The sequence below is a fragment of the Sitophilus oryzae genome, unplaced genomic scaffold (assembly GCF_002938485.1).
Source record: "Sitophilus oryzae breed Bouriz unplaced genomic scaffold, Soryzae_2.0 scaffold_1701_pilon_pilon, whole genome shotgun sequence".
NCBI classification, from domain to species: Eukaryota; Metazoa; Arthropoda; class Insecta; order Coleoptera; family Curculionidae; genus Sitophilus; species Sitophilus oryzae.
The window spans coordinates 1,067,864-1,212,042 of NW_022146393.1; the positions used below are offsets into that span (position 1 = coordinate 1,067,864).

The window sequence follows — 144,179 nt, forward strand, 5'->3', positions numbered from 1 at the left end:
TATTAAAATCACTAATTTTTAATCAAGGAGCCTTAGAAAAATAAATTTGATTGTCTAATGTTTTTAGTGTCTTATCCTAGCCGGTTAATGCCCATATCGTATTTTTAATAATATCTCAATTTTTTCAAATGGAACGGGGGTGACCCATTAGCATATTTGGAAAAAGCATTTTTTCACGAATAATTTGATACCACATACTTGGTATTTCGAGTCAAATTGTCGTTATGAACCGCATGTTACAATTTAAAATAAACCATAAGCGAAAATGTCAAAAGTTGACATATGATATGTCATTCTATTCAGAGTGTCATTTTCTATCGAATAAAGTAAAAATATATCGAAGATGAAACAGGAGGTGATCAAAAACAATTGAATACGTCCGTCAGTCCTAATTTATGTCATATACTAACATACCAAATCTTGTTTTTTTAACTGCAAAAATAAAAAGTTATAGGGCTGAGCCACTTGAGACGCACCCGGTATACATTAATTCTAAAAGACTTATTTTAAACGATTTATTTTAGGTATAAAACAGCTGCGGCCATTATTATATGACATTCGAACAGTTTCATTTTGGAAATAGATAGCCAGATGTTTTCTCTTTATGGCACAAATCATTAAATTTGACGTTCAGGCTATACACATATTTTTGACATGTAGTTTTTTTCGTTCAAAAATTTTAAATATTTTTTTTCTCAAAAACGGTGAATATAGAGATATAGAGTGTTTAAAATCAAAATTCATAAAATTTTACAGAGAATTTAAGTATGTAATAAAAAATGGGGGCACCTATTTAAAATAAGAAAGTTACTGTCAACTTCGGGTATTTCCGGAAGTGCCGCCATATTGAAAATAATTTTAGTCTTGTTGGTCTCGTTACCAAAAAGAAACTTCTAATGTACGCTCAGTCTGGGACACCCTGTATATTATGTAGCAACCAAACGCCAGAATTTCCAGAATTTTTAAAAAGTGACTTCCACACTTGATTTCAACATTAACATTAGTGAAAATTTGCGTCATTTTACCTTTCTAATAAATATGAATATAACTCTTTAAACCATCAAAATCAATACTTTCAGATCGTATAAAAATTTATAAACCCCCGCATATTTATCAATCCTTTTTTTATGGTGGGAGAATTTTTATGTCACCATATTTTGCAGCTTCGCTGGAGATTTACGTTTAGATCAATAATGGATTTTAGAAATAATTTATACGTTATCGAGGATGCAGGACAGAATTAAATTGAAAATTGTCGACCACATGTAATACTGTTTTATATTCAATTGGACATTTTCCTATTTCCATAGATAATTTTTTTGTTATTTTTTCATGATAAATTCTAATTCATTGTTTTTTTTTCAGGTATGGAGTAAAAACGATTATCACAAAAAGTATGCAGAGTTCTGTAAGTTCTAAAGTTAGTTTATTTTTAAACTATTATTTATATTAATTATACATAGAAATTGTCTAAGCCCACGGCCACACAGAAAGCGTTTTTTGCGTGTTTAGTGTAAAGCGTCTTTAGGGACTAATACAAAATAACAGGATTATATAGGAGTGGCCCCACCAAAAGCATGTAGCGTTCGGCGTGTCTCGCGAATACGCAAATGAAAACAAATCAGTTTGTTTTCTGTAGCGTCTTTAGCGATTTCTAAGATGAGACCCCGTCATAGGCGGACGTTATATTTAATAATACAATAAAAATAAATTAAGTAGTATGCATTTTTTTAGCCGACCATACCGACAGATCAGCAATTTTTTTTTATTTCACTCAAAGTGAGTTATTTGGGTCATAAATGACCTAAATACAAAATATTTTCATGGTGTCTGCCTGTCTGTCTGTCTGTCTGTCTGTCTGTCTATCTGTCTGTCTGTCTGTCTGTCCGTCCGTCTGTCCGTCTGTCCGTCTGTAACACGATAACTCAAAAACCGCTAAACCGATTTTAACCGAATTTGGCACAAAAATACTGTGGCACCCGAGAATCTGGCCATTATTTTTTGGTGCGGGTGGGGGGTTGGTAAGGGGGTATGGGAGGGGGTTAAAAATTTTAAAAAATCCTAACTCCAAAATTACAGTAGCTAGCGAAACGCGGTTTTCAATTTAAGATTACGAATAATATTTGCAACAAAATTTGTAATAACATCAAAATCAGTCAAAGTCACAGTTTTTGAGATAAATTCAAAAATTTAAAGGAAATGTTTGAAAAAGCGTAGTTACAAATGTTGAAAAAGTAATAAATTAAAGGAATATTTTCTTACGCGTAAAAATAGTTTTTTATGCGTACAAAGTATTTTTTCTGGGTAAAAAAAACATTTTTTAACAGAAACAAATAGTTTTTGACTCATAAAAAATAGTTTTTTACGTGTAACAAATAGTTTTTTACACGTAAAAAATATTTTTTTTAGATAAAAAAGTTTTTTTACCAGATACAATAAGTTTTTGACGCGTAAAAAATAGTTTTCTACCAGTAACAAAGAGTTTTATGCGCGTAAAAAGTAGTTTTTTATGTGTAACAGTTTTATTCGCGTAAAATAATAAATTTACGTAACAAATGTTTTTTACAGGTAATAATTTAATTTACTTTTACAAAATTTGTATTAAAATATAAATATTTTTGATAAACACGTGGACTGCTCACAAATACACGTCGCGTCACTACGTATTTCTAAGCCGTTAACACGTTTCGTTACAACTAGTTCGTGTGTCAGGGTAGTCTCGCTAGCTCGTATGTCACGGCTTTGAATTTTTACTCCCAGTAAAGTAGTTTCACTCCGAAATGTTTCATAAATCATATCCTAAAATTGCGTTAGCAACTAGTAATATTTACTATTCTATTATATAATTATAATTATTTATTATATTATATTATAATTATAACAAGTAACCACAACACTACAACATAAAAAAACTATACACATATAAACTAAAATGCGTAAAATAAATGGCAAATAATAATTATTATTTTTACACACACCACTGGCACTAGCAGTAGATTGTGTTTGTCACCGAACATGTGCCCCAGCCGCGCGGCCTGTCCACAATTCAATCCCAGCATCTTTTATCTTCATCTCTTCAACGCTAACCGCGCCGATCTCGCCTATCTCTTTCTCACAAGATTGATTGTTGAACGGGCCGGAAATCCACGAGCTTGCGACGTTACCAATTGACATCTTGATAGACACTGCAGACCTGCCGCGTCTTTTGGGTTTTTATAATGGACACAAATCGAAAAAAAAACGCTTAAAATGGTAAAATCGCAAAAAGCGCTTGAGACGCAAAAAAAGCAAAACGGTAAAAACGCTTTCTGTGTGGCCGTGGGCTAATAATACTTTTATAATAAAAAAATGTTGACTATTTTTTACTACTTTAGCGCTTAAAATGGTAAAACAATTTGCGAAAATCAATATTTGTTGATTTAAAATTGTCGAATAATTCTAATGCCACTTTGCCACACAGGGGCGTTCTTCCACTCTAATACCGCTAAATAAAAAAATCTAATTAGTACAAACACGCAAATCGGGCGATCATTTAAATCCCAACGCGATTTTACAGAAGAAAAAACAAACCACACGTATAACAAATCAATTACGAGCGAGTTTATTGAATAATTAGAACTAACCGCATATAAATTCCAAATTAACGTACAACCGGGGCATTGCGTAACCCCATATAATTATTCCGCTTTCCGACACAAATTACTGTTCGATAAAAAAGCTACCTGTGTTGGTGGTGAAGTTTAATGTAACTTAATAATGTATTATTTTTTTTACTAACTTACTAACTACTACTACGATAATCCAAACGGAAACTACTTGTCAGAAGTTAGGTTTACAGATATTTTTTGTCATTATTTTACATACTATTCATTTTTTTTAATTTGGTCTAGGTAGATCTGAATATTAATGTTCCAAATTGTAACTTTTTATCAAGTATTATTATAGTATAAGTAAAAAATGTCTATACCTATATGTGGCGGATTCATCACTCCAAAAAATGCGATATGCGTATTTCGCCACTGCAAGAAAATCTACAAAATAAAATAAGATATATTTTGTAAACACTTCTACGTTAATCCCAAATGGAAACTACTTGTCATAAGTTAGGTTTACAGATATACAAATTTCTCTAACGAACAAAAAAATGCTTAACATTTCGGAAAGTATCTCTTTCCGTCTAATGTAGGTATGGCAATCACTTGTTTGATTTTAAAGAACATAACATAAATAAACATAACATACGTAAAAACTAAAAATAATCGTACAGAAAGTTAGGGGTTTTTTGGTTTTACCTTAATTGTTATCAGGTAGTCATTGTTAATTTTGAAGTTTAACTTGATATAATGTCATTTTAACAGAACGTCAACGGTTTTAGTAGACGTATCTGTTTTAAAAAACTAAAGTGGTCTCGAATAGTTGAATTCAAATATTTTAAATTGTTTTTTTTTCTTTGTATTTTTTTGCTTCCGACGACGGAAAGAGATAAACTTTCCGAAACGTTAAGCATTTTTTTGTTTGTTAGACAAATTTGTATATCTGTAAACCTAACTTCTGACAAGTAGTATCCGTTTGGATTAACGCGGAAGTGTTTACAAAAAGTAACTATTTTGTTTTGTAGATTTTCTTGCAGTGGCGAAATACCCATATAGGATTTTTTGGAGATATGAATCCGCCACATAGGTATAGACATATTTTACTACTGCGACTACTACTAACTACTATTCCTTTTTTATAACTTTACTACTTTTTTACTCTCACATAATAATATTTCTATTATAAATCACTATAATATTTTCACATTTTAGTTAACTTGTTTTCTATTTAATATCCTCGGTAAAGCGAGTGTGTGGCCGAAGGAAATATATATATTATATTTCAGAAATCTGCCTAAGGGTTAGCCCGATGTCGTGTTAAGGCACACCGAAAATTTCAAACACACGTGCTTCGATTAAGGTTTGCAGAGCTTGAGCATTTGCCATAAAATAGCGAGCAATTTGTTACAAAACCCTATAGATTTTATATATCACTGTAATCACAAAACTTCAATCTATTTCCGTATTGTAACGGAATTTTAAATTATGTCTTTATTTTCGAGAAAATTTAGTCCAAACATAAGGAATATTTTGTTGATGTTTGACCATCAAAATCTTAAATATAAAGAAGTTGTCTAAAAATGTGCTACAATACGGATATAGAATAATTCTTTTTCTTTAATTTCCTTCTTTATTTGTGTAAAAATACCTAGCCAGTTTTACATAAAATATTAAATGCCGAACGCTTCTTTTGCTACTGTTTCGGACTAGTGAAACTCTTAACCCGTCGTTACACGCGTCTCTTACTGTAACGTCGTTGCACGCGTGTGAGCGTCTCCCTCACATACATAAATTTAAATAGTATAATGGGCGAATGAATATCAGTATGCACAAAATGACATAAGTTTATATATACAAATAAAAGAAAATCTCATAATCCATACTAATTATATTTATTTACCAAAACAAAGTGAATACCTTAATGATAATACAAATCTGCGTAAAAAGTTTCATAGATAACGAATACATCTACTCAGATTCTTCTCTCTATTTCCCAACAGGAAGTATACAAAGTTTCTGTATGCTCCTGCAAATCGGCCACAGTTTACACATATACTATACTATCTTACAGCACTTTGTCTTTCCGTTTTTCCTCTTAGGACAGTAGGCACATTTATTAGACTCACGTTGCACTTTCAGCGGCGCAGCTTCATCTTCAATCTCCAAATGGTCCCTAATTTGCATTCTCGACAATACGGAGTGTTCCGATATTTGCTCATAACATTTGATGAGGCTTAATCAGCTCAAAGGCTAAGTCTTTTAAATATTTACGTCGTGGCATTTCAATACCAGTATTTTCAAAATATAATCATATTATATGTCATATATTAATATGGTTATTAATTAATAATCATATTTTAGTAAAACATCACAAACTTACCAAAATATTTGAACAAAAACCAAAATTTTACGTGAAATTATAGACGAACGTGATTGCACGCGCAGTGAGGAAAACGCTCACATCAAGAAGACTGTCACTTCGATCAGATGGGGTGCCGCACTGATCGCTCGAAATATTCTGTAACGTCATCCCCCCTTACTTAAAAACGATGCCAAAGACATACCTGGACGCTCAAGGTGATTGTATTAACTACGACAATTTCCTCGTACAAAAACCAATGTTGTGAGGGATTCCCTCATAGCGCGTGTAACGGAGGGTTAAGTAAATTTTATGTGTAAAATGATTTTCATAATACCATTGGTTATGAGACGCATATCTTAAATTGTGAATCTAAATGGACAGTAAGTCTGTTGGCAGAGGTGACTAAGTTTTATTTAATATTATTTAACTAGCCCTTAAAGTTAATTAAAGAGTATTTTTTAACAAAATTTTAAAATTAAAATAATCATTACACTGTGTTATACGTGTAATATTAAGTTTTGAAATCCAAGTTGCTTCTGAGGTTATTTTCGTTTTGCTAAAATTATGACTATTATCAAGCCAATTTGTACTAATGAATGTGTGTGAATGTACTATATTAATCTAATATTTGACATATTTGACATATATTGACATTATCTTTTATATACATGGTAAGTTTTAAATAAGTGCAAATATTTTTTGGGGCTGGTAGATCTCGTAAAAGAAATATATTTTATCTTTGCCGTTATTCAAATAAGTCTTTTTTTCAATGTTTCAAATGAGTCATTTCACTTTCCGAGAAAATTTCCAAAATAATTATTTTTTGCTTAAATTTTGAGAACCATTGAATGTTTCCTGGGTCTTCTTCCTTGTAAATTTAATCTACTACCTATGTTGCCATATTATCAACAAATTATGTTTTTTAACTAATAAAAAATCCAATTTTGTTTTCAAAAAATTCCAAATTTTCAATTTTTTTTTTGCGAAAAAACCTCATAATCGTGTTTCTGGGGTTGAAATATATTACCCCTAAAAATATTTGTACTTATTTAAGACTCACCTTTATTTAAGACTCACCCTGTAGGATGTTCGAAATATGTAAGACCAAATATTAAGGGGTGATACTTAACCTAAAAAAATATGAAAAAAAATATTCAATAAACATGGACTCGAAAATGTTTAGTTTAAAGAAAACAGAGTTTAAATCTTCAAACAAATGTTTTTGTCATTATTTTACATACTATTCATTTTATTTAATTTGCTGTAGATAGATCTGAATAATAATGTTCTAAATTGTAATTTTTTATCAAGTTTTTATTATAGTATAAGTATTATTATAAGTATATATTAATAGTTGAAAATTTAAATTTAGTTTATGTAAAATTTTATTCTTTTAATTTCAAGCAACTTTAGAGGTTAGCAATGTTTGTTCATCGCCTCTTTGGTTATTCATTATACCGGGTGTGTCTCAAAGTCTTCTAAAATGGCACCCTCGGTATATTTTTACTTTATTCCATAGAAAATGACTCTCTGAATAGAATGATGTTAGGCGAAAATATCAATTTTTGACATTTTTGCTTAATAAAAAATTGTATTTTAAATCTCAATCTAGAGTGCCATAGTACCTATTGAAGCCATATTGAGGAACTTTTAAAAGATTTGTACTATATCAAAAGAGATTTCCAGTAAATTTTGTCAGTATTACCGCAAAATTTATAGACAATTTCCCGTTATGACAATCGATCGGTATCGAACTAAACGAAAATATCCGACGGGCAACTGGCGGAAACTAAAACTGGCCGAAGAAAACAAACTGGCAGCGCGCACACAATCGTACACCAGCAGCGTAATTAGTTAAGCGTGGAAATTGAGTCGGTGGAAAATGTCGGCCGCTCGTTCGGCCGTACAAAACGGCCACTAATTTTGTTTGATTTAGATCGGGGCACGGTGGCCAATTTATTTGAGACCGGCATAATTATATCGGAGTTACGCAAAAGCCAATTGGTAGTTCAATTTGAGATTCATAGGCGGTTGCATTTAATTAGCCCCTAAATAATCTACTAGTGTAAATATTTGATAGGGTAATTGATTATTATTTTTCTGGATATTTTTTTTGAAGGTATTACTCGTATTTTTTAATAAAAAAAGTTTGAAACCTCTGGGATACAAATAAGAAAATATAAGACCGATAATCTATCTCTTGGACATAAGTATATTTTTGTAATTTTTTGATATATTTAATTTATTTTTTAGATATTTGATTAGTTTAGTTTTCTTACCTATTATTTTTTTTAGATATTAGTTTTATTATTTTTAAAATGGAACAAGGGTGACTCATTAGCGTATATGGAAAAATTATTTTTTACGAATAATTTGGTACCACACACTTGGTATTTCGAGTCAAATTGTTGTTATAAACCGCATGTTTCAGTTTCAAATAAACCATTTGCGAAATTGTCAAAAGTTGAAATATGATATGTCATACTATACAGAGTGTCATTTTCTATCGAATAATGTAAAAAAATACCGAGGGTGTCATTTAAAATCAAAAGTTGTAGTCACTTCGGGTGAAACAGGAAGTGACCAAAAACAATTAACAACACTAAGAAAAAAAAATGCATAGTAAAATGCACAATATATCACATTAAAATAATTAACTCGTTCTATGGAATTTGATTTATCTAATTAATTGTTTCATAAACGATTGCTGATAATATAATATTGTTTTATACAGGGTGGTACGAACTGTATTCCCGAAACTTCGGCAGCATATTCTGCAGATAAAAATAAGCAAAGAAGTTCGTATAAATGTATGTCCTAAAATGCATAGTTTCGGAGATACAAGGTGTAGAAGTTTCATTTTTATTTCGAGTTTATCCAAATAATTTGTGAAGTAACGTCAATATTTGGATGAAAATTGGTGTCTGGGAGTTTTTTGACATGAGAAATTTGATTTTGATATCAATATGATTCCTACTGGTAGAGGGCACCACCTACATGTGTTTTAACTGTTTTGAAACGGAATAACTTTTTGTCCGTACCTGTATAAAACTACTGAGGGAAAAAATATACATCTCTGTTATTTTTTACGTAAAAAATATCTCTTTGTAAAAATCGCTACGAGCAACTGTTCTCGAGATATTTAGAATGGAAATACTCAATACATGTCATTATTGACGAAAAATAAACACTTTGAGTAGATAGTTATTTCACTGAAATAATAAATTTGGGAAATTTTTATTTTTTTAAATTAATCATAATTTTTTCTGCAAAAATATGATGACAAAACAGTTTCTATTGAACTTTTCGCACAAAAACTTTCAAATTTATGATCTCAGTCTAATAACTATTTAGTCAACATGTTTAATTTATGTCAATGACGATAGGTATTGATAATTTCGATTCCAAATATCTCGAAAACTCATAGCGATTTTTTCCAAGAGATATTTTTTACGTAAAAAACGTCGTAAATGTATATTTTTTTACTCAGTGCTTTTATACAGGTACGGACGAAAAGTTATTACTTTCAAACCAGTTCACAACCAAAAATATGTAGGTGGCGCCCTCTACTAGTAGGAGTCATATTGACATCAAAATCAAATTTCTCATGTCAACAAACTCCCAGACACCAATTTTCATCCAAATATTGAGGTTACTGCAGAAATTATTTAAAAAAAAATCGAAATAAAAATGAAACTTCTACACCCTGTATCTCCGAAACTAAGCATTTTACGACATATATTTATACGAACTTTTTTACTTATTTTTATCTGCAGAATATAAGTTTCCGGAATACAGTTTGGACCACCCTGTATACATAATAAAAATTAAAGCATTGGAAATAAAGTGAATAATATTTTATCGGATATCTAATATTCAGTCCTTTTAAAGTAATTATTACCCAATATGTTTTAAAAGAACCACGTTCAAAATAAACTGGCATTGCCTTATTATTTTTGAAAAGTGTTGCTTGTCTGTCTATTCCAATAAGACGTCCTTATAATAAATTTATTTTAAGCACGAGAGTATTTTATTTCTATAAGAATTGCTAACAGTTTAATTACATTTCTGGTAGGCTTTTGCCAAGTGATTAATACTCTTCAATAGAAAGTCATTCGAGGTGGATATCGAAAGATGGTGTTTGGTGTTGGATTGACGGGATAAGCCCGATCAGCCACAGAGTTTTATATGATTTTTGTCGTGTTTTGTTTGGTTTTGAATAGTACAATGGTATTTATTGTGTGACAGTTGTTAGTGACAAAAAGGAGAATTGTATCCTTTACAGGTAATATGTTATTTTAATAGTTGTTTAGAATAATCAAACGTTAATATTAATTTAGTAGCAATATGGCAGAACCAAAGTTCTAAATATCTTGAGAACGGTTGCTCGTAGAGATTTTTACCAAGAGTCATTTTTTACGTAAAAAAACACGGAAATGTATATTTTTTCACTCAGTAGTTTTATACAGGTACGGAAGTTATTACTCTTCAAAACAGTTAAACTACATGTAAGTGGCGCCCCCTAAAAATAGAAGTCATATTGACATTAAAATAAAATTTCTCATGTCAAAAAACTCCCAGACACCAACTTTCATCCAAATATTGACATTACTTCAGAAATTATTTGAAAAAAATATTTGGAAATAAAAATGAAACTTCTACACCCTGTATCTCCGAAACTAAGCATTTTAGGACATACATTTATACGAACTTGTTTACTTATTTTTATCTGCAAAATCTACTGCCGAAGTTTCCGGAATACAGTTCGGACCACCCTGTATTTTTGTTAGTTCAGTAACTCAACAGAAATAGATGACAATTTTAATAACTATTACATTAAAAATTAATATTATAAAAGTCTATACTTATGAATCAACAATTTTACTAGACATCGTCTTTAACGTAATTTTATAAAATCTTTAGTTCGCAGAATTTTCTTTCGTAATCTTGTTAAGAGATATTTTGAAATAAAACCCGCTCAAATTTAAAAACCGAACTAGCTCTGATTAAAAATATCGATTCGATATAAAATTTTATCTGACTATCTATTAACTTTATAAAATAAACGAATATAAAAGAAGAACTATTCGATATATTTTAGCTAATTTAAATTTTAATTAGCTTTTTTACTGCTGCTTTATAATTGTTCTATTAATTATCTTTTTTATATTTTGAATTTTTGCATAAGATTGAATAATTAGGCGACAACTGAAACAGGAATTTTCTTGAAGCATTAGTGCTATATTACGAATACCTGATATTATTATAGGAATACTTGTTAAAATATATACAGGGTGAGTCTTAAATAAGTGCAAATATTTTCAAGGGTGGTATATTTCGACCCCAGGAACACGTCTATGAGGTTTATTCGCAAAAAAAGTTGAAATTCTTGAATTTTCTTTTAAATTTTCCTGTATATTTTTCGAAAACTTTTTAGAACTGCCTGTTCAGCTCAAATTTTCCCAAGGTATAAATTCTTAATCTCCTTTGAATAAGAAGACAAAGGAAGGAGCATAATGCTATCCATGTATTCATGCATGGTGGGCAGAAAAAGCACTCTATGGTGGGGATCCTTGACAGTTCTGTTTGACGATTCATTTGACACATTTGAATTTGATTTGAAATTTTGTGGATTTGTTAGTCTTTACGGAGCTTATTTTATGTTATCTATTATTTGTTCTACTACTGATAGTTGTATAAAGGTAGTAAATCTAGATGGAAATTGTGGCAGAACTTAAATTAACAGTGACACTATCGCGATTCATCGAAAAAGACTCTAAAATAGTTGGTTGTGTAGCGTGCGGTAGATCTCGGCAAAAATTGAGTGAAATAATGGAACAACTTTTCGCTAGTAAGTGACTATATAATATACATACGTGTAGTAAACCGATCAATTATGAAATTCACTTAAATTCTTAATCGTTAATTATATATTTTTCTTGCATTTTAGCTTTTATTTATTACTTGTCAAAGATTAGATGCCAAAGAATTTAGATACGTTAATTTGACTTACCTGCTTCAGTAGCGTATCGGATGTTTGTGTTAATAAATACTTATTATAACTTATCTATTTTTATTATAATTATATATTTTTATAACAATTTTAATAACTACCAACATTTATTCACAACGTAAAATAAAACAACAAATTATTGAGTCTACCCCACGTCTACCCTACATCATAGTTCTACATTTTTTAAATAAAATTAGAACGACACTGATAAACCGGAATTTAAGTCGGCCATTTTTGAGGTCCATCGCGGTGTACCTAAGATTTTTGATATGCTCCTTCCTTAGTAATAATAATAATAATAATAATAAGAAAATTTATTGTAATTTGTGTACATAGATTAGATACAACCAAAAGAATTATAAAACACAATAAACAAAAATATAAAGAAAAGAAAAATATACAAAATTACAAAAAGACTGGAAATACAGCATAACTGATCAAGTTCCAGCCTTGTTTAATGCATTAACATGTAAATAGCAATAATATAAAAAAAAAAAAAAGAAAAATATAAAAAGAAATACAGGGTTTGCTTAACAAATTAAAATTTAAAAAGGAAAAAGAAGAAACTTAAAAATAGAAATTATATGTAAAATTGTTTAGGAAAACACTAAAAGGAAAGAAACGCTGCTCAAGTATAATTTAACATTGTTGATCTAGAAGGTGTCGCTTTAAATGCGATTTAAAACTATGAACTGGCAGGTCTCTAAAACATTTATCGATGCCATTATACAGTTTATAGATATTGTACGTAAAGGATCTTTGGAATAATGCTGTTTTATGATAAGGTGGGGAGATGAGCCCTTTATGTCGCAAATTCAAATTATGAACATCTGTTCGAAACTGAACCTTTTCGTATAAATAAGGTGGACACTTGTAATTAATTATAGAATGATATAAAGTTAGTGCGTGATATTTTCGTCTAGTTTCCATATTCAACCAGCGAGCCTCATGAAGTTTGTATGATATGCGATCGAATTTACGAATTCCGTATATAAATCGTAGACATTGCTTCTGTACACGCTGAATCTTAGCAGTATCAGCAGCATCCAGACAAGGCCCGTAAAGAACATCGCAGTAGTTAAAATGACTGAGGACTAACGCATCGGTGAGTTTCCTCTTAAGTGACTTATCCAGTATATGACGATGAGGATAAAGCATTTTCAAATTCAAGTAAGCCTTCTGAAGAACCCTTGTCACGTACTTCTTAAATCTCAACTCGACATCAAACTCTACTCCCAAATTTCTAGCAGTGCGTACAGATGTAATTTCGACGCCATTAATTTTAATTTTCAATGAGCTCTCAACTGCCTCGCGGTTGGTCCCAAAGACCATGACGAAAGATTTACTGGGATTTATAACTAAATCATGTTTATAGGATATCTCAACCAAACTGGAAATTTCTTCATTAATTATTTCATTAGCCCTGTCAACATCGCTTGAGAAAAATGAGAAGCTGAGCTGAGTATCATCCGCATATAAATATGACGCACAACGCCCCAATCGTGATGCAATTTTCGCAGTGTAATGCTAAACAATAACGGACCCAGTATAGTTCCCTGCGGCACCCTCTCACAATGCTACCCCTTGGCGACACGACCGTTCCTATCTGAACAAACTGAGATCTATCCGATAAATAGCTCTCAATCATTCCGACCGATTCTTCCGAAAATCCCATATATAACAAAATGGCCAAAAGCAATTCATGGGAAATGGTATCGAATGCCTTAGAATAATCAAGCAGTACCATAACGGTTGTCTTGCCCACGTCACTCATTCTCAGAATGTCATCAACCACGTCCAACAACGCAGTTGTGCAGCTATACCCTCTACGAAACCCCGATTGTCTCTTAGGAAGAAGATCATTAATATCAAGATGAGATTTTTATTTGGTCGCTCATAATTTTTTCTAAACACTTAGACAAAACAGGAAGTACACTTATTGGACGCAAGTCGTTGTAACTATCAATGATTGACTTTTTAGGCAAAGGGATTACTTTACTTATTTTCCAGTGACTGGGAAAAACACTACGTAATAAACAGTCATTCATTATATTAGCTAAATATGGCAACACAAAAGGACAGCACAATAAAAGCATTTTAATAGATATATCATCGACTCCACGAGCATCGGATTTAATATTTAATAAGTGCCTATATACTGTATCTTCACTTACCAAACGAAATTGAAAAAGTTCACGAAAAGTTTTAGCTTTGTTTTCTCTATAAAATCTCACAGTTCCTAAATCGGAATCCCTCTTAATACCATTCTGATCCAAAAAGAAATTATTTATTAAATGAGGCTGATCAAATTGTGTCGGTAGAATATAATTTTCCCTTTTAGAATATATGTCTAACTCCCGAAACTTCTTCCACAAGACCTTTGAAGATTTATCATCACCCAACACCATATGTTCTATATAAGCCTTTTTTTCATTTCTAACAGCAATATTTGTTTGGTTTCTGAGACTCTTATAGTATGCCCAACTTTGTGCATTTTTATCCCTTTTGTGTTTTTTGAAAGCCTTGTCACGCAAACAAATCATGGTTTTTATGGTATCAGTCAACCAAGGAGGTTTTTTTTTCTTACAAGTAATGGTTTTATAAGGGCAAACAGTGTCAAATAATGCAACCAATAATTCATTGAAAAATGATATTTTTTCGTCAATATCGGTAATAAAAAATACAGAATCAAACGGTGTCAATAGAAGCAATTCATGTAACCAAGCCACATCTAGCCGTTTAAGGTCTCTAAAAGCAAACGATTTATAATTCTCGGAATGTTGCCTCCTGAACCTACAATATACCAGACAGTGGTCGGTGATATCTGGGTACTTAGTACCAAAATCATAAGGCTCCAGAGAGTCAGCAACTATTATAGCATCAAGCAAGGTCGCCGAGGAAGCGTCAACGCGTGTAGGGGTATTTATAATTTGTTTTAATCCAAAAGATTCCAAGACATCTAAAAATTGCTCAGTAAACTTGTAATTCAAATTTAACAGATCTATGTTTATGTCGCCACCACAAATTAACGTATCGCAGTCAGATATAAAGTTAGACACGCTTTCTTCAAATAAATCAAAAAATGATTCAAAATTTTCTTTTAATTTGCGTGGAGGTCGGTAGAGAACCCCAATTACACAGCTACAAGATTTAGAAACACGCAATCTCAACCATAGTTGCTCTAGGTCTTCGACACAAGAACCACCCAAATATGTGTACTGAAATTTAGTTCTTACATAAATGGCTACACCTCCACCACGTCTATGTCTGTCCATTCTTACAATACTATAGTTGGAAATATGTACAAAACTACTAAGTATATTGCAATCCAATCTAGTTTCAACGACACCAACTATATCATAATTTTCGGTGAGTAAAATATTTCTAAATTCCGAAAAATTGTGTGTTAAAGATCGAATATTAAAAAAAGCAACAGATAAATCATTCAAATTCAGCATTCAACTTATTGTATAGGTATTAAAGGTCGCATACAAACAATTCAATAGATTTTCAAAGCTTACAATAAAATCATTAAAAGGTCCTAATCCTCTTCTATACACACACAACCACAATTTTCACCGTTCTGTCCACCGCACAACAGTATTCAGCTGTACCCTCTATGGCAACGCTTCCAAATTCTTCAAACTTGTAAAGTCCCGAGCAACAGATGCATACACCGCCATGACGCATCATATTTCTGGCATAGTAGGACACCAAGTTGTAACCACATATCTTCACAAAAGGTATTTCTTCCCGCGTAAACCAATGTTCACTAAACATTAGAATCCCTGGCTTGTGAGCTAATCCGTCAATTACAATTTCAGTTTCTGAGATTTTAATCCTTAAGCACTGTATGTTTTGATGCATGACGTAAAGTGACGTGTTCTCTGGCAATTTCGGTTCGGATTTCACTGGTTGCTATATGTAATGAGTTCTAGCTCTGATTCTTTCTTGTGCTCTTTGGTAACAAATACATTTTTCATCAAAAACATTATGTCTATAGTCCACATCCATTTTTAATACCTCACATGCATATCTGCAGTTTGTGCATTCTTCATTTGTCGATTTGCAGTCAGTTGTTTTGTGCTGCCCGTTGCACAATGGACAAACAACATGCTGCTGACGACAGTGGACAGCTTTATGTCCATATTTCCAGCACTTATAGCAACGCATTATATTAATATATTCATATAGGGATAAAGAATCCCAATCAATAAAAACTCTCTTACAATTTATAAAAGAGTTAAAGGCATCAGCTGAAACTTCAACAACAACATTATGCAGTTTTTTTCCATGCGGAAGATATTTCCTAATTATCTTAATTTGGGGATTTTCTATGGAAGAAATACAACTTTGACTTTCTATCTTCTTGACGAAGTTGTCCATTCCATCCTGTAAGTGTGTTTCCCGTACGCCACAAATGACAATTTTCGGATTTGCTGTTTGGGCCACCTGGACTGTATACTCCTCGGCGAGCTCAGCGTTTGCTACGGTTTGCAGTTTTTTCAACGATTCCTCATCGTTGCATTCAATAAGTACACTGCCTTGACCAATTTGTTTACATTTTTTTACTTCAACAGATATATCGGAAGGTTTTATTTTTTGTGACAATTCATTTTTTGTTGTACTGCTGTTTTGGTTTACATTCTTGGGTTTTATTATAATTGGCGGAAATTTATTGCTTTTAACTGCACTAGAATATAAAAGACTAGTGGTTTCCGCTGCAGAATTACACTCCAGTTTTTCCAGAATTTTGCTTGTATTGTTCTTTGTCTCTTTAGATTGACTTTCCAACACTTCGATTCGTTTAACAATGTCTAATTTCGTTTCTATCAGTGTCACGCACTCATCACAATACCAATAAACATTTCGACACTCACTGAGCAATTTTTGAAATTGATCCTTTAACTGTACACAGTGTAAATGACTACTACAACTGCATAGTTTACACGTAACTAACTTCGTAGTAGTAAGTCTTCTTATTCAAAGTTAATCTCTGATATTACCATAGTTACAGCTTTAGGTACTCTATGGTTACGGCACTAAAAGGGATGCAAATACCGATCGGGTGGCTCTCAAAATTTGTCCAAAAAAAAACAATTTTTTTTTAATTTTCAAACTTAAATAACTCGATCATTTTGGACTTATTTGAAAAATGGTAAAGATAAAATATGTTTCTTTTATCGAGATCTACCAGCCCTGAACATATTTGCACTTATTTAAGAGTCACCCTGTATAAACTTCATATGAAACAAACTATTAGTCACGTGATTAAGCTTGACTGGCACAGTGTTGCTCACTTTTACATATTTTCTTTTAATCAAAATATCAAATGAAATAAGTTAATTATAAATATATAAACAGTTATTATTTACATCATAAATACAGGGTGAGTCTTAAATAACTGCAAATATCTTCAGAGCTGGTAGATCTCGATAAAAGAAACATATTTTCTCTTTACTATTTTTCGGTCCAAAAAGTCCAAGTCCAAAATAACAATTTTTTCCGTATTTGAATCCCTTTTCAACATCATTCAACATCAACAATAATTCATTCATCGTCTTTTTTTAACGAAAAAAACCTTATAGACGTGTTCCTGGGGTCAAAATATACCACAACTGAAAATATTTGCACTTATTTTAAGACTCACCCTGTATATAACAAGACTCACCTTCCTAACAGCACTTAAGGGACATAAAGGGCTATTATTACCGCTTTCCCTTCAAAATATTCTAATAAAGTTGTAATGAATTTTTTACGGCTATTAAGCTATCTTGTCACTTCGCGCTAAAAGAGGTTCTAAAAAGAACAATGTTGCTAACAAACATTTTTAGGCTTAAATGGTATCACAAAACTATTTATTTAAACCAAAAACTGGTAATACAAAACTAAAGTCTCAAAACGAATGGCAATGTCAGGAAATAAATAAATAAATGGGGAAACTTGACATATTTTACAGCCACAATTAGAAGGTTTCCTCAGTGTTATTATTTTAAATATATAAATTAAACCGATAGATAATAACATGTTGTAAACATTTTTACAAAGAAAATCAAATTCTGCAAAATTTTATGATTTAATCCTACCCAATAGATTTACATTGCTACGGCAGTAGACAAACATATTATTGTTTATAATTTGACATGCTAAATTTATTGCCACACTTTTTTTTCAATATATTAATAATAATTATCAGTGGACCTTGTTTTTTTTGCCTATTTACTATATTCATGTGTTCTCTAAACTTTATTCCAAATTAACATTTTTAAAATAACATGTTGTATGATTATGTTAATCTACATTATTTCAATATTAATATTGACTAATATAAAGTATTATTATATATAAATGTAAAATATGTTATCTAAAAGCTGGTAGAATTAATATATTAAAATATATAATTAGAGGATTATAGACACGAAAATATAATTTAATCCATTGAACCAATGAGTGGAATTATTAGTGCATTATTATGTTTCATTAGTTGCGTCAAACTCATGAATAGCCTGAAATAACAGTAAATTTACCATATAATAAATATAAAATAAATAATATATCAGCAAAATTGGCGAGACCTCGAGAAAATTTCAATATTTCTGACCATACGCCAATCTCTAAACCCCTTTTTAAATTTTAGATTTATTATTCTTAACTAACATTAACGCAGATGATAACAAATTACTTGTTTTTATATTACTTTTTTGTTTTTATTCTTGGAAAAACTATTTTTTGAAACATATTTCCAAGGATCAAAACTGATCCTGACAGAATATCTTTGTAGATTCATGCACTTTACGTGAAACTGTAAACTAAATATATACAGGGTGAGTTTTCTACTATGTTCTCTATGGGTATCTCGGAAACTACTGGAGATAGAGAGTCGGTTAAATGGGGAAAGAATTGCAGTTTTGTGGGGTCATAAATATGCGCCTTTCAGATTTTTGAAAAAGTTCATGGCTTACTAGATATTGCGAAAATAACAAATTTCGGCTATTTTAAAAATTGTCCCTAACTCCATTATAAGCTGTTTTAGACAAAAAGTTTTCAGATAAAAATTGTAGATAATCACATCCTTAATGAGACTGTGCCCTTCGTTTTCTTCTAAAGCCTGTCATTTTTGACATATGACACAAACATATGTTTTTTTAAATGGAAACCATAGTTGGCCATGACTTCATAAAAAGCGCCATTTTTTAAGTTTTTCAGCGATATAAGCTATAATATGTTTTCTTCGAAAAGTTAAAGAGTTATAGCCAATTCTTATCATTTTTGAACAATTTTACTTAGTTAGCCATGGAAACAAGTTTAATCGTCTTTGCTCTCAGAAATGTGAAGCTGTCACATCCAAATTTTGTAAATTAAAATAAACAAAAATTGTAAATATGAATTTTTCAAATGAAGAAAAGCGTGTAGATACTCCCGCATCAATAGAGTGGTCCCAACATGACTTTTATTACGACCCCCCCCCCTCATAATGAAAGAAATATTAAAAATTATTTACATTATAATTATGCAAACTTGCATGGGCCTCCTCGATCACCCGACCTATCCATTTTAGATTTTTTTTTATGCGGTATGGTTAACAATAAGGTTTACAAAAGAATTTGCGAATTAAGAAAGGCACTCGAAGTGGCGGTACGAGAGAAGTTTAATTAAGTCCACCGGTTCTTCTATGAGAATAGGTAGTAATTCAGTTTTAATAAGATGCAACTCAAAATAATGGCGGATTTTCTAAAATAACTTAAAGTGTATGCAGTGATATTATTTTTTAAGTTTTAGTTTGTGTAATGTAAATTGTAAGGAACCGTTTAGTAATATATTCTAACTTTTTATAAGTTTTATAAATCAAAATAGAATAAGAATACCATGCAATCCAATTGAAATTAATCAAGAAAGATCAGAATTGGCTATAACTAAATGTAACTTTTCTAACATGTCTTGAAACCCGTTCTCTAAAAAACGTAACATTCACCGGTTAACGTATCCTCGAAAATGTATGGTCAAAAAAAGTTGAACCAATAATCCTACACGCTTTTCTGCATTTGAAAAATTAATTTTTACAATTTTTGCTTATTTTAATTTACAAAGTTTGGATGTGCCAGCTTCACATTTCCGAGAGCAAAGACGATTAAACTTGTTTCCAGGGCTAACTAAGTGAAGTTGTTTAAAAATTATAAGAATTGGCTATAACTCATATTTTAGCTTATATCGCTGAAAAGCTTAAAAAATGGCGCTTTTTATGAAGTCATGGCCAACTATGGTTTCCATTTAAAAAAACATATGTTTGTGTCATATGTCAAAAATGACAGGCTTTAGAAGAAAACGGAGGGCACAATCACATTAAGGATGTGATTATCAACAACTTTTATCTGAAAACTTTTTGTCTAAAACAGCTTATAATGGAGTTAGGGACAATTTTTAAAATAGCCGAAATTTGTTTTTTTCGAAATATCTAGTAAGCCATGAACTTTTTCAAAAATCTGAAAGGCGCATATTTGTGACCCCACAAAACTGCAATTTTTTCCCCATTTAACCGACTCTCTATCTCCAGTAGTTTCCGAGATACCCATAGAGAACATCGTAGGAAACTCACCCTGTATATGACAAAAAAAATAGATGGAGAATATCTTAATCCTTTAATGTGATATGACAGGGTGTTACTCTCATTGGTTTCGCGGATGATGTAGCCATGGTAATAACGAAGAAATACTTATGAATAAAAAAGGATTTACAGCTAGCACCACAAAAGACAGAGGCGGTAATTCTAACCACCAAACGAAAACTGGCACCAATTCTTTTTTATGTTGAAGGAACATTGATCGCACCTAAGAATGCTGTAAATACCTCGGAGTCTGGTTAGATAGTAAAACAACGTTCTTTGAACATGTTACCCAAACAATCAATAAAGTGGTAAAAACTCCAACTGCATTATCAAAACTAATGCCGAACATAGGGGGCCGTAAGGCATCAAAGCGTAGAATTCTAGTAAGCGTAATATATTCACAATTGTTATATGCAGCTCCGGATAGTGTAAGGCAATGGACAAAATAAAAACAAAACGAAAGATAAGAGATCTGCAGCGCAAATTATGTATTAGAGTTTGTAGCGCTTACAGAACTGTATCTACTGATGCAGTTGGTGTCATTGCGGGCATCCCTCCTATCCACTTATTAGTTCATGAACGAGCGAATAGATAAAATGGACAGCTCAAACAAATAGCCAGAAAAATTGTGATGGAGAAGTGGCAGGATCAGTGGAATAAAGGAAAGTATGGAAGATGGACCTGGAGACTTATACCGAACATTGAAAAAATGGATTTGACAGACCATATGGTAAAGTGGAATACCACCAAAATGCCACCAAACCACCACAAATGCTGTCTGGACACGGGTGCTTCCGAAAATACCTCTATAAGATGCGGCGGGCAAGCTCTGAGTCATGTTTATTTTGTGGTGAAAGAGATGATGTTGAATATGTATTCGATTGTCCCAGATGGAAGGATGAGAGAGATAATTTTAAGAAGGAGAGTGGACTGGATTTCACTGAAACGAACTTGATGAGAAGCCTTGAGGGAGGTGATTTATTAGGGGAAACAGTAATCAAATGTATAAATAATATACTAAGTAAAAAAGAAGAAGAAAAACGCCACATGGCGTAGGCAGCCTTCCCCGTCGAAGTAATGCGTAAGCGGTTCTGGCGGGGTGTGCTTGAACGCCTTGAACGAGAAGGGTTTTTTCAGCCGGTAGGAATCCAGCACTAGCCAACTATGGGTGTCTTATGTAGGATTTGTCCCTCCTCATCGAAAAAAAAAAAGAATGCCACTTTATCTAAAGAAGAAAACACTCGACCAATGTAACAAAGCGGACATTATAATGAAACTGTAGAGCTCAATAGAACGAAATATGCTGGGAATAATCAAGGAAGACCGTAAAAGAATAGAGTGGATAGGACAAAAGCCCTAGATAATAAATGTTATCCACAGAATCCAATCCCTTAAGTGGCAATGGGTAGGTCACCTGGCAAGTAGGACGTACAAATATTACAGCATGGTACCCACGAAAAATTAAGAGACCTAGAAGAAGACCAAAGAAGAGGGAACAGATGAGATGGGAAACACACAAACATATGATATTAGGAAATTAGCAGAGATAACTTGGGCCCGCATAGCCAACAATAGATAACATTATAGTCTAAGAGCTGGCTACATAAAAAAAACCTTAACATCGTTACATGGCTGATTTTTATTGTGAAGTATCCTTTTGTGCAGCCATTATGAAATAGTCATGTCTGCCAGCGCGATCCCGGGGCTTAAAGCGGGGGTGGCCAATCAAAAGGGTGAAATTTTTACTTTAAAAATATTATTAGGTACACGACTTATAATTGCAAAAATGGCTTTTATTTATTATTAAGAAACGTGGAAAATTGTTGGCAGACATTTTTCTTGTCGCTAAAATGCCGACAGACAACGCACAAGAAGCATGAACTTTTTTCCAGAGGCCATAATTTTTTAATAATAATTATGACATACATGCATGCCGATTGTTGGAGTGTTATTTTCATTTACTTTAAAAGTCGTTTACAAAAGGGCAGACAAAAAGATCGTGGCTAAATCAGCGACAGGCAGTTATCAAAAGCGCGATATTACTCTAGCGCTTTTAGGGAACGCTCGCCGCATCATCCATTTAAGTATAGATAAATCATGTATACGATTATATTAAAAATATACTTTTTTATTATTTCAAAAGGCAGATATCATACATTTACTATTCTCGAGTATTGATCCGAGTCGATATTTGCACCGTAGAAATTTTGTACACTTACATGTGTTATGTTTCAATTGACAACGCGGCGGGTTTCCTGAAAACGGTGAATACTTTTAGGGGTGATATATTTCGATCCCAAAAACACGTCTAGGAGGTTTATTTTCGCAATTCGTGCATTTTTTTAAATTTTCCTGTATATTATACAAAACATTTTAGAACTGCCTATTCACCGCAAATTTACCCACGGTAGAATTATTTCTTAACCTACCATGCTTATGGCTTTACTCTATGGTTACGACACTAAAAGAATGGATGCCTATCAGCAAATACAAAAAAACAGGTGGCTCACAAAATTATTTAAAGTAAAGTAAAGTAAAGTTTATTTATCAAAAGAAAAAGTACAATGTAAGTAAAAAAAATAAAACTAAAGTTCCTGAAAAATAAGAAATTAAAAATAAATAAAGCTATTCCTTAGTTATAGATCTTCTAATTTGATAAATAAACTAAGTTGCTCACCAAAGAAATAAATCTTGTCGGTGAGAAAACTATTTCCATTTAGCAATGAAGAAAATAAACATGTATACAAACAGATAAAGGGGATAAAGGAATGACAAAGTTAATTTTTTTTTCGTGTCTAGATCAGGATTTTTGTGTCAAAATAAGGTTTTTTATTTCTAGCCAGGAATAAAGTCATGTTCGGGAAGAGGATCTGAATTGGGTTATAATTATTTCTGTTTTATTCACTTAATTATAAGACTTTTTAAATTGCTTTTTTTACTTAAATAATTTATTTTTAGAAAAAAGTGTAGATATTAATTATCCATACTTTTTATTCGATAGGGCATTAATTTTATTTCTTCCCTGATTTAGTAGCCATATTTTTAATCTTGATTTGAATAGATTAATAGAATTTAGAGTTTTTAGACTAGGTGGTAGCTCATTGTGTATGTTTGGACTAATATATGTAAAATATCTTTGTGCTAATGAGGTGTTGATCTTCGGGAGAGTACCTGTTAGAGTTTTTTGTCTGGTGTAATGCTCATGTTGGATAGATTCAAGGGTTTTTTTTTTTCTTGTATTGCCTTAGGGCTATACTTTGCACGTATAGTAGTTGTCTTATGTCAAAAATTTTGGATTCTTCAAACAATAAATCAGTTGGATATAATCGGCTTTTGTTATATATAACTTTTAGTATCCATTTTTGAATATTCTCTAATACTTTAAGATGAACATCAAGTACACCACCCCAAACTATTATGCCATATGTTAAATGTGGCTGCACAAGCGCTAGATAAAGTGTCTTTAAATAGAGAATGTCAAAATAATATTTTAATTCTTTGAACTTGCGTATTAGACCTCTTAGTCTATTGCTAATATAGTTGGTATGCTCATTCCACTTTAGATGAGAGTCTAACATGACGCCTAAGTACTTTATTTTAGACTTGGATTTTATTGAGATAGTAGTAGTTGCGTTTATTTGAATGAAGATTTCATTATACTCTGGAAGGGAGTCGCGGTAACACCCATAGGGCATGAAATAAGTTTTCTCAAAGTTAATGGTAAGGATATGGTTACTGTACCATTGAAAAATTTTTTGAAGATCAATTTCGACAATTCTTTTAAGTGTTTTCCAACTTTTTCCTCTGTAGATTATTGAATTTAAATAATACATCAATTTCTTTTTAAATTTTCAAACTTGAATAACTCCGTTATTTTGGACTTATTTGGATAACGGTAGAGAGAAAATATCTTTCTTTTATCGAGATCTACCAGCTCTGAAAATATTTGCAGACTCATCCATATAGCCATCCCACTCACACATATATTCAAGACTCACCCTGTAGAGAGTAATATCGCACTTTTGATAACCCTCTACCGCTGATTGAGCCACGATTTTTTTGTCTGCCCTTTTTCATCCGACTTTTGAAATAAACATGACATTCCACCAATCGACATACATGTATGCGATGCTTTTTTGTCAAAATTTTATGCCTCTTTCGTGTTGTCTGTCGGCATTTTAGCCACGAGAAAAATGTCTGCCAACAATTTTCACGATTTATAATAAATAAAAGCTATTTGGCAATTATAACTCGTGTACCTTATAATATTTTAGTGTCAAAATTTCTTTCGATTGGCCGCCCCCGCTTTAAGCCTCGGGATCGCGCTGGCAGACATGACTATTTCACAACGACTACACGAAAGGATACTTCACAAGAAAAATTACGATGATAAGGTTTTTTGTGTAGCCAGTTCTCCGTCTATTAGGCCCAACTACAAAGAGAGTATCTAAATATGCACACCATAATAGGAAATGGTTGAATAAGCTGAAAATGGTGATGATGACAATATGATAAAAAAGGCGTCAGCAATGGTTTTAAAATGAAGATTGTGTTGTCAGTTTATTTATACAGTTTTATGGTTAATGATATCTATAGTCTGTCCAACGAGAAGATCCTTGACAGTGATAGATGTGTCTGTCATTTTAATTTCAAAATAGTTTATTTTATTTTACAAAGAAATAAGTTGGTACAACTGGAACGCATAGCAGGAAATTAATATATTTAAAATTTGACTGACAAGTGATTACTTCAAAATATTGTGAAAAAAACTATATAAAACTGAAAAAATGTAATCGAGTTATCTTATTTAATAAAAAACGGTATGTGTTAATACAAAACAAACAAGAACAAGACACCACATACCAAAAAAATATAAAAAAGAACTATTTCTTACTTTCAAGCTTTAAGAAACTTCCCGCATTTATGATTATATTTATCAATAAAACTTATGTACAAATACAAATTTGTAATATTCCATAGGAATAAATAAAACAACATAAATAAAACAAACTATTTTATTAATACCAAATTATTAAAACTTACCAAATTTTGTACCTTAAAGGTTGATAATTAACTTTAATCTTAATTTTTTTAAACCAGTACCTTTTGACATTATTTTTCTGCAGTACTAAAATCCATTATTTACCTATCGTGTGATGTCGATATTTTACAGCTACCCCAGTTTTTAGTATGTGTTTAGTATGGTCCTTCTAGCATATTGGAGATGCAATTATCTACGACGAGATGGTATACGAACTTTAACTTTATTGGTGTATAAGACTTTCTGCCTGGGCAGCGAGTATTAACCATAAACTGTGCTCTGGGTCTATAGTTAATTTTCACTCGATTTTTCCTACACATGACTTCAAAAGACACAAAACACACGTAATAACACAAATCAAAATGCATCATCTTCCAAAACGCAGGGTATTTGACAAAAGTTGACACAAAATTATAACCTATAATTTGGCAAGACTTTGACAAGCGTCAAAAATCTAAAGGCGATTCATACGCATCGGCGCCCGTTTGTCGTTCATCGTTCCGTCAAACCAATAAAATTGAAAGACGATATGTCATTTTTGAAATAAACCAATAAAACTGGTTAAAAACAACAAGAGACGACGTATGACGGATTTATATTTAGACCCATCCATAGTTAACTTAAAAATTATTAGAAACTTTTTTTAGTAAAATAAATAGATTGGTATGGGACGTCATCTGCTTTTCTTCTGTCATTGTCTGTCGAAATCTTACCTGAGAAAAAAAACAGAGTATATCTTCATTTTCAAGCCAACTGGCGCTTGCGGTCATACGGTCTAAAATAAACACAAAAAATCGATGAGTTCACAAACGTCCAAACTTGTCTGGAGGAAAGATAAACGAAATTGCCAAAAAGGTGTATAAAATGATTACAATCCTTTGTTTATTCCTTTTATTTAATGGTAATACAAAATTACACAAGGTAAAAAAATTAAGAAATCTAAAAATAAAATGAAATTGTGATAATTAAATGTTGTACTACTAAATTGCATTATTTACATTTTACTAAGTTAAGAGATAAATTTCTCGTTTCTGTTGTCTCGTTAGCGTATACACCGAATCCTGAGGGAAATATAAAACTCGAAAATACATAGCAGCCGCTGGATTAAAGCAGCGCCTCTCTAAGGGCCTAACCTATTAAATCGTCAACTAGTGCATTACTCTAGTTTTCTAAAGTGGACGATCTTTGCTCTTTTAATATGCATGTAATGTGGTTAGAAGCAACGTCTGTGTCTCTGTTTTATTTTTCTGGAAGCAATTTTCTACTTCTTAAGTAAAGTCGCTAGGGTACAGTATGTTTCTTTCAAGGAAAGTTTATTTATTGTCTCCTATGTTAGGTTTCTGATTTAAAGTTCTACAATATAACTTTATAATAACTCCTGGGATGTACTAGGAGAAGCATAATAATTCATTTTATGCTCTTTAATATTAACAAAATGTTTCATGCTTTAACTAAAATAAAATTGGTAGCCTCAGAAACAGAATATTTTAAAATTATTTTTTTTAAATGCATCAAGTGTGGTTTTGAATTCATACATACCTTAGCCAAACCAAGAAGAATTATGTGTTCAATCAAGATTTATATCTCCCCACCTCTCAGGAACCAAAAAATAAAATATTTATTACAACCATTTTTGTCTCTAGTATGTTTTAGATAAAAAATTGTGCCTGTTGCTTTGAAAATTATTCAGTAAATTCTGATAGATAGAATATAGGAGCCACTGATGGTACTACACTTGCGTGCATAGAAATCGGCCCAAGGCAAACTTTTGAAGTTTGAAAAGAGTTTAGAGATATTAATTTGTATTTTCGTTTCTTTGGATTAAAATTATTAAATTAATGCATGAAACAAATTATCGTTTTTTATTACTAAGAGGTATGTTATTATTTATTTATTTATTTGTGGACAATTAATTAAACTAAATTTTCAATAATGGGTATGACCCCCTCTTGCTCTAATAACATCTCTAATACGATTTGGCATAGATTCGATCAAATTTGATATTGTTTCTTGCGGGATGTTAAGCCACTCTTCCTCTACTGCAACAATGAGCTCCGGGATAGAAGTTGGGGCTCTTCGTCTAGTACGAATTCTTCGTTTTAGCTCATCCCATAAATGTTTTATCGGGTTTACATCTGGCCTGCATGCTGGCCATTCCATAACCCGAAATCCGACTTCTGAAATGTAATCGTGTACGATTCTTGATGTGTGTGCCCTCGCATTGTCATGCATAAAAGTGAATTCGTTTCCAATGTAGTCGACCTAAGATTGGTATCTTGAACTGCTAAAAACTCCTCAATATACCTAGCACCAGTTAAATCTTCTCTCCCGTGCCGACGGTCGCCCCAACGCATGAAAACTGGGTCGGTTCGCGCAGTCATAGAAATTGCATCCCAGATCATGCAGGAACCACCTCCATAAGCAATCCGCTCCTCATTGTAGCATTTTGCCCATCGCTCACCTGGCCTCCGGTACACTTTTCTTCTTTGGTCGCTACCATAGAAGCATAGCCTGGTTTCATCTGAGAATAAAACAGATTCCCATTGTTCTAGTGTCCAATTTAGATGTTCCAGTGCAAAACGCAGGCGTGCTTGACGATGAGCTGGGGTAAGTTTTGGAATAATTGCGTGTGTTTTGGGGGTCATGTTACTTTCCTTCAATCTTCGTCTTACTGTCCACTGACTAATAGTCACTCTTCGTGTTTCATGGAGCTGTTGTTGCACCTGAATAGCATTAACACGCCGATTTATTAACATTGTTGACACAATAAAGCGGTCATCACGATCCGTTGTATATCTCTTTCTACCAGTTCCAGGTCGACTACGAAAGGATCGAGTCTCCTCATACCGTTCACACACTCTTCGAACCGCTCCACGTGTCATATGTAGTTGCCGAGCTACAGCTCTCTGTTTAAGTCCGATTTCGATTAAAGCGATTACTTGGGCGGCTTTTTCCGGTGATATATGCATTAAATTGAAACACTAATCAAACAATGAAACACAACTAATCAAAGAATACAAGAAAAATGTGAAAATTTCGATTACAAAGGTAGTAATTGCAATATTTGACAAGTTTATTATTCTTATTGTCACCACAACCCAAATACCTTTTTTTACCTTTTTTTTGTTTACCCATTGGTACGCATATAAACGATACGTACCCTGGATAGATTTATGCTCACATTAAAGCATGTTAAATTGTCTTTGAAACAGCTCATATTTTTTACTTGCTCTGATAAATAGATTCTAAAAGACACAGTTAAAACCAAAAGTTTACAGTGGGCCGATTTCTATGCACGTAAGTTTATAAATCTATTTTGTAAAATAATTAAATGGTACAGAGTGGCGCCTCTCATACGCCGCGGAAGCTCCAAGGAAAACGGCAGTTTATATCGAAATAAAATTTTGCCAGCATATGTAGGTTAACTGAGAGTATTTTGGAAAAATATATAGAATTATACAGGGTGTCCCCCCAAAAAATTACACATCAAAGTTGTGTTTTTTCTAATGGAACACCCTATATATTAATTGATTTTCGGATTCTAGGAAAAAAATAAAGGTTAGTTTTATTAATGAATAATATACCTAAAATCTAAGGATTTTGACATATTTCATATTTTGTGAAAATGAAGAGTAAATTTTAAATTTCAATAACACCTAGGTACATAAATTTTGATTGACTTCGTATAGCCTGATATTTAATTATAGTAACAAATGTATGTTAAATCAAATTGAAATTTAACCCGAAAAGTTATAAAAGGTGGGACAAAATTAATATGGAACATTAATCAATTTTAAAAGCTAGTAACATCTTTATTTTAAATTGAACACCCAGTATATTATTCCGGTTTTTAATGGGGAATTTATTGAGTTTATATTATCTTCAAAATATTATTAAAAGTTGCCGTCAGTAGATCTTAATTATTTGAAAAAATCTAGGTGGCTGTGATATACCTTTTGTTGATTTAACAAAAATGAAAGATTCTAGAGTAAATACTCAAAGCAATAAAGAGAAATACATGTTTAAAATATATTTTAATTATTACAGAATTAAAAATAGATATAAACCTATAATTATGTATTAAAATGCTTGTTAACTGCATAAAATTGATTGTCTTTTCAAAAGGATCTTTTCATTTTAAAAGGCATATTTTGAGGTCTACAGCGAAAAGCAGCTACAATAATTTCTCTCATGTTCTGTATGTCGACAATATTTTGTCGAGTTTTGTCTTTACCACTGTCTTTAACGTATCCCCATAAAAAAACAGACTAGAAAAGATCAGGAGCATTTAAGTATTCTATTAATTGGTGAATGCACACTGCATTCAGCAACTGATAGAAAAATATCTATTCTGTCTGATGTAGGATAAGTTTGCATTTTCAGCAAATTCCTGAGAATTTTAAGTGACACAAAATGATAACTAGTTGTTAAAGTTGGACTAATTAGACAGCTATGTTGAAGTAACGTCAGACATATCACAGTCACCTAGATTTTATCAAATAATAAAGATATTTACTCAGATCAAATCAAGTAAATGAAAATATCTAGGAAAATCTTTGTTTGAGGGGTAGGCAACCTTAATAGTATTTTGAAGAGACATTAATTATTATCCATTGAACATCGGAATAATATACTGGATGTTCCATTTAAAATAAAAGTGTAACATGCTTTTAAAAGCATGTTACTCATGTCACCTTTAAAGGTGACCAATGTTCAATATTAATTTTGTCTCACCCTGTATAACTTTTTGGATCTAGTTTTAATTTGATTTAAAGTACAATAGTTAATTTAACTACATATTAGGCTATACCGGGTAATTCCAATTAAGGTAGGTTTTATTGTAATTTAAAAATTGTTCTTTATTTTTAGAAAATGTTAATTATGTCAAAAACCTTACATTTTAGTCACATACTTGTCTTATAAAACTCACCTTTATTTTTCTCCCAGAATCCGAAAACTAATTAATATATTGGGATTACACAAAAAAAACCTTTGATATGTCACTTTTTTTAGGGACACCCTGTAGAACTCTCTATATTTTTAAAAAGTGCTCTGAATTAACTGCCATGAACCAGACAATGCCTACAAAATTTCATTTCAGTACAAACTGTCGCTCTCCTTGGAGCCTCCGCGGCGTATGAGAGCCGCCACCCTGTATATACAAGGTGAGTCTTAAATAAGTGCAAATATTTTCAGGGCTCTAAAAATCTCGATAAAAGAAACATATTTTCTATTTACCGTTTTTCAGATAAGTTTAAAATAACCATGTAAAAAAATAATTTTTGCTTAAATTTTGAGAACCACTGGATCTTTTCTAGGTTTTCTTTCATGTAAATTTAATTTCCAAAAAAAAAATTAAAGAATTCTAAATTTTAAAAAAAAATGCGAAGAAAACATTATAATCGTATCTCTGGGGTTGAAATATACTACCCCTAAAATTATTTTCACTCATTTAAAACTCACCCTGTATATTCATAGGGTACACCGGATGCGTCTCAAAAGTGGCTCGCCCTTATAACTTTTTAATTTTTTGACACTAAAAAATGAGATTTGGTATGTTAGTATATGACATAAACTAGAATTGGTTTTGGTCACTTCCTGTTTCACCGGAAATTACTACAACTTTTGATTTTTAAATTGCACCCTCGGTACATTTTTACTCTATTCGATATAAAATGACACTCTGAATAGAATGAATAGAATGACGTATCATATTTTTTTATATTTTTGTAACGAAACTTTTGGTATTTTCGCTTAAAACAAATTCTATTTTAAATTTCAATCTAGGGAGCCATGGCTGATGCGTTAAAAACACTAATTTTTGATGAAGGAGCCTCGGAAAAATAGATTTGATCGTTTAATGCTTTTCGTGTCTTATCCTGGCCGATTAAAAGATGCCTAAATCGTATTTTTAATGATATCTCAATTTTTACGAATGGTACAAGGGTGGCTCATTCGCATATTTGGAAAAAACATTTTTTACGCATAATTTGGTACCACACACTTGGTATTTCGAGTCAAATTGTCGTTATGAACCGTATTGTACAATTTCAAATAAACCATATACGAAAATGTCAAAATTAGACATACGATATGTCATTCCATTCAGAGTGTGATTTTCTATCAAATACAGTAAAAAACTAACGAGGGTGTTATTTAAAAATCAGAAGTTGTAGTAATTTCCGGTGAAACAGAAAGTGACCAAAATCAATTGTATACGTCAACCAATACCAATTTATGTCATATACTAACATACGAAATCTCGTTTTTTTTTTGAAAAAATAAATAAATTATAGGGATGAGCCACTTTTGTGACGCACCCGGTATATCATCGCCTTAATAAGTTCTTAATATAAATAAAGACAAAACTCTCTTATTTTTCAAATAAACTTTTTTATGCATATTTTTGGCAAAGAAAGCTAATATAATTAGTATTATTTTTTGATTCTATAGAATACAAATTCATTAATTTTTCTTTCTTAAGTCGTTCTTTTCTATTATAGTTACTCATAGCTAGTTTTCCCGTATAACACTTAATCTTTATCACTAATGAACGTTTTCTAGATATTTCTGTAATTGAAACTGTCTGAAACCGTCAAAATGATAAATCTTCAATGCCTTTCTAGCCAGACGGACTAATGCGTCTTCAAATTATAACGGAATTCTTGTTCTCCGCAGTTTGAACCGATCCTATTGTGGATATATATTGCCATGACTAGTGGTTTTACAGATCTTTACGTTTATCTTCTTTTGCTTTTATTTAATTTGATATATGTCTAACTTTTTATATTGACGAGATTAATGAATCTAGTTTCTTCTATATTAGTTATTTTTCTATTTCTATATACTATACTTTTCTATTTTTTATTCTATTTTTTTATTCTATTATTGTTTACTATTATTCTTATTTTAAATATATAGAGTGTAATTTTTAATGTGTATTGTAGTCACATTCATAAATAAAAAAGGCATAAATAATTCTATTGTCTGTATCTTTCTGACGTATACTTATTTCAAAATAGAATTTACAATTTGTAACTAGGATTACTTTTTTTCGAAAAAGCCCTATGGGTGTTTTGCAACTTTCACTCTAAGAAAATCTACAAAATAAAAGAGTTATTTTTTGTATACACAAACAAGACAAAATTGTCAGCAATGATTTATAACTATTCAAGGACACTATAGTTTTTTTTAATAGAAAAAAAAGAAATAAATCCGCCACAGAAATATAGATATTTTTTATAAAAAATACTAGAGATGAGATAACTCGAGCGAAAATTCGCTCGAGTACTCGATTATTGAAATAACCGACATCGCTTGATTATGAACGAGGGCAAGTAACGAGTGCCAAGCGACGAACGCAAGCGATCCTAGAATCAGGGCCGTAACTGGGGGGGTTTTGGGGGTCAACCCCCCCCCCCCCGAAATTATGGCCGAAAATTTTTAAAAAGTAATGATTATTAAGTAAGTAAGTAAGAACGAAACAAAAAAGAAGAAGAAGAAGATGGATACAAGGATATGTAACGCCCATATACGGGCTGCAGCAGAATTTGTGACCTTAGACGCCAACTTTTTAGACATAACGACATCATCAGCTGGTCATCAGCGACAATTTTAGCGATTTTTAATAGTTGGCTATGTGTAGTAAACTTTGCATAAACTTTATTACAATGGTAATTTGTTCAGCTTTCAAGTGTAAAAGGCGCAATGATAAGAAAGAGCCAGAAGTTACGTTTCATAGGGAAATAAACAGTCCCCTACACCTTTTTAGCGTTTTTTTTATTGAATTCGATAATTATTTTTCTGATATTATATGTACTATACGTCGATACTAGTTATGTACCTTTTGTCAACATTTTAATACGTTTTTTTCGTAATTAATTAGTATGATACCACCCGATACACCATAGGCGTAGTGAAAACATATAATATCAAAAATATAAATATCCCTTCAAGCGGCAATGTTAAGTAAAATATGTGCCACGGTTGGAAGAATATGGCACTGTTTGGAAGAATGGTCACAGTTTGGTCTCGGGTGCTATTTGTCCTTGTATTTTTTAGTCATTGATGAATATACGTTATACACCCTAACCTCACTTTTCCACTTTGAAAGCAAATGTCATTTTCGATTTTCGACTTTCAACATTCAAGTGTTTAAAACAGCAAAAGTTTGACAAGGACAAGATTTTGAATGTTGTGTGTTTTGCTAGTCATTAACGCGATTAACGTTTGTTATTGTTCTGCTATTAGAGAAAGAATTCTTGGACTATGACACTTTAGCGGCAGAACTAGACTTGTGGCGGCAAAAATGGAAGCAGCTACCTGCAGTCGACCGACCTAAAAACGCTATCGAAACGATAATCGGAGTGTAACCAGTGTATATTTCCAAATATATACACTTTATTAATGATCCTAGCAACTCTACCAGTGTCAACAGCTACACCAGAAAGGTCTTTTTCAACCCTAATGCCGCAACCGCACATGCGGTATTCGGCGATTTCCGGTCGGGGCTTCGCCGATTTCCTATGTGTGTGGATGAGGAAGTCGGAGTTCGGCGACGAGAACGAGCGCTCGTCTCTATGTTGTTGCTATCAGAGCCCGCATGTATGGATGGAAAAGCGAAGTCCGATCATGAACGTTCGTTAGTTGACGACCGCTCGGAGTTCGCTAAATGCCGCATGTGCGGTTGCGGCATAAGACGATTGAAGGACTTCCTACGTAACTCTACAGGTCAGGAGCGACTGACAGGACTTGCTCTATTAAGCGTACATAGAGAAATAAATATCGATATCGAAGAGGTAGTCAATCGTTTTTCCAGGGAAAAGACCAGTTTATCCTTTAAGATGAATAATTTTTACCTGTTACTTTTTTAAAATTTTATTTTCAATTAAGATTTGAGTTTAGCCCAAAGCGATTTTTTTATTATGTTTTTTTCCTAGCAGCTTATGTACCCCCCCCCTCCAGGCCAACCCCCCACCCCCGAAATTTTGGTCTAGATACGGCCCTGCCTAGAATGAAATAAATTGAAATCCGATTTTAATGTGACATACTCGATAAAAAGCCGAGCGAATTTTCTACATACATTGCAGGTAGCAAATTTATTCGACGCCCGTATATATATTTATCTGTTGCGTATCTGAGGGACAAAATTTTACGACCTACATCGACAATGCTTTGAAATAAACTAAATCAAGCGATCAAGCGAATCGCTCGTCGCTTGCTGCTTGTCATTCATCACTGCGCACGCAACTTACTGCTTGGCGCTTGACGTTAACGAGTACTCACAACAAGGGACAGGTGAAAACCCGTATTTTTAAATACGATTGATATTTCGCTCGAGATCGCTTGAAACTCGGGTACTCAATTATTGAAATTAATTGGTTTTCCCCATCACTAAAAAATATTACTTTATTCTTCTCAGTGGTTCTTCATTTGTAAATGTTTTTTCTAGCCAAAGAAAACTTTTCAGGGAAATATCTCCAAAAGAAAACTAATAAAATTATGTTGAACAAAGCTAAACCTAAATTTTCTTTTCGAAATCTTTTTTATCGAAATACATCATAAATATTTTTACGTATTTTAATAAAAATAACTACATACTTTACTCCTCCGGTAAAATACATATTTGCGAAACTCCTTTGTATATTAACTAAAAGAAGATTCTCTAATATTAAAATATTTCTCTAAAATAAAATATATTATAATAATAATTTATTTGTATTTTAGAGTTAATATTTCCATATATGTGTTCTATTACTGAGCATACTCTATTCAAACTTAGTCATATATTTTTTATCTCGCAATATATTTTAAATGATTTATAAAAACTCTTTGTTAAAAAAATCTATAGCTGAAACCTTCATTAATGGGACTTTAAATTGTTCTAGTATTATTGTACCTGAGTAAACTGAATGCTTCTATTGTGGATGGGCCCTAATGACTTGGGTTTTACACGTTCATGAGTATACCCTTTGTGCTCTTAGTATTTAGAAAATCTTTCTATATTTTTTATATTAGTGATATAATTAACTGCCAGAAATACTTATACTTACAAGTATAAATTGTGTTTTTATTATTTTAAATAATATACTATACACAGTGTTTTGAGTATATGTTTAGGCCCTCAATGCTATATTAGCTTTAATAATACAGGGTCCGGCAACAGATGCGTCGGGCATCTGTAGCTTCTAGAATAAAAAAACTTTTGAATTTTGTTTAAGTGCAAATCTGAAGTATGTACGAGGATGTATTCCAAGAAAATATGTTAACTCCTATAGAGTGGGTCAAAAAAGTGTGACTGGATCAGGTTGATTTTTTTTAAATGGAACACTCTGTATATTATTGCATTTTTGGCTTCTTTTCAAATCAATTTACATAATCCTAAGATATGAGTAAATATATTTCAATAGTTACAGAGATATTAGTAAATAAATAATTAATATATATTTTTCAGCCTTTCTTAAAAAAATATGAAAAATACAAGAATTGTTTTTTGAGGTTCAAGTTAACGTCTCCTTTCTGCTGCAATGGCTAAACTGGACGGGACCTACTTGTTTACGCGGAATCCGAACCGCGGTCCTCGGCCATATCATGGTCAATGGCCTACCGACTTAGGAAGTGTCTAAATTAACTCTTACTCATGAGATATCCGATCTCATCCGGCCTTGAACCGGCGTGAATGAGCAGTGTGTATCAATAGATTTTACACTTTTCCCTTTTGGACAACAGCACGATGCAAAGTTTCGAACCGGTCACCCGTCCATGCACTAGCATCGCCTTACGTCGCTTAACTTCGGTGTTCTAATGCGAACCGGTGTTTCGACGTAGCTGGGGCGTTGCCCTACAAGAATTGTCCTGAAATCAAAACTATGTTAGGTATTTATTTTAGAACGTCTGTACTTAGTTTGGTATAAATATGGTAATCGTAAATCATACAGTATGTTCAAAATTTTACGCCAAACTTTCTAAGATATAAAATAATTTTCCTTCGTGTTTTTTTAAATGGAACACCCTGTATATTATTTTTTCAATAGATGGAGAATTAAAAAATCAACATATTTTGTATTTAGAGTATTTCAAAATTTTTAAAGGTTTCGGAGATATTTGCGGTTTTACATTTCATGTGGTATTTGCCATAGTAAATTTTTATCAAAGCCAATGATTTTTCTCTCGTATTTTACCGTTGAGAGAGTCATATGAAATAATACTACGTGTATCTGCGAAACGATTAAAAATTTGGAAATACTTTAAATGCAAAAAATATTCACTTTTAAATTCTCCATCTAATAAAAAAAATAATATACGGGGTGTTCCATTAAAAAAACAAAGAAAAATTACTATATATTTTAGAAAGTTTGGCGTAGAATTTTGAACATCCTGTATTGTTTAATATTACGATATTTCTAGCAAAGAAAGTATAGACCATCTAAAGTAAATACCTAATATAATTTTGATTTCAAGAGAGTTCTTGTATTTGTAATTTTTTTTAATGAAAGTTGAAAAAGATATATATTTTATTTATTAATTAATATCTCTGAAACTATATATATTTAATTATATCTTAGGATTATGTAAAGCGACCTGAAAGGAAGCCAAAAATGCAATAATATACAGGGCGTTCCTTTTATAAAAATCATCCCAACTTACTCACACTTTTTTGAGCCACCCTATAGAAATTAAACAAAATTCTCATTTTTTTTATTCTGGGAGCTACAGATGCCCGACGCACTATTGCCGGACCCTGTATAATCAATTATACCGGGTCCGGCAATAGTGCGTCGGGCATCTGTAGCTCCTAGAATAAAAAACTTTAGAATTTTGTTAAAGTGCAAACCTAAAGTATGTACCAGGATGTATTTCCGGAAAATATTTTAACTTCTATATGGTGGCTCAAAAGTGTGAGTGGATCTTGATGACTTTTTTTAAATGGAACACCCTGTATATTATTGCATTTTTGGCTTCCTTTTAGATCACTTTACATAATCCTAAGATATGAGTAAATCTATTTCAGTGGGGTCAAAGATATTAAAAAATAAATCAAAAATATATATTTTCGACCCTTCTTTAAAAAATATTAAAAAATACAAGAACTGTTCTGAAATCAAAACTATATTAGATATTTACTTTAGATGGTCTATTCTTACTTTGCTATAAATATGGTAATCGTAAATCATACAGAATGTTCAATATTTTACGCCAAACTTTCAAAAATATAAAATAATTTTACTTCGTTTTTTTAAATGGAACACCCTATATATTATTTTTTTATTTGATGGAGAATTAAAAAATGAACATTTTTTGTATTTATAGTATTTCAAAATTTTTAATAGTTTTCCGGATACACGCAGTATTATTTCATATGGCGCTTTCAGTGGTCAAATACGGGAGAAAAATAATTGGGTGGCTTTGATAAAAATTTACTGTGGAAAATGCCATATAAAATATAAAACCGGGAATATCTGCGAAACCGTTAAAAATTCTGAAATACTTTAAATGCAAAAAATGTTCATTTTTTAATTCTCCATCTATTGAAAAAATAATATACAGGGTGTCCCATTTAAAAAAAAACAAAGAAAATTTATTGTATATTTTAGAAAGTTTGGCGTAGAATTTTGAACATCCTGTATGATTTACAATTTCCATATTTATAGCAAACTAAGTACAGACTATCTAAAGTAAATATCTAATACAGTTTTGATTTCAGGACAGTTCTTGTATTATTAATATTTTTTTTAGAAAGCCTGAAAAATATATAATTTTTATTTATTTATTAATATCTCTGAGATCACTGAAATATATTTACTCATGTCTTAGGTTTATGTAAAGTGATCTGAAAGGAAGCCAAAAATGCAATAATATACAGGGTGTTCCGTTTAAAAAAAATCATCCCGATCCACTTTCATTTTTTTGAGCCACCCTATAGAAGTTAAAATATTTTCCTGAAATACATCCTAGTACATACTTTAGGTTTGCACTTAAACAAAATTCCCAAGTTTTTTATTCTAGGACCTACAGATGCCTGACGCACTATTGCCGGACCCTGTATGTTATTAATTTGGTGATTTTAATTTTAATTTATAGTATTTTTACTTAGAGTAGCAGCTGTGTTTGTGCCCATTTGTAAACTTTACTTATTAGTTAGGAAATAAGTTGCAAGTTTTGAAATTTCATGAACTAGTGTTGTTTAATATTATTATAGGCATCGTAATTACTTTTTTATGTACATACGTTGTTTTAAATTTCTCTGATTTTCATTTGTTTCCCAGACAATTAAATGTTCCAAGTTATCAAATTACTTTTGTTAGATGTGCTCAAGTATCTTTGTTTTATATTTCTTTGTTTTTATTTAACTGACTTGGGTAAATCTATCGATAAAATAAAAAAACACAGAAATCAAATTAAAATAACGTCTAGTCAACAAAAAACTCAATTTAATTAAAGCAGCTGTTTTATTCATCAATTAAAATCTAAATTTGGAAAGACTAGAATAAAGAAAACAAATGTAGATTAACGTTGTATCTGGAAAGAATTTATTGTACAGAGCGTAAATGAAAGTACAAAAAACAGATGCTTGTTAAAAAAGAAAAACTTTTTGTATAAATTTTCCCGATGTGACGTATTTCTACAAAGTTATTTTGATATGCAGTGTGGTACATAACAAATTTACATTTCCTATAGCGAGTAGTTTTTTAAATATGCAAATAAAATTGTGATTTTAGATTGTCTATATAAATCTGTAAGGAAACGTAACAAATTTATAAGAAACTCCATCTTTATTCTTAACTGAAAATCGCCTGAATTCATCATTTAACCCGGCATTTAGAAAAGACTGACGCCGTTTTCAAAACCTTTGTCCATCGTCTGTTAAACTTAATTGACTATCATATTTACTGTATGATATGTGAATATACAGTATAATGACAAATAATAAAACATAAAATATGGATATATCTGTGTAGTTTGTAACAAAATGCGTATCATCGATAAAATGATTATGTAAAATAATTTATAACAACATTAACAGCATTGTTATATACTTGGTGCATTTCAGTTGATTTCAGCAAATTCCGACCGCAGCGCACTCTACGGCAGAAATCAGAAATTATCAATATATACATAGTTCACGCCGCCGCGCAGTCATGTTGATCGCATTAAAATAATATTGAAATTGGGGTTTTGTCATAATATTTAAGTATTTTAGTTTTTTGCTAGTGCAGTTATTGAGACTATAAAACACTCATGTACGAGGTTTATATGATGTAACGCTACTAACGCTTCGGATAGTAAAAAAATAAGTGAAAAAGAATTCGAACTAGGCGTCTTGTTGTGTTGTGACAATTTCAAATGTTAATAAAATTGCCCAAAAAAATGTTAACGGGTAAAGGAGAGCGTAATTAAAGCGTTATTGGATGCAAAAACATTCAAAAACTCAACTTTCCCGGATTTTCAACTATCCCAAAACAACATTTTATAGCTTCATAATTTCTTACACCGATTTAATCAATAACAAAAATAGATTCAAGCAGTTCGACGAAATAAGTGAGTAAACAAAGTGCTCGTTACATAATTAAAATATTAAATAGACATATATACTATGAGAGGATGAAATATAATTTGCAATATTAATGGTATACTTTTTTAATCAACTAGTGATTAAATGTTTTATGAACATCTTCTAAAATTATAATTATGTACCTTTAAGAAATTTCTTTATAGTCGAAATAGCTACAATTATGCCCCACTAGCAAAACCGGTGACAAAACTGCTCGCTACCGTAGTTGAACTCATCTAAAAAAAATTTAACTGGGATAATAAATTATAATGCAAGTTAGACCTTCTGAAGATATCAAAATATTTACCTTTTTATTTTTTTGTTTAGAATTTATACAAATTATACTTTCTAACACTTTTAGAATAATTATATACTATTTTTTTTGTTTACTCGTCATTTAAACCCGTGTATTTGTATGTATTCGTTACTTACGATATTTTCAGGCGCGGGCAGCACCGGCGGAGAATGCACCAAGCCTATAGTAAGCTACTATAATAGTGTTTTATAGTTTAAAAAAATCTTATAACAATTCTTAAGGAGCTATATATTAATTAAAACATCATAATAGGCCCACCATATTCCAAAACCGAATAGAAATATAATGTTATATGTTTCCACTGTATTTCTATTCCAACTGTTGATATTACTCACGATTACTGAAATTATTATTTTAACACAAACCGTAAAATAACATTGTTACAATAGGTTGTTTTATGATTAAGCCCGCAATAAGCGGAACGTGGTCATTAGGCATCTAAATATGTAGCGCTCCATAATAGTTTCCTATCACGCAACACAGTTCAACGAATACCGGCACCTATCACGGTTTCTCCATTTTAAAAGCTTTTGCATTAATAATTTTTCGATAACCCTAAGTAAACTGTTTGGTTAAACAATAATTTTAATTTATTTTGATATATTAGAAAATGTCAATCTCTGTAGGTAATTTTAATAAAGCGGGAAATGGTGGAATTGGAGTGGGAATTTATTTTTTATTTATTATTTCACATAATTTATGTTTTATTGGTTAATGCTGTTTAATATTATGTTTACTTTATTAGTTGTAGTTATTTTGTTCCAAATTTAATTTATCTAAAATTCTTTCGAAATAGGCAAATTAAGTTACTTTTAAATACTATTTTCCCTATTTTTTCTTATTTAACGTTCTCTGTTGACATCGACGTAAGTAAACTACTCAAAACAATAAACGCATATTTTTTAAAAAAGTATTAATTTGAAAAATTAATATTTTTTTTTATTTATAAGGGAAATTCGAAACAATAAGCCTACGCGTTGACCTGTAATTTTTAGTCGATCCCTTCCTGACAAACACAGGAGTTTGGCAGGGATGTGTCCTAGCTCCTCTCCTATTCAACATATTCATGGCAGCGCTCTCTATTATAGTAGACAGCAAACTTCAGGACGGCGGCCTGTTCAACATAAAAAGACTCAGGACAAAAACAAGTATAAAATTCATCACAGAACTCCAATACGCTGATGACTGCGCTCTAGTTGCAAATACGTTACAGAAATTACAGAAAATGCTGAACACATATACCTGGGCATACGAGACGAACCTGGGTGCCGATGCCGTAACGCCGGCACACGAGCGCATTAAGCAAGTTGCAACAGAAACACTTCAGACAACTGTTAAGAATCATATGGTACCACCATGTCTCAACCGTATCAGTCCTTGAAAAAGCAAGCTGCGAGAGCGCTGGAGTCATGATTACTAAATCTCGTTTAAGATGGGCTGGCCACGTATGCAGGATGCAAGAAAACCGCCTACTGAAATCTCTTCTTTTCGGTGAACTTGTAGAGGGTAAGAGGAAACCGGGTGGTCAACTCAAAATATACAAGGATGTTTTTCATGAAAACTTAAAGGGGATAAGTATGCAACACCAATGGGAGGAAGCAGCCCACAATAGAACGCAATGGAGGAGAATTGTAAATTCAGTTAATAACGACAACCAAAAAGTAAAGAGGCAACAAAGTAATGAGATATTTGAATGTCCGGAGTACGGAAGAGAGATAACATCACGTATCGGACTTTTCACTCACAGAAAAGCTCATGACAGGAAACGCCTTGCGTAACCATCTTCTGGATACATGTCAAATACTCGTCAGCGAGTAATGGCAGTAAGTAAAATTTTAGTCGGTCGACTATTTATTTGAAAAGAGGAAACAATATATACTTATGGAGCCGATCGGCCAACTAGTTGATTGTATGTGAGCGCAGCTCTATACGGATATATTCGTTACAAAAATATGCAACTAAATATTTGGCCCATTAAAAATTGCCTGTCAGCAATGCAATCAAATATTGGGCCGACCATAATAATGTATTGTTTTTACTTTTGCAACTAATTATTCGGCCCACTAAAAATTACATGTTAATGCATACCCCAATTATCTTTAAAAAACTCACTAGAGAAAAGCAGAAAAATGCATGCTTCATTTAGAAATGTGTAATAATTACTTTTATTAATTATTTTTTTTTCCTAAATATGGCGATAATTGTTTTGAGTACCTAGTGTAGTTTTTTCCTTAGATTAACAATGTTTTTTCTTGTTACAAAATTGTTGTTTTTTTGAAATTTATACTTTTTAATTCAGCGATATTCGTTCTTAAAAGTTACGAAAAAGCAAAAAAAAAAATTCACAGTCCTTTACAAAGATGCAACCGGGGGGGCATTGAAAATGATGAATAAAAACGTAAAAATATGATTAGTGTTAATATGAGTGTATTACATACATAAACTTTTTAATACCTACTACTGTATCTAAAAGACTTTTTTTAAATTACTAAATTCTTAGCCACGCTTCTGTTTTTCTTGGCTGTTGTGCGTCACGTCACAGATTAACAGGCCCACGTTTGCACCACAAGGCGATGCTGTAGACCACTAGGTAGACCGGTCGTAGAAATTTATGTTATACAACTTGTAGTCAATCTACACAAATATTATCAAAAACTTTTTTTCTTTTAAAATGTGTTCAGATTTTGTAAAAAGTATAAGTCAAAATCGCAAAACTTAAATTTGATATGAGTTTCTTAGTTTTTAGCTAATATAGTGGCGAATTACAAAAATTCCTTTTCAATGAAAATTAATGAGTTAAATAAAATAATTTAATAGATTACTAGCTTTTTCTCGCGACTACGTTCGCGTTACACCTCGAATCGTTCATGCATTGATTTAAATGATTTTTTACTTCTTTATAGAGAGCTAGTGAGCATAGATGTTTTTTATTTTTCATCTTTTTTTTATTTATTAAGAGCACTAATACTCTCTTTATAGGTTATTTTTTATTCTTTGAAGGATAATTGAGGAAGATATATTTCGTTATGATGTCACTAAATAAACCCTTGTATAAAATTTTATACTGTCTGGTTTATAATGTTATAGTATTGCATTTTCGTACAGCAAACTTTCATTCCCTATTCTACTCCCTAAGGGTATAAATTTCATAAATTAGCTTTACCTTTGTATCAATTTTTATGTATATAATCCAGAGGTCACCAAGTTTTTACCAAACGTAGGCCGATTCCTCGTCGGCGGCGTCGTGACCCTGGCCGAAGGAAGAGTCTTGAAGACGCTCATCCGCGCATAGGAATAAGTTGACTGCGTAGCGTATTGCGTATTAATCGATTCTGAAACTTTCTATCTCGTGTATAACTAAAAATTTCTATCTCGTTCGCATAACTTGAAGAATATCTACTTTTAATAATGAACACTTCAGAAATACACCAGTAAAAACATTTATTATTTGAGATTAAAACTCGAATTAAATTATAAATATTAGTTACCTATGTTGTTATAGCTTTTATAGGCCTGTTTAACGACTTAATAAGTTACCTAGCGAAAAAATCTGTGCGCGTACCTACCACTATTGTTATAGGTTAATTCGTTAAAGAAATATGTTACACAAGTTAAAAACGCTAAAATTTTAATGGTATTACTTGTGCATTATTGGCCTTATAATGTAATTTGTTGAAATTATATCTTCTTTAAATATAATTAGACTTTTTAACGACTTTTAAGTTACCTAGGAAAAAATCTGTGCACGTACCTACCACTATTGTTACAGGTTAATTCGTTAAACAAATGTGTTACATATTATTCGTGGTATTAGTGGTATTAGTGGTATTATATTGGAATCAGCTTGGCATTAGTGGGGCATTATATGAGAAATTTTGGTATTTAATTTGTATTTTTGGCATTACTTTGGCATTAGTATACAGACATTTGTCAGCGGTTTACTCCTTGTAGATAATCAAAATGTTTTTTGATAAAATTTGCTTTTTATGTCATATCATTTCTATGAAAAATTACATTAGATTTTTATTAAAGACGCTGGGTAATTAAATCATTGAATAATAGAGCTTGTCCACTTTAAATAAGGGGTCACGAAATATCCTCCTTGGAGTGTTTGGGTTAAGGGGTGTATAATAAATTAATCGTTGTTTTATAATAAAAACCATAAAACATTTATTTGTGAGTAAAATAATGCAATGGTTGGATATCTCTCCTTTATAATTAGGTGACTAAAAATACACTAAAATAATTAGAAAAAAAATCTTGTACTTATTTAGTAATTACGTCAATATTAATTAATTGACTTTCTAGTCTATTTTATTTTATGTACAAATATATTAATAAATTTTAAGCATTAAGCCCTCTTATATCGTAAGAGGTTACGAAATATACTCCTGGTTACACCCCTTACAGAAAACAGTGTAAGGGGTGTAAATAAATTGTATAATCACTGTTTTTTATAATAAAAACTATAAAACATTTCTTATTTGTGAGATTAAAAAACAAAACAATGCATTGGTTAAAATAAGTACATTCAATACATATGTATGTGTTATAACATAATATAGCCATTACTATTATACTATTATTATTAAAATAATATGTGTGTAACATATTTCTTTAACGAATTAACCTGTAACAGACATTTATATGCCCAGTATATTTTTGTTTAACAAACCAATCAGGAAAAATCCAAAACCTACCGTTATAGGAGGTATAAGATGATTAAACTGGATTAAACTTATATAATGACAACTACTTATCGGATAACAAATTAATTACTACTGTCAGCTAGTTCAGCTACTGTCTAGGTAAAATATACCTAGAGTACCTACACCTACCTATGATGTAGGTAGATTAAAGCTTATTTTGACGTTACCTCTCACTTCGGTGTCACAAGCTGAATTTTTCAGAGATGGAAGTACAGTACATGATATGGGGACCCTTATTCCGAAAGTAGTACAAAATTAGACCGGGTAAAAGGGCACTATCATCAAAAATCGATATATTAATACCACCGTATAGAGAAAACAAATACTTATTTTTTGATCCAGTACACAATAAAGTCTTCGTAGGGAGTAATTTTTATAATTATTTACAAAAAACATTTCCATTAGCGCTTGTGAAAAAAACTTTAAACATGAATAATCATTTCAATCATGCGAAAATTTGGTTTAAAAATAGATTTTTTTTAATATAACTTTCATTTAACGAAAAACGAAGGCCTAAATGAAAAAAAAGAAACAATTTAAAAGTTTCGCTTATGTCTTGACAAGGTATCAAAGCAAACCCCATATTTTTGCTTTTAAACTAATAAAGATATATCAATAAACAATTAGCGATGTAATGGTTTTTGCGCGCGCTGGCCGACTGCCGCCGCTGCGCCGAGATTTCCTATACCCTTGTATATATGACGTCATGGTGTGGCAAATGTAGCATTTTAATTCGATTTGGGCTCCCTTATATAGGATAACAGAAACATTTTCAATGTTAAAATATTTTCTAGATTTTCCCTAACTGGTCATAAAATATTAGATATATTATAAAACGGTTTAGGCGCGATTCTCACTATAACATACCGTCACCGTCACATCGAGCTGCCATCTCGGAATAAAATGTGAAGTAAATGGGAAATGGACGTTTCTACGACGCGAAGGAGACGTTATGGTTAGTGTGATTATGTTCATGGCTGGCCTTCTAATAATATTTAACGTGGTGGCCGGCGGTAAGACGGCGGATGGACAATGTGTATAGTGACAATCGTGCCTTATGTTAGTGAATTTTACATAATATTAACTATCGACAGAAATAATTTAGTTGCAATCTGAGACATTTTAATTTTTATTTAATTTATTTTTAATTTATTTTGTTGTGTACATATCACAAGAGTTTTTTTTAGATTTACACTTGTTTTCCAGAGGTATTTGTTGTTAAAAATTGAAAAAAAAAACAGAAAAACCGTAAATTTTCTCAAATTAGTTAAAATCGATTAGAAATATTATGAAACTGTTTGTGTTAGCACATTCCACTTAAAATTAGCTATTGGCAAATATATTTTTGACCAATGACTGATTTTTGTAGAAAATAAAAACCGAAAACCCAGTGGCATTTTGCGAAAAAATATACTAATATAAAAATATAAGTGATATTGAAAATAGAACACCCACTAAAAATTGTTTAATTTTAATAATCTTTTGTACATGAATGTAGGTTGAAAAAATGCGTAATTGATCAAAATTTGGAGTGAAAATATTGGCTCATTACCTTGTCCTTGTTAATAATGTGTGGGACCACCTCGATGTTCTATACATTCGTTGAGCCGTCTGGATATGGAACTAATCAGATGATTTATGTCTTCTTGCGGTATTTCATCCCATGCTAACTGTATCTCATGCCGAAGAGCTTCTAGTGTCTGAGGAGGATGCGGTAAGTTTGTCAGTCTCCTACCCATGATATCCCATACATGTGCAATTCGTGAGAGATCTAGAGAGATTTTGGTGGCCAGGGTAGGAGATTTACTTGGGCATTATATTAGTGGTTTACAGTTAATCTAGCAACAACGGGACGGGCATTATCTTGTTGAAATATAGGATCGTGGAGCGTTCGTAAGTATGGTAAGATATGAGCTTCCACAATTTCCTCAATATATCGTTGGACTGTCATATTACCTCGAACAAATACTAGAGGTGACCTGCTACCATATGCGATTGCTCCTCAAACCATAACTCTTACAACTTGGTTTACATGCCTCTCCATGAAAAACTGTGGATTCCGCCTTTCTCCACGGTATCTTTTCACTCGCGCCCGACCGTCGTGCATTCCCAAACAGAATCGCGACTCATCGCTAAAAACGATAGCATTCCATTCTGCGCTCCATTCTTGTCGCCCTCTGCACCACTGTAGACGTCATCGATGTTCAGAGGTCAGTGGTAAAACCCAATGAGGCCGAAAAGAAAACAGCTCAAAAGACCGTATTCGTCGGTAAACACTTCGCATTGTGATGAGTCTTCCGTGTTCCGTAAACCATTGGTTAGAAATTGCTCGGGAAGTGACCGAAGCGACCTTAAACGGCGATCTTGACAGTGGTTAATCTTAGACGCCCTGTACCTTTAGCACGATGTTCACGGTGTTGAAAGTAAGCTCTACAACAATTGGCCACAGTGCAAACACTTCTATGGACCCTATCAGCAATCTCTCGAAATGATAATCCTGCCTCCCGGAAACATACAATCCGACCCCTATCAAAATCACTTAATTGCCTAAAATTGGCACATCTACGTATTCTAGGCATTATAATAAACTCAGAAAAACACCTGAAACTATTCTGCAGCAGAATAAATAACAAACTGTGCGAAAGCCGGGTCTATATTGGATGACTGTGTTGACGGTGTTTAAATTATAATCATTTGTTATCCATACAATAATAAACATGCTTACAAACATTCATTAAAATTAAATAATATTTAGTAGGTGTTCTATTTTCAATGTCACGTAGTATACTTTATTTATTTGCATTCTGTTTTAGTAGCAAAATATCTGTCTTTTACTATATTCTATTTAAGTATATTTTTTGGATGCACAATTTATGTTTTGCAGAAAAATATTTTTCTACTTCCGTCCATTTTTATTGTTTAATTTGAAATTTTATGAACTGTTATAAAATATACAGGATGAGTCTTAAATAAGTGCAAATATTTTCAGGTCTGGTAGATCCCGATAAAAGAAACATATTTTCTCTTTATAGCTTTTTTAAAAAGTCCAAAATAACCGACTTATTTCACTTCCAAATTAAAAACCTAAAAAAAATGATTTTTTGCTTAAATTTTGAGAACCACTGGATCTTTTCTGGGTTTTCTTTCTTGTAAATTTAATCTATCTATGTTGCTACGTTATCAAGAAATATGTTTTTTAACTAAGAACTAAAAAAATTCCAAAAATATTTTCATAAAATTTCAAATTTTTATTTTTTGCGAAAAAACCTTATAATCCTGTTCGGGGTTGAAATATACTACCCCGAAAATATTTGCACTTGGATAAGTCTCACCCTGTATAATTTTTTTTTAATTATATTTACGGCATATATTTTTGAGTATTTGTTATATTCAATTTACTTATTAAACAAACTTTGTATTTTCTCTGTCACTATATTATTATATAAATGGCACACGCTTCTAGTAATGCTTCAACAAATTTTACTATATTTCCGCTAAAACACATGACATAAATTTAAAACTTTTCACTTTGTTAGTCGCCTGATGTAATCCGCATCAGACATTTTACTTTAAATTTTAACTACAACGACATACTTGAACTAAGTTCTAGTATAACTTTAACAGGATCTTAGAGTAGTTTTGCAAGCCATGTTCCTTTTGCCATTGGTCCGAGTACATTTTAGCATCTTGTTAAACGTTAAGTTTATGGAAAAGAGCAGCAGTAGGGATGAGTTAATAAATGAGATAAAATAAAACAGGAGGTAGGGTTAATTAAAAGTTTGATATTAAGGACAAAATGAAAGGGCAGAGTTTAATAAGTTCTTAAGTCGAAATTTGATACATTTATTAGAGCAGGGTATGTATATAAATTTTACTAGTTAATACACTCACCGACATGAAAAACGGGCACCTTAAAACTTTGATGTGTTTTAAAGTTTTATATATTGTGTTCTAGTTGACCAATTTTGATGATTCTTTAGTAAATTTCTAGCAAAATTATTTGACTTTTTGGCATCTCTTTCTAAACTAAAAACGGAAGTTCCTATTTGTCTATTATAAGGCCGTGTCAACCAGGGTTTAGTGACATAATTTGGTAATTGTTGCGAATATACGATTTTCGGCTATTTTTGGATTATATAAGAAAATTTTTATATACTCACATTCTATTGTCCTTAGAGATTGCAAATTTACTGAAGGAGGAGAGAAATTGTATTTTTTTAAGTATTTTTTCAACCAAACAAACTTACAGAAACGGGGAGCGAATAGGGGTTCTGGGTGGGGTCAAAACGATATACTGATTAAGGATACTCATAACATACCTATTAACAATCCTTTAATTAAGCTTTTAATGTAAAATTTCTTTAAAAAAACTTCATAAAAAAATTTATTATGAAAATTTTATTTCTTCTCGCACGTTTTTTAATTGCTTCCATTTTTGAAAATTTTTGTATTCCTTTTCATAAGTTTTTCGGGATTTAAATGGAGTTGATTTTTGGATATGGCGTCTGTCGCCTCAGCCTGAATATCTGTTGGTAATTTACTTATTTCCTTTTGAGCCATTTTTGGCTCCAATTCAATCAGCAATCGACACGAAAGAGAATTAAAAAATATTGACTCAAAACTGACAACCAAAAAGACAGCTTTATTTATTTGTCAAATTACATAGAAACCAACGCCAACATATGCACAATATTTTTTCTACTCGTAATAAATTCCTTGAAATAATAATGTCTGAATATGTTTTAAAACGTAACCCGCTATGGAAAAAAAATATTGTTTTATAGAAGATAGACATGCAATATCTAATCATATGCTCTAAAATAAATAGAAAGGAATACATTTTGTTAGACTATCTTAATTCATATCGTAAACAGTTTAACAGAGCAACCTTATCAGACGAGATAACCTTGAAAATCCAGTACTTTTATGCCCGTACTTCCCCGTTATCTACCACCTTTGCTTAAAATATCCGGACCAACATACATAGACCTCTAAATATACATTTTCCTAATTGTTTTCTAGCACGCAAGTTTTGTACTAAATGGTCTATGCGGTGTAGTAGATAAGATTTTATTATAGGACCATAAAGAACGATTATAAAACATTAATTTAATGTTTACAAGAAACTTAGGAGAGCTTTCTGATATTATCTATAAAAACTTTTACTTCAATAATTAAAACCAATTAAAAATTTGGAAAATTTAATGATATCACAGCGGCAGCGTACAAATTAAGCTATGAAGGAAAAATATATTTTATGAAATACTACATTTATCAGATATTAAACAATCAAATACAAAAAACGCAGCAGAAAATATTTTTTTCGTTAAATTTGTGATTGTGAATTTTTTTTTACTTTTTGTCCGATTTTTTAACAAAATATATATTAATATGTATATCAACTTTAATTCGTAAACTCGGTGTTTTATAAAATTTAGTATTTGGATTAGTATACTCTGTTTTTTTTTCTCAGGTAAGATTTCGACAGACGATGACGATGAAGAAAAGCAGATGACGCCCCATACCAATCTATTTATTTTACTAAAAAAAGTGTCTAATAATTTTTAAGTTAACTATAGATGGGTTTAAATATAAATCCGTCATGCATCGTCTCTTGTTGTTTTTAACCAGTTTTATTGGTTTATTTCAAAAATGACAGATCGTATTTCAATTTTATTGGTTTGACGGAACGATGAACGACAAACGGACGCCGATGCGTATGAACTCGCCTTTAGATTTTTGACGCTTGTCAAAGTCTTGCCAAATTAGAGGTTATAATTTTGTGTCAACTTTTGTCAGTTTTGTCAAATACCCTGCGTTTTGGAAGATGATGCATTTTGATTCGTGTTATTACGTGTGTTTTGTGTCTTTTGAGGTCAAGTGGAGGAAAAATCGAGTGAAAATTAACTGTAGACCCACAGCACAGTTTATGGTTAATACTCGCTGCCCAGGCAAAAAGTCTTATACACCAATAAAGTTAACATCATTAAAGTTCGTATACCATCTCGTCGTAGATAAGTGCATCTCGAGTATGGTAGAAGGACCATACTAAACACATTCTTAAAACTGGAGTAGCTGTAAAATATCGACATCACACGATACGTAAATAATGTATTTTGGTACTGCACAAGAAAAATAATGCCAAAGGTACTGGTTTAAAAAAATTAATTAATTAAAGTTAATTAATCAACCTTTAAAGTACCTATAAAATTTGGTAAGTGTTATTAACAATAAAATAGTTTGTTTTATTTATGTTGTTTTATTTATTCCTGCGGAATATTACAAATTTGTATTTGTACATAAGTTATATTGATAAATATAATCATAAATGCGGGAAGTTTCATAAAGCTTGAAAGTAAGAAATAGTTCTTTATTATATTTTTTTGGTATGTGGTGTCTTGTTCTTGTTTGTTTTGTATTAACACATACCGTTTTTAATTAAATTAAATATCTCGATTACCTTTTTCAGTTTTATACAGTTTTTTGCACAATATTTTGAAGTAATCACTTGTCAGTCAAATTTTAAATATAATAATTTCCTGCTATGCGTTCCAGTTGTACCAACTTATTTCTTTGTAAAATAAAATAAACTACTTTGAAATTAAAATGACAGACACATCTATCACTGTCAAGGATCTTCGTTGGACAGACTATATACAGGGTTAATCAATGGGTTAATCAACACCCTATGCAATAATTTCGTGGACAAATTTTCCTAAATCATTATTTTTCGATCAAAACCATGTCTTCTGAGCAGGGTTGGCATAATATATATAATAAATAAGTGGCATAAATTCGCTGTTCGAATACATATCATTCGCAAAGTCTAGTGCAGAACTAGGTTCTTCTGATATAGAGACTATATCTTCATTCCCGAGAATCTATAATCGTTGTCAGAAAATGTGTTGTTTTATATTTTTTTGAGACGGTTGTATATTTCCAAATTCCTACCGACATTTTGATCTGCAGTAAGTACTTTATACTTTGAAATTAGATAATGAACTCTGATAGTTCTGATAACTCTGAATAATGATAATGATTTCATTCTCGACTATTTCCGAACAATAGTGTATTTTTTTATTAGGAAAGGAAGGACCATCGTAAAGCTATTCCGACGTTACAGGGAGACACAAAAAGTACATTTTTACTCGAATAGAACATACTATTTCTTTTAGAACATTTCAAATAATTTGTTAATCAATTTCAAACTTTGAAAATAATATGACCAGTAATCGAGCAACAATTTGTACACCCGTTGAATTTGACACTTAATATCAATTTAATCATATATTTTTGTACTTTTGTGATTAGGCGTAACAGTGCTTTACTTTTATGCCTACGCGTTAAAATGACAAAAGTTAATATTTTTCAGATGTTTGAAAAAAAATCCTTTTGATCTGAAGCGAGCAACTTTTTTTGCGGAATATATTGGTGACCGATGTGGAAAAATGATACGCGCCGTAGAATTGTTAATGTTATCGGTATCAGGCAGAGTTATAAAGATTTAGCCATTCAGGATAGGACTTTAATTGGAAATAAGTCCTAGTCATTTGGAAATCCGATTTAAATATTGTTTTGGATTAAAATCAAAAAAATCTGATTTAAATCCAAAATATCTGATTTAAATAAAAATCTAAATCTAATTTTTTTTATTTTTTTTTTTAAAAACCATGATTTTTTCCAACCCTGCTTCTGAGTATTTTATTTGTGACACATAGCAACACATGCTTTGTTTTTTTTAAGAACGAAGTAAGTTTGCTACCAACAATTTCCTATTTTTTCAATTATCATTACTTTTTGATGATATTTTTCGATATGAGGAAGTTTTGGTGCTTATTTTCGTAATGTCATCTTAAAGTCGCATTAGAATTCTATATTGAAAAAAAAAGAGTAACGATACAGTCTCGGTTTTAATAAACATTATTAAGGACTAGCGCGTACCTGCAACTTCGTTCGCGTCGAATTAATAATTTGTAATGGTGATGATGATTTCCATTAACATACAAACTGGATAAAATTTTCTCACATTTATGTCAGCATGAGAAAAAACAATATGGCGATATTATTATATTCTGGCAGTTACTAAATATGAAAGATAAAAATCATTTTCACCCTATTTCACTAGCGTTTTCACCCTCTTGGAATTTGAGATTCGAGAAACCCCTCCTTATCGAACCTCTACACTCCACAGTCAATCCGTTTGCCAAAAATCAGCTTTAAACGTCAAGCAGTTTAGGCAGAATTCTGATTACTCAATGGTCATATTTTATGAAACACCTTGTATAAATTTGTAAAAAATTTTAAAATATGTATAACAACAAAATAAAATATACGTGTTTAAGAGTTTTTTAATAAATATTCTAATATTTGAGGGGTGATTTCACCCCCTTAGAATTCGAGTTTCGAAAAATTCTTTCTTTACCATAATTTCTTAAACCTCTACACCCTAAAATCAATCCGTTTTCCAAAAATCAGCTTTTTACGTCAAGATCTTTAAGCAGGATCGTGATTAATCAATGACCAGATTTTTCGAAACACCCTGTATACATTTTTTAAAAATTTTAAAATATGTAAAAAAAACAAAATAGTATATACGTGTTTAAGCGTTTTTTCGGAAACTTGGCCGTTTTTAAATAAAAAATATTGTAATATTTGAGGGATGGTTTCACCCCCTTCGAACTGGAATTTCGAAAAATCCCTTCTTATCGAACCTTTACACCCTAGAATCAACCTGTATGCCAAAATTGAGCTTCACGTTGAGTGGTTTAAGTAGGATCGTGATTAATCAGTGAGGAGTCAGTCACTTAAGGATTTTATATTTTAGTATAGATAACAGAACTAACAATATTAATAAAACATAACTGTATTGAATTAGAAAAAATAGAAAAAAAATGAAAAAATAATCTAATACCTCTCTGGCTGCTAATGTTAAAAACGTATAAATCGTTTAACTACCCTTTTGATCGTAGAGCGATGAAAGTGTAGTACTCTAGCTACATATTCATAATTTCGCTCATATTCAACTAGAGCAATGGTTTTTGTACATTCTTCGACACTAAGAACCATAATCAATCGCGGGTATAATAAATGTATAATTACCAATATTTTTACTACAGCATTCACCAAAGCTAACTGGTTATATTGAAAAAGACCATAAAAAAGGTATAGCCGCCCATACTAAAATATGTTAATAAAAAGTTGGTAGGCAGTTCTTTTAGTTTCAAAGCAAAGGAATTTTTTCAATTTTTTTATCTCAAAAACTGCGACTTTGACTGATTTTGATGTTATTACAAATTTTGTTGCAGATATTATTCCTAATCTTAAATTGAAAACCGCGTTTCGCTAGCTACTGTAATTTTGGCGTTACGATTTTTTAAAATTTTTAACCCCCTCCCATACCCCCTTACCAACCCCCCAACCCCACTAAAAACTAATGGCCAGATTCTCGGGTGCCACAATATTTTTGTGCCAAATTTGGTTAAAATCGGTTTAGCGGTTTTTGAGTTATCGTGTTACAGACGGAGAGACGGAGAGACGGAGAGACGGACAGACGGACAGACGGACAGACGGACAGACGGACAGACGGACAGACGGACAGACGGACAGACGGACAGACGGACAGACGGACAGACAGACAGATACCGTGATAATATTTTGTATTTAGGTCATTTATGACCCAAATATCTCATTTTGAGTGAAATTAAAAAAGCCGAAGTTTCCGGAATACAGTTCGGACCACCCTGTATATTCGAGACACTGTCTTTGATGTTGTTTTACACTTACGGTCTATGTGCTCTAGCTTATATTGTTAGAGGAACTGTATAGAATCTTAAACTAGATCGATGTTACGGCAAAGTCTTAAAACAGTTTCCAACTAATACCTTTCTAAGAGGCTGTTGTAATGCCTAAGATCTTATTAAATCTTAAACGCATTGAGAACAGGAAGTATAGGTATACCGGTAAGAATCCTTTGAGGATACATACATTCAAGTGTGAGTAATTAAATTTTGAGGGGTTTTGATTTTAATAATTACTTAGGGAGATTAAATTTCAAAATTGATGCAGCGAAAGATACATAAAGATGCAGCGTTTAGGTAAACCATTGAATGGAGTAAATATTTTTAAAATTTTCTTTTTTTATTATATACTGAACATTGTTTTAATTATAGTAACTATTTATGTTAGTGTGTTTTTGATTAAAGATGGATATATCCTGTATAAGTAAATAAAAAATGTGATATAAAAATAAATATTTTCTTTCACTGATTTAATTTTAAACAAATTAAAAACTATGATATATAAGCAATACCAAGTAAACTTTTAGTTACGTAATCAAGGGTGCGACTTTTAAATTCTTTGTTACCAACCATGGACATATTCAGCACTGGGCTGACTAACTAGAATAAAATTTGAATCTCCCGCCGGGGATTCAGGTGGTAGCTCTGCTGTAAAAACTGTCAAGTTGCCACCATTTATTTATTTATTTCCTAACATTGTCATTCATTTTGACACTTTAGTTTTCTTTTAAGAGTCTTTGGTTTAAATGTGTGTATTGTGATACTTTAAGCTTACATTTTTTTACTAGCATATCTTGGAGTCGAACATTTTTCTTTATAGAACGTCTTTTATTGCGAAGTGCAGGGTGGTCGAAATTGGTCTGTTTTAACAGGGAAAATCTATTTCCTGACTAGATAGAGCAAAACCGACGTAGATGTCATGGGCTCGATTTCTGAGACACGTTCAATGGCATAAACCGCCTGTTGATATTTTCACTGCCAACTGAGATACGGGGTCTTTTTGATTTTTTTACCATTTTGAAAATTGCCCATAACTTTTTTAATTCGCGGAATAATAAGATTCTATAAAGACGTAAGGCACTTTTTTAAGCACAACCCAGTGGCTTAGTCGGTCTTTTTCTATACTTGCTCTTTTTGTCAGAAATAATAAAAAATATAATTATTTAAATAAAAATCATAGTTGGCTATGAACTTAAAAAAATTCTGCTGTTTAACCCTTTGCAACGATATAAAGTTATGGGTATTTATTTCTAATAATGAGAGAAATATTAGGGTTTTTTTATCTTTGTATCGAAGCGGGCCTTGATTTTATGTTGACCTAGTTGCCTAATTATTTTTTATCGCAATTTCATATTCTATATTATTATTTATCTGCAAAATTAAAGACTTTTGAAAAGATAAATCAACATTCTATATTTGTTATACCAATTACAATTAAAACGCTATTAAATGGAGAATTTAGAGAGAATCGGATTAGAACAAGGGGCCCCATATCTTGGCCTGCTAGGAGTGCTAGGTCTTGTGATTTAACTTCTTTCGAATTTTTTATGGGGAAAATTAAAAGACCATATATATAAGGAAAGATTGGGACGAGAGAAGAATTGCAGAAGGCTACTACGCAAGCTTTTGGACTTATTACACCAGTTCGCCTAATAAATCGCTGTAACTGTGCGCAAAAGATGTTTATTACGTATTCAACAAGGAGGTCCTCAGTTTGAACATCTTAGGTGATTTTTTTTAGAAAACTATATTCGTCAATCAAAAAATACGTTTTTGTTCTTTGTTCTTTGTTTATTGTATCGATTTCAATTGTAATTACTAAAACTAATATAGAATGTTAATTTACTTTTTCAAAAGTCTCTAATTATGCAGATAAATAATAATATAGAATATTAAATTGCGATAAAATATAATTAAACAACTAGGTCAAAACAAAATCAAGGCAGACTTCGATACAAAGATAAAAAACCTAATATTTCTCTCATTCTTAGAAATAGGTACCCATAACTTTATATCGTTCGAATTGGTTAAACGTCAGCATTTTTTTAAGTTCATAGCCAACTATGATTTCCATTTAAAAAATATTATATTTTTTATTATTTCTGACAAAAAGAGCAAGCATAGAAAAAAACTCTCTACGCCACTGGATTGTGCTTAAAAAAGTGCTTTAAGAACGTCTTTACAGAATTTTATTATTCCGCGAATTAAAAAAGTTATAAAAAAAACCCGTATCTCAGTTGGCAGTGAAAATATCAACAGGCGGTTTATTCCATTAAACGTGTCTCACAAATCGAGCCCATGGTATCTATGTCGGTTTTGCTCTATCTAGTCAGGAAATAGGTTTTTCCTGTTAAAACACACCAATTTCAACCACCCTGTACAAGATAGATGCAGAAAAAATAGTAATATCCCTTTATGTCCCTTAAGTATTGTGAAGAAGGTGAGTTTTGTTGTTATTAGTAAAAATTGTTTATATATTTATAATTAATTTATTTTTGTTTCCTATGGCTGTTCCGGTCAAGTTTAATCACGCGACTAAAAGTTTAATTATTATGTACTATATAACCCATGCATAATGTCGCGACCTAGCTAGGGGTTGTTTGCTAGGGTCGCCATACCAGGTTCTCTCTCTCAATCAAAACAACCACTGAATAAAATACACATTTATTTAACATAAAGTTCACAGTATAATACAATTTTGGGGAATGCCAAGACTTAATGGTTTAGTTAACTAAGTACTTACAGGAACATCTTCAGTCTGCGCTGTCTTCTGCTAACGGACTGATGACGCGAATTACTAACTGTATAATACGACTCACATCGATGGACTAACCTCCTCGACTCTCTTCAGCATACATTTTTATATTTTCTATCCCTCGTGGTCATCGCCGGTTACGTCGTTCAATCTGTTTTCATCTAATTACATTCACCCGGCTATGACCATGAGGCAATCGAACTTTGGTAGCCTGCGTTTGATTATCGACCCGAGATTGTTGTATTTTAATTGTTTAATTATTAATGTTATTTAAAAACATATCTGGGTCGATGTCATACAGGTAACCGATCTCTTGGGCCTATATCAAATTGTTTTTTCACAATTTAATCTAAACCCAAGTTGACATCTATTTAAGTCTTGACATATCCCCCGGGCTTGGAGAGCTGGTCCCCAGCGATAAAAAAAATATTCTATAAAGACTTAAATAGGAAACACACTATAAATTCTTTACAAATACAAAATAAAAGTTAATTACAATGCTACAGTGATCCTGAAAGTCATGAAAATAAAATAAAAAAAAAATTATTTTTATCGTTCACTCTTTAGTCCTGTACAATAATAAGGGTCCTACTCGATACCACCCGTATTGAAGAAGTGCGTCGTCCTTGTACGTTGCGTCCTGTTGCGTCCATTTCAACCATAGACTTTAACCGTAGCTCATATCAGTTAAGTAATGCACACGCCAACACTGCCTTCACCTTTGTTTGTCTGGTTGCCTTCTTATCCATCGTATACTTCTCTCCGTCCGCGCGCTTTGTGTCAGTGTCAAACGGGCGACGGCCTTTTGAAATTGCTGGAATCAGCGGAATACTGGACCATTATTTTTTCTTTTCTTCATTAGTGTACTGTTTTCATTCGAGCCAAACAAAATTTACTTGTTAATATTTCTTGGTTTTCTGGCTTCTCTGCGGTACTATGGGTTCAGTAGCTTGTTACTTCAACCATCCAAATTAGTTTTTTCTCCAGGCTGGTTATTGCTTCCCTATCCGTATCCAAAATTTCCATACATCTCCAATCCATTGGAATTCGAGGCAAAAAGGCGAGTGGCGTGTTTAACATTTACTCAACTGAACAAAGCTTGTGATGCTGGAAAGTTTCATCTTACTGGTGTGGTTGGTACGTGTTTCCAGACAGCAACTCATTTCTTCCTTCGACTTCTTAGTGTTGATTGTGGTATCGGCAGGTGTGATACAAAATTCATGAGAAATTAAAGAGTAAGTACTATATTTTATTCCTATCTTTAATATCTAAAACAGAATAACAATTACGTTAATAAAACTATTCTTCTTAGTTACCTGTGAAATATCTACAGTTTATTTTATCTTAAATATTTTTCGAAAATGCATTTGTTTAAAAAAAATTAAAATTTGATAGTTTTAATTATTTGCTTAGGTTCCTTATATTTATATAAAAAAAAAGATTTAAAATATGACTTTACTTATTACTATTTAATTAGTCCAGCTAAGCACTTTGTATTATTATTTATATTTAAAAATAGCCTCCAACTATTTGTACTTCAGCAAAATTAGAAAGTAAGTATTTATTATAACGTTTACATTTTCTTTTGATTTAGGACGAAGGAAAAAAATATATATATATGGCGAAATTCATCACATTCTTTCTTGAAAAAAAAAATCATTACCTATTTGGCTTTTCTTTATTCCGTCTACTACATTACATGTCCTTTATCTTCTAAGTGGTGAAAGATTGTTTGGGAAAAGTCGCGTGGCTTCTAATAACATGTTTTGTCAACATGGAAACATATACAATAAACAGTCTACAAAACAGAACAACATACATACATATTGACAAAACTATCGCAGTTTATTTTTCTTTTTTATTACTAACATAAATTATAAATAATATTTGTTTCTGACTCGGGAAAAAATATAATCAAATTCAACTGGTACCTCTAAAACAATCACGGCTTTTTAAAAAAAATAATGGGCATCCTAGGCCAAAATAGTCACGTGACGTTGATACTAGGAATAAAAATAACAACAAATCAACTAACAAAATATCATCCGAGCAGTTCTTTAAGACCAGCATAGCTACACAATCTTTCCCCAGGAGCTGTAAATGTAGTAGGTTTGAGTATACTTTACCTCAGCTTACCTTGAAAGTATTTTTTTTCCTTCTTTTTTCTTATCCTTATTTTTGCTCAATGTTAGGAAATAAATGTCACCTAAAAATACTCAAAAATAAATTAGTTTCTGCCAGTCTAAGATAAGTCTAAGAAATAAGTCTTACAACTAAAAGTCAAAAAAATAAATACTAAGTTAATTAAATAGTCTTTATCAGGTCCTTTATACAATCATGCGTTTCTTGATTCTAATTTCAACTCTAAATATGACTCATAAGCATCGAGTCCAGGGAGGGTGGCTAGGGTGGATAATGATATCCTTCGCCATCTTGGCGTTTGGCCTTTTGGTCATCATATCCAGTGTCCTAGTTGTGCAAGAAATGACTTGCTGGGGTCTAAATTCATTACGAGTTTCTTCTCTTGGAACGTTTGTTTTACGATCAAAATAGTCAAACTGTCGGTTCCAACAAGGGTTGTCTAATAGACGTATACTTTTGCTTCTTATATGCGTAACTTCTTGTGTCGGAGGTATATCTTTATCTTCCACATTGTTAAAACAAAACATTGGTACACTTGAGGAGTTGCATTTCTCTTCTTCGAGAAAGAAAGGATTCCATTTTTCTATTTCATCTTCCTCGACATTGCCAGGGAGGGTATTCCACTCATCCTCAGCCGGCATAACTTCACTTGCAACAGGGAGGGCATCATCTTCCTCTACCTGTGCGAACTCTATTGCTACAGGGAGGGTATCATTCACTTCCTCTGCCTGTGCGTATCCCATTGCCACGGGGAGGGCATCACAATATTCCTCTATCCGTGCACTTTCTAAATTGAGGGAATCCAAATCGTCCTCTTCCAAAATATTCACACTATTCTCCTCTATCTCATGCTCCTCTGACACAATAAATATACCATGCATATCAGCTGTTTGTCTCTCAAACAGGGGTGGGTTTTGTTCAAAAATCCTGCTCTGGTAGTCCTCAACTAAGGGTGGGTTTTGTTCGAAACTCTTTGTCCGGTTATCTTCAATCAACTTTTGTTGTCTTCTCTCATAATTCGTATTAAAATTATATTCGTCTGTATTGTTATACCTATAGCTAGCATTAACTGTTTTATACTGATTATCATAGCTAATATTCATGCCATAGCATTTTTTATTCTCATGTCCTGATTTGCCTCTTACATTATCAATATCTTCAACCCTATGACCATTGTACGAAGAGTCATGCTCTACCTGTCTTTTATTCCTTTTTAAATCGTCTGAATTATAATTATAGTAATCATTATGTTTATAATTATTTTTACTAGCTGAATTATTTAAATTTGTACTACCTTCGTAGAAGCGGGACGAACGTGCCAACGTGTTACAATCTGAACTTCTGTCTTTTAGATCACTCAACTTGAAAATAATACTTTTTAACGTGGTAAAATCCATATCACGGCTTGACAACATATAATAATATTTGTCATAAGATGGATGCAAACCATTCTCAAAATAGTCTCTGAACTGATCAAAATTAATTTCATCATATATTTCTTGAAACATTGAAAGTAAGCCAAAGTAATAGTGTTTAATATCTTCGTTTGCATCCTGCTTACGTGAGCGCAATTTGGATTTTAGTTTTCTTATTGCTATATCACCGCCAAAATTTAAAATAAAATCTCTTTTCAGATCCGGCCAAGTTTTATGTAAATTATTTTTATTTTTCGCGTATTTTTCAAACCAAAAGACAGATGCGTGTTTCAGGTAACACTGCAAATATCGAATTTTATATGCACAATCCCAACCATTTCTATCAGTAATTTTATCGTAGTTAGAAATAAAAGACACTGGGCAATCGTACCTAGGGTCAAATGTAGGGGGTTCAACAAATTTAGGCAGAACTGGAAGTCTTTGAAATTCCATCATGAAAAATTTTAAAATAAAAAGTTTAGCTTGTTTAAAAATAATTAGTTAGAGAGTTTATGACATTGAAATATATCAAGAAATATTTAATATAGACAAAGCCATTGGCATTTGAATGAAATTTAAACGTTAGAAAAATAATAAACAAATGTGGATGAGAATGTACTCATATTTCAAAATAAAACATGATGTGTAGGTCAGGGTGAAAACTACAGTCGTCAGCATTTTCCAGCACTTGACTTTATAAATAAATGTAATAAATAATATTCAAATAATATATAGGGTATTAAATTATTATGTGATACTTTATAAAAACTATAAAATAAAATATTCATACTATAATAGTAGATATAGGTTATTTAAATATTTATCAACTTAAATATACTAAAATTTAAAATAATTTCGTATATTTTACGAAAACAAAAATCGGGCAACAAAATTGATATGCAAAAATTTAAATTTGACGAAAATTGCATATTGGATAATATTAATGAAAATAAAGAAACTATGTTAAAAAGCAAAAAACTAAATATATTTAAATCAATTCAATAAGTTAAAACTAGGACATTCTTGGCATTCCCAAAATATAAAAAAAAATAAAATACATGCCTTCATCACATGTTGTGGTGGCGAAAAATACAGAAATAATTAATTAAAAACAAATTTCTTTAAAAGGTTGTTTTGCAACAGATAAAAACGACATTTCCACCACATGTCTTGATTGTGGGGAAGTATTGAAAAAAAAAATATTTGAATTAAACAAAATAAAAGAACTTTGCCTTCACTACATGTTGCGGAGGTGTGTAGGGTTTACCCGTAATTTGCATTAAAAAAGGCTACTTTGACTAAAAAAGAGACCGGCGCCTCCACCACATGTCGTGGTGTTAAAGAAAGTAATTAAAATTTTGCATTTCAAAAAGGTTACTTTGATTAAAAAAGAGACCGGCGCCTCCACCATATGTCGTGGTGTTAAAGAAAGTAATTAAAAATTTGCATTCAAACAGGTTGCTTTGATTAAAAAAGAGACCGGCGCCTCCACCATATGTCGTGGTGGTAGAAAAAAAACTAGAGAAATTAGTTAAAATTTGCATACAAAAAAAAAGGCTGTTTTAATTAAAAGAGAGACCGGCGCCTCCACCATATGTCGCGACCTAGCTGGGGGTTGTTTGCTAGGGTCGCTATACCAGGTTCTCTCTCTCAATCAAAACAACCATTGAACAAAATACACATTTATTTAACATAAAGTTCACAGTATAATACAATTTTGGGGAATGCCAAGACTTAATGGTTTAGTTAACTAAGTACTTACAGGAACATCTTCAGTCTGCGCTGTCTTCTGCTAATGGACTGATGACGCGAATTACTAACTGTATAATACGACTCACATCGATGGACTAACCTCCTCGACTCTCTTCAGCATACATTTTTATATTTTCTATCCCTCGTGGTCATCGCCGGTTACGTCGTTCAATCTGTTTTCATCTAATTACATTCACCCGGCTATGACCATGAGGCAATCGAACTTTGGTAGCCTGCGTTTGATTATCGACCCGAGATTGTTGTATTTTAATTGTTTAATTATTAATGTTATTTAAAAACATATCTGGGTCGATGTCATACAGGTAACCGATCTCTTGGGCCTATATCAAATTGTTTTTTCACAATTTAATCTAAACCCAAGTTGACATCTATTTAAGTCTTGACACATCTATTTAAGTCTTGACAACTAAAGTTTGAATATTTTTAGCAAGAAATTTTCTTCTTAAAAAAGCATTTATTTTGTAACTCGAACGTACTATAATTGATATAGAAAATACTGTCATGTTCCATAATAAAAAAAATGACATATTTTTATTATAATAGTAATTATATTTAGTATTAATGTTTAGTGTGATATGGGGGTAATACTTAACTTGAATAGTAACTATTAAGTAAAACTAATTGATATTTTAAAAGCTTTATGTATTAAAACTTAAGTAGATACTTGTTTTTTTTTATAGATATACATACATATAACTTTTTTATGGTTAGTTTATGTTTCAATAATAATATTCTTTAGATGAATTTGATAAGTCATTGCGTTGTGATTATTGCATCAGTTTAAAACTTTATTTTTAATAAAACTTTGTTAAATTAAATTTATACAATTAAAATTAGTGTAGACAGAAAATGGAAATATAGAGACGGAAAAAATATCAAATTATTAGCTGCATAGAAGTAATGATAGGCAGGTATCATTCAGTTCATTGCAAGAGACCTCTTCCCCCTGTGGTGGGCGCTAACTATACAGGATGGTCCGAACTGTAATCCGGAAATTTCGGCAGCATATTCTGCACATAAAAATAAGTAAAAAAGTTCGTATAAATGTACGTCTTAAAATGCTTAATTTCCGAGATACAGGGTGTAGAATTACATTTTTATTTCGATTTTTTCCAAATAATTTCTGAAGTAGCGTCAATATTTGGATGAAAATTGGTGTCTAGGAGTTTTTTGACATGAGAAATTTGATTTTGATGTCAATATGATTCCTATTTGCAGGAGGCGCCACCTACATGTGTTTTAACTGTTTTGAATGGTAATAACTTTTCGTCCGTACCTGTATAAAACCACTAAGTGAAAAAATGTACATTTCCGTGATTTTTTACGTAAAAAATATCTCTTGGTAAAAATCGCTACGAGCAACCGTTCCCAAGATATTTACAATGGAAATAGTTAATACACGTCATTATTGACTAAAAATAAACCTGTTGAGTAAATAGTCTAAAATTATAAATTTCGGAACTTTTTATCTTTTTTTAATTAATTATGAATTTTTCTTCGAACAAACGAAGACAAAACAGTTTCTGTTGAAATTTTGACCCAAACACATTTAAAATTTATGATTTCAGTCTAATAACTATTTAGTCAACTTGTTTAATTTATGTCATTGATGATAGATATTGATAATTTCGATTCCAAATATCTCGAGAACCATTATTCGTATCGATTTTTACCAAGAGACCTTTTTTATGTAGAAAATGTTGCAAATGTATATTTTTTTTACTCACTAGTTTTATACAGGCATGGACGAAAAGTTATTACATTAGAGTCATAGTGACATCAAAATCAAATAGCTCATGTCAAAAAAACTCCCAGACACCAATTTTCATCCAAATATTGACGTTACTTCAGAAACTATTTGGAGAAAATCGAAGTAAAATTGAAACTTCTACACCCTGTATCTCCGAAACTAAGCATTTTAGGAAATACATTTATACGAACTTTTTTACTTATTTTTATGTGCAGAATATGCTGCCGAAGTTTCCGGAATACAGTTCGGACCACCCTGTATATTAAACTGTAAAAGTTGCCATAAAAATTATTATTAATTATTAAGTACCTATTGATATCATATAACTAAAATTCTTAAACTTAATATACGATAAAGTAAGAAACTGACATTTACGTGACAAATATGTTATAAATTTATCATCTTATATTTTTATTATTAAAATTGCTATTTTCTAACAAAGATTGTAATCTTGACTAATGTCCTATTTTGTAAATAAGTTAAACACCGGCGGAATGGTGTGACTAGAGCTCTAAATATGTACTTCCTTAAGCGTTTCTGCTCACGCAATCTTGTTAGAATAAATACCTGTATATTTAAATTTCTTATCTAAGATTACACTGTTTTTTAATGTTCAGATATCTTACTAACTTTTAGCGATTCTTTTAATTAAGGTAGTTATATTCTAAAAGTAAATGTTATAGAATATTGTTTTGCAATGTACGATTTTCTAAATAATATTTAAGTAAATTCTATTTTATTTCAATCAAGGGTCTCAATCTCGAGATATCAAATTATAGTTAACATTTTAACAAAAACTAGTTAATATTTTTGAAATTAGGCCGGCCGCACTTTGAACGCGTTTTCGTACGAATTTGATTCGTGCGAACACGTACGAACACGCACGAATGATCCCGACCTTCCTAGTACAATGGGAGCGCGCATACTCTGTGCGAATTGGCCGTACGTAAACGCACGCGTAGTTCCGACATCCAAAAACGATGCGAACCTGTTGGGATTTTTAAACGTTTTCGTGTGTTGAACCGTTGAAAAAAATGGATATAGGTAGTAGAATGGGATATGAAAGTTTGCTGTACGAAAATAGTTTACTATAACCATGGTATAAGGAAACTAGCAATTAAAATGTAAGGGTAATAAGTCTTCCATAGTATGATGAAATTCGCCTAATTCATTTCTTTTTAGATATATTTCATGAACCCATTCTCTTCTACGATAGCGACGACGTCGCTGCAATCTCCCTAGAAGAGAATTATCTTGAAGATACAGATTCATTGCGCTCTAAAGAGGACTCCACGAGTGCGATATTTATAATAATGTCACCGAAATACTGCTGTTTGACGGAGAAAAGCGTTTTTGGTTTGCGCACTCAATTCGCATCTAAAGTGCGGCCGGCCTTAGTTTGATTTTATATTGAAAATGGTTCATCACATGTTACACCGTTTTATAGTCAATCGTAGATTGAAGGAATTAGGATGATACGCAACCTAATGAAAATAAAATTCCCCTTACGTCTCAAATGCTGTACGGTGGAGTCTCTACTCGTTCTGCAGCCAACGCATAAAACAATTTCTCTAATTTCATTTAATTTTCTCTAATTCGACTAGCGAAAGCATATCAAAGACGGTATGGAACTGAAAGCGACAGCGTTGTCATATTAATATGTGTAATATCTGTAATACGTTTGACGAAAATATCTTTGGATGAAAAATCCCCGTTTATGTATTGAAAATTTATTCATGTTAAACAGAATAAACAACAAAATTAAAAATTCTTTTATAGGTACTAAATATGTCGTATGATCGAAAAAAGTCGCTTATTTGGCTTGAAAATGATGATTATTAACATTTACCATAATATTTTACAAATGAGATAACAGCGATCTTTATTCCCAAGTCAACTCCGACGTCGTTCTTTGTTTAATTTAATAATGTTATATTAAACTATTTAATGGTAGAAAATCCGTATTATGAACGTACTGTACCCAAAACCCGTATATCTACGGATTTATCAGTAGTTCTGGCAACACTGTCTCCGGAAATCACTCACTCTGTCGACTGAAAACAGAACTACGGTACAGCCTTCTTTTCCGCTGCGCAGTAAATGAGCGCGCAGCGGCGCAGAACTAAACTAAATCTCAGACAGGCGGACGATAACGCCAACTACATCTCGGACAGGTTTTGTGTCACGAAATCCCCATAAAGTTGCGCATCGTCTTATTTCTGCAATCAACAATTCAATTTTATATTTTACTCTTTCCATAGATATATTTTTGGTCATATTCTTCATAATTCTAATCCATTGTTTTTTTCTTTTTCAGGTATGGAAAAAAACAATTATAATAAAATTATGCAGAGCTCTGTAAGTTCTAATATTTGTTTCTAAATAATTATTTATTGTAATAGTCCGACTTGTAATAGTCCGGGACGCAGTGGCTTTTTTTCAAAGAATTTCATCCCGGCTGAGTTTAACACAGTAGGTTATACTCACATTCCACATGACGAAACCGACCGGTCAAGTAGCGCGTGAAACTGCTTGTATATAATATTGATGTTATACCGGGTGCGTCTCAAAAGTGGCTCACCCCTATAACTTTTTTATTTTTTTCTGACAAAAAAATGAGATTTGGTATGTTAGTACCGTATGATCGAAAAAAAATGGCGTCCAGTTGGCTTGGAAATGACGATCGATGACATTTCCCATATAATTTTACATATAAAATGACAGCGATCTTAATTTCATAGCCATCGCTGACGCCGTTTTTATTCGATCATACGGTATATGACATAAATTAGGATTGATTGACAAATACAATTGTTTTCGGTCACTTCCTGTTTCACCGGAAATGACTACAACTTTTGATTTTTAAATGGCACCCTCGATATTTTTTTACTTTATTCGATAGAAAATATCACTCTGAATTGAATGACTTATCATATGTAAACTTTTGACATATTTGCTTAAAAAAATTGTACTCTAAATTTCAATCTACATTGCCATGGCTATGTCAAAAATGATAATTTTTAATCAAGGACTCTTGGAAAAATAGATTTGATCGTTTAATATTTTTAGTGTCTTGTCCCGGCCGGTTAAAAGATGCCCAAATCGTAGTTTTAATCAGATCTCAATTTTTTCAAATGGAACGAGGGTGCCTCATTAGCATATTTGGAAAAAAGCATTTTTTACGAATAATTTGATACCACACACTTGGTATTTCGAGTCAAATTATCGTTATGAACCGCATGTTATAATTTCAAATAAACCATATGCGAAAATGTCAAAAGTTGGCATATGATATGTCATTCTATTCAGAGTGTCATTTTCTATCGAATAAAGTAAAAATATACCGAGGGTTCCATTTAAAAATCAAAAGTTGTAGTCATTTCCGGTGAAACCGGAAGTGACCAAAAACAATTAAATATGTCAATCAATCCTAATTTATGTCATATACTAACATACCGAATGTCCTGGTTTTATCTGAAAAAATAAAAAAGTTATAGGGGGTGAGCCACTTTTGAGACGCACCCGGTATAGTAATTAAAAGCGACCGTCAGCCGGTCGGCTGAGGGTGGAAAATACGTCAGTGGGCGACTAAACTTGAGAAAAAAATACAAAATTCAAATTTTTATTTCATCCCGTTTGAAAATTTTTTATTTCATCCCGTCTAGCGGTGGTAAGACCGTCAGTCAGAGCAAAATATAGTACGACGCGACGCGCGGAATTTTCCATGGTCTGACTGACGGCTTTTCCCCCACTGGGCAATCAGCTGACGCAATTTTCACATTTCTATTTATTAAAACTATAATATTTATTAATTTCAATTGTTTTTTTACGATTTACAGAAGGTATGCATTAATAATTGCACCGGGTGTTTCATTAAGGATAGTTCTGTCTGTATCTCGGAAAGTATTTGCCATAGGGTCTGCGGAAAAGATATTTATTACTAAAGAAAGAGGCCATGAGAAATTGCTGGAAATGATTTTCAAGTTTGTAGAATGGCCGCTAGAGGGCGCAACTGCTATAGCAAATAAGAAAATGGAAGAATGTTGTAAAAATACAACATTCTGCCTAGATAAGGGGTACTATAAAAAATGGTGTTATAATATTTAGCAAATTTTGGATTTTTCGTGTTTGAACAATGTTGCCCTATCTGATAAACTAAAGTAGTAGGGAAGGTTTCATTTTTGTTTTCATTTAAATGTTAATACCTCCGGACTGGTTAATCAGAATCCAATGAACTAGGGCTCATTTAAAAGGGCATTTTCTATTTTATATTATACCATATAAATAACAATAATTAGCATTTAACAGTAAAAGGGCACTGTCTTACATTTTAACGAACATTGCGCGTTTTTTTTCAAAAAGTTTATATGTAATAGTATATGCAATTTTAGCCGATAGTAAAGAGGAATAAAAACTTAAAAAGTCAACAAAAACCACATCTGGATATCTTTTTCCAAACCAAAGATATTAGCAAAAATATAATAAATACGAAAAAGTAACCTTATTTTTCTGTCACTGTATCAGTAGCCTTTCTGATAATGATATATATATATATATATATATATATATATATATATATATATATATATATATATATATATATATATATATATATATATATATATATATATATATATATATATATATATATATATATATATATATATATATATATATATATATATATATATATAAACGGGATTTGATTTAAGTATTTAATACTCATTTCCAACTACAGCCTATTGCTGCCTTCCCGTTACCCTACGCCACACATCTCGATTTAGAGCGTCATCAGCTTCTAGGTTACGAGCTTCCATTGCTTCCGTAACCGTTCCGTTACAGGATTTTCTAGGTCTACCTCTCTTTCTTCTGCCCTGGGGAGCCCATTGAAAAACTCTTTTTGGCGACCTGTTTTCCGGCATACGCAGAACATGTCCAAACCATTTCAAGCTGGATTTTTCGATTCGATCCAGTACTGTCTCTTCCGGTGCATTCATGATACGCCTGACCTCGATGTTTGTCTTTTTTTCCATCCTAGATATTCCTGCACTTCTTCTAAGGTAGTCCATTTCAACAACTTCGATTTTGCGCTTCGCGTCTGCACTCAGAGTCCACAGCTCTGAACCATAGCAAAGAACTGACTCCACCAATGTTCTTCCAAGTCTCTTTTTAGTTGTTGCAGATAAGTTTCGGTCCCACCAGAGGCTGTTAAGACATCCAATAACTTGTTTGCTCTTCTGAATTCGGTTTGTATTTCTTCTTTGCCCAAACCCTCGTTGTTGATAGTAGCACCCAGGTATTTAAATTTGTCTACTTGTTGAATCTGGACGTTATCATTAATGAAGACTTCAAAACAAGTGTTGGAATTGACAGCTAAGTATTCGGTCTTCTTTAGACTAACCTGAAGTCCCCATTTGTTGTATACTTGATAAAGCCTCTTAGTCATGAACTCTAGATCGTATGAGTCCTGCGCAATCACGACCTGATCGTCTGCAAAGCTCAGGGTAAATAGTGTGTTGTCCCCAATGGGTATTCCCATACCTTGATATTTCGTCTTCCATTCCCTAAGGGCTAATTCGACGTAAGCGTTGAAGATCAGAGGAGATAAGCTGCATCCTTGTCGCAACCCTTTTGTGGTGTTAATTGGATTAGATAGCCTGTGTCCTATCTTAACGTACGATTCATTTTCTTTATATAGCTATTTTATTATCTTAAGCAAAGGTCTATCTACTTCTAAGATATTCAATACTTCCCATATCTTGCTGCGGGGAATAGAGTCGTACGCTTTCTCCAAATCAATAAATGCTAGATGGACTTCTTGATCTACTGCTATCTTTTTTTCCATCACCTGCTGCAGGACAAAAAGGTTATCTGTGAAAGATTTCCCCGGTGTGAATCCGCTTTGGTCTTCCGAGATTTTGTCACCAATACTGTCCCTGAGCCTACCCTGTAGCACCTTTCCAAAAAGTCTGCTGACCGAACTGTTAATGCTTAGGCCTCTATAACAAGTGGGGTCGTTACGATTTCCCTTTTTAAAGATGGACACTATGTGAGCCACTCGCCATTCTCGGGGTAGTTTACTTTGCAGGCAGCACTGGTTAAATAGCTCTGCCAGACGCCAGCGCAGTTTTTGGGTTCCACACTTTAACAATTCCGCTACAATATTACCAGGTCCCGGTGACCGTCCATTTTTCATTCTTTTGAGACTTTGATGTACTTCTCTTTCGCTTATCATTAAAGTGCCTGCAAGATTGTTCTCATCTTCTACTGCTTAGAATTCTGGTCGGTTTTCTGTCAGTAATTCTGCATAGTAGTTGCGCCATTTTTCTATATCCATTCTATTCAATAGCTTGTCCGTTTGATTGGTTTTCATTTGTCGGATTGTTCTCCATACCTCAGTACTCCGTGCGCCCCCTATTAGGCTTTCCACTTGCTGGCACCTTCTTTCCCAAATATCTGTTTTTCCTACCTTAATGACGGCTCGTACCTCTCTATTTTTTTGCTTGTAATGACTCCAGTTAGTATCTGTTCGGTCTGAGAGCCATCTTTGATAGAATTTTTGTTTGTCATTGATTAAGGCCTTTATGCTGTCAGTTATACAAGCTGGTTCATCTTTTTTTTTTCCTGCATGTTCAGTTCACCTAAAACTTCGAAAGCTACTTTTTTAATTAGGTTTCTGATAATGATCATCCTAATAAAAAAATAAAACACAAACGATTAATTTATTCTAATATCGATAATATAATACCAGAATACCATAATACCAGATGTATGAATATCTAATAATTAAGATGCCAATGACATTGAACAAGAAATGACGCCATTAGGAACTGTTATTAGATCAGCATCTGATAATCTCAGCAGTGCTTTTCATCGTGACTTCACTGAGGCGTCGCCTCTTGTTCACTGTCATTGGCTTCTTAATTATTTATTAAATATTAATATATCTGGTATAATGGTATACTAGTAAATTATCCATATTAGAATATCGTTTGTTGTTTCATTTTTTATTAGAAACAACAACAACCAAACTTATACATTTTTTATTAGATACTGACACCTCAGAATACTGATAAAATAAGGTAATTAAGGGTTTACTTTTTCGTATTTATTATATTTTTCCTAATATCTTCGGTTTGGAAAAAGATATCCAGATGGGGTTTGGATAGAATTGTGAAAATATGCGTCAGCGGATTGCCCATTCGGCGGGGAAAAGCCGTCAATCAGACCATGGAAAATTCCAGGCGTCGCGCGTTGCCTAGTATAAATGCATGCGCGCGCTAATACAATTTTGCTCTAACTGACGGTCTTACCACCGCTAGACACGCAGCTGAAGGTCATTATTATATTTCTATATAAGTACGAAATCTTGTGTAAAAGTTTCAAACGGGATGAAATAATAATTTGAAATTCATATTTTTTTCTCAAGATCAGGCGTCCGACTGACGTATTTTCCACCCTCAGCCGACCGACTGACGGTCGTTTTTTATTACTATATAACATCAATATTACGTGGGATGAAATAACTTCAGAGATCTATTTTTACGGTTTCACGCGGGATGAAATAACTTCAGAGATCTATTTTTACGAATATCGCACCCTCTCACGCTGGCACCCACCGCTAGTACTCAAGTACTGAGGCTGACGGTTGATTTAGAATGTGAGTATAACCTACTGTATTAAACTCAGCCGGGATGAAATTTCTTAAAAAAAGCCGCTGCCTCCCGGACTATAAGTATATTTGACAATTTGCCCCATAATGGTTTCAAAAAATATACGGGAGACTTCTTTTCCAGTCTCCGATATACACTCTATATCTTTAAGAAATGATATTCTTAATATTTACTTCACGGGTTGAAGCACTGTACTATACTAAACTAAAATACATCAGGTAGCGAAGGCAACTTGAGAATATTGCACTAAATGTAGTAGTAGTTCGAATCCAATAACGCCTTTAATACTTAATTGGTAGGTAGTTAAAGGTTAAAGGTTAGGGAGGTAAAGGAGTAAAGAAATGCACTCGAGGGATAAAATTACGGCAATTTCTTACGTCAAAATTTCGTCCGGATGCTGGTTATGCCTAATAGAGCAATGAAATCGAAGTTAACGACGCTCTCTGACCTTTGCCAAGTTATGGACGAGCACGGTTAATTCCAGTCACCTGGAAAGAAATCCAATTTAAATGGCTTTTGAACAGTTTAATGGCTTCAGTTTATATAAATACAAGCTTAACTTGTTCAAAAATAGTAAGAAACTAAAGTGATCTTTCACCATGTTAAATAAACTAGTCAAAACGAATTAGGGATTACTTTGATAAATTTCATTTAAACAAAGGACATTTATTTATTGAAACATATTGAGAAACAACTTAGCAATATATTTAATGGGAATTAACTTTGAATGTAGTGTATGCACCTTGTTATTCATGACGAGAAAAGTTGTCAAACTGCTGAAAATTTTATTTTTATTACGTTATGAATGACTAAACAATTTTTAACAATATGCCCAACAACTTCAACTACTTCAAATTATTAATAAAGGCATTTTGAAAAAGCAATTAAAAGATAAAAAAACGCTGCTAAAGACTATCAAAATGTTGATCTAATAACAATTTGTGGTTTATACTATTACGTCAAAAGCAACTTTTTTCCAAAGCCTATCATGACTTCACCGATTCATCGTTTCTTATTTACTGTTATTAATATCTTAATTATTAGATATTAACACATCTGGTATTATGGTATTCTGGTATATCGTCGATTTTAAAATAAACTAACTGTTTCTATCTTGTTTTTTTATTAGAATGGGGCTACTGATACCGTGTTTTAAAAACAAGGTAATTATAAGGGCTTATTTTTTGGTATTTATTATAATTTTGCTAATGTCTTCGGTTTGAAAGAAGATATGAAGATGCGGTTTTCGCTGACTTTTTAAGCTTTTACTACTCTTTACTACCAGCTAAAATTACATATACTATCGTATTTTTTTTTTAAACGCGCTATGTTTGTTAAATTGCAAGAAAGCACCCCCTAGCGTCTACGTTCAAAACGTTATTATTATTGTATAATACGGGAGTATTATGGTATAATATAGAGTGAGAAACGCTCTTTTACACGAACCCTCGTTTATTGGATTCTGATCACCCAGTCCGGAGTTATTAACATTTAAATAAAGACAGATGTAACCTTCCCCCACCACTTTATTTTAGCAGATAGGGAAAAATGGTAAAGATTATGAAGCTATTATTTATAGTACCCATTCTCTAGGCAAAATTCTGTAAAAATTCTATTTCCTTATTTTCCATAGCAGTTGCGCCTTCTAGCGGCCGTTTTACAAACTTGAAAATAATTTCCAGCAAGGTCTCATAGCCCCTTTAGTTATAAATATATTTTTTCCATAGGTCCTACGGCTAATAGTTTCCGAGATACAGCCGAGAGCTATTTTTAGTGGGACACCCTCTACCGGTGGCCAACTAAGAATGGACGCCGGCTGTATCTCAGAAATTACTTATCGTATAACTTTGGGAAAAAATTTCTTGTAAGTAAATGGACCAAGAGAAATCGCTGGAAATTATTTTCATGTTCAAAAAAAGTCCGCTAGGGGGCGTTTCTCTTATAGCCAATCCGAAAACAGGGGTTTTCTCAAAAATATGCAGGTGAACAGATATTTTACATATCACTATTGTAATCATCGAGAAATTTGTAATTTTTTCGATATAGAGTACTTTGCTCTATCTCATAAAATAAAGTGGTGGGGGAAGGTTAAGCTTGCTTTTATTAAAAAAGGATAACTCTGGTTTAGGTTAGCCCATTTAAACAAACTAGGGCTCGTTTAAAAGAGCTTTTCTTTTTTAATGATCTCCAGATCTCCATAATTTTTTTCGTGGTAGCTAGACTAACCTAACCAATTTAGCTCTTTTTGTTTCCTAGCCTACTACTATAATTTTTAGACTAAATATTCCTAAGCGGCAGCTTAACATGAGTTTTTCTCTTAATATATCCGGTTAGAGAGAAGACAGAAAGTTGCGGTTTGCGCTGACATTTTGTAAATTTTATGCTCTATTTAACTGCGGAAAGAGAAATATAGCTTCCTATTTAAATTTTTTATGCAAAAGCGCAATATCTGTTATGATGTCAAACAGCGCCCTCTAGCTACCACGAAAAAATGTATGGAAACAAAATTTATACTGCAGATCATTAAGCAAGAATAGCTCTTTTAAACGAGCCCTAGTTTGTTTAAATGGGATAACCCAAACCACAGTTATCCTTATTTTAATAAAAGCAAGTTTAACCTTCCCCTACCACTTTATTTTATGAGATAGAGCAAAATACTCTATATGAAAAAAATTACAAATTGCTCGATAATTACAATAGTAATATTTAAAATACCTGTTCACCTGCATATTTTTGAGAAAAATTCTGTTTTCTGATTCGCTATCAGAGAAACGCCTCCTAGCGGACATTTTTCGAATTTGAAAATCATTTCCAGCGATTTGTCTTGGTCGATTTACTTATAAGATTTTTTTTCCCAAAGTTATACGATAAGTAGTTTCTGAGATACAGCCGGCTTCCATTCTTAGTTGGTCACAATGGTCACCCGGTGCATTACTTTGGTTTTTGCTAAATTCATCTTGAGACCTAGTTTAACTGGCTGTATTGAGTTCGTCAATTTGTGCTGGCAGTTCTTCAGGACTATTGCCAGTTAGTACTATATCATCAGCGAATCTTAGATGGTTAAGATATTCTACATCTATTTTTAATTCTTTGTTGGTCCAGTCTAGTTGACGGAAGATATCTTCTAGTGTTGGTGTAAACAGCTTTGAGGATATCGCGTCTCCCTGACGTACTTGTTTGACAGTTGGGAAATCTGGGTTTTTTATATCATTATACTCTTGCTTTAACTTTCTTGGATATATTGGCGAGAGTTTCTATACTAAGGGCTGGCAAAGGTTAGTCTTGGGTCGAGATTTCCGTATGTAAGAAGAATACAATGCGTTTATAATGTACTAAACAAAGAGAGAACAGTAAACACGTTGCCAAACGTACGAAATAAACCGAGAAATTGCACACATTGCTACGAGACGTGGAAGGGTATATAGCAGGTTTGTCGCAGTACACGGGTCAACCCAATCAGTACCTCTGTTAGTACTTAAAGTTCTAGGGAAAAGTGTACATCATGCGTTCAGCTTCACGATTTAATTACATCTCGCTATACTTTATTTGTTTATTTTTTAACGAGTCGTTGTAATTTTCCTTATAGCTTGAAAATTTATAAGTGCAAGTTAGAAACACTTGCATTTTTGGTAAAATTAAGTGGAATTAAGTTGGTGTTCGACAGTGATCGCGCTATTAGAACTCTGAATTCGAAGTGAATCGATATCTCAAAATCTATTAAAAATAATTGACTTTCTTAATATTCCTGCTATATTTTCTTTGCAGGCAGTATGTGAAATTCTTTATAAATAAAAAAGTCACACGATTGCTGAAAATTGCTATGCACTAAAAGTAAATGGATGGGTTGTTTAAAATTTTTGAATGGAAAAAAACAACCTTATCGAATATTTCTTATTTAAATATATTGTAAAAGATCCGATCTTCAAAATAAAAAAATGTTTCAATATCTAAAGTGGTTCTTAAGTTATGGTGTGTTATGTGTTAAAAAGTTGAGTTTTTTAATTATCGCTATTACTAACGTTTTATCGTTATAAAAAAATTGGCACCCTAACGATATCCTTATAATTCCATTTCAGATACTCACATATCTAATGATTTTATCTAGCTTTCTTTTCGAAAAAGAAAGGCGTACCGGCAACGCCGCAACAGCACACTCCATTTCTCTCACTCCGAAAAGGAACAGTTGCCAGCACGGTATAAGGCCTGTCAATACCTTGTTTCGCTAGGGCTTCTATTATTGCTTTAGTCTATAAATGCAATGGCTAGTGGAAGTTGGTATTTTTTTGTTCGGTTGATAATTTCTCTTGGTGTATGTATGTGTTCAAGCGAACAACTTAGCTTATATACCCATAAACCCATTTTCTCCTACGCAACTCGCGATTTCGGGGCAAATCGCCTGAACTGGCATAACGCAGTTAGTTTACTACGTAATTTAGTTGTAAAGTTCAACCATCGCAATTACAACTATAATTATAGCCCGGCTAGAGGTGAGCAGCCTCGCTCCGCTAATTAGAATATCGAATCTGAGATGAGATTCGTGTTCTAGCATTGATCTCCGTGCCTCCGCCTCCAAGATTGTTGTTGCGATTTGATTGCAGCCCCTACCTTATCGAGCCTGCGTCGCAACTTTAATTGGCCATTAAAGTCTCGCTTTAATTAACGAAATAAGAAGTTGTAACAATGTAACCCGGCAAGTTGAAACTATTTACGTGTTTACAAGATTTAGGGAGATGTTTTTCATTAAGAGTTTTAAGAAATTTTAATTAGGTATTGAAGAGGTGTTGTATTAAAATAAAACATTGAAACTAACATTACCTGTTTCGTTTTGATAAAGGTTTAGATCATATTAGAGTGTAGAATTTATTACAAATATATTGTGTTCCACTTATTTTAGATATACACACAACCAAACTTCTCTATAAGGAATAATCTATTATTTTTCACAATTTTTGAGACGTATGAAAATTTTCTGTTTATGAATAAAACTCAGTCCTGACCAATGACTTTCAATGAAAAATAATCCATATAGCAATAAAAAACATTAATCAGTTCCCAAAATAAATAAAATGGTATTTTTTGTTTTCTAAAACGAAATTAAGATTTAAATTTTTAATTGCCAAAAAGCAAAAACAAAAAGGAAATTTATAATTTTAATATTCCTTGTTGCCACCTCTAGCCACTATGCAAGCTTCTGTCCGCGCTGGCATGCTTCTTATTAAATTATCAATGTTGCCTTGGGGTATATTTTCCCATTCTGCTAATGCTGCATCAATAAGCTGTGCAAGATTTCCTGGATTGAGCTCCACTTTCGACGAGCTCTAACCCTTCTTTTGAGCTACTCCCACAAGTGTTCGATAGGGTTTAGATCTGGTAAACATGCAGGCTAGTCCAAAACTATCACCTTCCGTTTCAAGACATTCTCTAGTCACTCTGCTGGTATGGGGAGGTGCACTATCGTACAAGAATTTAAAATTATCCCCAATTAATGCTCTCCAAAGACTAACGATTAGTTATAGCACCAAATCAACATATCACCGACCCGTTAAAGTTTGTTGAAGTGGTAACAATGGAGTTTTTGATCCCCGTATAATACCTCCCCAGAACATTACAGTTCCTCCTTTATATCTTGGTACAGATTTGGCAGCCTGAAGAGTCCTCTGAGAACTCGAATTCGATGGTTATCTGATCTTAGGCCAAATCTGGTCTCATCCGATAAAAGAACATTTTATCAATTCTCAGTTGTCGAGTTTTGATGATGATGGCATCAATTTAGCCGGTCAATTTTATTTTGCCGAGGTAACTGTGGGATCCGTAACTCTCTCCTACTGTAAAACTCTCGACCACGAAGCCTTTTTCTTATGGTTTCAACTGAAACGTTTACACATGTAGCTGCCAGAAGTTGTCTTTGTAGCTCTGGATGAGAAACATTGGGCAATTCTATGAGAAACCTTCTAGCAATTTGGCACACATCGCGATCTTGTTATTCAGTTGTGACTCTTTGACGACTTTGTCTGGGCCTATCCTTGTTTGTTCCTAATTCCAAGTACCTTGCATATGTTTTCGCTACAACACCCTGGGTAACGCCTACTATCTTTGCTACGTCTCTTTGGAGCATTCCTTGTTAGGTGAAAGCAATAATTCTTCCCCTCTATACATCTGTTAATCCAATACAAGGCATTTTTTTATTTTTTTTTTGGATCGAATGAAAATTACCGGACAATCGTGATTTTACTACTGAAGATAAAATTCAAAAGAAAATAAATCGCGGCAGTCATTTATTCTTTATTATCAGGTTAATTTACAACAAAAAGCCATATCTTCAAGTTGTATACCAATTTTTATTAACTCATCATAGTAATATTCAGTAACTCATCATAGAATCCCTGGGCTTTGTCAAAAGCCAGTATCTGGGATGGTTTTACAGAGGTTAGTTCTCCATCACCGATATCAGTCGTACAAATTGGCGCATTCACTGATGATTCAGTTTTTTTATCTACAATCTATTGCAGTGTCTATTGAGGAGTTAGTGTCCTGTTAAAAACCCCGTGACAATACGAAGATTGTTCTTACTTACGGTTGTGAAATAAAGGAAAATCTTTGATTTTTTTGGTCGTAAATTCTGAGAAATATCTTGGAGTCTTTTAGACTGTTGGAGGATTTCCATTACAGGTTACGGATTGAGTCTTTCTGTTTCGTGAGTTCTGTTTTAAACTCATTCGCACTTGGGAAGCAGATCTGGTCCAGTCCGTGAAATTTGTTTTATCTGCTTCAAATGGAGCCAGAAAATAATTATACTGGGTGTCCCAGAAATAAGTGCAAGTATTTTAAGGGGTGGTAGATCTCGATAAAAGAAACATATTTTCTCTTTATCGTTTTTCAAATAAGTCCAAAATAATAGAGTTATTTTACTTTGAAAATTTCCAAAAAAAAATGATTTTTTGCTAAAATTTTGAGAACCACTGGATCTTTTCTGGATTATCTTTTTTCTAAATTTAATCTAGTACCTATGTTGCCATATTATCAAGAAATTATGTTTTTAAACTAAAAACTAAAAAAAAAAATCAAAAAATTTCGAATTTTCAAAAAAAAAATTCGCGAAAAATACCTCATAGGCGTGTTTCTGGGGTTGAACTATACTACCAGTTAAAATACTTGCACTTATTTCTGTTAGGTTAGGTTAATATCCGTACTATTTTAGATTATGTATCCTTTGACGATACAATTTACCATATGGTAAGATTGTTGATAATTTTGCTGATATCAGCAATGTACAAATTTTCTCTAATTTAATCACCTTTGTTTGTCTTATGATTTACGAGATTCATCGTTGATTGAAAGAATTGAAAAGACATGAAAACTAACGGGTAAATTCCTGACAAGTCTCAAGTGCTGTACGGTGGAGCCTCTACTCGTTCTGCGGCCAACGCATAAAACACTCATTTTATCTAAATCGGCTAGCGAATACATATCGAACAACGGTGTGGAACTGAAAGCGACAGTGTTGCCATATGTTGCTATCTGCTATGTGTAATATCTGTAATACGTTTGACGAGAATATCTTTAGATGAAAAATCCGTTTGCCAAAAATAAGCTTTTTACGTCAAGCAGTTTAAGCAGAATCGTGGTTAATCAATTACTCTTTTTGGAACACCCTGTATGATTTTTTAAAAAATTTCAAAATATGTAAAAAAAACAAAATAAATTATGCCTGTCCAAGCTTTTCTCCGAAAGACTAACCGTTTTAAATAACAAATATTGTAATATTCGAGGGGCGTTTTCACCATTTTAGAATTTGAGATTTGAGAAACCCTTCATTATCGAACCTTTACACCCCACAGTCAATTCGTTTGTCAAAAATCAGCTTTAAGCGTCAAGCAGTTTAAGCAGAATCGTGATTACTTAATGGTCATATTTTATGAAACACCCTGGATAAATTTTTAAAAAATCTTAAAATATGTAAAACAACAAAATAAAATATACGTGTTTAACAGTTTTTCTTGGAAACTCACCGGTTTTTAAATAAAAAATATTCTAATATTTGAGGGGTGGTTTCACTCCCTTAGAATTCGAGTTTTGAAAAATCCCTTCTTGTCGAACCTCTACACCCTAAAGTCAATCCGTTTCCTTAAAACCAGATTTTTACGCCAAGCGCTTTAAGCAGGATCGTGATTGTGATAATGACCAGATTTCTCGAAACACCCTGTCTACATTTTTAAAAAATCTTAAAATATGTAAAAAAACAAAATAAAATATACTTGTTTAAGCGTTTTTTCGGAAACTTGACCGTTTTTTAAATAAAAAATATTGTAATATTTGAGGGGCGGTTTATTCCTCTTGGAAGTGGAATTTCCAAAAATCTCTAATTATCGAACCTCTACACCCTAGAATCAACCTGTTTGCCAAAATTGAGCTTCTTACGTTGAGTCGTTTGAGCAGAATGATGATTAATCAGTGAGTCAGTTACTTAAGGCTTTTATATATTAGTATAGATTAAAACTAAAACAAAAGTAGTCTGTAACTCGAACATAGTTTCTTGTTTCTAAAAATGTTACAGCATAACAGAATTACACAACGCATATCAACCAGATCAAAAGCTTTAAAAAGAAAATAATATTCGAAATATTTATTACCTGTACGGTGCTGGACGCTTGTATTTAACGATGCTTGTTTATTAAACGATGCTCCATCAAATACTCAGTAATTTGAAAACAATTTTTGTAAAGCGCAGTTATTGAATTAAAACTTCCCTCGTTATATAAAATGATGGGATTAAAAAATATGGTAAAATATTTGCATTTGAACTATTCCAAATCTAATAAAAAGTAATATAAATTAAAATAGACACCTGAATAACATGAACGGACACGTTAGAAAATATGGTATTTTTTTTTATTTGACTGTTAAAAACCGAATAAATAATGTCATAAAATAAAACTCTATGAACGAACACAGAGAGATGAAAAATGCTATTTATCAATTTTCACTGTTTATTCTATAACTGTTTAATTAATTAAGTATAATTAAATTCCTAATTAATATAGATATATGGTCATTAAATTGAGTAAAACAGTGATACATTTTGGAGTTTACACATATTTAAAGAACTGTTATGTATTGATATTAAAAACAAATCTAAATATAAAAGTCCCATTTAATGGGGTCCTTGCACATGCCGGATATAATTAAAATATTTATGATTTCTAATACATTTTTACCTAAAACATATATATGTAAAAGCAGTTTGTATAAATTCCATTTGGAAAGTATTTAAATTAATGATTGAAATTTGCTTGGCGCGAAAACGAGGCGTGACGTCATAAATGTTAAAATTATCGGCTCAGAGCGGACGCATTCTATTCAAATAAGGTATTTCAGTTTGTTAGAATTATGACAGAACCAGTGTTGCTAGAATTGCAGGATTTCCTTCAATATGGACAATACAGTCAAATTTCGTCTATTAAAGGGCTTTTTTTGAAGGATTTTTATCCTACAATATGAAAGTTTCTGGCAGCTTTGCAAAATAAAAATTGTTAAAATAGTAGTAGGAGTATTTATTGTTTTTCCTACATCTATTTTTTCACTTTAACGGTGTTTAATTAAGGATGATGTTAAAAGCAATTCAAAAAGTCTACAATTTCAAAGATTTTAACATTTAACAAAAAAATAATAGATACATTTTTATTTTTCAACGCGCCTTTTTTTATTACACACATACCATAACTAAACGAAAGTTCTTGACGTTGAAAAAAAAATAAATAGGTGAACGGAAAACTTATTCAACATCCTTTTATTTTTGATTGAAGCAGCCATTGTAAGAAATGAATTTTTTGAGACATATTTTATAATACCTACTGCTGTCGAGTATCTATCACAGCATCTTTGATCATTGTTATTTTTGTAATAAAATAATTATATAAATACATCAGTGTCCAAAATTACCAGAAATAAGTTTTTAAAAATTTTCTCCTTATTATAAAATAAGTAAAATACACGAAACTTGGTGATTTTTCACAAGGTTTGGATTTTTTTGAGAAGTTAAAGGAATATGAAAGGTTTTCAAACGCTCCGTTGAAGAAATTCGCTCAAAAATATCTGACAACACTGCTCTTCTCTATGTGACGCATACATGGTCGTGTTTCAAACAAACGCCAATCTCATCAATCTGCAATTTCTAAATCGTGAAGATCTAAATAAAAGTCGATGGAATTCGATAAAAATAATCCATAAAGAAGGCAAATAACAGGTAAAATAGGTAAAAAAAGTTTTAACGATGGTATGGATATAATATTAATGGTATTTTATTACAGGTTATGGAAGAGAAATACCGAGAGAAATACGTATAGATAGAATAGTGAATGTGAAATTTCTTGATAAAATATTAACAAGTGTTGTACTTAAAGGTATGAATTGAGATAATTAATAGTATATTATTCAACGAGCATATAATTGTGGCAGTTATTCACGCGGATGAAGTTACAATAAATCATCCAAGTGAATAACAGCCATTATATGCGAGTAAAATATTATACTTTATCCAGGACTATAAAAAAAAAATTAGATAATTAACATAAGTTTTTATTTTTAATGTCAAAAAAATATTGAACGAGTTTAACGAGTAAGTAACATGGAAACAAAACGTTGAAATTTTCTTTAACTAGGTAATTAAAACAAAAATTATTTATTTACATTATTGGTAATGTTTGTGTTCACACAATGTTACAAGTTAAATGTAGGGATGGAATTTAAATCTAGATTTATACTGTAGCGTTTTTTTAAAACATTATCACTGCGAACGGCAGCTTTTCGTTGGTAGAGCAGTCATGGATAAGGTATTTCACTGGAAAGAAACTAATTAACAATAATAACTCGAAATTATAAATATTGGGCGCCAGGCATGTACAGAGAAAGAAAACACAGTTGTATATTACTTAAAACTAATGACTATATTTATTCATGATGTTCTTAGATCGTACATGACATTGTAGAGTTCTAATAAATATATAGTGGTTATATGTCAAAGAAAGTGGTGGTAAGAGTCGTACTAAATATCAATGAAAACAACTACGATAAAATACAAGACATGTAAAGTTTAAGAGAATATATGAAATGTAGCATTACTTTAATTAATTTGATATATTCCATATGATGCTAAATCAAAGATGTTGCAACCTGTAGATTCTAGAATCTATGTTTGGTTATTCATCTGTTAAAATAGTGCGATAATAATATCTATAAAAGTAATACCATTACAAGATGTTATGCAATGAAACCTAAGATCTAAATTATATTTAGTATTAATTATTATATTAAATATTAAATCGACATGAATGTTCTTAACAATCTAACCACTAAACATAGTCTGTACGTTATTATTTAAGATGTACGTTATTGTTTAAGACTGTAAATGTTTTAAATGCTAAATGTAAAACTAGAACTTAAATCTACACTTAGCTGTTCTTTATGTAATCTTGCTTTAAACAGTAACAGCGTGAGGTGGTCTCGCATCTTTGTACTTAGTCATCCAACACAACCAAAGGGGACAGAATGAGGACACCATGAATTGATACAGCCGTAACTAACTAGCTTATAGCTGGGAACGAAGCGGCATGGGACTCAAGCTACATCCACGCTGTGGCACTTATATGTAAGAAAAAATCTTCCTGGGGACACTCGTCCACAGGACATCCGTACATAAGATAATGTCCGTACATAAGACACTATCCGTACCTTGGACCCTAAAAATATGAAATTCTTGTTTAAAACCAAACAAGGTCTAATAAACAAAATAAACCTACCTCGAAATACTTCCGAGGACTCAATAAATAATAAACAACCTGTCCTTTCTTCCATGTGACATTCTGGAGGACAAAAGAAAAGGGACGCCAACGTGCCAGCAAAATACAAATACCAAGTTGGGACATCCGTAACTCTACCCTAAAAATATTCAATAATAATATCGAATCTATAAAAGGTAATAACTCATCTTTACCTGTAGCCTCGAAATAGCAGCTGATTCAGATTATACAGCAAGATTTAAATAATCACCATTTCTAAAAACTGGGACTAATGGCGTCTGACAGGCCAAACTGTCAAACCAAAAGTGCCGTTAAATCACAGAGAGTTGACAGAAGCGATGTTGACAGCGCGCGCCTCCACAGAATAGTGAAACGATAGCAGGGTTGGCGACTAGGGAACGTAAAAATTACGCCAAGCGTACCAACAAAATGATCAGGCCTGAACGGGAGGGAATCCGGTGACGATAGGCCAGACATCATATATTATATGTAAAAAAGACATGTAACGAACTAAAAACGTTACAATACTTTGATTAGTTGTAGTTTTGGATCGAGATATCCGTGGAAGCGGTGAATAATGAAACTATTATTCACTAGTGAATAATGAATATTATTATTATTTCATAAACTCATGTATAATATTCAAATTAGACGAGTCGTGGATAAATGCTAATTATTTACTTAACCTATAGTTTTCTTTAAATATATACATAAATATACTTACTGTTTTCGTTAAAAATATTTATGGCATAAATGAATAAGGACAAAAACATTCAGGAAATAATTATTTAATAGAAAATAAGTGGGATTTTTATGTAAACCATTTGACGTTTTCATACAAAATTATTTAGTTATAGGTACAGATACCGTAATAATATGTTAGAGTTTAAAAAAATTTTACACGAATCTATTTTGTTAGTTTAAAAAAATTAACATGAAATGGATAAAACAGTAGAAACCGCCGAACACCAGTCCAATTTTATGATTAAAAATGCTTGTTCAAAATGTTTTAATCAACTTTTTAATAAATTCAACAATTGAATTCGACAATTAACAATTTAACAATTTTTAATTAATTTAACTTTATTAAATCAATCAAAATACATAGTAGGACTATTATTATTTGTATAGGCTTGTTGACCAGTTGTAAACATAAATTGTATACCTACTTATTTTCATTTGCTAATCCAATTTTGGCAGAAGTAAACAAAACATTCTGCGAAAATAATAGGCGATCATCGTCGAATCTACTTTTCGTAGATTGTCTGGGCTTTATTATAATCCGGTTCTGTTACAATTCTAACAAACTAAAACACCCAGCGATACCTAAATAAATTAGAAATTATTTAGATGTGAAATTTCATTGGGAACAGCTTATTTAAATTCAAATGGAATGCGTTCGCTGTGAGCCGAAAATGTTAACATTTTTGACGTCGCGCCTCGTTTTAGCGCTAAGCGAATTTCAATAAATTTCAACCAATTTAAGTACTTTCCAGAGGAATTTGTACAAACTGATTTTACATATATATGTTTTAGGTAAAAATGTATTAGAAATCATAAATATTTATCTAAATTATACCCTACACGTGCAAGGACCCCATTATATAACCTAAACAAAACGCTATTAATTATTCCAATATCACATTCAACATCCTTTTAAAATTAAATTAGAGACAAAATTTGTTAATGGAAATTTGTTTTGAGTTGTTTGTCAAGCATGGCACACATTTTTGAAATTAATAATGAAATGTTCAAGAACTCAAATTTGTCTTTTAGGGAAAATATACGTGCTAAGAATATATTGTCAGTATATATGGTATTCTATTTTTGAAATACTTTTTAACTGAATGTTAATTTAGGATACATTCTAAGATAGTGATAAAAATGAATAAAAAATATTTAAATATGAACATAAAATAATATCAATGAATAATATTCGCATAGTATTAATATCTTCGGAGAAGAATACATATATTTGGGACAGCTAGTATACAGCTCGGGATATTTACTACCAGAAATCAACCGAAGAATTAGGAATGCATGGAGAATCAAATCTAGAAAGCCACTTTATCTAAAGAAGAAATATACCAATGTTTACTACAAGTCATGACCTATGCATGCGAAACCTGGAGTCTTAAAATGGACATTATAAGAAAACTACACGTCGCACAATGCTCAATGGAACGGAATACGCTTGGAATAACCAAGAGATACCCAAAAAGAATAGGGTAAATATGACAAACGACCTATGTAATAGATGTTATCCATAGTACCAAATCCTTCAAGTGGCAATGGGCAGGACACCTAGGACACCTAGGCAAGAAACATGGACCACAAAAATTACAGCATGGTTACAGTGCATGGTTACAGCGCATGGAAAATGTTATAACAATTCCTGATATATTTTTACATTGCCTGTGTATATTTTATGAATGAAATTGGCCATGTTTTTAAAAAACTGCGTTCCCCGTACCTTAGCTTCTTTGTTTCAGAACAGTTTGTTATACTGTATAAGATCATTATAATTTAGATCATTAGAATTTGATTAGTTCAGACTTGATCAGTGATACATCTCAGCGAAATGTTACGTAAAATTATAAAAAACGTCAGTCCAGAGGCAATACGACAATACTACAAACCAAAATGCAACAAAAACAGCTTGTTGTAACAAAAAACAAAGCAAGTTTTGGCGGGTCTCGTGCTATTTTGTGAAATTTTCAATATATCGTACCGCCACCGTCACGTTGAGCCACCACGGTATATCTTTAATTCGCTTTCCGATGGAGCAGAGCGTCCGCGCGGACCGTCCGCAAGTTCCATGAGTTTAAATGAACAATTTCACATGGGTCGCGTATGCTTCGTCCGGAGGATTTCCTCTAACGGCTATATTGAAAAAACAAGCAGCACAAAAAAAGCGCGGACTGTCCGCGCGAACGCTCCGCTCCATCTGAAGGCGCTGTTAAAGTGTGATTTCCTAGCAACGTCTGGCGTCCGGGGTCCGCCGCGCACTGCTCCGTTTTCTTACAAAGTGATACATTACTTTTTATTGATTTAATAAATACAAGTTTTAGCCACGTACTTTGATAAAAACGAACCAGTGAACTAGGGAATCAATAATTTACAGCGCTTTTAGATGGAGCGGATTGTCCGCTACGGACCGTCCGTCGTGTTTTTTCAGGATAGCCGTCGGACGAACTCCGTCGGACGGTGCATACGCGCCCACGTGAAATTGTTCATATAAACTTATGGTACTTGCTCGAAGTCGCGGACGCTCCGCTCCATCTGAAAGCGCTGTTAAATAGCCAATAGTGAACATATTCACACTACCCGTAACGTCGCCGTCGCGTCGTGGTAACGTATATCTTCCATTTACTTCATGTGTTATGTCGAGAAGGCGCGGTGCGGCGGCTCGACGTGACGGTGACGGGACGTTATAGTAAGAATCGCGCCTTAAGGGTTAGAATGATACCTATAGATCCGACAGAACTGTACCTGGATGTAGCTTCATGAAGCTTAATGTAACTCCAGACCCGACTCTTTTAAGAGATCGGATCTGCCGATCTCTATTATTTTGTGTTGTTTCAAGCGCTTTGAGAGAAGCATAATTTTCCAAAAGAATACATATTATTTTCCTGCTGCGTTAGTGCATTTCTACCGGGACACTCAAACACTGCACTATACGAATTTATTTATAAAGATTTATTATAACATTTAAGGGCTTCTCTTTGACAGATAATTAGGATTACAAGCTGAAAAGGCACAAGAGGAAGCCTTCTAAAGTCGAAAGGACAAAATAAATTGTAATTAACAGAATAGAGAATAGAGATTAAAGAACGCACTCTGTTTGTGCGCGAATATAATTTAAACTTCGCTCGTTTAAACTTTGCAAAGAGAATGTTAATTCAAATTTTACAATCCGGAAAATTTAGAATTTTCCTCTTCATCCCTTTCTTCTATTTTCCATATCAGATTCCAAGTTTGTTCGAATAATTTTAAATTATATTTGGTCGAGCCGAGCTGCACAAACAAAGTGAGCTAAAGAGCAAAAATATATACGAAAGATACGCTAAAAACATAAATTTATATTTAATTTTCTCAGGATAATTAACAATCGCTTGAGAGTTTGTTGTTTTGGAGTTTGATATCAATATTAAATTAAATTAATCGAGCTGTTTGTTGTGAGATTATTAAGCCTGCTTTTAGTTAATTGAGTTTATTTTAATTTTAGAGAAAATGTACAGGGTGGATCAAATTGGACGCTTTTAAAGGGAAACACCCTTTTCTAGACACCTTCAGTGTCTGGAGCTCAATTTTTCTCAAAAACATGATGGTGTAAACCGCACCTCGATATCTGTTACCGTTTATTGAGTTACGGGGTGTTTTTCAAAAATGTGCATTTTTAACAAATCGCTGTAAGATTTTTTTTTATTTTTATGAAAACATTTCCAAAGCACCTTTTTACGGAGAATTTAATGGTTTAAGTATAGTTTTTTTTAAATTAATAATTTAAGAATTATCAACAGAAAATTTGATTTTTTATATGGGACACCCCGTATATTTTAAATTCATTGAAAAGAATTTAAAATTGCCTTTTCAAAAATATAACATACTTGATATTTTGACGAGATTAAACTCGATTCCTCTTCGAAATATAGAGTATTTAAAAATTCGCCCACTTTGAATAATAAGTAGGCTTCGAACCGCGCCGGCTGTAATGCAAAAAAATTGTAGCTGTGAGCAGCAGTTAATACGAAATTAATTAAATAATTAAGAAATAAAATAATATTTGCAATGAGAGATTTAGAAGATTTAGTTTATAACAATTTAAACTATATTTAACAACATCAACACATTTAAACTATATCTAATAACAATATAAATTAATAGCAAATCAAGACATGAGATTTTGCTATAGGTGTTCGGCATGTCGACCGTCTTCTGTTATGAGATATTATACCAGATATACGATTTCTTCTCTTCTGAATTCATTAACTAAATGGGGGTGAAAGATAGCCTCGCATAACCGCTAAGTATTTCTAATTCTTGTCTAGATTATACAATTTAACAATAAGAACCTTTATCTTTCTGCAAAAGAAAAAAAACTTTCTGCAAAGATAAAAATCCATATGCACTAAGTCTGGCGGCCTCGACGGCCGACGGCTGAGATCTTGGTTAGCTCATCAATTATTCTCGAAATTGGCTGCAAAAGTTAGCTGATAACTTCAGCGTTCTGAGGCGGTGCCTAGTCTTGCTGTAAAAATATGTTTTCGAGTTCCGTTAGGGGCAGATCATCAATAAGGCGTCCAAAGACTACTAGTTAAAAGTAGCGAACTTTTAAAAATTCTATATTTCGAAGGGGATTATAACAAAATATCAAGTGCGCTATATTTTTGGAAAGGTAATTTTAAGTTCTTTTTATTTAATTAAAAATATACAGGGCATTCCAAATAAAAAATCAATTTTTCAATTTTTCAGTTGATAACTCTTAAATTATTAATTTTAAAAAAATTATACTTAAACCATTAAATTCTGTAAAAAGGTGCTTTGGAAATGTTTTCATAAAAATAGAAAATCTTTCATAGCAAAAAAGTTACAGAAATTTGTTAAAAATGCACATTTTTGAAAAACACCCCATAACTCCGAAACGGTAACAGATATCAATGTGCGGTTTTCACCATCTTGTTTTTGATAAAAATTGAGCTCCAGAGTCCAATATTAGTTTTCGTCTATCTCCTATAGAAAAGGGTGTTTCTCTTTAAAAGCGTCGAATTTGACCCAGCCTGTACCCAGCACGATAAAGTGATCTTTACAATAGGACTTCGTTTTTAGACTAGTCAAATAGGATTTATTTCAGGGACCACCACCACTCGAGTCAGGAAATCCAGAAGATGGCAAAATTCTTGATTTCTTCTTTAGATTTTCACTTTTAGTTCCGAAACATTAGAGCGCAATGTTCCACTATTACGTAAATTAAAACGAATTAAATTGTGCAACAAATGAGTACTATAATTAGTTTAGTTCAGTAGTGTGCCTAAAATTGAAAGTTGAAGAATTGTGATATTTACCCACTTTGCTGAAAATGCATTAATAGTTATTTTTTATACAAGACGGTAAAATGGTATTTTATCGTCGACCGAAAAGATTAATTCACGAGCGATGAAATCGCGATTAAATTAATTTCGGGAGACGATAATGCAATTTTATCGTCGTGTATAAATAGTTATTTTTTATACAAGACGATAAAATGGTATTTTATCGTCGACCGAAAAGACTCGCAATGTCATCGCTTGTGAATTAATTTCGGGAGACGATAATGCAATTTTATCGTCGTGTATAAAACAGTAGTTCTTTTTTCATAGCGAGTTACGTTTTAAAAAATATTCTGAAATTATTATTTCAAGGAATTTATTACGAGTAGAAAAAATATTGTGCTGGATTGGCGTTGGTTTCTATGTAATTTGACAAATAAATAAAGCTGTCTCTTTAGTTGTCAGTTTTGAGACAATATTTTTTAATTCTCTTTCGTGTCAATTGCTAATTTAATTTGAGCCAGAAATGGCTCAAAACGAAATAAGTAAATTACCAACAGATATTCAGGCTGAGGCGACAAACGCCATATCCAAACTACTTCCATTTAAATCCCGAATAGCTTATGAAAAGGAATACAAAAATTTTCAAAAATAGAAGCAATTAAAAAGCGTGCGAGAAGAAATAAAGTTTTTAACCTATCCTTGCAGTTAAAGTACTATTTTATCTACTATTTTTGATAGATATAAGGCAAATTTAACAATTGCTATGGAGAAAAATACATTCATTCTACATCATTCTAAATAAAAAAAATACAACGAGTTGCAGAGCATCAACTTGTGGGTTAAGCATTGATGTTAAATTTTAAATGTCATCAAGTGCATACCAAAAGAGATTTTGAAGGATTTTGAGAGATTTTGGAAGCTTCAAAATTTGTCCCTTATATACCTTATATCCTACAGGGTGTTTCAAAAAATATGTGCCAATCCTTCGTGGGGATATTCCTCATGTAAAAATAAAATTTATTTTCAAAGCAACATGGGTCCTATTCTACTTTGTTTCGCAGCTAAAGGAGGTTAAAGTCTTATTTTTTTTTTATTTACTATAATTTTCTTCCAAGTGCTTTTAGCGATTCGAATGAAATTTGGAGGGTAAAGTTACTATGAGTGCTACATATTTTAATGCTAAAAAAGTGTCGACATATTCATCAGGGACGTGCATATAGATAATGCATGCACTAGAACATTTTGCTAAAAAAATGTGCTCTACTGAGTTTTTTACTCTTATTAGTAAAATTGTGTAGGTTATTTAATGCCGATTAAAAGTCGATTCTTGATATTTTGTCCATTTTGATCTCCTAGATGCGATAAACACAATTTTCTTATTCAAAATTAATAAAATTAAAATAAAATTCATAATTTATTTATTTAATATAATTTATTACTAAATTTAATTATCATGTCTACAGCTTATCTACAGCAAATTTCCAAAAAAATAATGGTATTTATGATAATTAAAAAAGACCCATTTTTTAAAGCTTTAACATCCTCTCTCTTCAAAACTATGAATTTTCGCACCCATATTTATAGGAATTTTTTTTCGTATTTTTTGATGAGGAATCAACGAGTACTTATTTAACATTCTGGAAAGTCAAACATTACATATTTTTATAAAGGTTGCTATTAGAATTGGATTAAGGCAAATTAATCAAATTGTGTTTATTTCATCAAGGAGATCGAAATCGAGAAAATATCAGGAGATAAATTTGCAACAGCATTTAGCGGTCTACTCAATTTTGCTAACAAGAGAAAAAAAGGCAGTGGCGCACATATTATTTGTTTTAGAAAAATATATTCCAGTGGCAATCCACATACACGTCCCTCGTGAATATGTCGATTCTTTTAATATTAAAATATGTAGCAATAATAGTAACTTTGGCTCTCAAAATTTCATACGTATCGCTAAAAGCACTTGGAAGAGAATTATAATAAATCTAAAACAAGATGAAGAATAAAAAAAGATAAAGAATATAAAAAAAGATGAAGAAACTAAGCAGAATCGAACCTATGTTAATATGAAAAACAAATATTACTTTTACGAGAGTAATCTCCATACGAGAAATGGCACATATTATTTGAAACACCCTGTACAGGGTGGCGTCTCTCATACGCCGCGGAGGCTCCAAGGAGAACGACAGTTTGTAATGAAATGAAATTTTGTGAGCACATATAGGTTAATTTAGAGCACTTTTTAAAAATATAGAGAGTTCTACAGGGTGTCCCCAAAAAAGTTACATACCAAAGTTGTGTTTTTTGTAATGGAACACCCTATATATTAATTGATTTTTGGATTGTGAGAGAAAAATAAAGGTGAGTTTTATAAGAGAAGTTATAATGAAAATGTTAAATATGATAAAACTAAAATGTAAGGTTTTAGACATATTTAACATTTTCTAGAAATAAAGAACAATTTTTAAGTTATATAAATATATATACAATAAAAGCTACCTAAATTGGAATTTACCCTGTATAGCCTAATATGCAGTCAAATCAACTATTGTACTTTAAATCAAATTAAAACTTGATCCAAAAAGTTATACAGGGTGAGACAAAATTAATATTGAACATTGGTCACCTTTAAAAGCACGTTACTTTCTTATTTTAAATGGAACACCCAGTATATTATTCCGATATTCAATGGAGAGTTCATGTCTCTTCAAAATACTATTAAGGTTAACCACCCCTCAAAAAAAAATTACATGATTTGATATGAGTAGATCTTTATTATTTGATAAAATCTAGGTGGCTGTGATATGTCTGACGTTAATTCAACATAGCTGTCTTATTAGTTCAACTTTAACAACTAGTTATCATTTTGTGTCAGTTAAAACAAAAAAATTTCTCAGGAATTTGCCGAAAATGCAAACTTATCCTACATCAGAGAGAATTGATATGATTCTATTAGTTGGTGAATGCAGTGTGCATTCACCATTTAATAGAATACATAAATGTTCCTGATTTTATCTAGTCTTTTTTTTTTAATGGGGATATGTTAATGACAGTGTTTACAAAACTCGGCCAACTAGTGTCAACATAAGAGAAATTATTGTAGCTGCTTTTCGAGGTAGAACTCCACATATGCCTTTTAAAATGAAAAGATCCTTTTGAAAAGACAATCATTTTATGCAGTTAACAGGAAAGGAAGCATTTTGAACATTTGATTTCATCTAGCTCATTTTTGTTGCAAAATTATAGGTTTATATCTAGTTTTGATTCTGTAATAATTTAAAATGTGTTTTAAACGTGTATCTTTTTATTACCCTTGAGTATTTTACTTTACAATCTTTAATTTTTGTTAAATTAACAAACGGTATATCACACAGCCACCTAGATTTTTTCAAACAATAAAGATTTACTGACGTAAAAACATAAAAATTAAAATATCTGGAAAAATCAACCTTAATAATATTTTGAAGATATATAAATTCCCCGTTGAACACCGGAAAATATACTGGGTGTTCCATTAAAATAAAGGAGTAACTTGCTTTTAACAGTGACTAATTCCATATTAATTTTGTCTCACCCTGTATAACTTTTCGGATAAATTTCAATTTGGTTTAACATACAATGGTTACTGTAATTAAATATCAGGCTATACAAGGTAAACTAAAATTTAGGTAGCTATTATCGAAATTTAAAATTTATACTCTTCATTTTCACAAAACGTGAAATATGTCAAAATCCTTAGATTTTAGGTATATGCTTCTTTAATAAAACTCACCTTTATTTTTTTCCTAAAATCCGAAAATCAATTAATATATAGGGTGTTCCGTTCAGACCCTGTATAATTCTATATGTTTTTATAATATGCTTTCAGTTAACCTACACATGGTGCCAAAATTTAATTTCGATATAAACTACCGTTCTCCTTGAAACATCCGCGGCGTATGAGAGGCGCCACCCTGTATACTTGTTTTTCTTTAATTTTTGATTTTTCTGTGAACCATACTGATATATGTTATAGTTTTTATCAGTTTCTCTCATTTAGTAGTCTTTAATTAACGCAACAAACGGAACAGAAATTAGGCCGTAATTTTATAATTAACAATGACGACAATGCTTTCAATTTACGATTACCATAAACCCATGATTAGATGTCAACGTCACTGTCAAGAGACAACGTTAATTAGAATTTTACACTCCAGATACACAACATTCCGAACTTCCAAGTTTATAATATATTCCAAATATGTACGAAATACACCCAGATATTTAATGAAATCATTAATTATTTAACTTTCAGCTGAAAATTAACAAACTCTTAGAAATACTTTGTTTTAGACTTTCGTATCAAAATTATAAAATTTCTCAAGTTTGACACTGGCTGTGATATTGCTGAGTTAATTTTTAGTTATATTTGATACCAATTAAACATTAGCTGCGTAATCGAGTGCGCGATTTTTAAATTCATTGTTGCCAACCATGGAGATATTCGGCGCCTGGCTGAGTAACTAGAACTTAAATTTCCTTTTGCTGGGGATTCAGGTGGTAGCTCTGCTGTAAAATATGTCAACTTGTCACATATTTATTTATTTATTTTCTGACATTGTCATTCGTTTTGATACTTCAGTTTTGTAATACGAGTTTTTGGTTTAAATGAATTATGTTCTGATACTTTTAGCTTAAAAGTTTTTATTAGCAGACCTTAAAGTGGAACATTGTTCTTTTTAGAACCTCAAAGTGTACAGGGTGGGCCAAATTCGACGCTTTTAAATGGAAACACCCTTTTCTATAGGAGATAGACAAAAACTAATATCGGTGTCTGGAGATGATGGTGAAAACCGCACATCAATATCTGTTACCGTTTCGGAGTTACGGAGTGTTTTTCAAAAATGTGCATTTTTAACAAATCAAACTTTTTTGCTATGGAAAATTTTGTATTTTTATGAAAACATTTCCAAAGCACCTTTTTACGTAGAATTTAATGATTTAAGTATAATTTTTTTAAAATTAATAATGTAAGATTTATCAACAGAAAAATTGACTTTTTATTTGGGACACCCTCTATATTTTTCATTAGCTAAAAAGAATTTAAAATTACCTTCCCAAAAATATAGCACACTTGATATTTTGTTATAATCCCCTTCGAAATATAGAATTTTTAAAAGTTCGCCACTTTTAACTAGTAGGCTTTGGACCCCTTATTGATGATATGCCCTTAATGGAACTCGAAAACATATTTTTCCAGCAAGACGACACACCGCCCCTGAACGCTGAAGTTATCAGCAAATTTTTGCAGCCAATTTCAAGAATAATTCAATAGCTAATCAAGATCCCAGCCGTTGGCCGTCGAGGCCACCTGGCCTAGTAAGTGCCCATAGATCTAATCCTATGGATATATTTGCGGAAGAATAAAGGTTCCTTATTCTTCCATATAATCTAGACAAGAATTAGAAGTACTTAGCAGTTAAGAGAGGGTATCCTTCACCCCCACTGAGTTAATGAATGCCAGGAGAAATGTTCAAAAACTGCCCGTCTGTCCATAACAGAAGACGGTCGATATGTCGAACACCTGTAGCAAAATCTCATGTCTTGATTTGCTATTTATTTTTATCATTATTAAATATAGTTTAAATGTGTTGATGTTGGTTAAATATATTTTAAATTGTTATAAAATTCTGCATCTCTCATAGCAAATATTATTTTCGTTTTAATTGATGCTCACAGCTAGAACTTTTTGGCATTACAGCCGGTGCCGTTCAAAGCCTACTTATTTAAAGCGGGCGAATTTTTATATACTCTATATCTCGAAGAGGAATCGAGCAAAATATCAAGTGTGTATATTTTTGGAAAGGTAATTTTAAATTGTTTTCAATAAATTAGAAATATACAGGGTGTCCCATATAAAAAATCAAATTTTCTGTTGATAATTCTTAAATTATTAATTTAAAAAAAAATATACTTAAACCATTAAATTCTACGTAAAAAAGTGCTTTGGAAATGTTTTCATAAAAATACAAAATTTTTGATAGCAAAAAAGTTACTTCGATTTTTTAAAAATGCATATTTTTGAAAAACACCCCGTAACTCCGAAACGGTAACAGATATCGACATTCGGTTTTCACCATCATGTTTTTGACAAAAATTGAGCTCCAGACACCCATATTAGTTTTTGTCTATCTCCTATAGAAAAGGGTGTTTCCATTAAAAAGCCTCGAATTTGACCCACCCTGTACAAGATAGACATACAAGATACCCGTGAAAAACTCATCACAACTTTATTAAAATATTTTGAACGGAAAAGCGGTAGTAATGGCTCTTTATGTCCCCTAAGTGCTGTTAACAAGGTGAGTTTTGTTGGTGTAAATAATAAAAACTGTTTATATATTAATAATTAGTTTCTTTTTGTTTCTTAAAATATTAGGATTAAACGAAAATATGAAAAAGTGGGCAACGCTGTGCCGATCAAGCTTAATCGCGTGACTAAAAATTTATTTGATATGAACTATAATGACTTATATATGAGTTTATGACAGCAAAATACATACCAGGATACAGTAGAGGTAGAATTAACATTTTAGTTTGATTTTTTACTATTGATTTTCTTCAATTTACTACTAGGTATGTTAATAAATATGAAGTCCTTTCTGAAGCAAAAATAAATAAAGAAAATCATGTATTAAAACTCCAATAGAATTATTTCCATGTCGTCATTAACGCCTGGCAGGCGCGTACTTTAAAGCCGCTTATTACACCTAGCGAACGCATACGTCCGACTAAATCCGCACACATGCGGTGATTTTGTTTGAAGTGCTTTTTCGCTGTCCGTTGTTACGTACACACTTAGTGAACGCATCATACATCTGTTTGCGTGCGGTAGTATTCCCTTTAAAGTACCGTCAAGTCAGCGAACGCAACCGCACGCGAACGTATGCGTTCGTTGCTAAGTGTGTACGCGGCTTTAGAATCACACGACCGAGCGCGTGCGGTATTCCGTACCGCATTTATATTTTTAAAGTATTCTGCAATTTAAAATATTTTATTGTCAAATTTAGCATGATAAACAGTAACAAGCAACATTTTTAATACATATTTAATTTATTAACACATAAAAAAACTTAAAGATATTATAAAAAAGAAACCAAACGAAACATTTTTAGTATTCAAAATTAAAAAATATAACTTTGCCAAATCACAAAAACTAAATCATACCGAACATATAAAACAAACCAAACAGAACCTTTTTTAAATATCCAAAAAAATATTTTTAACCACTGGAAGAAGATAAAACTATCATCTAATAGTCCGTCGGATCAAGCGCGAAAAGCCTTCTAGTTTCGGAGCTAATAAAACTGAGGTATAACCAAATGGGACCTTCTGAATTTGAAAGAGCATGTATTCTTACATTAAAATGGAAATTGACGACTCTCTCCATTGGTCGAGACCAAAGATATAGGTAAAAAACTGAAAAAAATGGAATCTTTTAATTTTTAGTTTGAAAAAATCATAACTTTTTTTGTAATGAAGCTAAAACAACATTTTTTTTTAGTTTAGGAAAAAATCATAACTTTTTTTGTAATGAAGCTAAAACAACATTTTTTTTTAGTTTTATTCCATATTTAATTTCCTTTCCTCTGGTATATACTTTGTTTAAGAAAAATTGTGAAATATATTAGAAAAACAGTAATATTTAAAAAAAAACACAACAAAGTGGTAAAAAAATTTTAAACTCACCTCGCCATAACTCTTTTATGCAAGGAGCTATTTAATTTTTTTTTTCAAAAACTGCGCAATTTAATGGGCTTCATTTTGTCTCTTGAGATTAATATGTGGTCTATTATTAAAAATAAAGACTGTAGCGGCTCCTAAACGTTGTGATGCGTGTCTCTGCGGCAGGGTACGGCGGCGGAATTTTCCACCCGATCGTGTCGCTGTAAGTCTCTGAATACGGGCTCTGCGGTCATTTTGCCATTATTTTGTTACAACATGCAGTTTGCAGTAAGGGTGAATCGCAAGTGATTCTACGTAAGATGCTTTAGAAGAACTTACAGTTGCATTTATTGATCAGAGATGTAAAAAATCGCCAACTTTTAAATTTTGGATAGAGTTTTTGGAAGCTGCAGATATTTTATTAAAATTTATAAGAGCAGAACGAAATGCTGACTTTAGGTTACATCTAACCGCAATAAAAGAATCATTACCATATCTTAAAGCGGGAGGCCGTAGTAACTATGCCAAATTTGTTCCAGTTTATTTATTAGACATGGCTCGTTTAAAGCATAATAATCCGGAATTGTATCAGTTTCTTGAAGAGGGCAATTTTGTTGTGCGAAGAACAGACCACAAAAAATTTAATCGCGTTGGTTCAGATATGGCACTTGAGCAAACAGTAAATAAAGACTGCAAAAGTTCAGGTGGTGTAATTGGTTTCACAAACAATGAAGGAACCTTGACGAGGTGGCTAATTACAAGACACTTAGTTGGAGAATATGCCAGCAAAGTAGAAAACCTTATTTTCCCAAAAAAATAAATTGTACAGTTACGGGGCAGCAGAACGTGAACGGGATGAAAAGGATGTTAGGAAAATGATTTCAATAATTGAAAGTACCTGGATAAATCCCTTTGACAGCAGCATTACATCTAATGACCTAATTCATATTGTCACAGGAAAGATTGCTTCACGGGAGATTCACACATCCTTACTACATTTAAAGAAAAAGCAGAGATAAACAATCAAGCTTTTATCCAAGGACGGCTTAGAACTCACGGGCAAGCAAGTTTCTGGAAAGCCGTGTCGCGTAATCCAATATCCTTTAATGCCGATAACATTGGTTACAAGAAAACAGAGTCAAAAACTGTTATAAATCCAAAGTATATGTTTAGAAGAATTATAAGTGCTACTCAATTTAAAGAACTTGATTTCAAAAATATGTTATCATTCGAATTAACTCCTACTCCTGCTTCGTTATTTCATGAGGACGGCTCAATGAGGAAAACTGCAAAAAGTGAATTGGCAAAAAAATTAGTATCGTTTAGTGATTTAATAACTGATCCGCCGCAAGAAATTATCGAATATTTTATAGATGGAATGGTAGTTTTACAAGAAATTAATCAAAAATCATTTAAAACATTCGACGAATTAGCTCAGGTTGTAACAAATAAGATTTTAAGCATATTTAAAAAGCACAATAACTGCCGTAGAATATCGATTATATTCGATAGATATGATGACAAAAATTCAGTTAAAGTATTTGAAAGGCAAAGAAGAGGACAGCACAATTTGGGGACTTATTGTATTATAGGATCCAGAACAGTATCTAATTATAAGAATTTCTTAAGGTCAACAGCAAATAAAATGGCGTTAATTAAGTTCGTTTCTAATAAAATATGTGAAGCATGTCATTTGGTCCCAGAAGACAAAGAAATAGTAATTGCAGGCGGTTTTGAAGATGCCGGTAAATGTTTTAAAGTAGGTTGGTGTAATGCGGTTGGTACATAATACGAGTAGATTTTTAAAAATCTGTGTTTTTTTTTAGATTTTAAACCATGAAGTTGCAGAGCAAAAAAATTTGTACAGCAACCACGAAGAAACTGATACAAGAATTATTTTCCATATGGTATCTTCTAATAAAAATGGTAGACTAGTCGTAAAGTGCGATGATACTGACGTTTTAGTACTTTTAATTTATTATTATGCTACTCATGAAAATTTTAGTAATAGTGAAATATTCATGGAAACTGGTCATACAAATATGACAACTAACAAAAAACGATTTATTCCTATTCACGTCATTTCGAAAAACATTGGTAAATTGGCATATGAAGGATTACCAAGTTTTCACAGCCTCACAGGATGTGATACGACAAGTTCACTATTTAAAATAGGGAAAAAACAGGCTTGGGAAATTTACTATAAAAATTGCGACTCGCTTAACCTGCACAAGTTTGCTAAAATGGGTCCAGAAGAAGAAATACAATTTGCTAGAAAATTTGTAAGTTCTTTGTATAAAAACAAAAATGCAAACGATTTTGACGAAATTCGGTTAAACCTTACAAATCAGAGCAGAAAACCAGCTCAAGAATTGCCCCCTACAGAAGATAGTTTCAAACTATATGTCCTTAGGTAAAATAAAATCAAAATGTATTGCTTTGTACGAATAAAAAATGTAATTTTAGGTTATATTATCAAACATTTATATGGGTCAATAGTCATCTTGGAGAAGCAGCCAAAAAAGATCCCTTGTTGTATGGATGGACTTTAAATGGGGACAATTGGATAGTTCCAAAAATGATGAATCAAGCTCCAGTTCCAGAACATATACGGCAAATTATTTCTTTATTTTGCAATGACAAAAGTTGCAACACCCAAAAATGTCAATGTAAAAAAGATGGAGTATTTTGTAGCACACATTGCAAATGCAAAATAAATTGCAATAATGTTAGTCGAGAAGTTGCAGAAAATCAAATTGAGGCTGATGATCCTGATGACGATGCATTTTTAGATAATCCCTTTTAATATTTTTGTTTCTTAATTTTTTTATAAATAAATAAATAAATAAATGCCTTTATTGTCAAAATTCATCATCATATTGTCAAAATTCATCATTGTTTTACCATGTTTATACCATAATTAAACTTTTCTTTGTACAGAGTATGAGTATAAGCATTTTTTGGAAAAAATAAGAATTTATAATAATTATTTACCCCAACATGGTGCAAATAACTAATGAAAAACTTGTATTTAAAACCATGCCGCGGCTAGAAAATGTAAAATAGATGGATCGCAATGGAAAAATTACGCCGCCGCGCCGCGCGGGCGCTGTACCCCGCCGCAGTGACACGCATCATAACGTTTAAGAGCCGCTACAGTCTTTATTTTTAATAATAGACCACATGTTAATCGAGACGAAATGAAGCCCATTAAATTGCGCAGTTTTAAAAAAAAACATTTAAATAGCTCTTTGCATAAAGGAGTTATGGCGAGGTGAGTTAAACATTTTTTAGCACTTTGTTGTTTTTTTTAAATATTACTGTTTTTCTAATATATTTTAAAATTTTTCTTAAACAAAGTATATACCAGAGGAAAGGAAGTTAAATATGGAATAAAACTAAAAAAAAATGTTTTAGCTTCATTACAAAAAAAAATCCATTTTTCCAATTTTTTGCCTATATTTTTGGTCTCGACCAATGGAGAGAGTCGACAATTTCCATTTTATATGTAAGAATACATGCTTTTTCAAATTCTCAAAGTCCCATTTGGTTATACCTCCTTTTTTTTGCATCCTAGAGCGGGCTTTCCGACGCACTATAAATGTTTAGTCTTTTTCTATAGTCGAACAAATTTGTTGCATTAGTTGCAAAAACTAGTAGTTTTATGGGTTTCACATACATGGTAGGGACCAACTCGCTGTTATTGTATCTAACTGATTACCTCTAGAGCATATTTAGCGAGGAAAACTTGGAAATCTCTGGGAAGAGTTTGTATACGGGCCCTTTCCGTCATTACTACAGGTTATACATACATTTTTCTTTCAAATAAGCGAATCAAATAAAAGTTTAAAATACCACCAAATTTGCAAACGATTGAAAATCGATAGAAGACAGTGCAAAAACGCAAACAGGAATCTTAAAACGCACGTTTTAAGATTCCTGTGTGTGTTGAAAGTAAAAAAATAGATGATAGGAAGAATTTGCGTTATCGCCAAATTAGGCTGAACGATTAGTAAAATATCTTTGTGTTGCCTTTCTCATTATCTACATTTTTTATTTTGAGCCTCAAAATGGCAATGGTTTCAAAATGGCATTGATGAGATTAGAAGTGAGGGTGTGGCACCTAGGGGTGGGTCGGGGTGTTTTGAAAAATACCACATTTGCATGATTTAGCTGGGTCCCAATTTGTAACTTATGCTGAAAAAATCACTTTTTTCATTAATGTCCACCTAATTTTTCGTGTAAGGGGTAGTTTTTCAATTTCACCCTAAAAACTTTATGATCATCGTTTAGCATTTTTCATGGGCTTTCCATTTAAGATTTTCAAGTGAGTAGGGGTGCCGCCTAAGGGGTAGGTCGGGGTGGTTCAAGAAATACGTCATATTTATTCCCCCTGAATATTATAGAAACGGTATTTTTTATATTTTTGATATCTTTTTTGGTTTAAAAATTATAGCCATTGTAAGTTTTCAGTGGCCCACCCTGTATAACATATTTAACAGATTTTTTTTATGAAATCAATCACAAAAATTAACTAACAATTTAAAATTACACCAAATATAGCAAAATAATTAAATAATATAAAAACTATTTTACTAACAAAGCCGGGCGCGTAGCTGTAGTTGTTAGGTTTACAACAGAATTGCTACTGAACCAAAATCGCTGGATACGTAACTACTACGATCCAGGGTATCAAATATCCCTAAATATAAATATTTAAAGACACCACCTTGTTTTAACGAAATTACTAAAATTGGGGTAAAAATTCCGACACGCCCGCTTGCGGGTTAACCTCCTGTAGCTACGAAACAGCATGCAAAGTGAATATTATTTTACGAGATGAATTAAGGGTTTTTAGGATTTTTTAAGTTCTTTTTGAAGCAAAAATAAAGAAAGAACATCATATATTAAAACTCCAATATAATTATTTCCATGTCTGCATTAAGGTTATTTTTATTAAATATGTTATATCAAAAAAAAACATTTTTTTTTCAACTAAAAATCTTTTAGGTCGTAAATTATATTGTTCAAAGTAACAAAGCGGTCTTAGCTCTTAATTCCAGTAATATTGCCGGAGTGGTTCCCATAAAAGATAACATGACAAAATATGGCGTGTAACACTAAACTTGCTGCAATATCTTTACCAGAAGCTCGTTATGACTAGCTGTAATTCCAGCTTATAACGAATCCCTTATTCTCCTTTTAATTAAATACACGATTTCGAAGTTGTTTTGCCGGGAAGGAAAATCTTTGTAGCTTGCAGTAACAGAAACTAGTGATTTAACACACTAAAGATGCATTTTTAAGTAATTTATTATAACATTGGTGCCGATTAGTTTAAACAAAATTAAAATGCCTCAAATAGCCAAGTAATAGTAAAGTTACAATGCTATGAAATAGTTAAAAAGATAGTATCTTAGAAATATAGTAGTATCCAATAAAGTAGAAATATACCGAGGTTGCCATTTCAAAATCAAAAGTTGTAATAATTTCCGGTGAAACAGGAAGTGATCAAAAACAATTATTGAAAACGTCAATTAATCCTGATTTATATCACATACTAACATACCAAATCTTGTTTATTTGTCTGTAAAAATAAAAAAGTTATTATGAAGTGAGCTACTTTTGAGACGCACCCGATATATAAACTGTCAATTTCAACTATTTACTTCGAATAAATTATCCATTCTTGCCTTTTTGTCCACAAATCGACTTTCTGTAGCAATACAGAGTTCAATTCTACGATCCACTGTTTTTTTTTATAAAATTTTAACTCAGGTTGCAGAGTACCTACTTAAATGATGATAAATTTCATTAGTTGAATTGCATTTTCTAGAAACTGGCCAGTCGCAATTTGTTTGATTGAAATTATTTTTTTTTTCATTTGAAAAGGCGAAGATGTGGTGCAACCAAATGAAATGCTTATTCAGTAAACTCTGCTATTAACAATAATTATTAGTAAGGTAACCTAGTTTTAATATTTTACAATCATTGCAATAATCCATCGAACAATATGAATTTATTTATACGAAGGTAGAATAAATTAGTATGAGTATGGAAACAATCGAGTAATCATTTGCATGACCCTAAACACACCTTTACATAGTTCTCTATCCTGCACTATCTTCTCTATTGTATCATTACATATTTTAGTTGGCCCTCTTTTACCTTTTTTTTTAGGCCATACCTTTACTGGTATGTCGTTGTTCATTCTAATCAAATGTCCATACCACCTAAGCTGACATTGCTCAATTTTATTCAGAATCGAATCTACTTTTAGTTCCTCTCTTTTATAAAGCTGTTTTTTAGTCTATCTTCCCTTGTTACCCCAAGTACTCTTCGTAGATATAACATTTCCATTCTTTGGATCTTACTCTTCAATCTTTTAATTAACACACTTTACACTCATTTTCACTGCTCTCGAGATTTCTTTTTTATTTAAGAAGCTGTTCTTAATGGCTTAATACAAGCCGGACGTGTTGCCAATTCTTTCGATGATTTCCGTCTCTTGTTCTCCTGTGTTGCTGTGTTCACTCCCAAATATTTGTATGAATAGACTTATTCCAAATTGATGTCGTTTATCTCTATATTCATATTTACTTCTGTTTTACCTAAAATCATAACTTTTGTTTTAATATCATTGATTTTTAGATTTTTCTCTCTCAGAGGTTCCAGCCAGATTTCTAAATTTCTTTCCAGTTCTTTTTCGCTGTTAGCTAAAATTTCCAAGTCATCTGCAAATGCACATTCTTTTATCAAAATTGGTTGTAGATTTCTACGACCGGCGTATACTCTTGTAACAGCTGCACTTTTATCCTTTATTATATCATCCATAACTAAATTAAACAGGATCTGGCAAAAAATTCATATATTTAACATTTTTATTCAATTTGGAAAATTATAAATTTCAATTAAGTTAATTTTTTGAATTCACCCCCAGAAGAGATGAAAATATAAACAAAGTCTTTTTTCCAATTTTCAGTGAAAAGTTAAGGACTTTTGAAACAAATGTTTTAATAAAGCTGTCCTCTTGTCAAATGTCGCAAAAAAGTGTAGAGATCATTTTTATGTAAAATGACGTTCTACAACTTTATTTGAACTTTTTTTTTCTAGTCCCTTTCTACCAGTTCTCGAAATTTTATTATTTTTTTTTATTTATTTATTTCACCCCTCGGGTGAGTTAAAAAAATATTTCACAATTCGTTTTGAGATCTTTCAAAGTAACAAAATATCAAAAAAGTTATATCAAAAATTCTAACCTCCTGAGTCTCAACATTTCTAAACTAAAGCTTTGTCGTATAAAAACTCGCTGCAACCTTTTGTACTTAACAACACGACAATTGACGTCGTAAAATCTGTAAAATTCTTAGGGCTTGTTGTTCTCTGAAATGGGACATATATATCGACGCTTTGTCGAAAAAATTAAGCTCTGCCAGTTTTGCATAAAGATCTGTTTCTAAGGAGCTTAACTTGTAAGTGGCTTGAACTGTTTATTATGCACTTTTTAGATATGCACCTCAGATATGCCCTTCCATTCTGAGGTACGTGTTGTGCGACTCAATTTGACTGCATTTTCAAGCTCCTGAAGATAGCTGTTCAATATTCACTGGGACTAAACAGCAGAACTCATTGCCAGGACTTTTTTAAAAAAGTAACTCTTCCTTCCTTTATTTATATTTGAATCCGTTTGCCTAATACGTATACATGTATCAGCTTCTCAAGAAAGGCCATCTCACACTTATCCACTCAGGAACGTGGAGCAAGATCTTTATCTAACTACTCCACACTCAGAGTCAGAGTTAGTTAAAAGTTCAATATTATACAATTCGAAAATAATGCACAATCACCTGCTATTTAAAATCAAATCCATACTATCATTTTCTTCATTTCGCGAAGCATTGAAATCTTATTTACTAGACAAGGCTTTTTATACGCCGTAAATGGGGATTTATATTTTGATAATCGAATTTGATCTTGTAAACACTGGTCCAATATTTGCTATTACTATATTCACTATAAACTTACTAAATATTTTTGAATGTTATTTTATTTTTTATTCTTTGACATTGTTTGACTCTGACTTAAAGACTGACAACAAATGTAATTTGTATACTTGTTTTGTATTCTTTTTATTTGTTTACTTTTTTTTTTTTTTTTTTTGTGAAAAATTTTTTTTAGAAAAAAAAAAAAAAAAAAAAAAATTTAAAGTATTTTAATTTGAGCTGGACATTGTTATCACCTGAGAGGTTGTGCCGATGCTCTACCATATCTCCACCCTTCTATCTCTCCGTCGGCGTCTGTGTTACTCTTTGCAAACTTTACACCTGCCAACACAATTAGTTTCATTCAGAGTTGGTTGTTTGTTATGGAACTTCGGTAAAGATGATTGCTGCTTGCTGCTGCGAAAGTTTTCGTCCAAATCCGAGTCGGAAATTTAATTCGAAACTAAAGATGAAAGGTCGCAAATTACGGAGTTTAGGATAATGTTAAGTAGGGAACGGTTTCGGGAAAACTTTAAATCGGATGCTGCGAAGACGCTTAGTGGAATTGAAAGTGGCAATCAAAAATATCCACGTTGTAATAATAAGTTTTTTTCAGTTTTCAATTTATAGACCAGTCAAATAAGATTTTTAAATTGGTTGCTTAAACATTTTTTGGAAAGCTTATTATTGATTTAATCGGTCTTCATTTGACGTGAAAGAGAAAGTTCCTAGGTTTGCACGGTTGCTTTACCGCCGCTAGTCTCAGGAGACCCAAAAGATGGTAAAATTTTCGACGTTTTTCAGTTTGTTGTCTATAGTTCCGAAACATTGCATTTTAGCAAATATCTCAATATAACGTAAATTCAAGAGAATTAAACTCTCAGTCCAATGAACGTGATCCAATGTGCATACATTCAATTTGATTTTGTAGTATGGCTAAAATTTAAAGTTGATAAGGCCATCAACTTTGATAAAAAAAAACGCATTAAAGTGACATTCAGTCGTCCGTCAAATTGAAATGGCTTCTGTCATTTTAAACAAAAAATAAATTATAGAATTATTTAGCATCAATTGTGGGAATAACGCATACCGGTTATGTCTCAAAAAGTGGCTCACCCCTCATATCTTTTATTTATTCAGATAAAAAATCAGATTTGATATGTAAAAAAGTGCCATAAATTAAAAGATTGATTGACTTATTCAATTGTCTTGGTCACTTCCTGCTTCACCGAAATGATTACCCTTTGGTTTTTTGAAACGGCACCTGACCCACGGTATTTTTTACTTTTATCTGAGAGAAACACTGAACAGAATAACATGCCATCATATGTCAACTTCCATTTTGCCATGTTTTATTTAAAATTATAACTAGCGGTTTGTAACGACATTTTCGCTTAAAACAAATTGTGTTTAAATTTCAATCTAGAGTACCATGGGTGTGTTAAAACTCTAATTTTTAATCAAGGCGCCTTGGAAAAATAGATTTTGAGGTTCAATGTTTTACGTGTCTTGTCCTGGCCGGTTAAAAGATACTCAAATCGTGGCGACCAGATCTCAATTTTTCCAAATGCGGGAACGAGGTGGCTCCGCAGCATATTTGAAAAGCATTTTTTTACGAATAACTTGGTACACTTGGTATTTCGGATCAACTTATTGTTATGAATCGCATGCGCTAGTAATTTCAAATAATAATATTAATATGTCAAAAAGTTGACATAATATAATACTGTTTTAATAAAAATAAAAAAAAAATAAAGTAACAAAAATACATTTAAAAATTAAAGTTGTAGTAAAATGAGTAAATAAATAAAAAAAAAAAAAAAAAAATTGAATACGTCAATCAATCCTACCCTCGGTGTCATACGAACATGCCCGGAATCTTGACGATATTCGAAAATCATCGCTATCCCAAAGCGGGTGCCGGTGGATCGACCTCAGTAACGAGTTCCCTTGGGTCAGGTGTACCGAGTGAAAACTGTTTTTGAGAAAATGTCGTTATTAAATCGTATCATCTCTACGACGATGAGATCAGCTAATACTGAGCATAAGCTGAGATCTGCACTGGAAAGACCTGCACCGCTCAAATTATGAACCTAACACAACACATTGAGAATGGCTTTCAAACAAAAATGGTTTCCGGAGCTGTCTTTGTTGACCTGTTGTCAGCATATGACACAGTAAATCACAACCGTCTGATATATAAGATTTATCAAATGACGAAGGACTACCAACTTGTACAAGTCATCCGCACAATAGACCCGATACTGAACCAATCGTGCAGTCTAATAACCGGATGCCTAAAACCCACATCGATCCAACAGCTACACCTCCTCAGCAGGATAGCTCCACCCCACATAAGGAGGCAAGTTTCCAGCATGAAAGAGAAACAGCAAGCTCTTTCTGATACCCGGCACCCGCTCTTCGGACAACACGCCGCTGGACCCGGGTTGAAATCCCGAAAAAGCTTTCTTTCTGCCGTTCAGCCACTTGATAGCAGCACGACATCCGCAAAAAGACTGGAGTTGTGGTCAGCAACTTCAACAACTCTAAATGAATTTAAGCCTACCACCTGGTGCGGAACAGGCATGGCCGGTGTGGAGAAAGTCTGAACCGTTTGCGTACTCAGGTTGGCAGATGCAAGACATGAACCAGTGGAGCTACCTTGACGGATCTGTATCCTGTGAATGCGGAGAGGAACAAAATATGAGGCATCTTCTCGTATGCCCAAATCTCCCAAACATATGCAATGAGAGTGATCTCGCAGAGGGAAATACCAACGCTCTAAAGTGTACCAAGTACTGGATATCCTGTATATAACTGCTGTATGCATATATATTTTTTGTAGTTTGTCTAATTCTGTATAAGTATTGTTCCTATTTATGTTGATTGGTTTGACTATGTTTTTTTTAAATGTATGATGTGCCTTTTTTATTAGTTTAGCCGTTTTGTATACTCGTATTTTATATATATTTTTGTGTTTCTTGATTTTTTTTATATATACTGAGTTGCAGACAGCTTTATTTATTTGTCAAATTACATAGAAACCAACGCCAACCCGGCACAATATTTTTTCTACTCGTAATAAATTCCTTGAAATAATAATTTCTGAATATTTTTTAAAACGTAACTCGCTATAGAAAAAAATATTGTTTTATACACGACGATAAAATTGCATTATCGTCTCCCGAAATTAATTCACTCGCGATTTCATCCTCGTGAATTAATCTTTATCGTGTTGTATAAAAAATAACTAAAAGACACAGGTAATTTTAAACTATGTATTTAGTGCTTCCAGGCCATCTTCATTTGTTTCTTCTATTTAAATTGGGCTAGGTGAATTGTGCTTGTTTGAAGCATAATATCCAACATTAGCCGGCAGACTCGTTTATCCCATTCGATGAAAGAACGAATACAATCAAAATCCTTAAAATATTTCTGCAGGGTCAACTGGTTCGGATCTTCATCAGTACGGATATCACTTCTACAGAAAGAGTCTGGTGATTTGACGACTTAGTCCAGTTAGCCCTAAGAAAATTGTAATTTATTTTTATATTGAATAGTAATGATTTTTTAATGGTGTAGTTTAAATTTTGAGCGACGCATTAATATTGCTATGATTAATGTTAAATTTTGATTTAGTTTTATATCAATTTTCGAGATCGACCTCGCCAAAATAAATCCAGATTGTTAGTTTTCAGCCGTCTTTGACGCCGTTTTTTTTTCGATTATGCATTACATTGTTGATAATTTTGAAGATCTATACCAAATTAAAGTTACGAGCATAGTTTTTGAATCAAATACAATGTAATATTTTTATGATTTTAAACGTTAACTAGAGTCACCACAAAATAACACGTTTTTGTGCATAAAAATCAAAATTTTAACGTGTGTTAAGTTAGCACAACTACTTTAAAAAAATGTATGAAACTATGTGGAATAATTGCCGTAAATTAACCGTAAATTTGCCGTGAAAACTAAAAATTTGCCGCTCTTCGCTAAGTATGTTAAATCGATGGTTGTGCTAAGCTAATATTAAGTTAGCACAACCACCATTGGAAATCAGTGAAAGAACATAGGAATTTTGTAGTATAGCAGGAATTTGCCGTTTTTTTGCCGTTCTCAGATACAATTAAAACATATATCCTCCGATCATTCTCTATCCCCTGCAACTTAAAAATGTAATAGCGCCAAGGTCATATATTAAGTTAGCACAACTATTCCAGTAAACGTTAAGTAAAATGACTGAAATTAGGTGGAACAATTGTCGTAAATTAGCCGTAAATATACCATGCAAACGAAAAATTTGCCGCTCTATTATTTGTTTATAAAATCGATAATATTTTTTAATTAACGTAAACGATAACGTTAAATTAGAGCGATTTTCTTAAAATTCACTAAATGGGATCAATAATGACTTTATAGTACCACAGGAATATGCCGTAAATAAGCCGTGAAATCGAAAAATTTGCCGCTCTTTTTATTTCTTTATAAAATCTACAAGGTGATTCAGGCTTCCGAAAAAGCTCTATGTTTGGTTTTTGGTTTTTGTGAATTTCATTTCATTTTTTAAATATAATATAGAACAATGGTAACACACATTTTAAAAATATTTTTTGTCAACATACAGGGTAATTCAATATTTTCAAATCAAGGGTGTACATTTTTAAATGGATTGCCCCCATATTATATTAAAAAAATGAAATATTTTTTAATATAAAACAAAAATCAAACATAAACTTTGAAACACAGATCTAACAGAAGAACCTAAATACTCGATTTCACCGTTTCGAACTACATGTTGTTACGGCTAGTTACGGCTGGTTTACGGCTAGTTTACGGCATATTGCTGTTGTACTATAAAGTCATTGGCCAGTCCCGAACAATTTTTAAGAAAAATCAATTAGCGTTATCGTTCAGTAAAGCTCATCGATTATAAACAAATAATAAACGGCAAACATTTGCGCTGGTAGCCCGGCTGAACGGCAGTGTTCCGCAGACATTTGCAACACGTTACTGAATAATATGCTGGCAACTATATGACGCTTGTTACACAACCATTTTGTTACGAAAGAATAAAATGATCGGAAAGATTATTTTTAATTGTATCTAAGAACAGCAAAAAAACAAGTCTGACCCTTGCAAAATTCTTAACTATGTTCTTTCACTAATTACCAAGATTGTGCTTAGCAATCTTAACTTAACAACCATCCGATTAACTGCTGCAACGAAAAACGGCAAATTGTTTCACCGACTAATTGACAGTTATTCCACATAGTTTCATACATCTTTTTTAAAGTGGTAAAAATTTTATAATAATTTCTTGTTTACTTAAATTTTTTTTATAACATAATCCTTACCCTTTTAGTACGAAAGTTCCTCTTTTATTAAAACTTTTATACATAATAAAACTATCAACAAAAGTACCACAACAAACACTTGCAACACAAACGTGAAGAGGTTATTAGATGCAAACTACTTTGTAACAGTCATAAAGAAGCGCAAAACATAAAAAGAACTTTAGCGTCATACCAGATAAAATTATGATAAACATTCTAGCGGAGATAAAATGACTTTTGCAACACACTGCACTTACTGGTAAATGCGCTGGGAATATGCACGCTTGACCCGTTGCATTCTAGTTGTATTTTTAAAACTGAAATAACACTTTCAAAGTTTATATTGGAGCGGTCGCCCAGTTGAATTTCCAACTGAAAACAGCAAAGCCGAATTAAATCCGAAATTATAACTGCAAATTGTGCTCCTATCTCGTCGCACATTTAAATACAATGTGGTTGGATTTTAACGGCATTAAGTAGATGTTTCTACATGCTGTGTAGTAAAATTAGTTTTTGTGCTTTAGAAAAATGGAGGTGGAAGATAATTTTGCTTCTAATAAAAATATCCAGGAAGTACAGGGTGGGCCAATTTGGACACTTTTAAAGACAAACTCCCTTTTTTAAAGGAGATCAATCATGATTTTTATCAAAAACATAATGGTAAAACGCGCACGTCTATATCTGTTACTGTTTTAGAGTTACAAGGTGTTTTCGAAAGGATGTGCATTTTAAAAAATCGCGGGAACTTTTTAACTAAGAAAAATTTTTCTGTTTCTATGAAACCTTTCAAAGCTCCTTTTTACGTAGAATTTAATGGTTTAAGTATTTTTTAAAATTAATGATTTAAAATTATAAAAAAATTATTTTATAGGAAACTCTTTATATTTTTAATTCATAGAAAAGAACTTAAAATTTCAAGTCCCAAAATATAGCATACTTGATATTTTGCTCAATTCCTTTTCGAAATATAGAATTTTTCAAAGGTCATTCGCTTTGGCTAAGTAGGCTTGGACGACACCGTTCGTAACGCAGGAAACAATGCTCGCCGGGAACTGTAAGCGGCAATTAAAACGAAATATTATTTACAATCAATGATGCAGACGTTTATAACAATTTATTTAAAGTTTACAGCGATTTGTTAAAAATGCACATTTTGAAAAAATACCCCTTAGCTCCGAAATGGTAACAGATATCGATGTGCGGTTAAAAATGAGCTCCAGATACCGGTATCAGTTTTTGTCTATCTCTTTCAGAAAAAAAATGTTCCCTTTAAAAGGTGTCCAATTTGATTCACCCTGTACACATTGTCACAGATAAATTACGCATTGTATGTGTTTTTATTTACTGCTTTAGATGCAATTTGTTTTTAAAACTGAAATATTAACGGCGTCAGCTTTTACTTTGATTTATGATCAAAAGGAACAGCCAACTAGAAGGAATTTTAAAATTATCTTTGTTCATATGATCTTGCTTCAAGTGATTCTTTTACTAGCAAGTCAACTTAAGCCCAGACTCAAGAACCTGGAAGACTCCATTCTTAACCAGGACTGGCAATCCCCCAACTGTCTAAGACACTCGAAGGAATTTTTCAGGACTTCGGACCGAAAATTAAACATTTTTGGTTTCATTAGGAACAACCTTCGGATTGCCACAAGATTTTTAACAAGACACTATCTCTTTAATGAATATCTCTGTGTCATCATCATCCAACCAGCCTGAAATTATTCCACACTGCTGGACGTAGGCCTCTCTCAAATCCTTCCACTCTTCTCGGTCCTATGCCACTTGGATCCAGTTTCCCCTAAATTTCTTTAAGTCATCTGACCATCTTGTCGGAGGTCTGCCTCTGTTTCTGAGAGCATCTTGGCCGCCATTCTAGTATTAGCTTGCTCCATCTATCGTCCGTTCTTCCTGGCAATATGCCCAGTCCAGTTCCATTTGAGTTTTTTAAGCAGATATATAGCATCTTATTCGTGTACGCTGTTTTATAACTGTATTGATTATCTTGTCTCTTAGAGATGCACCAAGCATTGCTCTTTCCATAGCTCGTTGGGCTACAAGGATTTTTTCTATGGACTTTTTCGCCAGTGTAAGTGTCTCTGCGCCATATGTAAGAACTGGCATAACGCATTGATGGAACACCTTCCTCTTTAAACACATTGGTAGATCTGAGTTTAACACATATCTTAGTTTGCCGAATACTGCCCATGTTAGTCTTATTCTTCTTTGTATCTCGTGTGTCTGGTTATCGCGACCAATTGTTATTTCGTGCCCCAGATATTTATATTTCTTTTGTCAATTATTTATTCCCTCATATAAAAGATATATATAACACATAAATAATGTACAGCATATACATATAGAAGATCTGGGTGTCGTCCTTCTTCATCTGTCGCAGCATCAGTGACTTGTTGGTACCAGATCCTGGCCAGATGGTGAAGGCATTCTTTTTCTTAATTAATTTTGTCGTCGATTTCTGGATTAGTGTATGGTTCTATTTAATATTAACCATTTAATCCCTTTTTTTTTGGTGTATAAATTTAAATTTTTTACCTCCTCTGCTAAACTATTGAATGTTTGAATTGTTTTTGTTGTTAGTCTCTATGTTAATGTCTTATTTTTTACTTTATGGCTTCTAATATGTGACTTTCTTCTTGTTTGGTAATTGTGATCTTCCTTGTTTGTATTTAATTTAATATTCGTTTTATAGTATTGTTTTTATTTTATACAGCAGTAGCAAGCTATTAAAAAGTATTAATTGTTTTATATCTAGTTCTTGCACTGTATCAAATAATATGTGTGTTGTTGTTCTTTTGTGTAATTTATATATTAATTTTAAAATTTTATTTTGCTGACGTTGCAAGTCATCAGCAAAACGCAGGTTATTGAGCATTTCCCCGTTAACATTAATGCCCATTTCCTCCCAGTTTAGTCTTTTGTACATATATTCTAATAGTGGTAGCATGAACAATTTGGTGGAAATGGTATCGCCTTGCGGTACACCTCTTTTAATACGAAATTAAAATTTATTTGTGTTTTCATGTAGCGATACAGATGCTATTGCATGGTCGTATATATATTTTAAAAAGTTAGTATAACGGGTGTCTGTCTATACGACATTCAGCTAGGGCCTTGAATAATTTGTGCTGATTAATAGAGTCGAATGCCTTTTCGTAGTCGACAAATATTAAAATGAGGAGTTTATTATACTCAACACATTTTCCTATTAGGGACTTCACCACCAACAGATGGTCATTTGTACCGAAGTTCGACCTAAATCCAGCATGTTCTTTTGATTGATATTGTTCTAGTTTTAGGGAGAGACGATTTGTGAGGATTTTTGTGAATAATTTGTACGTGTCGCTCAGTAAACTAATAGGCCGATAGTTGGTAAGGTTTGTTTTGTCCCCTTTTTATGTAATAGGATTATATTGTCACTAACGTGTACCAGCGACTTCGTTCGCGTCGAATTAATCATTTGTAATGGTGATTGGTAAAAGCAAGCAAGAATTTCCATTAACATATAAACTGGATAAATTTTCTTACATTTATGTTAGCATGAGAAAAAACAAAATAGCGATATTATTATATAACTTGGTAATATTTGAGGGTAGTTTCATTTTCGTTGGAATTTGACTTTCGAAAAATCCGTTTGCCAAAAATAAGCTTTTTACGTCAAGCAGTTTAAGCAGAATCCTGGTTAGAAATTACCCAACTTTTGGAACACGCTGTATGATTTTTAAAAAATCAAAACATGTAAAAAACAAATAAATTATGCTTGTGCAAGCATTTTCCCGAAAGACTAACAGTTTTTAAATAACAACTATTGTAATATTTGAGGGCGTTTCACCCTCTTGAAATTTGAGATTCGAGAAACCCCTCCTTATCGAACCTCCTCTACACCCCACAGTTGTCAATCCGTTTGCCAAAAATCGGCTTCAAACATCAAGCAGTTTAAGCAGAATCGTGATTACTCAATGGTCATATTTTATGAAACATCCTGTATAAATTTATAAAAAATCTTAAAATATGTAAAACAACATCAAAAATATACGTGTTTAAGAGTTTTTCGAAAAACTCACCGGTTTTTTAAATAGATAATATTTTAATATTTGAGGTGGATTTCACCCCCTTAGAATTCGAGTTTCGAAAAATCCCTTCTTATCGAACCTCTACACCTAAGTCAAACTGTTTTCCAAAAATCAGCTTTTTTACGTCAAGCGCTTTTAAGCAGGATCGTGATTAATCAATGACCAGTTTTTTCGAAACACCCTGTATGTACATTTTTAAAATCTTAAAATATGTAAAAAACAAAATAAATATACGTGTTTAAGCTTTTTTCCGGAAACTTGACCGATTTTTAAACAAAAAATATTTGTAATATGAGGGGTGGTTTCACCCTCTTAACTGGGATTTCTAAAAATCCCTTCTTATCGAACCTGTATACCCTAGAATCAACCTGTATGCCAAAATTGAGCATCTTACGTTGAGTGGTTTGAGCAGGATCGTGATTAATCAGTATGTCAGTCACTTAAGGATTTTATATATTAGTATCCCAGTATTATCTCACTCTGATGGCGTTCTTGCAAGACATTTGTTGAATAATATTTCCAAGGCCTTGAGGACCTATTCTCCTTCTTTAATGGCTTCAATACCTATATTGTCGTCAGCGCTATTGTTTTTCATAAAGTTTAATGCCGCCGATATTTCATCTAAAGTAATATTTGGGATTTCTTCTGAGCCTTGATTCATCACAGTTGGTATGGTACTATACGAGTTTCTAGGTTTGGGTTGCCATATAACTGCTGGTACAAATTTTCCGTAACACGCAGAATATCTGCTCTATTTGATGTTATATGTTCTTCTGCGTTTTGCAATTTATGAATTAGTGCTCTCCCTATACTTGCCTCTTTTTTGAAAACCTTTGCCTCTTTTTAATCCTTGATTTCTCTCAATGAGTTGTGTTATTTAGTCGCTACAACAAAATAACGCAAATATTGCAATATCTCAGTAGATTGAAGTTAAAAAACAAGGACGAATACAGATTCTCTAGGGAAATGGGGAAACACCAAAACACTCATCACTAGTGCACCGAGACGACGGCCATTCGTGCCATAAACTTTGGTACGTGCTTTTCGGAGATGCAGAACTAACCTCTTATAAACTGTCTCAGATACTAGGTTTTGTCAAAGCCCTGAGACAGTATGATGATTATAACTCAATAAATTGTTTTTATATAATAATAGCTCCTGTATATAGCGTTTAACGCCTTTGGAGTACCAAGGTACAGCTTGCTATAACTAGAGCCGTTCGGTACACAATATACAAGGAAGGTAATGTGGCTAGCACTACACTTCAACCGCCTATTATTACCTGTGATTGTGAATCCCAAGTACTCATTTAAAGGCTGAGTCGACTAGGTACCCAAACTATTTTTATTTATAATAAAATAGTCGGCTGATGAAATGCCGCTGGTGTAGGATTCGAACCCGTTACCTTGAGATTGGTAGAGGTGAGCTGTACTTCTATGCCACCGGGCACCTTGAACCATAAATTGATTTATAAGGTCGATAAACTTCCTCCTCCTATACAATGTACAATCTCTAGAATGTATGTGTTTCATCAATATTCATGTTTTTATATCCCAAGTTTATTGTTCTATGTAACGCGCCTAACAGTCTGGACGTTTCATATTTTAAAACCCACATAACAACTAGTTTAACAGGAAGTTATGCGGTGCAATTTTTTAGAAATAACGAGCGTAACGATTCTGCAAGTTAATGGGCTGTTGTTGACCTTGTTTTTCTTCTTCTTCTTACTATGAATTGCCTGGAAAAGTTTTTTTCGCTCGAACATAATCTTCTTCTGGTTTTCAGCGACTAAGTAGGCTTTTTAAAAATACTTACTACGGTGTTATTTTTGAAGTAGTTGGTTTAAGTGGAATAAAAAATACCTAAAAGTATTGCCTTATATGACAATTTTCCTAATATGGAAACAATAAATATAATTTTTATATTAATAATATGGCACTATTTTAACTATCAAAATATAGTCGGGAAAATTTAATAGACGATAGAACTTGCAAAAAGTAAACAAAAAGTTCATATCAACTTGTAAGATTTAAAGCTTCCTTTTCGAGATACAGGGTGTTAAAGTTACTTAAAAAAGAAAAAAAAAGAAAATATTTGAAAAACTATTCAATTGATTTAGATATAACTTGACCCGTTTATAATAGTTACTATGGGACTTAATTTGATGTAATTAGATTTAAGTTTTATTTTTTTAAATCTTCTATTTTCCTTTTGAAATTATTTAAGAAAAAATAAGCACGCCTCTGCTTTTTTAGAAGTTTAATATTATTTTTGGATTTAGTAATTAAAATATAATTTTTTTGTCTGACTTTTTTCTATCTTCTTTACTTTTTAAATTCTAATTGGTAATTAATATTATAATCAGGTATTCTAATGGTGCCCTGTATCTCGAAAATGAAGCTTTAAATCTTAGAAGTTGATATGAACTTTTGTTTTATTTTGACTTAGACACCCTGTAATTAGATTTAAATTTAATATTTAACGTTTTTTTTTGTATAATGAATTTATTAGTGGCTCTCAAAATAAAACAATAGACAGATAGTAGTATACTTTTAATAATTCTTTAGTCTCTTTAATAATTATCAATCATGACTTATTAATAAATATGATCTTTTAATATTTGTTTTTAAATATTACAGTAAATAGTGAAAATAAATATAGAGTGATATATATTTTTGAGAAGCTTATGGCAAGCCAGATCATATAATTTATAAATATACAGGGTATTCCATTTAAGAAATTGCATTAGAAAACATAACTTTAGTTCATATCTTTAAAAATATTACTTTTGTAGAACAACAGACTACGTCACTGCTTATTCTACGTAAAGTTCTATAATAAACAGTTTTCACCTTCTCGATACCTTCAACAGTAACAGAAATACAGGGATGTCCCAAATTGCAAAATTTTCAAAATGTTTTTTTTGCTATTTTTAAAATAAGACTATGAAAATTTTGTTTGTGGCATCTTCCGTTTGACAAAAAAGTGGCATATATTTGTGCAAATCGCACCCATCTATCTGCACTAAGAACGGAGATACCGTATGATTTCAACTAAAAAATTCACAGATTTTGCAACATGCGCAACCATCATAGGCGTATTGAAAATACCAGACACAAAAGTCGACGGTGGTCGGCTCACCTGTGTTTTTACGCGTGTTTTTTAGTTAGCAGCTTCTTTTCATCATACCTAATAAAAAACTGTCACAATCACTACTCATAGTATGTATACCTATGTATTTTTAAACATCATTATGAGATATGAAAAACCAACGAAATGTATTATCGATTGCAGCAACTATACCTAGTTTACATTCAGTATGTCCAATTAATATAGAACATTATACCTATGCATGATTTTAAAAATTTGCTACCATTATATTTTGATAGTTGAGTTTTTCAAATTATTTGTTAGCTTCTTAAACAAAACAGACCCATAATAACTCAAATCTTTATCATCCAAGACTTCCAAAAATTATAAAGTAATCTTAGGTAAATTTTTTTTTTAAATTATTGCATGCCTTAAATGTTGCATGCTGCAAAATTAACAAAAATATTTCTTTTGAATATACAATTTATATATTTGGTCCAATTTATCAGTTCTGCATCATATCGGAAATTCAGATTGTGTGTGACACAACAGTGTGAGTCAACGTGCAACGGGAACGACAAGAAAAATGGCAAGTAAAAAAATTGTAAAGTCTTAATTACTAATTACACAGTCTTTCTCTTGAGTTCTCCTGCCTAAAATCTATATTGCCTTCCCTAAGATTTTAAATATAAATGATTGAAACTCATACAAGTTTACCACAATTTAAACTTAAGATAATTATTTAATTATTAAATCCATAATTATATTAAAATATAACACTTACGAAGTTACTAAATATTAACTATTTCTACTTATTTTTATAATTCTGATTAATTTAATAATTCTGATAAAAACACGCTTGGATATTTATTTTAGAAATCATACGGGCTATAATCATTAATATGACTATATTAACAATACTCAAATCAAAATTTATTTGAAGGAATGCTACTGTATTACAATAATTATTGTAAAATAAGTATGTAATAATAACTCGGAATAATTATTAAAAAACTGCTCATCGCGTTATAGATTTTGGCGTCTTGTCTATTATTTTATTATGCGTTTAGCTATAGTTTGATTTCAGATAATGCAGATTTTAATATTATTTTATTGTTTTTAATTGGAATTATTATTTTTAGCATGTGCATTCTATGAAGTAATTTTAGTAAGATTTAATGTTAAACAAATATAAATAAAAAAATATTTAAATAATTAAAATTAATTAAATGGTGTATAGTAACCATTTGTATTATGGGTTTGTTTATTTTTATAAAATTTATTTTCCTATTAAAATAAACATAGCCCACACTTACTAAATCAGTGGCCAACCACTTTTTAAATACAGAAGGGTGTTAATTAAGTATCTGGCCAAACATCAAGAGGTGATTCTTTGAGTGTTTTAAGGCTAAAAAGTTCTTATAAACATGTATCCGGAAATGTATAATTTTAAAGATACGGATGTCAAGGTGTTTTCTAATAGACCTTTGCAGTAATATTTCAAGATCCGTTGGCCGATTTTGTTGAAATTTCGTCGTGTTGTGATATTTGATAAGTTAACACTAATTAAATGATAATTATTATTTACAACAATATTCAAATGTTAAAAACTTATCCCAATAAATATTTGCCAGCGCCTTGGATTCGTTTGTTGGCGGTGGAAACCATGCAAGCTTTTTCTTTGTCCTAAGTTGTTAATTAAAAAAATAATAATCATATAAAAAATGTAGCTCCTATTAGCCTAAATTTTATCAAAATGTATATGTATGTAGACCCGAGTTATTATATGTTTTGGAACTTAATGATTTAATGAATTATTCCCTTTAATGCATCGATTGTGTGCATTATCCTACACGCCAAGAAAAAAATATTGCATTAGTCTAAATTTATTATTCATGTTGTTCCGCTCTTTCACATATAATTTGCCCCTTGCTTCTCGTACGGAAAGAGTTAGATTATAATAGCCCAGCTGTACCTAACAACCCATGCCTTGACGCATATTCTTTTTTATAATAATATCGGCTTTCTTTATCCGGCGACTAAACATCCATATCCATAAAATAGTTGGCCCACACTGATAAGACCTCCTTTTAGCCATCGAACGTCCTTGCTCTATTCGATGATCAACGTCGGCTAAACTATCGACTTACGTGTTGAAAAGTTGATTAGGCAGGTTATTGAACTCGGACCGTACCATGTCGCCTCTAGCATGTCGTTTTTTTAAAGACGGGTCCGATGTAAACTTGGCCAGAAGTATTTTCAATACTAAAATTCTCTCGAAATCAAATAATACAACTTTGTAGTCGCGCTGGACTCCCAACTAAACAACCGACAATGATTCTAAAGTCATTCCCGTACAACTCCTTAATCAAAAACTTAAACAAATTCGATTTTTCTTCATTTAAACCCGCCGCGCCGAACTATAACCGAGTTAGATCAACAATTGCGCTTGTTTCGGTAAACAGGGAGCGAAGCGATGGGCGCGTCCGCTTCCGCAAACGAAAAACTTTCTAATTCTCTTAGGAAGTTTTGTTTTGCCAACGGAAACATCGGTGAGATGTAAATTAACGCAATCGTTTCGGCGAAACTTCGGATCTGTCGGTCCACGCTTTGCATTGCAGTCGGCTGTTCGACGCTTGGGGATGCGAATTCTGTTTGGGAAGGACCGAAAAGTTGCAAAAAAGATGTCGATGGGGAAGCGGTTTGTTGGTTTTTGACCCTCTCTGTCCAAGGGTTTATGGTAATAAGTTTTTTTGCCCTAATTTGTCGCAAAATTTTCAATTTCAACTTTTTTTCTTTTTCGTTTATATTATAATATATTCATAAATTAATAGTTTTATGTCATAGTTTCATAATATTATTAAATACTAAAATATGGTAAGTTGATTGTTTTTATTTGACGATGTGATCTATGGTAATCGCAACAGTTTCCGATGCACGTGATCAATTTTAAATGACAAGCGATGGCCACAGAGCTGCCAAATTGTGATGGATTTATGAGATGAATCTTAATTTAAAAGTGACAAACAATATATTTATTATATCATTTTTTAAAGAATTTTACGTTTTATTTTTAATTTAAAAACTAATATTTTAGTAATTAATTGATTTATTTGTTTTATAGCTTATTTTACTATTACATATTGGCAAAAACTAGTCCATTTTGAAGATTATTCTAAGTGTTATTATGGGTTATTTATTTATTGTACATCTGACAACGCCATAAGTGGTAATATCAAGTAAGAGAGAGTGCTATTAATGTACAAACTATCACACAATTTAATAAAAACTAACGTAGAAATAACTTTGAAAGTAGTGTAATGTGCTTATCAATCAAACTTACTTCTCTAGTTGCATTCAAGGGTAATAAAAGACCTTTATTGTCACGTTCTCGTTCAAAATAGTTTATCAGAAAAGCTACAAGCTCTTTGTTTCGACTGTTTCAATGCTTCGGCATATTTTCAACACACAATTTCAAGAAATGCAATACAAAAACTAGAAAATTTAGTTTTTAAAAGATCTGTTTGTGCTTTTAAAGCACAATTAAAAAAAAACTATGAAAATAGGCAAAAAACGAGAATTACTCACAAAGATTCAACAACACGATATTATACAAAATAATCACTGACATTAGGATAATTGTCAAATAATAAACGACAACCTTGCTGAAAACGGCGCAATGTGACCAACATAGCTATAATAAAATTCGGTTTAAACTAGTTTTTCCAAATTTGATCTAAATAAAATATCTGTTACAATCATTTGGTCTATAAAATCAAATGAAGAGCTGCTAGGTATCTTAAATTATACAACAAATTTAAACAATTTTGACAAAACTTCATTTAGTCGGGTTTATAGACAATGTTATTATGACATTGTCGATATGGTTTATGACGTGCATCGGAAAATGTTTTGCAATTACAATATAAATAAATATACATATTCCGTAGATACTTAATTTATTCTATTTAAAACCATCAAAAAATATATAAATCACTTTTTGTGTAATTGAGTAATTTTTGCAATTTTAAATTTAGTATAAACATCAATATACAGAGTGTCCCAGGCTGAGCGTGCATTAGAAGTTTCTGAGAGCTACATTATCTAGATCGGAGATTTTTGCACATTACTGTTTACAACAAGATCTATCGATTAAAAATATTTTTCAATAAGCGGCACTTAAAATGGAAATACTGAAAGTTGACAACTTAACTTTCTTATTTTAAATAAGGTACCCCATTTTTATTATACTTAAATTCTCTGTAAATTTATGAATTTGATATTAAACACGCTATACCTAACATTAACCGTTTTTGATAAAATATATATTTAAAATTTTGGAGGAAAAAAAACTACCTGTCAAAAAAATCTGTATAGCTTAAATGACAAATTTAGTGATTACCACAACCACGGTAACATAAAGAGAAGACATGTGGCTATCTATTCAAAAATTAAATTGTTCGAATGTCGTATAATACAGCTGTCAACTGGGCGATTAACAGTGTATAAATATTTTTTTTCTAATGGAAACCTACTTTTTATTTCACTAGTGAAAAGGTTTGGAGAATTTTGAAAAGTAAAACGGGATTAACCATTTATAACAAGTAAAATTTTTTATGAAAGATGCATTTTATTAAAATATCAATAATAAAATAGTTTTTTCCAATCAGGGGACATACTATTTAACACTACCTGACCCGGCAAACGTTGTTTTGCCATATAAACATTTTTTTACGGGCAACAGTTTAATTTTATTCACAGGGTTGAAAATTATTGAGTTACTATTATCGCTATTAAAAAATAGGGGTTGATGGTAGAGGGGTAAAAATTTAGGGTTGTATGTATTTTTAATCCCATCATAAAAATAAAAATGTGTAAACAACTATTGTATATTTCTTAAAAATAAATAAAACAAAAGGGACTCTTTTCGATTTGAGATTCTATCATAATGTTCCATCTCTTGTATTATTATGTTATCATCACCCTCAGCGTGATGTTTTCTTTGTAATATAAAATAGGCATTGTAAACTATTCTTTGGTCATTGATTGATACGCTTGAGAATACTAACCATTCATAAATTTTACTATACCTCTTCTTTACTTCTTTTTATTAACGACATTGCTAACATAAACATCAGTGGTAAATTATGTCTTTTTGCGGACGTCACTAGCTTCACTTGGGGCAACAAAGACGTCACGGCACTTCATGGGATTATATCAAATGACAATCACCATTAAATCTTGGAGCGATTCGAACCTCCTGAGTCTCAACACTTCTAAACTGGCTTTGTCGTATAAAAATTCGCTGCAGCCTTTTGTACTTAACGACACCACCATTGACGTCGTAAATCGGTAAAATTCTTGGGGCTTGTTGTAGACAATTCTCTAAATGGGACATGCATATCAACGCTGTGTAGAAAAAATTAAGCTCTGCCTGTTTTGCATTAATTTCTGTTTCTAAGGAGCTTAACTTGTCAGTGGCTAGAACTCTTTTTTATGCACTTTTTGAGACGCACCTCAGATATGCCCTTTCATTGTGGGGTACGTGTTGTGTGACTCAATTTGACCGCATTTTCAAGCTCCAGAGAGCTGTTCGATATTCACTGGGACTAAACTAAACTAAAGCAGAACTCATTGCCAAAACTTTTTAAAAATTAAAAATATTAACTCTTCCTTCCTTGTTTATATTTGAATCCGTTTGCCTAATACGTAGCATGTATCAGCTTCTCAATAAAGGCCATCTCACACTTTCCACTCAGGAACGCGGATCAAGATCATTATCTACCTACCCCACGCTAGAGTTAGTTAAAGTTTAATATTATACAATTCGAAAAAAATGCACAATCACCTGCTGTTTGAGATCATATCATAATATAATTTCTTCATTTCACAAAGCATTGAAAAATCGTATTTACTAGAAAAGGCTTTCTACATATAAATGAGCTTATATTTTGAAAATCGAATTTGATCTTGTAAACACTCGTCTAATGCATTTTGCTATAAACTTACTAAAATATTTTTATATAAATATTTTGAATCTTATTTTTATTTTTTTTATTCTTTGTCATTATGAAACATTTATAAATGTTTATTTTAAACAATAAGACTCACAATGTAATTTGTTTACTTGTTTTCTATTCTCTTTTGTTTGTTTAATTTACCGCTTTGTCTCCAAATTGTAAGAGCGCGACAATAAAAGGCATTTATTTATTTATAACAATCCAACTGATGAAAAATTACAAATAAATAATTATATTCCCCAGATAACAAACTAGCCAAAACATCAAAACCAGAGTTCCCATCGATTAATTTCACACACAGACCGAGAACAGTTTATTGGGATTAATATTTAAGAAAACAACTGTCCACCCAAACCCAACTACGATCCCTTTTCCATAACTTATCTACGTTTGGCTCGAAGCTACGAAGTTAGATCGATTCAAGCTACGACACACCTGCCCATAAACTAGGACCAAAGACCGTATATTTGTTATGGTGTATTTACGTTTGCTTGATGGCGGAGGCGAGTGGTCAAGGCTCGTCGGCTGGACGTCGGCCATTCGTTTCGCTTCCACTTAACTGCAACGGAAAGTCCGTAGCCGGCTGGCCGAAGGTTAGCTCGGGAAGGATTTATGGCAGAGTTTGTAGGTATTTTTGACCGCCACTGATTTGTTAGGGCTCTGGAGGAATTCACCGTTACGTGTAACTTGATTGAACAAGAGAAATAGTATAGGATGGGTAATGTCAGGAATTATGTACTATGGACCATAAAAAAGTTAAGGTTTTGTTTATAATACAACAGCTATAGATATTATTTTATTAATAATACACTCAGATGCAAAAAAAACGCAACAGAAAATTTAAGTGTTATATTTTGTTATTCTTAGCTATTTTCATGATTTTTTGTAAAGCAAGCTGTATACTAAGGGCTGGCAAATGTTAGTCTTGGGTCGAGATTTCCGTATGTAAGAAGAGGACAATGCGTTTCAATGTGCTATTAAAGAGGACACTCAAACATGTTGCCAAACGTGTAAAATAAACCGAGAAACTGTACTTTATCGCTAGAGACGTGGAAGGGGGATATAGCAGATTTGTTGCAGTCGACCGGTTGACCTAATCAGTTCCTCTGTCAGTACTTAAAGTTCTAGGGAACGGTGTACGTCATGCGTTCAGCTTCACGATTTAAGTACGTCTCGTGATACTTAATTTGTTTATTTATTAACGAGTCGTTGTAATTTTCCCTATAGCTTGAATTTTTTTAAGCGCAAACCTAAAAGCTTTACTTGCATATTTGGTAAATAAGTGGAATTAGTGGGTGTTCGATAGTGGTTGCGCTATTAGGGCTCTGAATTACAAAATCGATATCTCGAAATCTATTAGAAGTAATAGATTGTAGTTTTTTTCAGGAACTTTGTTAATATTTCTGCTGTATATTCTTTGTAGACGGTATGTAAAAATCTTTATCAATAAAAATTACAAAATTGTACATTGCTGAAAATTGCTATGCTCTAAATGGATGGATTGTTTACAATTTTGAATGGAAAAAAGCAACCTTATCGAATTTTTCTTATGTAAACATATTGTAAAATATCCGATCTTGAAAAATAAAAAAAAAGTTTCAGTAACTAAAGTGGTTCTTGATTTATGGCCTGTTATGTGTTAAAAAGTTGAGTTTTTAAATTATCGCGATTACTGACGTTTTCTCGTTATAAAAAAAATGACACCCTAACGATATCCTTATAATTTCATTTCAGATGCTCAGAAACATGTGTAATGATTTTATCTAGTTATCTTGAAAAAAAAAGTATTTTAAAAATAAGCGGTTTGCGATCGTGATTTTACTTTACTTGATAGGGACAGGCGTATCGGCAACGCCGCAACAGCACACCGTCGTGCGTCGCGTCGGTCGGTCGCATTTCTCTTACTCCGACTTAATAAGATCCCTATGCGATTTAGTTCCACACATGTAAATGCCGACCCAAAAGTAACAATTGCCAGCACGGTATAACTATATCAACTTTCAGTCGTAAACTCAGTTTTTTATAATCTTTAGTATTTGGCATATTATACAAGGTTAATCGGGGGGTTGTTTTTTTACCCTAACTTTAAAACATCCTTTGCAATAATTTCGAATGTAAGTTTTCCTAAAATATAATTTTACGGTCAGAACCATGTCTCCTGAACATTTTATTTTTTGGATCATGTCAATACATGACTTGGTTAATTTTTAAGAGCAATGAGCAAAGTGAAGTGTTTTGGTGTATTGTTGTGAATTAGTCTTTTAGTTTGATTGAATTTAACGCAAAAAATAATTTGTAAATGAATGATCTGCGGTGGAATTCTGTAACTGCCAGAGGAAATTTCTTGCTAGTAAATTACACTTACTCGGCTTTCTTATCGAAAATATTTAGTCCATCATACGACAATCATACTGTAGGTACCAAAAATAATATAGTTTATTTGTTTTGACATTGAAACTTTTGGTTATGGTCTGAATCATTTCGTAAATGAAATTTAGAATGTAGGGACGGTGACAAAATATCGATATATTTTATAAAATTCATCCATGTACTCATATTTGCCCACACCCTTCGGATGCACGTAATGTTTTTGAGAAAATAGCACAAGTAAAAAAGATCAGTGTTTTATTTCTCCACTAGTATTTGCGTCTCTACACACTACACACCGGCCGAATATGTTCTTGTCCTGGTTGTACGCGCACTTAGATCGCGCGCACTGGGCAATAGAGAAACCATCTGAGTACGAGTTTGAATTTTGAAAAGAAGTTGAATTGAATTTAACGATTTATGCGATCATTCTTAACCAAACAATTGACAATCGAATATTGTAAAGAGAAATAAACAAAAAATAAAATATTTATTTTTGCACATCATTTATATTGTACTAATAATTAATAAGTATTGTAATCCCAAACCCAATTAAAAAAACTAAAAAAAAATAATGAGATGCGTGAACACGCTTCTTTATTCTCTTCTCTAATGTTCATCTTTTAATTTTCCATAAAACATATTGTATATACCTACCGTTTTACTGATGATGTAGTTATAAATAACAGTATACAAACCTTGGAGAAAAGTTTTCATTACTGCCTCAAAGTTTAGTTAATCTGTTGATAGTAATGAAACGCCTTCTTTATTCTCTTCTCTAATATTGATCTTTTAATTTTCCAAAAAACATATTGTACCTACCGTTTTACTTATGATGTAGTTAATAACACTATACAAACCTTGGAGAAAAGTTTTCATTATTGTCTCAAGGTTTAGCTAATCTGTTGATACTAATGAAACGCCTTCTTTATTCTCTTCCCGTTTATCTTTACTTTCTTATTACTTGTTAAGTTATTATTAATAGAATATTATTAATGTTATAAATGAACTTAAGAGTATACTGAATCAAATGTAGTGCTTACTATAACACTCAGAAATTAGCAATCCCTTCCAATTAAAATAATTTGTTTATTTAAACATATCAAGGTTAATTAAATTTCTCATTTTTTAATAGTTCCTTTTTGAAACCGTTTTTTACGAAAAAATACTTGTAAAAGTATCTTAAAAATGTCCTATAATAAAACACAACTTCTAACGCCCAATTTAGCAGGTTGTTTTTAAACGACGTACGGCTATTATTCCAGTAAAAGCACTCTCCCCGTTTCTGCTGGTGCATGCATTAGTTTTAAAGCTACTCCATAAGCTGAAAGAGTATGAGAATTTTTAATGCGTCGCATAGTTTAATGTTTCGTAAGACTCTAACGTACTTACGCTACGTTCTTGTATGACCTCATTTTTCTTTATCTCTATAATTTACATTTTTATAAAAGTATTTTTTTTGTTTTATTAAAGATATAGTATATACCGGGTGCGTCTCAAAAGTGGCTCACCCCACCCCTGTAACTTTTTTATTTTTTTAGTTAAAAAAACGAGATTTGGTATGTTAGTATATGACATAAATTAGGATTGATCGACATATTCAATTGTTTTCGGTCACTTCCGGTTTCGCCGGAAATTACTACAACTTTTGATTTTTAAATGGCACCCTCGGTATTTTTTTACTTTATTCGATAGAAAATATCACTCTGAATAGAATGACATACCATATGTTAACTTTTGAAAATTTCGCATATGGTTTATTTGAAATTATAACTTGAGGTTTGGTTCGTAACGAAAATTTGACTTGAAATACCAAGTGTGTGGTATTATTCGTAAAAAAATGCTTTTTCCAATACAATGAAATACAATTTTTTATTAAGCAAGAATATAAAAAGTTCACATATGATATATCATTCTATTCAGAATGTCATTTGCTATCGAATAAAGTAAAAAAATACCGAGGGTGCCATTTAAAAATCAAAAGTTGTAGTCATTTCCGGTGAAACAGGAAGTGACCAAAAACAATTAAATACACCAATCAATCCTAATTTATGTCATAAACTAACATACAATATCTCGTTTTTTTATCTGAAAAAATAAAAAAGTTATAGAGGTGAGCCACTTTTGAAACGCACCCGGTATATATTGTCCCATTGCTGCCAAAAGTCACTAACTTACTTTTTATTACTTCCGAGAAAAATGCGTCTAAAGATGAATTGCATTGCATAAAGATGTTATAGTTAGTAACTATTCGGTATTAAAATAAAACATAAATAGCCAGAAATCGTAGTTAATGACTTTTGCAATCGATTCTCCGCTTCAAAACATAGTTAGTGATTGAATTTAGTTGTTCGGAAAAATGTTAGTTAGTGACTTTTGGCAGCAATGGAACGATATGAGAGGTGAATTGGGATATAATAGTAGAAAAATTAATGTCAATATAAAATTATTGTAACTAATAGTTCCAAAATAATTGAGATTTGTCATATTTATGGAACTCATTAGTTGAAAGACATATATAAACATACATACACTTAAAGGTAACGGTTTGTAGTTTATTTTAATTATCTATTGGTGTTTATTACTGTTGGTGTGAACTTTATATATTTAAGTTCATTGTTAATAAATTTAATTAGTGTCGAAAATTAATAAAAAAATCTAAAAAAATTAAATAATATAAAAGATTAATTAATAAAAAAGAAAACATTTTAAATAAAAAAAAAATATAAAAAATAAATAAATAAATTTAATAAATTTATTTAAATAAATCATTAATTGATAAATATAAATAATTAAAAAATTATAAATAAATAATTTTTTTTTAGTGTCGAAATACCCAAGATTTATTCAAGAAACGCAGATATTTAAACGTTAAAATTTCGTCAATTGATTTGTTCTATTTTTTTTAAATCTGTGATTTTTTGGCTCAGAATTTTAATAATGATAATTTTTTTAATGCTATTTATTTCACATTACTTGGTGTTAAGTTTACTGCTGTAGGGTGTAGATATATGTATATCTTTTTAAATTATGTTGTATATTTACACAAAAAGTGTCTAGATTATTACTTATTTTTATAAACAATGCATGTATTGCTTTTTCTTTTTACTATGTGTGGTACCATTTTCTGAATAAATGCAATTTATAAAAAAACTTCTACACGTTATTAATTTATTAAGTTTTTTACAATGTATAAAAATTAGAAATTCACTACTTTGTAACGTTTTTAGTTCGTTACATGTCTTTTTTACATATGATATATGATGTCTGGCCTATCATCACCGGATTCCCTCTCGTTCAGGCTGGATAGTTTATTTGACGCGTAATTTTTACGTTCCCTAGTCGCCAACCCTGTTATCGTTCGACACAACCCTGTTACTATTCTGTGGAGGCACGCGCTGTCAACATCGCTTCTGTCAATTCTCTGTGATCTAACTTCACTTTTGGTTGGACCGTTTGGCCTCTTAGACGCCATTAGTCCCAGTGTTGAGAAATGGTGGTCATTTAAATCTGGCGGTATTATCTGAATCAGCTGCCATTTCGAAGCTACAGGTAAAGCTGAGTTATTTTCCTTTTAGATTCGATATTATTAGTGAATATTTTTAGGGTAGAGTTACGGATGTCCCAACTTGTATTTGTATTTGGCTGGCACGTTGGCGTCCCTTTGCTTTTGTCCTCCAGAATGTCATTTGGAAGAAAGGACAGATTGTTTATTATTTATTGAGCCCTCGGAAGTATTTCGAGGTAGGTTCATTTTGTTTATTAGACGGTGTTTGATTTTAAACAAGAGTTTCGTGTTCTTAGGGTCTTACGGACGGACATTGTCTTACGGACAAGTGGCCAAGGTATGGACCACTATCTTATGGACGGATGTCCCATGGACAAGTGTCCCCAGTAGGATTGATTTGTCTTACACATAGAGTGCCCCAGCGTGGATGTGGCTTGAGCCCCGTGCTGCTTCACCCCCATTTCTAAGCCTGGATCGCCGACAGACAGTACAGAGATGCTAGACCTCCTCGCGCTGCTACTGTTTGAAGCAGGGTTACATAAAAGAACAGCTAAGTGTATATTTAAGTTCTAGTTTTGCATTTAACATCTAAAATGTTTTCAGTCTTAAACAGTAACGTACATTTTAAACAATAGCGTACAGACTATATTTAGTGGTTAGATTATTAAGGATATTTATGTCGATGCAGTAGTAAAAGTGTGATTTAGATTTTAGATTTCATAATATCACGCATTGTAATAGTATTACTTTCTATAGACATTATTATTACGCTATACTAACAGATGAATAACGAGATAGATTCTAGAATCTACAGGTTGCAACACATCTGATTTAACACCGTATAAATTTAACAATTTAAATAAAGTAATGCTACTTTTCCTATATTTTCTATAACGTTACACGCATTGTATTTTCTTTATAGTCTTTTCATAGAACGTATTTAATATTATTTACATATATAGTTTTACTCAACAAGTAACCACTATAATAATTATATTAATTGTACAATGCTATTTACCATCAGAATTCATCACGAATAAATATAGTCATTAGTTTTAAGTATTATACAACTGTGTTTTCTTTCTCGGTACATGCCTGGCGCCCAATATCTATATATCTTTTGTTTATTACTATTGATTAATTTTCTCTCTAGTGAAATACCTTATCCACGACTGCTCTCCGATGAAAAGCTGCCGTTCGCAGTGGTAGTTGTTTAAAAAACGCTACAACTTGTTAAATGTTAATTAGACAATGTTAGTCGGGAACATAAAAATATTTAAAATATAGATTTTATTTTTTTAATCGAAATTTTAATATGATGAATTTTTGTTTGACGATGTGTCCAAAATAATATTTATTTAAAACTAGCTCACCCGAGAGTCGATATCCAATTCAAATTTATCAGCTGTCAGCTGCCCAATAATATTTGTACAAGTTGAGCTGAACATTTTAATAAAAACATAAAATAACATGTTGTGTTAAACAAATCGCGAAGAGACACCAAAATGTTAAATTAATTATAATTTTTCTATACAGGGTGAGTTATCTACGATGTTCTCTATGGGTATCTCAGAAACTACTGGAGATAGAGAATCGGTTAAATGGGGAAAGAATTGCAGTTTTGTGGGGTCATCAATATGCGCCTTTCAGATTTTTGAAAACGTTCATGGCTTATTAGATATTTAGAAAAAAATTAATTTTGGTTATTTTAAAAAGTGTCCCTAATTCCATTATAATCTAGTTTAGACAAAAAGTTTTCAGATAAAAGTTGTAGATAATCACATCCCTAATGAGTTGGTGTTTTTCTTTTTTTCTAAAGCCTGTCATTTTTGACATATGATACAAACATATGTTTTAAATGCGCAATTTTTTTTTGCCATGACTTCAAAAAAGTTGAAAAATTACTGAATTATAGCCAATTCTTTTCTTTCTTGACTAATTTCACTTAGTTAGCATGGTGTTCTTATTTTGTTATGATTTATAACTTATAAAAAGACAAAACATATCGTTAAACGGCTTTTTACAATTTACATTACACAAACTAAAACTTAAAAAAAAATTAAGTTATTTTTGATAATGTTCAAAAAATTCGCCATTGTTTTGAGTACATAAATGCTTCTTTTTAAAACTGAATTTCTAGATAATATTCTCAGAAAACGACCGGTCGATTAAATTAAACTTCTCCTGTACCTACCGCCTCTTCGAGTGCCTCTCTTAATTCATAAGTTCTTTTGTAAACCTTGTTGTTAAGAAAGATGAGAATTGGCTATAACTCAGTAATTTTGTGAGAAAAAAAAACATATTATAGCATATATCGCTAAAAAGCTTAAAAAATGGCGCTTTTTATCATGTCATGGCCAACTATGGTTTCCATTTAAAAAACATATATTTGTAAATAATAATATATGTGAAAAATTACAGGCTTTAGAAAATATCAGAGAGCACAAACTTATTAGGGATGTGATTATCTACAACTTTTATCTGAAAACTTTTCGTCTAAAATAGATTATAATGGAATTAGGGACAATTTTAATTTTTTTTTGCGAAATATCTAGTAAGCCATTGCGATCACAAAACTGCAATTTTTTCCCCGTTTAACCGACTCTCTATCTGCAGCAGTTTCCGAGATGCCCATAGCGAACATCGTAGGAAACTCACCCTGTATAATATTTTACTAAATTGTAATATTTTAATTTTTTTTTTCTTTATTTTGATCTTTTCTATTAAAAAAATATAATACAGTTTTAAACAGATAACAAATTACTTTTTCTAGTACGAAGTGTATTTTTACTAAAAACATACTGTTGACTATGGAAATAAATAAGAATAAAACAAAGACAATTTGCCTCTAAAGATGTTTAAATTAAATATCTGGAAAATAATTTCCACTGAACGTAAGGAAAACTTATTCGACGACTCGCATTTCAGTCAATATCCCGTCACTTAGAGAACGCTCGTAACGTCACCTGAATTCCTAATTGGATATCTTTGACAGCGGCCTGAAAAGATCAGAGTTCGCTCGAGAGATAATTTTATATCGCGACATTATCGTAATTCGATTGCTCTCATCTCGACGCCTATCCCATTATCTTTCGTCGTCTATCGCACTTTTTTTCTAACTCGGCTCGTCTAAGAAAAATTCTTACGCTTTTTCAGTCTTCGGGATCAGGTCTTGACAGTTTTTTAACAGATGCGTTCGAGACCTTATCGGTATGTTGACTTTTTGTCTTTTTTATGTCTCAATAAAGATTCATTAATCTTTCTCAGTCGTTTGAACGACAAGATGCTATGAATTTTGTTAATTGCCCCTTCCCCAGTCCCTCTCGAACTGTTTCAAGGTGTATGCACTAACATATTCCAGTGCATATCACCATAACAGGTGCACTTGTTTTTTTTCTTCACCTACCCTTGGTCCCTTCAGGACCAACGGTGGTTTAACCTTTGATTACTTGTTTAATTTAATCCTAAATAATTGCGTGGGGTGCACTGCTATTTTGGTGCATTGCCTTATCTTGGATTGACCAAGTCGCATTACTGTTACCATTGCTATTTAATTGAGTCTCAATTATTAATGTTGTTTGTTCGTCCCTCTACGGAGCGACTTTGTAAGTTTTTTTATATCCCATTGATAAATGTTACTAATGTTACTTAATGTTTACTTAAAAGAGAACACTATTTTTTAATTTTTTTTTTATAAAACAACATTTTTACCTTTGCTTCACTGTGATCATTTTCGACACATTGCTGTCGTCATTAACTTTTTTACATGTACCCCCTTTTAATTTTTCAATGTGTCTCTTTTTCTTATTGAGAATTCATTACATCTTAAAGATTTTTTATGAAAATTGTATAGTAATTTTTGAATTGTGTCCAATGTTTTTCTGGTTGCAGACATTTAGTAACATATTTTAATTGTAAATGTAATTGTTGTGCAATTATTGACCACCGCTTTTTTCTCGTTTTACGAGTAAGGGTGTTTTCGGATGTTTTTATAAGTGTGCGTGCATTGATCCCTCCATCCGGTGGGGCAACGGCCTAGCTACCTCAAAACACCGGTTCCCATTAGAACACCGAAGTTAAGCGACGTAAGGCGATACTAATGGATGGACGGGTAACCGGTTCGAAACTCTGTATCGTGCGGTTGTCCAAAAAAAAGGCAAAAGCGTAAAATCTATTGACACACACTGCTCATTCACGCCGGTTCGAGGCCGATTGAGATCGGAGATCTCGTGAGTAAGAGTCGATTTAGACACTTCTAAATCGAGTCGGTAAGTCGGTAGGCTATCGGTAGGCCATCGGTAGGAGCCACTGACCATCATATGACCGAAAGGACCGCGGTTTAGGATTCGCGTAAACAAAGTAGGCGCCTTCCAGATTAGCCTGGCAGCAAAGGAGACGTTAACTTGAAATCTTTACTTTTACTTTTGATCACTCCACTTTCTGCATGGCCATCCATACATAGTTTTTTACATAGATATAATAATATTAAATTGGCATGCAGCAACCCTGGGCGTATTCTGTAACTTTGACATAAAAACGTTACGCTTTTAAAGCAGTGAGCGCAAGTATTCGATCGAAAATGAAACGCAAAGACCTTGGTCCATTTGGTATTCTCGTTGCCATGCGAATCGTGTTCTGGATACGCCTTGAGCACATATTGGCAACATCACCATTTCTAATGTAACTAATAGTCAAAAGTTAATAACTAACGGAGGTAACAATGAAAAATGTCAATGTTACGTGAATTTCGAAATTGTAACGATTTTAGTTCGTTACATGTGTTTTTTATATATAATATATGATGTCTGGCCTATCATCACCGGATTCCCTCTCGTTCAGGCCGGATAGTTTATTTGACGCGTAATTTTTACGTTCCCTAGTCGCCAACCCTGTTATCGTTCGACACAACCCTGTTATCGCTCTGAGGAGGCGCTGTCAACATCGCTTCTGTCAACTCTCTCCGTGCTTAACCTCACTTTGTTTTGACGCTCTGTTGTATCCCAGCTTTTAGAAATGGTGATTATTTAAATCTTGCTGTATAATCTGAATCAGCTGCTATTTCGAGGCTACAGGTAAAGATGAGTTATTACCTTTTATAGATTCGATATTATTATTAAATATTTTTAGGGTAGAGTTACGGATGTCCCAACTTGTATTTGTGTTTTGCTGGCACGTTGGCGTCCCTTTTCTTTTGTCCTCCAGAATGTCACATGGAAGAAAGGACATGTTGTTTATTATTTATTGAGCCCTCGGAAGTAGTTCGAGGTAGGTTTATTTTGTTTATTAGACCTTGTTTGGTTTTAAACAAGAGTTTCATATTTTTAGGGTCCAAGATACGGACTGTGTCCAAGATACGGACTGTGTCCAAGGTACGGACTGTGTCCAAGGTACGGGTAGTGTCTTATGTACGGACATTATCTTATGTACGGATGTCCTGTGGACGAGTGTCCCCAGTAAGAACGATTTTTTTTATATATAAGTGCCACAGCGTGGATGTAGCTTGAGTTCCATGCTGCTTCGTTCCCAGCTATAAGCTAGTTAGTTACGGCTGTATCAAGTCACGGTGTCCTCATTCTGGCCCCTTTGGTTGTGTTGGATGGCTGAGTACAGAGATGCGAGACCACCTCACGCTGCTACTGTTTGAAGCAAGATTACATAAAGAACAGCTAAGTGTAGATTTACGTTCTAGTTTTTATGTTTTAGATTTTTATATTTTCAGTCTTAAGCAACTAACGTACATCTTAAACTAATATCGTACAGACTATGTTCAGTGGTTAAATTGTGCCCATTCATGTTAATATAATCTTAAAACTATAATTTAGATCTTAGTTTCATTGCATTACGTCTTGTAATGGTATTACTTTTATAGATATTATTGCACTATTTTAATAGATGGATAATCAAACATAGATTCTAGAATCTACAGGTTGTAACATCTTCGATTTAGCATCATATGGAATATATCAAATTAATTAAAGTAATGCTACATTTCATATTTTCTCTTAAACTTTACATGTCCTGTATTTTATCGTAGTTGTTTTCATTGATATTTAGTACGACTCTTACCACCACTTTCTTTGACATATAACCACTATATATTTACTAGAACTCTACAATGTCATGTATCAGCAAAGAACGTCATGAATAAATATAGTCATTAGTTTTAAGTATTATACAACTGTGTTTTCTTTCTCTGTACATGCCTGGCGCCCAATATCTATATATCTTTTGTTAATTATTACTGATTAATTTTCTCTCTAGTGAAATACCTTATCCACGACTGCTCTCCGATGAAAAGCTGCCGTTCGCAGTGGTAGTGGTTTAAAAAACGCTACAATAACCTATTGTTGAGTTATGTCAAGCTATTTTTCTATGGATATGTCATTTTTCTTATTATACGAGGGAAGTGTTGAAAACGCTTCTCAGCATTTTCGATGTTTTGAACAATATTTATAGCTGCCAAGTCGTAAATTATCAATTACTTATTGAGGAATTTATAAAAGAAGAAGTAATTTTCATTAAAGAGCAAGATAACGTACAAAATCACAATTTTTTCGATTTTCACTGACAGTTCGACAAGCAAAACGATCCTTTAAGGCAACCGTTTTCAAAGCGCTTAGCGCAATCAGTAAAGACGCCAAGCGCGTCAGATGAGAATACTAAAATCGGTATTTAAGTGCGCGCTCAGCGAAAATTAACGTCATATACGCTGAGCGTCTAAAGTTACAGAAGGGTCTCGAAGTTACAGAATTGGGGCCTTGTTCTCCATCCATAGATCATTTTAATAATTTTCTTGACTTTTCACATTTAACCAATGACAGACGGATGTCAGAGTTGTCGTTTGTCGGTTGCTTTGCGCCTACACGCCTTAGATTGAGACGCAATTGAAATTTGCTCGAAGATCTCGCAATTGTTTCCAATGTTTTAAATAATAATCAGGCGACTTAACCGCTCCAAGATAGCCCTTAGTGTGGTTAACTGGTTAGCGATGTTTTTACTGTGCAGTTTTCAATATATCCCTGAAGCCTATTTTTTAATGTAGTTTATATGAAGGTCTTTTTACCACGTTGAGTAAGTTCCTTCTACTTGACATTTATAGCCTTTTAGTGTCCTGAGGATGGAATAAATAAATTCCGAAAGCTTGACAATTAACAAAGTGTATTAATTCTAGTCCAAACCCTTCCGACTGCAACCCCACTAGTTCCTAGATTTTCTTTCTCACTGGTCAGTCGATACTACTGTCTGTTTATTATAAAATATACAATAGTTTTAGAAATTTAATAACAATTCTTGGAAATGCCAAGACTAAACAGAGTACAGAGTATACTGATATGATTTGTTTATTAAGGTACTTACAACAACATCTTTCCTGACTGGCTGGCTGACTACGGTCTTCTCAATTAACTTGTCTAACTACGACTACTGACGACTAACTGCTGTTTAACTGCATGACTCACTACCGAATGACTATCAACTTTAACAAATCGCTGTAACTTTTTTGCTATAGAAAATTTTGTATTTTTATGAAAACATTTCCAAACCATCTTTATACATAGAATTTAATAGTTTAAGTGGTTTAAGTACATTTTTTTAAAATTAATAATTTAAGAGTTATCAACAGAAAAATTGATTTTTTATTTGGAACACCCTGTATATTTTTAATTAAATGAAAAGAACTTAAAATTACCTTTCCAAAAATATAGCACACTTGATATTTTGTTATACTCCTCTTAGAAATACAGAATTTTTAAAGTTCGCCACTTTTAACTAGTAGGCTTTGGACCCCTTATTGATGATCTGCCTCTAACGGAACTCGAAAACATATTGTTCCAGCAAGATGAGGCATCGCCTCAGTACGCTGAAGTTATCAACAAATTTTTGCAGCCAATTTCAAGAATAATTGAATAGCTAACCAAGTTCCCAGCCGTTGGCCATCGAGGCTGCCGAGCTTAGTGCCTATAGATTTTTACCTTTGCGGAAGAAAAAGGTTTCTATTTTAAAATTGCCCGTATAATCTAGACAAAAATTAGAAATGTAGCAGTTGGCGGGTAACTTTCATCCCCACTGACTTAATGAATTCCGCGAGAAATGTTGACATGTTGGTTTAACTGTAGCAAAATCTCATGTCTTGATTGCTATTAATTTTTATTGTTAGATATAGTTTAAATGTGTTGACGTTGTTAAAATATAATTTAAATTGTTATAAATTTTGCATCTCTCATTGTAAATATTATTTTTGTTTTAACTGCTACTACAAGGAAGATTCTTTGTATTATTCAAAGTAGGCAAATTTTTAAAAACTTTATATCTCGAAGGGGAATCAAACAAAATATAGTATCTTATATTTTGAGTAATTTTACATTATTTTCAATGAATTAAAATATACAGGGTGTTCCATATAAAGAATTAATTTTCTGTTGATAATTTTAAATTATTAATTTTAAAAATATACTTAAACCATTCAATTCTACGTAAAAGGTGCTTTGGAAATGTTTTCATAAAAATACAAAAAATTTTCCATAGCAAAAGTTACAACGATTTGTTAAAAATGTACATTTTGAAAAGCACCCCGTAACTCGAAACGGTAACAGATATCGATATGCGGTTTTCACCATCATGTTTTTCATAAAAATTGAGCTCAGACACCGATATTATTTTCGTCTAGCTCCTATAGAAAAGGGTGTTTCTCTTTAAAAGCGTCCAATTTGACCCACCCTGTACAGAAATAAATTGAAAATAATATTTAGGTCTAACCTTTTTCAAACATGTTCTTCAAATGCTTCAATTTAATAGCTGTTAATAAGAACTTTCACTTTAAATATGCGCATGTAGTGCATGCACACTGTTTTTTTATCATGTCATCTGTGACATTTTTAATTTGACAAAATTTTATTGGATTCAAATGTGCAAACAAATTGGGTAATGATATCAAATATAAACCTAAAAAAAAATAAGAAAAAGTGTTAATAAATATTTTTTTGTAGAACTGTAATCGAGCAGAACATTAAAAGACATAAATATTTCTCAAAATCATTACAGCAAGCAATAACAATCAGATATCAATAGCATTTACAAATAATAGGGCTTGCCGGCACAATTAGATCAAACCCCAACTTGGAGGCACCATTTAAATCGTTTCGCTTTTGAGTCGAATTATTGCTGAATGACTTCATTAAGCTTCACCACGTACGCGTTCTGCCGCTGCGAAATCTGAATTTAATTCCGGCTGTCAGCGCGGCTGAAGTTTCTCTCCCGTTTGAGTAAATATAATTAAATACTGCAAGTACAATTAAATCAAACGGGAAGTGGAGGGATTTCGAAAGGTAGACACAATATATACACGCGTAGACAAGTCAAAATGTTGGATAGAGACACTCCAATTAGTGGGGGAGAAGCGTTTGGAGGGATAATTAGAGGATGTTGAAGTAATATTGATTTTAGCGCCGTGCCGCACCGTTTATGCGAGGTAACGTAGAAATTACTGTTGCACATACTGCGTATTTGATTATTGACAAGCATTACCACTATCTGGCAGTGTGGTCAATAAGTGAAATAACCTAATATCTGGTAATTGTTAAAGATATGAAAAAGTTTTATAAATGTTGCATAAATAAAGGTACATTTTCATATTTTGTTTGTATGGTGGTGGTGACAATTTCGATGCTCAACTTTAACCATCTCCAGAAACTTCGAGAGAGATACGAATTCGATTAAATGGGACAAAAGTTGGGTAATTAGAAGTCCTGACAAACACCTATGAGAAAATACCGGTACCTTGATTAGTTTCGGATTTATGCCAAAAAATGAAAATAATACGTTAATTTTAAATGACAATAGGGAGTTTTCGTTGCTTAGAAATTGCAATTCCGGTTAACGCTAATTGACAACTTTGACATTTCAATTTCGATTATCGTATATCGTAACCGCTAGCTGCCGATATTTTACGGACGTTAGCCAAAGCCGTTAACATAGCGGTACGCATGCGCACTAGCGCAGTAGAAACACAGCATTGAAAAATACAGATCTAACCTAAAACATCATTCTATTTTGTTTATGTTTTGATTATTTATTTTATCTGTGTTAAACTCGTTGGGAATTCTTAGTGCTTCAACTAATCGAGGAATGTCTTTTTTTTCAAAGCTGAAGTTAGCTTTGCAGTCTTGGTCAGATAACATTTCTAGGTTTAACTCCCCATAAAGTTCTACTCGATATTCGATGTTGTTTTCAAACCCTTCCAACAGTATAGCATCCTCCAAATCCGATTCATCACTAGAGTCCAATAAAATTAAATTGTCCATCCTATATAGCGATACCCAATGAAGTCATATAAAGCACTTTCAAATCAAACAACAATACAAAAATCAAAACACTACGCTACGGGCTGTGCTCAGCTGTCAGTTTTCGGTTATCGTATCGTATGTCGGCTCCGAACCGAAGAACCGAAAGTCCGAAAACTGTTTTTTTATCTGTCAAAATAGCGGTTATGGTTACGTATCCGTTAACCGTACCGTTGAATTTTTTTAAAGCAACGAAAACTCCCTAATATCTTCAGAACTATTGTATGTATCGCAACCTAAGTTGGTAGTTTTATATTTTTAACCTCCTCCAATTAAATCCAGTTTTCAGAAAATTTCTAAGCCTTCTAGATTTCGCACAACAGTCAAGTTATTATTTTCTTATGGCCGCCATTTCGATTTTTATACTATTATCTTTAGAGCGAAAGCTTATTAGAGCGAAAAAAAGTCTATACGGTGGTATCTAATTTTTATTCATTATTATGTAAATTCACTAAAAAAAATAGATTTTTTAAAAATTTGCTCAAAAGATCAAGTCTGCCTTTGAAATCTTATTGACACTTTATATGTCAGCAAGTTATTTTTTGTTTATTCTATTAGCGTCAAATATGGACACATAAATATTTATAGTAGATAGTGTAAAGTGTATTAACAGTCAATAATATGTTAACAAGTGAGGAAACACGAGATATGTATGATGTTTACTTAAGAAACAATAGAAATTACGATATGACATCCGCAAGTTATAGAACATTGTATCCTGAAAGGATACAGCTTCATCGTACTATTTTCGCAAGGATTTAAAGAAATTTAGCCGTTGCTGCTAGCTTTAAAAAACAAGAGGGCAATATTTTAAAAGGCTTAAGGATATTAATGTGCCAGCTCAGACTAAAGTAAATCCGGAAACTTCTAGCCGTAAAATAAGTCGCAAGTGTTGTATAAGTGATTTTATGTAGGGAAAATTGGTACAAATTTAGGAAACACTATAAGCATAAACAAAGTCAATTTTTAATTCTTCATCTTAGAGAAAAATAATATACAAGTTACAATTGGGTTGGAACCTTTGGTGTTACACAGCAAAATAAAAACACTAAATCACCACAATACACCAAAAACACTTTGCACACTGGACGCGCGTTTCGCTAACCATGTTAGCATCATCAGCAGATGATTATAAACTGAACTCAGTTTCTGTAAAAGTAAAAGTGTTTTGGTGTATTGTGGTGATTTAGTGTTTTTATTTTGCAATATACAGTGTTGCATTTAAAAAAAAATGAGATATAAGTTTTAAATAATAAAAAAAGTAAATTGTTCCTTTTTCCTGCTTTATTCTTATCTTTGGTATTTAGAAAAATACAGCCGAGGATATTCTCTATTTTCGATAAAATAAGATATAAGTTTTAAATAATAAAAAAAGTAAATTGCTCCTTTTTCCTGATTTATTCTTATCTTTGGTATTTAGAAAAATACAGCCGAGGATATTCTCTATTTTCTATTAGCATATACAATTAAATCACTCAAGGTTTTAGACTCTTTCTGATATAGTTTTCAACCAAAGTTTTAGTAAATATTGTGTGTGCACTATGTGTACATATTTGAAGTTAAACTTTTTACTAACACCTACTAAATTGAAGGATTTGAAAGATATATATTTTTTTATGAATGCTTTTTATAAACTTCAAAAAAATACAGTTAATCGATAGCTTGGCAGCTGTGGGTATTAAACGTAAATACTACTACATCTATATCTCTGACTACTACTAACTGCTACTAACCAACAATTTGCTTTGTGTGGTCTGTGGTCAGTTTTTGTTTAAATGTTTTGTTCATTACTCATGTTGGGGATTTTTTTTTTATATTAAAGTTAAATCGTTAGGCAAACTCATAGAATATGTATTTTTGCATAATCAAAAAAGGTTGTAGTGTTTTTATATGACAAAATTTTAGTTTTTGATAGGTTGAGGCATAGGAGATTAGAATCGCACCAAGATTTAATGGTGCGTAAATCACTAGATATAGTATTATATAGTGCCGTAACATCTGGGCCGCTCCAAGTGAAACTAGTATCGTCCGCAAAGAGGCAGATTTTACCGCTAATGTCTAGGCTTGCAATGTCGTTGATAAACACCAGAAACAAAATAGGGCCAAGTACTGAACTCTGAGGGACACCACATTCTATAGGCTTACAAGAAGACATAGACGTATCAATCCTCACAAGCTACCTTCTGTTGCCAAGATATGACTTAATCCATTATAGCGGAAATATTTTTAGGATTATATAAATTTTGCATGGTTTCTAAAAGGGCATTATAAACCATGCAACATTTATATAAAACTATTTTCATATCTTTGTTAACAACGACCATATTGAAAACCATATATTTGACATAACAATTTTGCCTAACAAATAAAATGACCTTTGTTTCAGGAGGGTAGAAAAAAAATAAGATGTAGTTAAATGACTATATTTAACTTTAAACTAATTAAATAGCTGACGTTCTGATGGAAATTGAAGTTATCAGTTCATCAATCAGAATCTTATTTTGATCTACTTTACAATATATCTTTTTTTTTTAAAAAGTATTAGTGGTAAAATACCAAATAAAAGAAACAAACCCACAATTTATGCAAATTTCCACTTTTCTAAATTTTCTTCGTTATATATAAAGCATCTAGTTCAGAGATTTTCCTATAATAATAAATATAAATAAATAGAAAATGTACAAAAATATTTACAAAAGATTACTGGGAGTTTAGAGTTTCTTATCCTATTGTGGCCGTTTTCCCAATTTTCCAATAGATTCTCGTTCTGCTCTAACCTCAGCCGACCTTACATAATCAAATATTGATCACCGGACGGAAATCTGGTCTGCAAAAGCTTTGTCCGGGTTGGACAAGCACGCCGGATTTTCAATCGTATTAGCTGTTCCCGACTTGTGGGCTCACTGAAGGACATTACCTTTTCTTGCGTCATTGCCTTTTCAGGCCAAGAATTGCGGTCCGGACGTTGCGGCCGAACCTATTGCTACGCTGTGCCTTTTCGGTTTTGCAGTACAATATACAGCTTGCAGAAATAATATGCTGAATTTGTTAGGTTGGAAGAATCATTTTAAATGGTTTTGAAAAAGTTTGTATTAAAAAGTTGTTTATTCAATTATTGTTTACTTTGCTACTTTTATACAGGGTGAGTTTCCTACGATGTTCTTTATGGGTATCTCGGAAACTACTGGAGATAGAGAGTCCGTTAAATGGGGAAAGAATTGCAGTTTTGTGTGGTCATAAACATGCGCCTTTCGGATTTTTTTTCAAAAAAACAAATTTTGGCTATTTTAAAAATTGTCCCTAATTGCATTAAAATATATTTGAGACAAAAAGTTTTCAGATAAAAGTTGTAGATAATCACATCCGTAATGAGTTTGTGTTCTCCGATTTTTTCTAAAGCCTGTCATTTTTGACATATGACACAA

The 144,179-nt window shown here is 32.2% G+C and overlaps 1 protein-coding gene across 1 annotated transcript; it reads right to left on the reverse strand.

The window, feature by feature from the left end:
* Positions 1 to 60,039: 60,039 nt before the first annotated feature.
* On the reverse strand, positions 60,040 to 61,833 carry LOC115881193. The gene is made up of 2 exons (XM_030898600.1): positions 60,995 to 61,833; positions 60,040 to 60,940 (listed from the first exon to the last, which is right to left on the reverse strand). Exons 1-2 carry the CDS (start codon positions 61,750 to 61,752, stop codon positions 60,115 to 60,117), a joined length of 1,584 nt encoding a protein of 527 aa, XP_030754460.1. The 5' UTR covers positions 61,753 to 61,833; the 3' UTR covers positions 60,040 to 60,114.
* Positions 61,834 to 144,179: the final 82,346 nt, after the last annotated feature.

What these genes read in the sequence shown, in the direction of transcription:
- LOC115881193 (XM_030898600.1), bottom strand. Translation starts at nt 61,752, where the DNA reads ATGATGGAATTTCAAAGACTTCCAGTTCTGCCTAAATTTGTTGAACCC. An exon ending in TCAGGACATGAGAATAAAAA is followed by an intron (nt 60,941 to 60,994) that starts ATGCTATGGCAT and finishes AGTTAATGCTAG; the next exon opens with CTATAGGTATAACAATACAG.